Here is a 122,333-nt window from a genome sequence, read left to right as displayed (position 1 = left end):
TCAAAATTTTATTTTAGAGATATTGAGTATTTTGTTAAAAAAGGGGGAGGGGTTTTTCACATGTCGCGCTGTATCTCAAAAACAGTTCATGATTATTGCTTAAAACTTTACACACTTCTTTGTTATATTAACCTTAAGATCTGTATACTTTTTGGTGATGATTCAAAATTTTATTTTTGAGTTATTGAGTATTTTGTAAAAAAAGGGGGAGGGGTTTTTCAGATGTCGTGCCGTATCTCAAAAACGATTTATGATTATTGCTTAAAATTTTACACACTTCTTAGTTATATTAATCTAAAGATCTGTATACTTTTTGGTTTTGATTCAAAATTTTATTTTAAAGATATTGAGTTTTTTGTAAAAAAAAAAGGGGGTTTTCGCATGTCACGCCGTATGTCAGAAACTATTTATGCTTATTGCATAAAAATTCACACACAAGACGACGGGCGTATCATGCGCTAATGGCGCAGCTGTTTATTAAAAAATTTAAAACAACCAAAATGTTCCTACAATCAGCCCATTTTAGTTAAAAATATAAAGAAGTGACAGTTAAAATTTGTCATCAAGGCTTGCCTAAGGTTCACATTTTCTGGAAAGCCTTTCTTCAGATGCCTAAAACGTATATAGTAATGACATTAAGCAACGTTTAATTTTTGGTGAACTTGTTTATTAGTCCTTTGATGTGAAATTTCTCCATACTATAGTACATTTTTAATGTATGGATGTACATGAAAACATGTCAGTTCTTTACTATCAACAGGTTCATATATGCTAATGCTTGTGATGTTATGCTGACAGTGAGCTCAGCAATCGTTCGTCCAATAAATCTGTTCCTATTGTTAACATAACGTTAAATAAACATACTTACAGGATGAACAAAATTACTGGCCAGCATCTTAGTTGTTTTGATTAACAAATTTAGAGTAGGGTTTGATAAGCTTATATCTTTGAATATTGATGTTTTGAACATAGTCTTGCCACTTTTATATAGATGTCTTTTTTTGTTGGTGTTTCCTGTCTTTGCAACAAAGATGATCTATTGCTACCTCACAAATTACTATTATCGCACCGCGGGTAAATTATCACGTTGTGATTGGTTTAATGTCGTCATGTGGACCTCCTATGGATCCGTAGGGGGTTACTGACGTCACGTCTCTGTTAATGGTGAAGTCATCTATTGATGTTGTTGTGTTTCATTGTTTATTTTTCTACAAAACGCAGCAGAAAAAGTCCCGCATGCGATAAATTCGTTATATGGTTCACTACTGACCCCCTACGGACCATAGAGGGTGAATAAATTCCATAGGATATTCGGCCTTCGGCCTCATCCCCTATGGATTTTACTAACCCTCTATGGCTCCGTAGGGGGTCAGTAGCAAACCATATAACTTATAATATTTTTCTAGTCCCTATTCTGAACAATATATTATTAGTTAATTAAGCTCAGTAAAGTTATTGTAGAATAATGTTTTGTAGCAACACACAATGTTAAATTTGTAATTGTGTGTTTATGTACATGTATTTTAAGAAATGTATGCAAAATTCATAGGTAATTTTCATATTGTCCTTTCATGATCTTTCATGATGGTCTGTGTAGTTTTTGTAATTTTTTGAGAATGTTTTATTATACAATGTATCATGTAAAGACATTTTGTACTGTAACAATATTGGATTTGACAGAAATTTTCCTCATTCAATGAAGTCAGTTCTTTAATGAAGAGATCACCCATAAGTCCAAAGTTTTTTCAGTATTTTTACAGTATTTAGCTACACAATTGTTAAGAAGTCTTAATAGTTATACTATTATTTATATATACAACTAAATAAATCATAGTTTTATAAATCTCTGGCAAAATTTTTTGTTAGAAAATTATTTTTTATACATAATAAAATTTCATATTTATGGTAATTGAAAGTTTTCAGTTCATGAAAAATATATTTTCTTTTTATGAATATACAGTAGCTGATTATATAATAGTATCATTTCTTTATATTAGATGGTCCCATTGGTATATTAGCCTTTAATCAGAGGTCTGATTAATACTCAGAACTGTAGTGTGTTAAACATGCATGATATATTTTACATAAATCCTGAACTAAGTTCAAAATAGGGGGAAATGATAAGTATGTATTTTACACTCTATTCTTTAAATCATTTAAAAATTTGTCTGTTTAACAGCATACATTTCAAAATTAACTTATCATTTGAAATTTTAAAACTGTCTTCATCAAATAAATATTATACTGTATTCAAATTCAACAAGCAAACTTTTGGTTGCTAAAATTTCAGTTTTACCAGATGTTTAGTCAGAATGTGTTGTAGACATTTTTAAATGTATGTTTTATTATAATGTATAGTACAATTTAGATAACTACAGCATATTTTTTTTGTATTGGATTCAAGTGTAAAGTTCCATAAAATTTACAATGTATTTGGCGTAATTGTAATGATGCTTTAACTAATTTTGTACAATAAATTGTACACCTAAGACAGTTATTTAATTGTTTCTTTTTATTTAAGATTTGGTCTTCTTTTTGAAATTATATTGACATGAAAAACTGAAGAATTTCATATCATTTATAAAAAATCACTCATAAATAATTAATGTAATAAATATAACCTACAAAAATAACTAGACTAGATCTGTCAGCAATACTGGACTTGTACATTCTGCACTGAGGTTTTAGTATGCTATTGACTGGAATACATGGAATCCCAAGATGTTGATAATATGAATTTGGACATTTTTCTAGTGTTACTGGTATATTTGATGTTTTCTCAGATGCATGTACATACTACACACATGAATATCAGGATCAAACAAGAAATAAGTTTCATTAAGATATAATGAATCATCTTTGAGGAGTTGAAAAAGTAAAACTACTAAAAAGAAACTTTTCAAATGTTCAACAGTGAAAGATGAGGATAGAAAATAATGATCCAGTATTTCAAAAAGTAACTGTTTAAATACTATGTAAACAGAAAATATGAAGTTTTACAAAACTGGATCTCTATGTGTCTGTTCAAAGTTAGTAGCTTATTATTCAGTGGTTATTGTTGGTTGCATTCTTCCATATTTGTTTTTCATTTATTGTTTCAGTATAAATCAAGCTGTTAGTTACTCTTGAATATTGGTTCACATTTGGTCATTTTATAGCTACTAAACAGTATGGGTTTTTCTCATTGTTGAAGGCTGTAAGGTGACTTGTAGTTTGTGACATCCTTGTCCTTTTGTCTCTGGTGAACAGTTGTCTCATTTGCAATCATACCAAATCTCGATATTTTTATACTTACCATGACTTTTTGTGTATGAACAGGTTACGTTCTGATGAAAATTTAACAAGGTTGCAAAATGAACCATCATAAAATTTAGGTAAACTTACATGAAAATGGGGGGCAAGATATATAGGTATTTGGTTTGTTAATGTTACCAAGGGAAAAGTATCCTTGAAGTCTGGACTTTCGTTGCACAAATGACAAAAACAAAAATATGATTTATACTTATTTATTTGGACTGTAAATTCAAAATAAATTCTGACATACAGTTATCTAAACATTGTTATAGTTGTAAATTGTTTGAGTATATAAAACTACATATATTATGACATTCTGAGAAATAACATACACATCACATTAAACATAGAAGGGATACAATGGTCAACCTACTAGTTTTCTGAACTGTTAATACAACCTATTAATTCCCAGACAACCTTTAAAGCAAAGCAATAATACAACCTGGGGAACTATGTTTTAACAGTATAATATTTTCGGATTTTCTACTAAAATCTAATAATTTATGACTTAATTTATTTCAGAAGTTTTATGAATTGTCCATATATAATTGTTTTAAATCTGTCATCCATTACGAAATAATATGGCCATTACTAGTAAGTAATCCTATAAATATTCTACGGTATAATTTATGGCACATTATCTAATACTACTGATGACATAAGAATTCCACATATTTTAGTCACTAAACAGTATAGAAGATGATTGTCTTTAAGTGAAATCTAAAAATTTTTACTATCAGTTTTCATTAAAAAAATTGGAACCATCTTTTACAGGAAATAAAACTTTAAACTTACTTGGTGATATTTGAATGACTGATTCGTGTCAGGATATATTATTGACTGAGTTTTGAAGTTACAAAACCTCACTGTTGTTATTTAACTTTTTATCTCACTGAAAAAAATATTTTGTTATATGATGCAAGCAAAGCAATTAAAATGGCTTTTTTTTTGTAAACTATAAGAAAAAAAATTCATTAACTTTTAAATAACACATGATCAGTTAGTTCTGTAAATATTGCTACTTTTGATTAAAAACAGAATATTTACAGCCATTTTGAAACCATTATCTTGAAGTATGAAAAATACATTTATTGCAATCAATGCAAATATCAGAAATACTAATCAATATTAGAAATATAGAACTACTTGCAAATACTTAACTAAATTTTCAACAAATTTCTATCTATAATTATGTTAGTGGTGGTATCATAGAATTTCTAAAAATTAAGAAAACTGATCATATAAAGTTGTGAAATTTGAACAAATATATAAATACTTAACTATCTTTTAGAACAAAACAAAATTCATTACAAACTAAGGAATTCATTAAATATATCAGATCTTAAAACAAGACATAGTAATATGTCACTGGAAACAGAAGACTTGACAGATCTACAAGAACAGAGAAATACATATAACCTGAGAAAGAGTGACTAGATATATAAATAAAATCTACGTATTGTCACTTAAAGCTATCACAATCATATATTATACAGAATTCTATTCATAAATCTAATAAGGTATATTCATTATTAGCACATAAGGCATCAGATTTTACCAGTAATCAAACGGCAGTTATATTATGATGAGGTTCATTTCTGTTTACCAATGAAATTAAGACATTTATCTGAACCATTCCACCACTCAATTATACAACCTTAGCTCACACCCTGAGCTGCATACAAAAAAAAATCATTAAAGATCACAATTTTTTACAATAGAGCAGGTACAGTTCGGGACCAGATTGGTCCTAAATTTAAAGGTTCTTAAAAATTTGGTCGATTTGCAAAATTAAATGTTTAAACAATATATATAAATAAACAAAGCTCCTTTGTTCAAAGTATATTTCACTTCATGGGTCACAGTCATTAGGTGACAGTGAATTTGGTAAAATAGGGACATTACATAAATTATTAACAATTTGGTGTACACATGCATATTAATTAGATAATAACTCTAATCCAAAAGGACCCAGTATAAAGAGTCTCATAACAAACATCAGGAGCCTGTAGTTCAGTGATCAGGAGCCTGTAGTTCAGTGGTTGTTGTTGGTTCATATCTGTTATAATTGTTTTTTATAAATTAGGCCATTGATTTTCTCAATTGAACTGTTTCATATTTTTCATGTCCAGGCCTTTTATAGATGACTACATGATATGGGGTTTTCTTATTGTTGAAGGCCGTATAGTTGCCTATAATTACTTACATCCACTTCATTTCAAATTTTCAACTTTGGTGGATAGTTGTCTCATTGGCAATCATACCACATCTCCTTATTTCTATATTTATACAGGAATTTAAATTGAGCTCTGATGTTAAGGTTGTAAAACTGTCACTACAGTCACCTTAACTGATTCACCAGCTAATAAAAAGATTAATGAGACCACAGAGCAAACATAAGGAAAGCAATATCTTCAAAATAATTTATAAATATTGAATATCTGCAATTTAAAATCAAACAGAAAACACCAGAGTGAATGGAGATGGGCCGAAAATCGAACTTTAATTTTCAAAATTAGGGTAGTTGGAATAAATAGGTCATGAAATCTTCACTGATTTGAGGAAAAAGAGGCTATGTGAAAAACCCATAGGAAATTGGATTGGAATTAAAGATGAAGAAAATACTCTAAAGCTCAGAAAGGAATTCTTACTTTAACTAGATTTATGGTTATCTCATTTGAAAGGTATAAAAAATTAGCAAGTATGAAGCTTTGTGATACAATATTTGTTTCTTCTGTAATTCAGAGTTTTTTTTTTGCAGGATATGATTATGCATATCTGCTATTTATGACACAAGTCAGAAAAAAATTACATTAAAAAACCTCAATATGTGAAATCATGTGCAATATCACAGATATATATAAATACCATAAAATAAAGGAAAATATTACACATCATGCGACAGATCTCTACATACAAAAATATTTCAATAAAAAAATTGGAAAAACAAAACGTAAATAAATGCTCCCTTCATCACTGTATAATAGTCTAAGATGTTGAATGAAAGAGTGTTTTTAGAATTGCAAACAGCACTGAGCATTGTTCTTTTGAACTATATATACCAGAATGAATAATCTTCAAAGAATGTTCTGATCTACACTACACCAGATAGTTGATTTATTTATATAAAAAGTGATGCCTTTCTGTGCTTTCGTAAAAGAACAATTTCGAGCAATGTTTCTTTGCATTTTTAGATATACTGTCTTTGCTTTTTTTCTAATGATTCTTCCTTTTTAAATAAAAATGACAAATGATCAATATCCAGGACCATTACTAGGGATTACAATGTACTAAAAGCTATACAAAATAAAATCGTATGGAAGTATTTCAATTTGTAACATCATGGTTCCCCCCTTTTTTCTGATTGAAAATTTAGGTTTTCTTACATGTTTCCATAGTGATATCATTTAAATCCTAACAACTCAATATGCTACAAAAATGACATATTAAAAATCACACTGTTTATATACTTGGTCAATTAGCATGATATAGATAGTCAATGAATCTTCTAATGTAAAGAACATAATGACTTGAGATGATAATACCGGTTCCCAGTCTTGAAAACTTATAGAATATGCTTTCCTTTACACTTAGGTAACCAGTTTCTAATACAACTACCACAATTTTAGTAACAATGTAGAAACAAATTCTGACATCCAGTGTTTTTAACATTTATGAAATATTACAAAAGCTTTTCAGGCCTTTTTTTAAAGAGTATTAGAATTCTGTAAAAGCAAAAGCCCTTAATTCACTCCTTAAGTTTAGTAATTAAATATATATCTTAGAATACCTTTGTTAATGTGGTTTAAATTGAGGAGTCAAATTGACATGTGATTTTAAATTTTACAGTCTTTATGAAATCGTCATGGTTTCTCGTCTTTGTTATGGGCCAACTTTCATAAAAAGTTAAATTTAAATTCCAATACATTATATAGTGGGGAAATTTAAAAGACACATCCTCATTTTGCAATATGACAGATTTGGAGTCAAATATATAAATACTGATTTTATCGTTTCTACAATATAAATACATATCAAACCTTGTAATTTGATCTTATCCTCTAATTTACTAAACCTACTATATACATTTATGATACATCCTTATAATAAATATTTTATAATAACTATGTACACTTTCTGTAAATAACAACAATGATTTTATTGCTGGAAATTAACATATATATTGCACAAATGTCAAGGGCGGGGAAAACAAACAAACAAACATAAATATGCACCAACAAGGTTTTAAATGCATTAAATGACCAAACAACTTTGTGTCAAATCATGAAGCTTTGGTTAAAATAAAAAGAACTTGTAGTCTATTATATGGTTCTTTCACAAGAAACCAAAACATCCATTGTTCTTACAACACATTAAATGAAAATTGCAACATAATTTGGTCCTTTAAAACATAATTAACCACCTAAAACATAATCCATTGAAAATCAACCAGTTATTGCATATTTTAAATTGCTACCAACCTTACTTTTAAGGTTTATGAGTCATTTATATGAAAGAAAAAGTAAAGAATTGCCTGACAAACAAAACAAAATAAAAGGACTTAAACAAAGAAAGGTCTTCTTTCTGTCTTAGACTTCTTACTTGGCTTCTGCCCACTTTTATCAGATGACTCACGAGTACTAGCATATTTAGATGAAGAAGTTGTATCTGTAGTTTTACGTGGATATGATTCAGTCGATATTTTTCTAACCGGTGCTTGTTTACCCTTCGCCTGCTGTTTTGTAGGTGGTTCTGAAGCTACATTACTCTGTGAAGCGGCTCTCCTCCTCCCACAAGTGGCACAAGAAATATGCCCTGTCCGACTGCTATGTGCTGCACTTGTTCCCATCACACACTGACTATGAGAATGTTTACGTTCAGGTTTTAGATCAGGTTTAGTAGATGTAACAGGTTGTTTAGGACTAGACGATGAAGAGGAAGAGCTTATTGATCGCTGAGCACCACTACTGACCGCCCTCGCAGCTATTGCAGCTTTGCCCATCACTATTCCTAATGGCCCTTTCTTTTTACGTTCTTTCACTACAGGCTTTGATTGGTCTGTTTTATTTTGAGTAGGCTTTGTTTTGACGGTTGGTACAGCAGACTGTACTGACATATCCATATGACTTTCATCACCATCTTTACTTGAAATATCAGATGATAATGACTGTGTATCTAGATCTAATGAAAAGGTCACATTTTTTTTCATATCAGTTTTTTTCACATTCATGGTATCAAACATTCCTGACCTTACTGTCATATCTAAATCCAAAGTATTCTTTTCATCTATTTCCATTTTAGTGCTTGCAGTTTCATCCATTTTATCAGATATATTCGCATGAATAGAAAGAAGAGGAGAAATACTCCCTTCTTTACTATCTAGTGAGGAAGAAGATCTTGTCCATGACCCAGACAAAGAACTACCCTGACCTGAGAATCTCCGTGACAATTTAGGAGATAAACTACCCATATGGCCATCTGCCTCTCTGGACTTATTCCCAATGTCAGTCAGTGAAGTCCTAAATAAAGGTGGAGATCGTTTAGCGGATGTATTTCGACGAAGTACAGGAGGTGATGAATTCCCAGCCTCTTTCTGAGCTTGCATTAAAGCATGCCGTTGAAGCAGTGGTGATGAAGGACAAGTGATTGTCAATGTGTTCAAGGGAGGTAAATCTGAAGGTTTTGGCTTTGTGGGAGCATTGTTATTTGAGTCTTCATCATCAGTTTTTACAACTTCAACCTGTGGTAAAATAACCTGCTTTTCCACAGCTAATGCATCTGTATCGGTTTGTGCAGTGGATTGAGATTTAAAATTCTCTATGGAGAATGTAGCTTTAGTAGCTTTTATCAATGCCTGGATTGTAGGGGTTTCTGTGGTAGAATCATGAGAAGCCATTGACAATGGATGGCTTTCTGACAAAGCATGAGTTGGGTTGGATTGTGTTGTTGTTTGGGCAAGTGTGGCAGCAAAGTTGTGTTGTGGTGGGTACTCTCTGATAGGACTACTTTCTATAACTGTAATTGTGGGAAGATTTATTTTCTTCTTTTCTAGTGTTAAAGCTTGTATGGTGGCAGGCTGTATCTTGAGTACTTGAGGTGGGGAACGTTTAATAAGTTCAGGCGGTCTAACAAAATGATTTCCATGATCGCTGTTCAATACCATACTACTTTCTCCTGAAAATAAGCGAAAAAAATATATTTAATTTTCTTATAACAATCTCTTCTTTATGATAATGTCTACTATTGTTTTTTTAATTATAATGCATAAAAGCAGAAAGAAAGTACAATAAAAATTTCTAATTTAAATGCAAAACAAGAATAGATGAAAAATGCAAGTGATGATGTTTTGCATAGACTGTAAGATTAACCCATTTAAGATGCTTGTTATAGAAGCATATGACAACACATATAACACTCTACTCAATATTAGAATCAAAAGCTCGGTTCACAACAAAATTAACAGGTTAACTTGCAGAGTGTATATCACTGAGTTAAGAAAAAAGGTTAAGGTGAAAATCTTTGGGTTTGAAGAAATAAATAAAGAATAAGATCAAAGCATGCAAGATGACCATAGTTACAACAACATTAGGAAAACCTGTGACTGTACAAGCTTTTAAATTTATTACTTTAAATGTAAAGATATTTAAAATAATAGTTGTCAAGGTAAACAACAATTTCTGTTAATATTGGTTTCTGTAATTTTTTGTATTAAAATTGTTTCAATGTCAAATTTCAGTTATTCAAACAATTATCTCCAACAACATAAACCATATTTCTAGAAAATACTGTATGAACTATGATTGACAATATAGCATAGAGTAAATCTTTCCTCAGTCATTATGTTTACTAGTTTTTGCTATTGAGAAGACACATCACCCTACCAAAGTGACAAACAAAATTACTATAAACAAAATAAGTTCTTCATTTGTAATTTTCTTTAAACTATGACAGGTATCAATAAATCATAATAAAATAAAATTTAATTGTATGTTGAGGTTCATATATATATATACAACAATTATCTGAAATAAATATTAAAACAGCTGTTGGTAACATTCACTAAACAGAATATTATAGATTATTACACGTCATCTACCATACCAGCCCAGATATCATCTAGAGACATTCAGATCAACTAAGGTAGTAGACAAGATCCATATATGTAGTTGAAGGATTATACTGAGATTGCTATCAAACAAAATGTGTCGCAATCTCTTCAATTTTAACTCAATTATTTCTCACTACTGCATGGAATTATATCACATTTACTTATACCGTTTTTTTTTAAATGTGTCTTAATATTCTAAAGGTCATAACTTCTCAAGATGGGCAAGAGTCCATGAAATAGAACTTAATGTAAGTCAAGGATCTAACTATCAGAGAAAATTGTTTGAGCTGCACCTGACATGGCTTATCAAACAAGACATTGCACATTTTTCGTTGTGTTGCATTATATGCCAATGATATGGCCATATCAGGGAGATGGAATGGTTCCTCAAAATCTTTTAACAATTACTTTTAAAACATGTATTCATTTACCTTGGTATATATATCATCAACCACCAGTTATTTGGTCCTAGATTACGCGCTATATATTCAAGTGCAGTTAAACCCATTCCAGTGAAAAAGCATTGTTTAAGCACAAATTTTAAAGTGAAGTACCGGTATATGTGTTAGGTGATACATATATAAGTATTTGTCCTATGTAATATTAAATGTGTAAAAAGTTCTAAAATAAATTGCCTTTTTATAAAGGATAATGAAAGACTGCAGTATTTTACATCTAATTTGTAAGATAAGTATTCATGTCAGCATGTTAAATAAACTTTCGGGTTACTAATGAAAACAAACAATTTTTTTACTATGACAGACTAGTTTGATGTGTACTGTCACTGTTAATAAAATAGGTTTGTTCTACATTGGCAAATCAAAATTAATGGCTAGCATAAGCTCTGATTCCTTTCCATATTTATCTAAACTTTAGGTCCTTTTCGTTTGATCAGCTCTTCAACGTTTGTATAAGTTGTTTTTTTATTCAATATTTAGGTCTTGAGCATCACTGAAGAGACAATTGTTGTCGAAATACAACAATTTAAACGTCTGGTGAAGTAAATTGGGTACTGCTAATGTTGTTACATGTAATACAGTTCATAATTCAGAACATTTTCTGAAATTAAAACATGTTAATAGTAAGGTATTATAATAAGATTGGCAATGTCATATGCTATACTGATATTGAATGTTTTATGAATGTTTAACCAACAACTGACCAGGTAACAACAATAAACACACCATGCATTAGTTTACCTTTCCCATCACCAGGGCAGCTTACCTGTAAGTATAACTTACTGTCAGTTATATAACCAGAATTATTCAGTCACTCAATCTTTAACAATATTATGAAAAATTTATGTGCATATAAATCAGTCTGAAAAGTGCGGTCAATCTATTAGTCATTAATGTGGATTCAAAAGAGCATATCAGATCTAGACTTTGTTAAATATCTATGATCAAGACATGCTTCTAAGCTAAATTGATGTTGCTCCTTTCAAATACTGATCTTTGAATAATATGAAATATCTGGTTGTATTTTAAAGATTCAGTGACTGTGTATTTAAACATGTCCTTATTTTCATACCCAACCCTAACTATATAACCATTAGAAATACAAATCAGATGATATCTAAAACCCAATATACTGGAATGTCTAGTTTACAAACAATATAAGCTGGTACTTCTCTGTGGAAGCAATTATATTCATGGATTCACACTTTGAATATTGGTAAAAATTACTAGAACATCATTTTGGTGACCCATGACATCTAAACAAAACTGGTACCCAACACAGAAAACTATTTTTTTCAAAGTTAGTTTGCCATTTTATATGCAGATTTAAAAAAAAAAGCTAAATACAGTATTTTGTATGCAAACTATTGTTCAATAACACTTATAACTCCAAACCAGTGAGAATACAGGGTTTTCACATATCATCAGCTTTCATTCATTTCACTGTAATCCAATACAAAAGCTGTGCTACAAACAAGTACCAGTAGTTCCTTTTCATGCCAGTACATGTATTTGAAATGTTTCCCCAAAAAATCTATAGGTCCAAAGTGAAGTTGTATTTGCTTAAAACTAAATTTAAAAAAAACATTTGTTTTAAATGTTTTCTTAGCAAAATAAAACAGAAAATGATACAATTTTAAAATATACTGAACTGGGCTAACATGAAAGGAACTATAGTGAGGGTGTATATGGAGGGAAGGTTGAAACTTACACTATAAGTACCCATAATACTCTAGTTGAACTGTAAAGAAGACAAGATGCCATGTCAGTAATATAATGCTAGACTATCAAACAGCAAAATCAAGTTTTAACTACATGTAAAAGCATTATGCTAAAACCAAAACAGTTCAAAACAACAACAAAAAACCACAAACATTAGTAACATAATCTACATGTATACACAATACTGGTTATTATTAATTCAAAACCACAAATGTCAATTATCAATGTGCAAACAAAACAGGAGGAAAGCACATACAATGCACAAATAAATATTACTGCAACCAGATATGTGCAACAAACAAAAAACAAAATTCAACTAAAAATTGGAGTTGTAATTTTTCTACACATTATGAAAAAGTTTGATGTTCATCTTCTTGACAAATTAATAACATATGCAATAATGTCTATGTGAAAACTGTCTCAACATACATGCAATTCTATTAAAAAAATATTCACAAATATTTGTCTTGCCCTTGAAACCTTTCTCCCCTGGTAATTTTTCAAAATGAGATAAGAACTGCATAGAATTCAAATATTCTGCTCATAACTTCATTGTATTCAAGGAAAAAGAAAAGATTTTCACAATGCAATATAACAGGTCGTGAAATATTCATGCAAACTGTGAATGTAATATATGAATACAGCAACAGAGGAAAGAGAAAGTTTACTTTCTGGTAAGTAATGACCCAAAGGTTAATATAAAGGTTTACCCAAAGGTTAATATATAGGTTTATCCAGTTAATATACAAGTTATCCAGAGATTATATAGGTCTACCCAAAGTTATGGTCTACCCAAAGTTAGTATCTAGGTTTACCAAAAGGTACAGCTTACCAAAAGTTAACATATAGGTTTACCCAAAGTTAATATATAGGTGTACCTAAAGTTAATATCTAGGTTAACCAAAGTTACGATTTACCCAAAGTAAATATATAGGTTTAGGGGAATTATGTTTTGTATTATAATCTGCCATCTGCAGATAGAGTGCAGTGACCAAGTGGCTACTTTATCACGATGATATGATGGATGATTTTCATAATTCCACTGATTTTTTTTCCTACCAAGACTGAATACTGTAAATTCTGAGATTTCTGTGTGAATTTATTATTGGGAATGTTTGGAATGTTCAACAATTGACAAAAATGCAACTTCAACTGTTGCAATTAATGAATTTTAGGAAATGTTGCATACAAAGTATGCATCAAAAGTTAGAATAGGTTTTTTTTTATTTTTGCAAAATCTATCCCGTCAAAATTTTTTGCAATAATAAATATATTTTTGCAAACATTTCTGAATTTGCAGTTTGCAGTATCATTGATAATCAGAAAATGTAATGATAAAGTAGCCACTTTAATTAGTTGTGATAGTTTCTCTACCTGTTAATCACACATCAGCCACAATGGTGTAAACAATATCTGGATCAGATCCTGTCGAAAGTTAGTCATAATTAATTCATTTGCTGTCTAATTTTCATTCATACAAGTTTTAAAAAAAATCAGACCTTTTGTGTATTTTTCGTTCAAAAAAATGTAATGGAATAATTTTAGTCATTTATATGATTGAAACAAGAAGCAAATGAAAAAATATCAAACTGAGTAATTATATTAAAACAAATGCAACCATGGCAATTTGTCACACAAGTGCATTACATCTCTTAATCTGATTAACATAAAAAACAAAACTACACTGTACTTATAACAATATTTGTTTAAAAGTCATTGCATACATATCACATTAATCTTTCTATAGACTATTTATTATATTCACAACTAAATCATTTTAATTTTTTTCTAATTCATGACAATTATGGATGTAGTACAGACTTTATACTTTCTATGAAAGCTCCTCTTATATGAACCAGGGGTTTCAAAACATTTTGTGGCCAGCTGGACATATTTTTATTGATTCCCTTTTACTGTTAAGTGCGGAAGTACTCAAAGCAGGTCCCATCAGGAGGTCCAACAACAAATGATTTTTGGGACTAAAAAGACTAATAAGAACTATTCTGTCAAATGACAGATGTCTTCATGGAATTTAACCAATAGGAACAATTTTGAAATATAGCAAGAACATAACCTCCAACCCATTAATGACATGACAACAAATACAAAAACTGAGGCAGAAAATCTATTTTTCAAAATAGATGTATAAATTTTTTTTTTTAACTTATTTTAGTAATCAAAATCTTTTTTGTTAATAAGATAAAGAAAATACACTCCATGCTACATGTAGCTATTGTCATTTCTACCAATATAGTTTATTACATAAATTAACAAAATAAGAGTACCGATACTGTGAATTCATTTATTTTGCAGGATACCAATTTTCTCTGACAGAGGAACAACTGCATTTTTATGGATACTTGATTTCTTTGTTTTGGATGTTGCATACAAGCCAATATCAAATTTGTACTTCATTGAACCCTTAAATTTGTGATTCACCTACACTTACAAAATCCAAGAATTTGTTACTCCACAATATAATGAATAAATAGTATACAAGAAAAAAAAGAGGAATTAATCATAACACACCAGATGGATGCATACCTTTAAATGCATTGGAATGTAACGCATGCTGTGAGTCATCAGGTAACATTGTATCAGGCAGATCCTCATCAGAATCTATATCACCATTCTCTTCCCCTGTGTCAGTAGTAAAAAGCAATCAGAACTACATAGCATGACCAGATTTTTTTTTAAATAACATTTGTTCAAATTCAAAAACTTCTCAATATATTGATTTTTTTGTAAATATCCACATGACCAAATGGGAAGTGTTTGATATGAATATAAATTTGAAAAATCTGATCATATCCAGAAAGTTTAGATAATTATTAAGATAATCATGCATAAAAGCATCTTATATTTTAAGAAATTGTTAAACAGTATTTAATATTATTTCATTCAAATAACAGTAACTATTACACTGGTAGTATAAAATGGAAATGTTGCAATACATTATGTTGAAAAACCACATACAAAGAGAAACAAGGAGACAGCAATAGTTCATATATTCTATATAAATGAGGTGTAATACACACAAGTTTACAATATATAACACAAATTGTAAAACAAGAAAATGCTACATAAAGAATGAAATTATTAAAATTGGTTGATGAAACCAGTGAACCTAATCCACCCTAGTAATTATTATCATTTTGTTTTGTTTTAATAACCCTAATAATCAGATACTCTCTCTAAATAAATTGAATGTTTTATCAAGCTTAATTAACATCCAATATGTAGCATATTCCTTTTAGTAGTAACATGCAAAACAAGGATACTAGTTATGTGCATATTAATTAAGACTCCACACACCATAAATAATTAATGCATAAAAAAACACTCAAGATACAATGTGCACAGTATACAATAACAATTACATACAACAAATATTTAGATTATGCATGCATAGGTATGTGCTCTATAAAAGGATTTTCAAATAAAACTTGATAAGTGTTAGTTGTTTCTGATAATTAGCCTAAATAAATCAATATACGGAAATAGTTTATTACAATTTTAAGCAAGGTGAGATGAAAGTGTCCTCTGACTTTCATCTTCCTTAACCCTAATGTTATTTTTTTAACAGTACCTAGATCAAATACAATCTAATTAAAATCTGTTCTCTCACTATGATCCACTAGATTAGTGTGTTGTAGCATGTAAGACCTCTCTTTTCTTAATCTAAGGCCAAATAACATGCCAAAAGTTGGCAGTAGAAGATTAAAATTGTGTTTAAACTTTCTGCATGACTTAAAAAACATCATTAGTTTCTCGTCTTCTAAAACAAAGATTTAATGTGTTTATACTAATTAAAGAATAACAGGTTTTCAAAACAAAATCCTATTAAAATGTTCAGTTTTAAAGGAAGCAGATTCGTCAAAACTCAGTAGATTCATTAAATGTCAATCTAATTTTTGTAGGTCTGGAATGCACTATTTAGTCATCTGGCACCCTATTACTATTTTAATGCCGAACTACAGAATTATTAAAAATGCATAAATTGAAAGTGCATTATGTGTCTTATAAATTACTTTCTATATCAAAAGTCAAAAGTGTAACTTGTGCTACAAGACTGTTAGTTGTGGCAGAGAAAAAGACTAGCCTATTACAAGACAAGATTTATTACACAACACATGATATTACCATCTGATAAAGGCACAATTTCTTTTTTATTACAATGAGCGCTCCCAGGTAATACAAAATCTGCATCAGATGTCTGAAATCATATATACTTATCGGTAAAAGACTTCATTTCATACAACATATGTTTCCCATTACTGACTACTAAAATCAATTAAAACATATATTAGTACTTTTTAGTACAAACAGGTACTGTATAAACTTTCAGTAAAATGTAGTAGTAATTAACACAAATCAACCAGCAGGTTAATAGTTTATACTGTAATTTTTTCATCACTTTAAATAATAAAATAAATTAAACAAAAAATAATTCCAAGATCCTTCTTTTTCAATCATATGCATAGTCATTATAACATCAATATATATATAATTATTGTATTTTTCTGGTTAATAATAAAACACAACATTGTGTCCTGACATTTATTTTCCATACAGTCAGTTAACGGGATAATACACTAAAACTAGAAAAGACATTTTCTTGTTAGGGCAAAATAAAACAAAAACACTAGTACTTTTTATTTTTTTACTAAAATTACCTTCAATTTACAAGAGTTATCTACAATTGTAGCAAGTATATAACAAAGCTAACAACTTTTGATTATCAAAATTCTTTATAATTTTCACACAATAAAAGCGCAATTTCAGTATCAGTATCCAAAATATAAAATATAAATACTTAGTTTTTATTCTCAAGGAAAGTCCAACTTATCATTGCCTGTATCTATTTTTATTCTAGTAAATTTTTATTGATGAAACCAAATGATTGATAATGCTTTTTTAGTTTATATAGTAAAAAATAAAATAACAAGAATGTGTCCATAGTACACGGATGCCCCACTCGCACTATCATTTTCTATGTTCAGTGGACCATGAAATTGGGGTCAAAACTCTCATTTGGCATTAAAATTAGAAAGACCATATCATAGGGAACATGTGTATTAAGTTTCAAGTTGATTGGACTTCAACTTCAGCAAAAACTACCTTGACCAAAAACTTTAACCTGAAGCGGGACAGACGGACGGACAGACGAACGAACGGACACACAGACTGAATAAACTGCTTCACCGAGCCCTGCTGGATACGACCGCAGAGGTCAAACCCTGAACAGTTGGGGCAAAAATGGACACAATATTCAAGCTTGATACAGGTCTGAATTTGGTTTGTAATTAAATGTTTGACACGTTATAGGTTTCTGACACAGAATAAATGTAGTCAAAGAACTTGAAATTGGTTATATGATTTGAATTTATAATCAATTGAAGATTTCTTGCTGTTGTGCAATACACTGTGCTGTTGTGCAATACTTAGTAAATATGTTTTCAGACTATAAACAAAGAATTAGCAAAATGAATTGTGACCCCCTTTTTTTTTTTAGATTGATAATTTCTTAAATCTGGAGGAAAAAAAAATTTTTTTTTTGTTACCCCCCCCCCCCCCCCCCCCTAAAAAAAAATAATGTTTGAAGAAATTTTCTTTCCGTAAAATGTGGTACAATTTAAGAGACATCCATACACTTAAACACAAGTTATTGTCTGAAAACTAGAAAATTGCTTTTTTTTGGCTCCTAATTCCTGAATGGTTTGGGCAATTACCCCCAAAATGAATCTCAACCTTCTACTTGTGGTATTGAACCTTGTGGTACAATTTCAGAGCAATCAAAATACTTATACACAAGTTGTTGTCCTGAAACTAGAAAAATGCTTGTTTTGGGCCCATTTTTTGGCCCCTAGGTCCTAAACAGTTGGGACCATCACCCCCCCCCCCCCTCCAACCCAACCCACCCAAAAAAAAAATAAAAATCCCAACCTTCCTTTTGTGGTATTGAACCTTTTGATTAAATTTCATAGAGATCCATATACTTAAAGTTATTGTCCCGAAACCAAATGTCTTCGGACGACAATGACGACGTGATAGCATTATACGAACGCAATTTTTTTGCGGTCGTATAAAAACATAATGCCCTAAGGTGAGGCATAAAAATACAAGTATTAATTAAATACCAGATTCTGAGATTCATTTTTCTTATCAGTAAAAATACTATGATATAAACAAAATTTACAGAATTCACTAACATTTATTTTGTTAAACAAAATTGTGTCCAGTTTAATTTTTCTTTGTAAAATGCTTAAATATGAAATATCTCTTGTAAAAAAAAAAGGATGAAAGAATTAAGTAATAACAGCTTATTAATAATAACAACAAAACTCATTCAATAAGCTACTATCCAAAAACTTGCAAACAGTGAATACAATGTTTTTTATAAGACAATACCATTATCAATACCCTGCTATTTCACATATAATGTGACTTCTCAATATTCTTAAACACCCAGTATCAGCTGTTTTTTTTATTTATTTGTTTATTTTGAGAGCATTTAAAATGACAAGTCACATGACAGTAGGTAATTGATAGTTATAAGCAAAGAAATAACTAAAACTCATGAGTGAAAAAAATCAGGAAAGAAGGGGATTAACGAAAAGCAACAAAAGCAGTATAATTTGTTATTCCCTTTCATAATAAATATCATGAGGCCCTCCTTCCAACTCTGGAATATTTAGATTAAGAAAAAACAAATATTGAGTAATAAGTATGTCAACTGTATCAAAAAGAAACTAAATACCATCTTTACTAATCATTTCTGATTGATTGTTGCTTATTTAACATCAAAATAATTTTGCGTGCATCCTCAAAATAAAAACTTAGCTTAGCTAACAGATTGTTGGTAGCCCTTACTAAAGTTTTTAATTCCTTCAGCGTTTAAACTTACATAATTACACAAAATGACATCTATTAGATATAAAAGTAATAATATAAAATATACAGCTTTTGTTAGCCAAACACAAAAAAATGCCAAATTCAGTGAATTTAAATTTTTCCCTGGAAAAATAGGAAAACCTGCCCTGTTTGAAATAAAAACCTGGAACTAAAATTTTGAAAGATATGTTCTAATATCTTAGATCTTTAGATAAAAGAAAATGAAACAATTGAAGTGATCTTGAAACCATCAACTGTGCTCAGTTTCAATTTCAAGTGTTACATTTATCTTCTAAGTAGACATAGAAGCCATTTATATCAGAAAAGGACAGATAAAAATATTTTCAGGAGCTTAAAATGAATAAGGAAGATCTATAATGTAAAACATTAAAAGATGCACAATTATCTATGCTGGCCGTTTCTTGTTTCAATGATCCAACCAATGATTGAGTAAAGAAAGCAGTTGGTTTCATCTTCATTTGACCTTGAACTATATACTGACCTTTGATTGCACAGAATTATCATTGTCTCCCTGTACTAACTGATCTACTGTTTTCTCTGCAGATAAGCTGAAAAAAATAATGGATATTTTTTTAATTTTCCTATTTGACAGCAATCATAAATGTATAGGTTTTTAAAAACCTGTAACAAGAGTTACCTGAACATTTAAAAGTTCTACTAACCTCATACAGTTCTGAGATGGTGGGCTATTATAGATACAGTCTTTTAATGGATGAAAAACTAGATCTTATTGCTGAAGTCATTACATACAGGTTAATGTTTCATAAAATTAACATCTAATTCTGTCCTAAATGCAGGATTACTAATACTGTGGATTCATAGATCTTATTACTATTTGGAAATCTGTGTCACTTGACCCAAGAAATTCCATACAATTGAACTATTGATGTCATACAACAATCACTTTTCTTTTGTGGAGTCAGAAATTTATTATTTTTTAACGAGTGTGATGTCCAGTAATAGTGGACATATAGCGATAAGGTGTTTTAATATTTGTGGGCTTCTTATTTTTTTGTGGTACTTTCTAAGTATAAGTAAACCATGAATATTAATGCTCAACAAAATACAAGTTTCCTATAGACTTGAATGCAGAATTTGAGACAACCATGAAATTAAGTATCCACAAAAGTGGAATTTGTTCTCAATACAACAAAACTACTACACATGATAATAAATTAATCTACAGTACACTTTATAGATATAAATTGGGAACAAATACTGTTACTATTTCAATTTGATACTTTAATAATAAAATGTAAGTTGTGAATGTACTTTTATCTTATATGTATTGATTCAAATCTGCCTTTGAGAAAATGCAACTTTTCAAATTTTGTGAATAATTTCTATTTTTAATGATACAGAAATTTCATACTACTTATGCTGCGTTCACACGTAATTCGAATTCGATTCGCATTAACTGATTTGAATTAGTTAAATTCGCATTCGAATTGTTTTACGTCCAAACGTTAATTCCAATTCGAATTGCAATACGCGTCAAATTTGCTTTATTGTCCGACTGACATTAACTTTTAATTCGTATCAACAAAAACGGATTTCTAATGCGATTTGGTTAATGCGAATTAGCCAATTCGAATCAATTCGAGTTAAAAAGGAAGAGTGTGTGAACACTATTAGCGAATTCGATTTGCATTCGATTCGAATTCAATTCGAATTAAATGTACGTGTGAACTAGGCATTAACTTTTAAATTTAATATGTCTCTGATTTTCTTTTCCCAACAAAATGTGTGAATCTTTCAAGTAAAAGTCGTGAAGCCTGCGATTTCCAAACAGCATATAAAGCAGAAATGTTAGTATTTTGATATTGGAAGCCTCCAATAAAGGTACAATGATTACATATATTTACTTACATATTAGGACTGGATGCTGCTTTTACATCATCTATAAATACACAATAGTCATTTATTCTAAGTCATTTCTTTATATTAATGAAAGCTTTAATGTTTAAAAGAAAGCTGATAGAAATTCACTAATCTTGACACTTTGATAAAAAAAATTATCATCAAAATGTCATATTCAGTCGTGTATAGTATGCATTTGTGTATAAAACGCACCCCTTTTCATCTTATCTCCCAAAATGATGAAAAAAGTTTGGTTCACTGTAAAAAATCAATATTTTTTTCGTATGCATTGCATACTAGTAAAAATAATATTTCACTTGATTTAAAATATAAATATCAGGCTTTTCCTCCTTTTGGCTTTCAATGTTCCTCATAAATGTATAATCCTCAAAGGCATCCAATAATTACTGCATAGTGCAAACTTTTGCATTGCTTTAGTTCTGTAATTCAGGTTTACATCATGTATATTTGATGTTTATTTCTATATGTTTGTAGCATGCAAGTAATAACATAATATTTGTTTTCATCCATTTGTTTGTCTATTATTGCATTAAATCAACTGGAGTTTCTTTCCACAATTTAATTATTTTTCCCCCATTTCAAGGCAGTGGACTATTAGTACTTTGCCTCATTCACACCATGATGTAACCTTTATTTCAGTCTACTTGAGAGACTACCATAACTTTTGTAATGACTATTTTTGTACTTGTGTCAGGTTCTGGTTGTGATTTAAGACTACCCTACCTTTTGTAATGACTATTTTTGTAATAGAGTGATGTTTTGCTTTCCATTTTAAAGACTAGCATACCTTTTGTAATGACTATTTTTGAACTAGAGTCAGGTTTTGGTTGTGATTTAAGACTAACCTACCTTTTGTAATGACTATTTTTGTACTAGTGTCAGGTTTTGGTTGTGATTTAAGACTACCCTACCTTTTGTAATGACTATTTTTGTAATGGAGTGATGTTTTGATTTCCATTTTAAAGACTAGCATACTTTTTGTAATGACTATTTTTGAACTAGAGTCAGGTTTTGGTTGTGATTTTAGACTTACCTACCTTTTGTAATGACTATTTTTGTACTAGTGTCAGGTTTTGGTTGTGATTTAAGACTACCCTACCTTTTGTAATGACTATTTTTGTAATGGAGTGATGTTTTGCTTTCCATTTTAAAGACCAGCATACCTTTTGTAATGACTATTTTTGAACTAGAGTCAGGTTTTGGTTGTGATTTAAGACTAACCTACCTTTTGTAATGACTATTTTTGTACTAGTATCAGGTTTTGGTTGTGATTTAAGACTACCCTACCTTTTGTAATAGTGTCTGGTTTTGGTTGTGATTTAAGACTACCCTACCTTTTGTAATGACCATTTTTGTACTAGGGTCAGGTTTTGGTTGTGATTCAAGACTAACCTAACTTTTGTAATGACTATTTTTGTACAAGTGTCAGGTTTTGGTTGTGATTTAAGACTAATCTACCTTTTGTAATGACTATTTTTGTACTAGTGTCAGGTTTTGGTTGTGATTTAAGACTACCCTACCTTTTGTAATGACTATTTTTGTACAAGTGTCAGATTTTGGTTGTGATTTAAGACTACCCAAACTTTTGTAATGACTATTTTTGTACTAGTGTCAGGTTTTGGTTGCGATTTAAGACTAACTTACCTTTTGTAATGACTTTTTTTGTAATAGTGTCTGGTTTTGGTTGTGATTTAAGACTACCCTACCTTTTGTTATGACTATTTTTGTACTTGTGTCAGGTTCTGGTTGTGATTTAAGACTAACTTACCTTTTGTAATGACTATTTTTGTACTAGTGTCAGGTTCTGGTTGTGATTTAAGACAAACTTACCTTTTGTAATGACTATTTTTGTATTAGTGTCAGGTTCTGGTTGTGATTTAAGACTTACTTACCTTTTGTAATGACTATTTTTGTACTAGTGTCAGGTTTTGGTTGTGATTAAAGACTAACCTACCTTTTGTAATGACTATTTTAGTACTAGTGTCAGGTTTTGGTTGTGATTTAAGACTAACCTACCTTTTGTAATGACTATTTTTGTACTAGAGTCAGGTTTTGGTTGTGATTTAAGACTAACCTACCTTTTGTAATGACTATTTTAGTACTAGTGTCAGGTTTTGGTTGTGACTTTTCTGTTATTGGTTCTATTGGTGTTTCACCTGGTATCAACTCATACTCAGTTTCTGGTCCAAAAATTAACTGTAACAGAATAATTGTATCATTCAAATTCATCCTTTCGTCCTGTCAATTTTCTACTATATAATGGCCTTGATTATGAATAGTGTCAATATCTGATTTTCTTTGAATCCTGTTACTGTATCTACTATAATATCATATCATTTTTATGAGGATAGAAAATATTGTAGCATGAAAAATTAAAGAAAGTCTTATATTCATGAACTCAAGATTTCAAAAAAAAATCTGCAGATACTAACCCTAAGTTATAAGTGTTATACTTCATTTGAAACACGAGAACAAGCAGACTTGTGATTTTGTATTAAGAAAACAATAAAGAAAACATAGAAACTTGTCATCAGGACTCACTGCTATTTCAAAATGTTTTTAATATTGCCTTCTATATATTAACTCTACAAGTAATACAAGCGTTGTATAGCGTGCCGCTAAATTATAACGTCATTATCGTTGACTTACTTCCTTTACCTTTCTCAATACGTTGTCTCTTTGACACATTCCCCATTTCCATTCTCAATTTTATCAAACTAACAAGATGTCTGTTTTTAAGTTCATGCCATTATACAATATCTTTTCCCAAGCTACATCTATGGTCTATGTATCAACCATCAAGGAAAGTTTTAGTAGCTATAGTATATTAAGAAACCGTCTTTTCTTTCACTTGTTTGGATAAACATAATGTTACCATTGTAAGAGGTGACTTCTTTTTAACAGCTAACGTGTATCCAGAATACAAGCCCCTTTGAAATCTAATAGCACTGTAAAATAGCAGTGCTCTTCCTCAAATAACTATTGTCTTATATACTGTAAATTCAGAAATTATTGCGTGCATTCATTATTGCGATTTTGTCATTTTTGACTAAAATGCGATTTTAATTTTTGCGATATTGAGAAAAATTGTGTTTAATTCATATAAAAAATTTCAAAATGCGAGTTTAAATTATTGCGATTATAACCCTGTCGCATTTTTCGCAATAATAAAAACATCGCAATAATTTCTGAATTTACAGTAATAGTTTTCTTACTTGTGCATTTGTTATAAGTAATTCTACAGTTCTGGTTTGATGTGGGGTATCTACCAAAGAGGCTAAGGATGCTGTGCCTTCCCTGAAAATATAAACATACTTCTGTTAACACTTGCTACTTGTATGGTTCTATCTAAACATTTTATTGGCTACACAGCATCTTAAGTACACAATATATTAAGTACTACAAACAACAAGTTATACGGCACATTGATTGTGATAATTCAGGTTTATTGCAATATTGATGACCATTGTCCACTTACCAGAGTCTAATACATGTATTAATTATATTGCAGGCAATCTGAATGTCTATGGGCATGAAATGTAGAGAACTTTAACCATAAGGAATAAAATATGTATTTTGTTATGTAAATCTGTAAAAAATATGTTGTTGGTATACAAATGAATGTAGTTACTGAAATAACTGATCCAGCATATTATCCACTTTATAATAAGGGTATAATAACATTGGATCAGGTAAAAGCCAAATAATCTTCCGTATATAACAGTTTTGATCTAACTGTAAATTTAGAGTACTGTAAATTCAATAAACAGCTGCGCCATGAGCGCATGATACGCTCGTCGCATTTTTTATGAATAAAGTTCAATAACTTCTCAATGTCATATCAGAAATTTGTGAAAACTAAAGGGAGGTTATCTTAATTGATATAAACCAGTCACCAAAGTTTAATGAAAACTGCTCAAAGCACTTTAAAGGTATTGTCTGAAAACTAGAAAATCACACCCTTTTTTATGAATAAAATCCCGTAACTCGGAAGTGCAAAATCTAAAATTTATAAAAATTGAAAGGGAGCTTACATCAATAGATATAAACAATTCTCGAAAGTTTCATGAGAACTGCTGAAAGCATTTTTGAGTTATTGTCTGAAAACTGGAAAATCCCCCAATTTTTAATGAATAAAACTCCATAACTCAGAAACGTAAAATTAAAATTTTATAAAAAATGTAAGGGAGCTCACATCAATAGATATGAACAATTAACCAAAGTTTTATGCAAATTGGTTGAAGCGTTTTTGAGTTAATGTCCGACATGTTGACGACGGATGGACGGACAACAGTATACCATAATACGTCCCGTAAACGGACGTATAAAAATGTTTGTGTGCACTTATTGTTGTGGTTTTTTAACAATAGACAATAAAATGCTCCGCAGGGTGCCGCTTGATACGACCGCAGAGGTCGAACCCTGAACAGTTGGGGCAAGTATGGACACAACATTCAAGCTTGATACAGCTCTGAATTTGGATTGTGCTTAAATATTTGACACAGCATAGGTTACTGACACAGAATGAATGTGGTCTAAGAACTTAAAAATTTTAAATTGGACATTCACCTATTATGGTCCAATATCCAAAATCTAAATACATGGTTAGATTCAGCATATCAAAGAACCCCAAGAATTCAATTTATGATGAAATCAAACAAAGTTTAATTTTGGACCCTTTTGACCTCAATGTGGACAAAGTTGATAACGGGGCCCAAAAATCAAAAATCTAAATACATAGTTAGATTCAGCATATCAAAGTACCCCATATATTCAATTTTTATTGAAATCAAACAAAGTTTAATTTTGGACCCCGATTTGGACCAACTTGAAAACTGGGCCCATAATCAAAATCTTAATACATGTTTAGATTCAGCATATCAAAGAACCCTAAGAATTCAATTTTTGTTAAAATCAAACTAAGTTTAATTTTGGACCCTTTGGACCTCAATGTGGACCAATTTAAAAACGGGGCCCAAAATCCAAAAACTTAATTCACAGTTAGATTCTGCATATTAAAGAACCCCAAGAATTCAAGAATAAAACCCCATTGAAATTGGTCAAGAAATAAGCAATTTATACGAAGTATCTTCTTTTGCACAATACTGTGCAATTGAATATTTCTTGCTATTGCGCAATACTGTACAACTGACAATTTCTTGCTATTGCGCAGACTGTGCTATTGGATATTTCTTGCAATTGGGCAATACTGTGCAATTGAAGATTTCTTGCTATTGCGCAATACTGTGCAATTGAAGATTTTCCTTTTTTTTCTTTTTTTTATTGTGCAATACTGTGCAATTGAAAGTTTCTTGCTATTGCACAATACTTATTATATAATAATTTACACATCCTGTTTGGTGTGTATCTCCTACCATATCATTATTATTTGCTTTTAAATATAAATCAGAAATAACCAACTTAAAATGGAAAATTTAAAAAGAAAAAAAAAAGGAAAAAAAGAAAAATAAAATGCTCCGCTGGGGCGCAGCTTGATACGACCGCAGAGGTCGAACCCTGAACAGTTGGGGCAAGTATGGACACAACATTCAAGCTTGATACAGCACTGAATTTGGATTGTAATTAAATATTTGACACAGCATAGGTTTCTCACACAGAATGAAAGTAGTCTAAGAACTTAAATTTTTTTAATTTACCTATTCAAACCATATCATTATTATTTGCTTTTATATATAAATCAGAAATAACCAATTTAAAATGGAAAATTTTAAAGAAAAAAAAGGAAAAAAAAATCCCCCCCCCCAAATTTTTTGAAACCCCCTTATGATTCATCACCCCCAAACTCAATCCCAGCCTTCCCTTTGTGGTATGGTACCTTGCAGTACAATTTGAGAGAGATCCATACACTTGAACACAAATTATTGTCTGGAAACTAGAAAAATGCTTGGGTTTTTTGCACCTTTTTGGCCCCAAATTCCTGAAAGTTTAGGGCAATTACCCCCAAACTCAAACCAAGCTTTCCCTTTGTGATATGGAACCTTGCAGTACAATGTCATAAAGATCCATACACTTACACACAAGTTATTGTCATGAAACTAGAAAAATGCTTGTTTTTTTGCCCCTTTATGGCCCCTAATTCCTAACATTTTGAGACAATTACCCCCAAAAACAATCCCAGCCTTTCCTTTGTGGTATGGTACCTTGCAGTACAATTTCAGAGAGATCCATACACTTGAACACAAGTTATTGTCTGGAAACTAGAAAAATGCTTATTTTTGGCCCCTTATTCCTAAACGTTTTGGGCAAGTACCCCCAAACTCAATTCCAGCTTTCCCTTTGTGATATGGAACCTTGTAGTACAATTTCATAAATATCCATACACTTACACACAAGTTATTGTCATGAAACTAGAAAAATGCTTGTTTTTTGCCCCCTAATTCCTAAAATCAATCCCAGCATTCAAACCCTCAATCAGCATCATTTAACAGTAATATCTAAAAATGGAAATTACATAATAAAGGTATTAAAATAGAAAATGACATCATAGTCATGGCTAAAAATAAACAAAATCCTTAATCAGCAACATTTTACAGTAATATCTAAAAATAAAATTCCTTTGTAACCATAAAAGCCCATTTAAATACATCATGACAGATATTAAAATAGAAAATGACATCATTATAAGTCATGGCTAAACATAGCAAAAACCTTAATCAGCATCATTTAACAGTAATATCTAAAAATAAAAATTTCTTTGCAACCATAAAAGTAAAATAGAAAATGACATCATAATCATAGCTAAAAATAAACAAAAATTTTTTTTATTACCAAATTTTAAATGGAGTTTATTAAACTAAAACAATAAATTTGCAACCATTAAACCCCATTTAAACACATCATAAAAGTATTAAATAATTCAACTACATCATAAGGCTATAAAAATAGAAAATGACTTCAAAGTCAAGGCTAAAGGTAAACAAAAAACCTTCATCAGCAAAATTTTATATTGGCAAATTTCCAATGAAGTTTATTATACTAAAATTGTTGGCAAATTTCCAATGCATTTATTAACAATAAAGTTATTGGCAAATTTCCAATTTACATAATTTAAAAGCAGTGTAAGTGAGATATTTAAATGAGTTTGAATTACCAACCTTACACTGCTTTTAAATAATGTTTTGTACTTATTTGTCTATTAACCTGGAAACCCTTGTTTTTTCACCTTTTTTTCCCTTATTATTTAAAGGTTTGAGCCATAACCCTACCCCAAAGCCAATTCTTAAATTCCAATGTAACCTAAATTTACAATATACATAACTTCAATTTAAGTTTTTGATAAAATCAAACCACATCATTATTATTTGCTTTTATATCTAAATCAGAAATAATTAACCAACTTTAAGTGGAAAATTTTCACACATCACGCCCCCCCAAACTCAATCCCAGCCTTCAGTTTGTGGTATGGTACCTTGAAGTACAATTTCACAGAGATCCAATTACTTAAACACAATTAATTGTTGGAAACTAAAAAAAAATGCTTATTTTTAACCCCTTTTTTAGCCCCTTATTCCTAAACATTTGAGCAATTATCCCCCAAACTCAATTCCAACTTTCTCTTTGTGATCAGAATTAACCAACTTAAAATGGAAAATTTTAAAGAAAAAAAAAAGGAAAAAAAATCCCCCCCCCCCCCAAAATTTTTTGACCCACTTCCCTTTGTGGTATGGTACCTTTAAGTACAATTTCAGAGAAATCCATACACTTGAACACAAGTTAATGTCTGGAAACTAAAAAAATGCTTATTTTTGCCCCCTTTTTTGGCCACTTATTAATAAATGTTTTGGGCAAACATTTTACAATAATATTTTAAACTGAAATTAATTTGTAACCTTAAAATTAAATAGAAAATGACATCATAGTCATAGCTAAAAATAAACAAACTATTGGTAAATTTCCAATGGAGTTTATTATATTAAAACAATAAATTTGCAACCATAAAAGCACATTAAAATACATCATAAAAGTATTAAAAAAAATTTAACTACATCATAAGGCTATTAAAATAGAAAATGACATCATAGTCAGACTAAAGGTAAACAAAAAACCTTCATCAGCAAAATTTTATATTGGCAAATTTCCAATGAAGTTTATTATACTAAAATAATTGGCAAATTTCCAATTTACATAATTCAAACATAGTGCAGGTGAGATATTTAAATGAGTTTGAATTACCAACCTTACACTGCTTTTAAATAATGTTCTTTACTCAATTAATTGTCTATTAAAATGGAAACCCTAGTTTTTTAACCTTTTTTCCCCTTATTCCTTAAACGAAAAAAAATAATTACCCCTTTTTTGACCCCCCCCCCCCCCCTTATGATTCATCACCCCCCCTTCCCCCAAACCAAGCTCAATAACAGCCTTGCCTTTGTGGTATGGTACCTTGTAATACAATTTTAGAGAGATCCATACACTTGAACACAAGTTATTGTCTAGAAACTAAAAAATGCTTATTTTTCACCCCTTTTTAGGCCCCTTATTACTAAACGTTTTGGGCAATTACCACAAAACTCAATTCCAGCTTTCCCTTTGCCAAATGGAACCTTGTAGTAAAATTTCAGAAAGATCCATACACCTACACATAAGTTATTGTCATGAAACTAGAAAAATGCTTGATTTTGCCCCCTTTTGGCCCCTTATTCCTAAAATTTCGAGGAAATTAACCCCAAAATCAATCCCATCATCGACCCTTTGTGATATGGAATCTTGTAGTACAATGTCAAAGAGATCCATACAATAACACACAAGTTATGTCTGGAAGTTACAAAAATGCTTATTTTCGGCCCCTTTTTGGCCCCTAATTATTTAACTGTTGGTACCATAACCCCCAAAATCAATCCCCACCTTCCTATTGTGGTATTGAACCTTATGGTAAAATTTCATAGAGATCCATTCACTTAAACTAAAGTTAGAGTGCGAAAACCATTGTGTATTCGGACACGACGCCGGACGACGACGACGCCAACGTCATACCAATATACGACCACAAAATTTTTTTGCGGTCGTATAAAAACCGGACCCAAAATTAAAAATCTAAATACACGGTTAGATTTGGCATATCAAAGATCCCCAATAATTCAATTTTTGATGAAATCAAACAAAGTTTAATTTTGGACCCTTTTGACCTCAATATGAACCAATCTGATAGCAGGGTCCACAAATAAAAAATCTAAATACATGGTTAGATTCAGCATATCAAAGAACCCCATATATTCAATTTTTGTTGAAATCAAACAAAGTTTAATTTTGGACCCCAATTTGGACCAACTTGAAAACTGGGCCAAAAATCAAAAATCTAAATACATGGTTAGATTCAGCATATCAAAGAACCCCATATATTCAATTTTTGTCAAAATCAAACAAAGTTTTATTTTGGACCCTTTGGACCTTAATGTAGACCAATTTGAAAACTGGATCCAAAATTAAAAATCTAAATACACGGTTAGATTCGGCATAACAAATAAATAAATGTGGTCAAAGATTTTACAAATCTAATGCGCCATACTGTGCAATTAAAGATTACTTCTTGAAATTTTTCAATATTTGAAATTTGAAAAAAAAATAATATTTGAAGAATAATTCTTTTTAATTTCTGAAATCTGAAATTGAGAAAAAATTGACCCCCCACAATTTCTTTTTACCCCCCCCCCCCCTTTTTTCCCCCCAAACCATAATTACCCATTTAAATTTACCATAGTGCTAACTTAATCTATTTTATAATAGAATTTAAAATATAGTGTCAAATCTTTCATATGGATTTTTTTGTAAAAAAAAAAAAAGATGCAACATTTGCAGATATTTTTACTTGTCTTCCTTTATAAATATGCATTTCTTTAAACATAATTTAAAAGCAGTGTAAGGGAAGTAACCAAAACGTTGTATTTGGATTACCTCCCTTACACTGTTTTAAATTATCTTAATTGTTCATTAACCATTACTTTATACATAATTTAAAAGCAGTGTAAGGGAGATAATTTCAATGATGTATTTGATTTATCTCCCTTACACTGATTTAAATTATGTTTTGTACTAAAGTATTTGTCCATTAACCAGGACAACCTTGTTTTTCCCCCTTTTTTGCCCCTAATTCTTAAACGGTTTGAGCCATAACCCCCCAAAGCAAATCCTAACCATCCCTTTGTGGTATGGAAACTTGTAGTATAATTTCAGAGAGATCCATACACCGTTCCACATTTATTGTCTGGAAACTAGAAAATGCTTATTTTTGGCCCCTTTTTGGCCCCTAATTCCTTAACTGTTGGTACCATAACCCCCAAAATCAATCCCCACCTTCCTTTTGTTGTATTGAACCTTATGGTAAAATTTCAGAGAGATCCATTCACTTAAACTAAAGTTAGAGTGCGAAAACTAATGCGTCTTCGGACGACGACGACGACAACTACGCCAACGTCATACCAATATACGACCACAAAAATTTTTTTGCGGTCGTATAAAAAGGAAAAAAAAAATTCCCCCCCCCCAAATTTTTTGAACCCCCCTTATGATTCATCACCCCCAAACTCAATCCCAGCCTTCCCTTTGTGGTATGGTACCTTGCAGTACAATTTCAGAGAGATCCATACACTTGAACACAAGTTATTGTCTGGAAACTAGAAAAATGCTTGTTTTTAGGCCCCTTTTTGGCCCCAAATTCCTAAACGTTTCGGGCAATTACCCCCAAACTCAAACCCAGCTTTCCTCTTGTGATATGGAACCTTGTAGTACAATTTTATAAAGATCCATACACTTACACACAAGTTATTGTCCTGAAACTAGAAAAATGCTTGTTTTTTTCCCCTTTTTGGCCCCTAATTCCTAAAATTTTGAGGCAATTACCCCCAAAATCAATCCCAGCCTTCCCTTTGTGGTATGGTACCTTGCAGTACAATTTCAGAGAGATCCATACACTTGAACACAAGTAATTGTCTGGAAACTAGAAAATTCTATTTTTGGCCCCTTATTCCTAAACATTTTGGGCAATTACCCCCAAACTCAATTCCAGCTTTCCCTTTTTGATATGGAACCTTGTAGTTCAATTTCAGAAAGATCCATACACTTACACACAAGTTATTATCATGAAACTATAAAAATGCTTGTTTTTTCCCCCTTTTTGGCCCCTAATTCCTAAAATTTTGAGGCAATTACCCCCAAAATCAATCCCAGCCTTCCCTTTGTGGTATGGTACCTTGCAGTACAATTTCAGAGAGATCCATACACTTGAACACAAGTAATTGTCTGGAAACTAGAAAATTCTATTTTTGGCCCCTTATTCCTAAACATTTTGGGCAATTACCCCCAAACTCAATTCCAGCTTTCCCTTTTTGATATGGAACCTTGTAGTTCAATTTCAGAAAGATCCATACACTTACACACAAGTTATTATCATGAAACTAGAAAAATGCTTGTTTTTTCCCCCTTTTTGGCCCCTAATTCCTAAAATTTTGAGGCAATTACCCCCAAAATCAATCCCAGCCTTCCCTTTGTGGTATGGTACCTTGCAGTACAATTTCAGAGAGATCCATACACTTGAACACAAGTAATTGTCTGGAAACTAGAAAATTCTATTTTTGGTCCCTTTTTGGCCCCTTATTCCTAAACATTTTGGGCAATTACCCCCAAACTCAATTCCAGCTTTCCCTTTTTGATATGGAATCTTGTAGTTCAATTTCAGAAAGATTCATACACTTACACACAAGTTATTATCATGAAACTAGAAAAATGCTTGTTTTTGCCCCTTTTTTGGCCCCTAATTCCTAAAATTTTGAGGCAATTACCCCCAAAATCAATCCCAGCCTTCCCTTTGTGATATTAAAACCTTGTGGTACAATGTCAGAGAGATCCATACACTAACACACAAGTTATGTCTGGAAGTTACAAAAATGCTTATTTTTGGCCCCTAATTCCTTAACTGTTGGTACCATAACCCCCAAAATCAATCCAAACCTTTCTTTTGTGGTATTGAACCTTATGGTAAAATTTCATGGAGATCCATTCACTTAAACTAAAGTTAGAGTGCGAAAACCAATGTGTCTTCGGACGACGACGACGACGACGATGACGCCAACGTCATACCAATATACGACCAAAAATTTTTTAATTTTTGCGGTCGTATAAAAACTCAAGATTATTAATTGGCATTTTAGGAAATGCTATGAAAATTTTAAAATGCATGTTTTTATTTTTGTGAAACCTATCAGGTTGTAGTTTTCAAAATAATAAAACATCCTATTTAAAAAAAATTTAATTTATAGTATTATAGTAGTGTACTCTATACATTTTACATGTGAAAAATGTTGCCTAGCTATGTATGTATTGGATGTCTGTGTTAATGATAGTGTCTGATAAGATGTTTTCGGCTAGCATCCTTTAACTTAATGTTAGGTTTTTTAGATATTGTGTATATACAGATATTGTACAGGATGGTGACACTGTAATAAAATAAATTATCTTTATCTTTATCTATACAGTCTACAAGTTTTTTCAAACAATTACAGAGTAATTATATGTACCACATCCTTGTTAGAATAATAACTTCTTCTTCAATCAAAGTAGTGTATACATGTATTTACATAAATATAAATGTGATACTGTTATAATAATCAACGGTTATTTCCCATTTCCATAAAAAAAAAAAAAAACAGCACAAAGGAATTTTTGCATTGATTCCCAGAATCATTTTAACTCTTCATATAACTCTAACCCTTTCATGAAAGACTATTTGGCTTTCAACTATATGACAAGGTTTAAACAAAAGCATAGCTCTAATTTTGTATCATATTAAGGTATTAAGGTTACATATAAAGTTAGTAACCAATGATAATAAGAAATGGTTTGAATATTGACATCTACATACAAACTTAATAATTTGATGTAGTGTACAAATAAATTTTCAAGTATCAACAAGCATTCCTAACATTAAATACTTCAATAGATGATTAAATTCAGTCACTTTTATTGTTTTTCCAGTACTGTATGGGCCATAGTTGTTGCTCGTTGTACAGCTCACTTTTTATGTTCGCATTCAATTGCAAGACTATTTGGTGGGAGATTCATTTGAAATTATACCAAATCCCTTTATTATAAACAAACGGACAATCAAGTGGTGTAGAAAGTGTATAAAACCACAAAACGTGTGTATATGAGTCAAATCACTCTGTACTTACACAAATAATAACCTGTTTGATAAATATATACATCAGAACTAAATTTCAAAACATTCATTCTGCAGATTCCTTAATTCTCCTTGGTATCAACTTTTGTGATTTGAGAAAAAAACTTCCCTTTTTAAGGAAATTACATGGTTTCAGCATTTGCTACAGTTCAAGGTAGTATTTGATAAAGTATTAAATTAGTGATTTTCTCCACCCTCAAAGTCAAGAAAAATTGGTATCCAAGAATACTAATAAATCTACAGTATAAAAAAATTACAATATCAATATGATGTATGTTTGTGTAAGCCCACAATTATCTATCTTTCAACTACAAGTTATACTCATTGATATAATCAATGAACTTTCTGCTAGATGCTCAAAACATTCCTCAAGTAACTGTGGGGGGATTAGAACAGCATTACATAACATAAAAGCTTCGCACAAAAATGTCCAGATAATATAGTTATACTATTAAATATGAATCATTTATATATGTAAATGAACTATGTATAAGACAACAATTTAACCTACCTTACACAAGTGTCAGCTTGTAAATGATATAATATTTAACTAAACAAACTTATTGTAAATAATCATTTACTAAAAATGTCTAGCGTAATAAAAACTTGAAACTATAATCACTCATTTTCAGGACCAAGAATGTCTGCGAATTTCAATGTGCATCAAATTTTGTAAAAAAAAATTGAAAAATCTTACATATAACAATATATATATATATATATATATATATATATCAGGGCTTCCAAAACGGTCATATATTCCGGACTTGACCGAAACTTTCATAAAAAGACCGGCTGCTCTCAGCCTCAAACGGTCAAATAGAATTGGTGTGCCACATTTCGTTATTCAAGGCATTTTCATGAAACGGTCATTTCAATTTTTACCAACTATTGATCGATAAAAATGTCCGTTTGGGGCTTTGGGCATGTCCGTTTGGGCATTTTAGTTTATAATTGTGGCAATCTATTTCACAAAGATATTTCGGTCATAATTGGGTTTAATAAAACAGAAGCAGCATATTTCAGATACTTTGAAGTGTCTCAGTTAGTCTAATCCTCTGGGTACATAAATGTACGGCTTGGTCTTTAGCTTGTGTACATCAATAAAAAGTAGAAAAAACACGTTTTCTTTTATTTAAATAACAACAAGCTGTCAAACAATTATCCCTTCAATAAGTTATATTGAAGCCATAAATCATTCACTGATTACAGGTTTGTTACCTTTGATGAGGTGTCCTTAGCTTATCTTTATCAATAGAATTAATGATGCATAACAATGTACATAAAGGTAATCCGGTAAACGAGGTCAAACATGTAAGCGTGTATGGAACAACATCCTATTTAATTACGCTTTATAGATATTATTTTAAATGAGCATTCAGTTTTAAAAGTATCCTGATATTTAAAGTTATTCTTCAAATAAGGATATTTATAAATGAATAAGTATGATATATATTATTTTATTTAACACTGTACATCGTGTTAAATACTGGGGTACTCTCAAGGGGAAAATTTACTAAAATATATAGGAAAAAACCAATGGACAAATTTCAGTCAATAAATGATTTAACTAAGTTAAATGGTGCCGTGATCACTTCTAAATTATATCAAGAGAACAATGCCTGCTCCGAATTTATTCAGACAATTTCCGATGTTATAGAGAAAGAGGTGATGTCCGACGTAAAGTTAAGTCCCGCCGTGGGAATTATGATCGACTAAGGTGTAGTCTAGGTATTGACGCTTTAGATCAACTTATGAGGATAAGCTTAGTAGGTGTAGATGTTAAAGACTTTGACCCTGTTCCTGCTATCCGCAAATGGCAATCCGTTCGTAACCGCCATGTTTATCAGAACAATGTATTTAGCAAGCTCATGAATGTAAAATCTTTAATTAGACTAAATGAACTCTAATCTTGTGCTGTGATCTGTGCTTCTTTTCAATGTGCTCATTGTAATATTTATTGCGTGTGTTTGTGCTCTTCTGACATTTTATTGTTGTTATATGCTTACATAAAATATCATGTTGTTATTCATTAAATTATTTATCAACTGAGTATGTTTTTATTTATTCCTTATTTTCTAAATCAGGTTGGGAAATTGTACAAAGAAAAATGTTATCACTGTTCAGTAGATTTTACACGGTTTAAAACAATATCCTTCATCGGGCCTCCTCAATGTTATCTATAAATACCGCATCAGTTGTAAAAGTCACGTGGTCAGGTAATCAATACACAAAAAGAAAAGTATCACGTGTATTGATGATCAAGTTGTACTGCAATTAAAGCCAACATCAACAGTTTCAAATAAGATGGCCTTAATTTACAAAGTGTTAAGTACTCACAGAGAGAAGATAGATTATATAAACAGAAACAAAAACATGAGAACAGTCAGGTACTGAAGCTGATTGATGCAATGATGGTTACTGTATTACGATACACAGAAAAATGACACAATACCGAGGATAATATTTTATTTATTTTTAGAATGAAGAAAACAAAACAGTTATAAATAATTTTATTGCATATAACACTACTAATTATTTAGACACATATATCAATTTATGCATCCTCTCAGTTACATTTAAGTATCCAGCTGATCATTGACCGTCAAAAATATTTCTTTGAAAAATGTCCGGCTGTCGTCAGGAAATTTTGGAAGCCCTGATATATATATATATAAAAAGTCTAAATTGAAAACAACGTTCAAACCTATGATTGCGTTGGATAAAAACCGCAATTTTTATACGTGTGCATGCAAAACAAATTTCTTGGTAGAGGGGTCTAAATACAGCACAAACAACAATTTCCAAAAGACCAAAAAAAAGTGAAAAGTCTATTTTAACAAAACGCATTTGACTAACAGGTCGAACAACTGATGTTCTTAAACCCTGCTGACTGCCATTGGCGATTGCCAAATAAATTGATCACCAGATCTAACAAAATGGATCTTAATATTAATTAAATACCAAACAGAAAACATTAAACTTGTGGAAAAGATGGTATACCACAAACATGAGGTGCAAAAATTTGTACACCATATCCAGATTTCGACAATAAATGTCCCTTCAGTGATGTTAGGGATCGAAACGGTATTTGGAAGGCCAACATATATATATATATATCATTATGAAGGTGTAATACCACCTAATCATAGTACGTCACATCCGGTTGCATACGAAAATAGGTCCAAAAAAATATTCCCTTGAATTTGACAGTTGTAGGTAATTGATCCTACATTTCATTGCAGTAAAACATTTCTGGGTCATAAACATATATCTTGGGTATTTCAAAGCACCATTATTTTTTTGTTTGGGGTTCCTATAGAATATTTTGGAAACTTGAGGTTACATGGTTACTAAAGCTTGTACACAGGTTAAAAAAGGGGGAAATTTGATTGGTTAACTTCCAGTGATGGTTATTTTCTTATATGCAATGAAATCTTATGTGAAATTTTTTCTATAGTACTGGACAGGATAAAACTTTACTCATGCCAAGTATTTCTTTATTTGAAACAAAAATAAATTCTTCACAATTTTTTGAAAAGTGCAAATTTAACAAAGACTAATAGGGGAAAATCAATGGTGGTATTACACCTGAAAAAAGTCCTATGCTTTATTTACTTCTTATAGTTTAAACACCAAGTGATCCAAAGATTCTTCAATTTTTTTTCTGTTTCTATTTAAAATATCAATCATTTGTTCTGCAAGTGTCATGTTATTAAAAGTCATGCCATTATAGTCTATTTCTATGTGTATGGTTATTAACTACTAAGATCATACTTACAATGGTCTGAGCAAGGTTGGTCCAAACACTATACCTAAGTTACTTGAAGTCATCTGGTTTACACTATTAAAAGACGCAACTCTGAAAAATGCATTTTGATAATACAAACTTTTTTGCTAATGAAAACATGAATAAAATAAAAAGAAATGCTGTTAAGATTTCTCGTTTGAACTGTTTTACATTTGTCATATCAGGGCCTTTTATAGCTTGCTAAGCAGTATGGGTTTTGCTCATTGTTGAAAGCCGTACAGTGACTTATAGTTGCCAACCTTCTATGTTATTTGGGCTCTGGTGGAGAGTTGTCTAATTAGCAATCATGCCAAATCTTCTTATTTTTATATTTATATAAAGGAAGTCATTTTGTTTATCTTTGAATATCATTTAAAATCATGACAAAACAACTTACATACTAGAAAACACAACTAAGATCCATATCATTGTGAAGTTGTTGTATAGAATGCACTAGGATTTTGTACAGGTGTCTTCCATTTATTAAAGTGAAAACTTTTCTAGATGTACATTTCAAGTTTATTTGTAAATTTTTTCAATATAGTCGGGTCTGAGAACCCTTTTACATTATTTGTAATCATAACCTTATTATTACCTTTGTAAATGGTACATTAGCACTCCACAAGTTTTGAAATTGGAATAAGGAAGTTTTGATATTAAAACACCAAGTTTTTCTATTGTTTCATCTAATGTCAAAGCACCTGCAACACTCTCCTGAAATGAAATAATTTTTTATTAATTTTATAAATATTATTGAAGTTTAATTGAAAATTTCAAGAACAAAAAATTCATTTATTCATTTTTTTATTTGTAGAATATTCTGTTTATGGTAGATCTTTAAAAGTATCTGCTTACTTTATTAACAACTTTTAGAGTAGTAAAATAGTTCATTATAGAAATTCATACAATAAATGTAACTTACTTTTGCTAAATGGATAAATTCTGAATACATTTTAAATGTCAATAATGGTTCTGGAAGCTGGAATATAAAACATAATAATAATAATAGTTGAAACCCTTATCAACAAGGAAAACTGTAAAACTTTAAAAACTTGTATCTATTTCATGTAAATTTCACAAATCTGAGTTTCTTGTTATCTGTGAAGCTTGCTTCTGTTAGATGTTCTATATAAGATACAAAGAACTGAAGGATGCAAAAAAAAACCCAATAAGGTGCCTATTCACAGAAGAAAATTTTCTCGTGCATATTCATTTAGAGAATAAGGTTTAAGTACCAATCAACAGGTGTGATTTCTGTTCGGTATTCTTTAATGGGACAATCCTTGTTTTATTGCATTAAAAACTATCAGAAGAAAACATATATCAAAATGAAGTCAGCCATGTTGGTATTAGATTTCTGATGGACAAACTATGAAATGATTAGTTTACTATATTCCTTGATAAGAAATATATATAAATTGGTTGATTGATTATTACTTTAGGTTCTGTGGCAAATACAGTTTGTTCTTATGATGTGCTGTTACACCCTCATTCCAGGTCAGGGGATAGTCGAGTGCTCACAAACATGTTAAACCCCTCCACATTCTATATGTACATGTCCCAAGTCAGGAGCCTGTAATTCAGTGGTGTCTTTTATATTTGTTTAACGTTTATTGTTTTGTCAAAAATCAGGCCATTGGTCTTCTTTTTTGAATTGTTTCACATTTTGTCATGTCTTTTATAGCTGACTTTACTCATTAATGAAGACTGTACAGTGATCTACAGTTGCTTAAATCCACATCATTTTGGACAGTTTGATAGCTATTTCATTGGCAAACAACATATTTGATATATTTACTCAGGATAAAAACATATGAATATGATACTAACCTGCCTAAGATAAAGCTTTAATACATTAGATATAACATTGGGGTGTTCTTCTGACAGTTCTATCGAATCAGGATCCTTTTCAAATCTCTGACATAGACCCTCTACTTTACTTTTAACACCTGACACTCTGTATATACCCTGAAATTAAAACATTCTAGTGAATTGAAGGAGAACAGAAAATAAACATACATTTGACCTTGTTTTACTTGATTTGTCTAATTGGATGCAATGGCTAGGTGAAATTTAAATTTTTAATGGTTTTCTAAGTTTTGAAATGTAAGAAACCATGTTTGCTAGTGAGTACAAAAAGTAAATTCAATATGAAATCTGATCATATAGAAAATAGTAAATTGGAGCAAAATCCAAAACAGTTTATATCTCAGTGAAGAAAAAACAAAAGTTGGGGAATACTAAAACAAATGACTTTTTATGATCAAGTATCATCAACAAATCCTTTATGATTATTATCAGTGAAATTAAATTAAAGACGGCTTTGACTTTTCTAATTATGAAAAAAAACATAGGTTCTTGATGACATCTTTAACATGACTATTCTTAATAAAACTTGTTCTGTTGATCCTGAAAAAAAAACCATTTAACACTTGCATATTTACCCTCAGAGTGATTCCCCTTTGTTCTACTTCCTTTAAACACCTTTTAACAATAGGAGGAACTGCTGATTTCCATTGTTCCACCTGCTCTTGGAAGTCTACACCAAATGTTGTATTCCTTCGTTTACCACCTCCCTAAAACATTACAGTACAAATGACACAATCTAATCCACCTTTAAAATAATATACAGTAAAGAAAAAGTTATCAAGATATGGAGTCTATATAACATTGAATTCATCTGTGAAATAGCATTCAAATTTGCCTTTTATTATCATGTGTAGAACTGTTTCAATATAAAACTAATATGATCATTTATTTGCATTTTAAGATTTAACTTTAAATACTGTACCTTAGTCATACCCTGTATGGATACATCTACACCTTTCAATATACATGGTGGTATCTGTAGAAAACCTGTAAACAAACAAATTTAACCATTTTATACAAGAGATTGTACAAGAGCATTTAAATCATGTAGCTATACCATAGACAATATACAGAGAGAATAAATTTATAGAATATATATCTTGTTTCTGTTATTTCTGTATGAACAAGCTTATGCAGATCTAACAAATTATTTTCAGATATATATTTGTATAAATGTAATACAGTACATTCCGGTTATTTGCATAGCCTATTTGTCAGACAAAATTATGCAATAAAGCGGAGTATGCTTATATCCGAAATGCCAAATTACGGAGTCAAATAACATCGATAGAACAGATCAGTAAAGGAAATCCCTGAAGAAAGATGAACGTCTATAATCCAATTACAACATATTGAATGTTGATTTATTCTAATAAAAGTTATATGTCTAGTGTCATACATGTTATTTTATTTTGTATTATTTCAATAAAGATTATAAACACATTTTGTTTTAGTTTATTTGCGTACCGACGTTTCCTTTACCAGTTTACCTGGGATACGAAAATAAATCGTTCTAAAAATAGATTTGTTTCTATGACCCGTATGTACAATGTACATTGTTATGCTTTGATTACACAGTTTATAATCATTTTAACAATAGATGTGTACTAAACTGCCTTTGATATACAATATTTACAGCTTGCAGAGTGAAGTAACACTGTTTATTTAACTTATTTAGTTTCGTATATGCAAAGCAGTAATGGGGCCCTGTACGGGTTATTTGCTGGACACGAGTATTGAAAGTGAAAAAATATAATCATTAGAAGTAAATGCTCTTTTCAAAATATATTAAAATTAAATGATTGATATATAAAATTCTTTAACCATATATAAATGCCCTGTAATATTTAACATAAATGCAGATCACCCCCAGCCCAATTACGAGAGTTCACATTGGATAATGATCGATAATTAGCAGGCGTTATTGTTTTTGAATTTCACCCCAAATGTAATCTATGGACAATGTTTGAAATCCAATCAATTATTTACACCTTTTAGATAGAATGGTCAGTGTTTTTACAACAATTACCTGTTTGACATTTTTATGACCTCGAGGCTTAAAATAGAACATGGGAAACTTTACCTGTGTAGATATCGAGGTTTATTTTTAAATCAAATTAAATCATATAAACACGAAAGAAACTGTTTTAAAACTTTATTTGAATAACACAAAAGTAAATATGAAATAATAATGAAAATAATGATGCATTCAAGAAAAATATACTCACCAACTTGCCGTTTCCGGTCAAAAATTTTGACAGATTTAACAAAGCATATCTAGATGGCGATAATTTTCTATGCAATAAACCGAAAGGCCACTTGTAGAGCTATGCATATAACCGGACAATTTAACATTAGATGAATGGGAAATGGTTTTGTGCAGGAGAAAACTATGCAATTAACCGAATTATGCTATTAAGCGGTATGCAATTAAGTGGAGTCGACTGTACTTACAATTTACAATGGATTTTAATTTATTATATTTGCATGATAATTTGTTCAAAAATTACGTCCTTAAAAACAAAAGGTACAATATTTCAAAAAGAAAATAAAATGCTCCGCAGGGCGCAGCTTGATACGACCGCAGAGGTCGAACCCTGAACAGTTGGGGCAAGTATGGACACAACATTCAAGCTTGATACAGCTCTGAATTTGGATTGTGATTAAATATTTGACACAGCATAGGTTTCTGACACAGAATGAATGTGGTCTAAGAACTTAAAAATTTTAAATTGGACATTCACCTATTATGGTCCAATATCCAAAATCTAAATACATGGTTAGATTCAGCATATCAAAGAACCCCAAGAATTCAATTTTTGATGAAATCAAACAAAGTTTAATTTTGGACCCTTTTGATCTCAATGTGGACAAAGTTGATAACGGGGCCCAAAAATCAAAAATCTAAATACATGGTTAGATTCAGCATATCAAAGAACCCCATATATTCAATTTTTGTTGAAATCAAATAAAGTTTAATTTTGGACCCCGATTTGGACCAACTTGAAAACTGGGCCCATAATCAAAAATCTAAACACATGTTTAGATTCAGCATATCAAAGAACCCTAAAAATTCAATTTTTGTTAAAATCAAACTAAGTTTAATTTTGGACCCTTTGGACCTTTATGTAGACCAATTTGAAAACGGAACCAAAAATTAAGAATCTAAATACACGGTTAGATTCGGCATATCAAAGAACCCCAATAATTCAATTTTTGATGAAATCAAACAAAGTTAAATTTTGGACCCTTTGGACCTCAATGTGGACCAATTTAAAAACGGGGCCCAAAATCCAAAAACTTAATACACGGTTATATTCAGCATATGAAAGAACCCCATATATTCAATTTTTGTTGAAATCAAACAAAGTTAAATTTTGGACCCCGATTTGGACCAACTTGAAAACTGGGCCCATAATCAAAAATCTAAATACATGGTTAGATTCAGCATATCAAAGAACCCCATATATTCAATTTTTGTTGAAATCAAATAAAGTTTAATTTTGGACCCCGATTTGGACCAACTTGAAAACTGGGCCCATAATCAAAAATCTAAATACATGGTTAGATTCAGCATATCAAAGAACCCTAAAAATTCAATTTTTGTTGAAATCAAACTAAGTTTAATTTTGGACCCTTTGGACCTTTATGTAGACCAATTTGAAAACGGAACCAAAAATTAAGAATCTAAATACACGGTTAGATTCGGCATATCACAGAACCCCAATAATTCAATTTTTGATGAAATCAAACAAAGTTAAATTTTGGACCCTTTGGACCAATTTAAAAACAGGGCCCAAAATCCAAAAACTTAATACATGGTTAGATTCAGCATATTAAAGAACCCCAAGAATTCAAGAATAAAACCCCATTGAAATTGATCAAGAAATAAGCAATTTATACAAAGTATATTCTTTTGCACAATACTGTGCAATTGAATATTTCTTGCTATTGCGCAATACTGTACAATTGACAATTTCTTGCTATTGCGCAATATTGTGCTATTGGATATTTCTTGCTATTGCGCAATACTGTGCAATTGAAGATTTCTTGCTATTGCGCAATACTGTGCAATTGAAGATTTCTTGCTATTGTGAAATACTGTGCAATTGAAAATTTCTTGCTATTGCACAATACTTATTGTATAATAATTTAAACATCCTGTTTGGTGTGTATTTCCTACCATATCATTATTATTTGCTTTTAAATATAAATCAGAAATAACCAACTTAAAATGGAAAATTTTAAAAGAAAAAAAAAAGGAAAAAAAGAAAAAAAAAGAAACCCCCCCCTCCCCCCCCAAATTTTTTGAACCCCCTTATGATTCATCACCCCCAAACTCAATCCCAGCCTTCCCTTTGTGGTATGGTATCTTGCAGTACAATTTCAGAGAGATCCATACAATTGAACACAAGTTATTGTCTGGAAACTAGAAAAATGCTTATTTTTGGCCTCTTTTTGGTCCCCAATTCCTAAACGTTTCGGCCAATTACCCCCAAACTCAATTCCAGCTTTCCCTTTGTGATATGGAACCTTGTAGTACAATTTCAGAAATATCCAAACACTTACACACAAGTTATTGTCATGAAACTAGAAAAATGCTTGTTTTTTGCCCCTTTTTTGGCCCCTTGTCTTAAAATTTTGAGGCAATTACCCCCAAAATCAATTACAGCCTTCCCTATGTGATATGGAACCTTGTGGTACAATGTCAGAGAGATCCATACACTTACTCACAAGTTATTGTCTGGAAGTTACAAAAATGCTTATTTTTGGCCCCTTTTTGGCCCCTAATTCCTTAACTGTTGGTACCATAACCCCCAAAATCAATCCCAACCTTCCTTTCGTGGTATTGAACCTTATGGTAAAATTTCATGCAGATCCATTAACTTAAACTAAAGTTAGAGTGCGAAAACCAATGTGTCTTCGGACGACGCCGGACGACGCCGGAAGACGACGACGAAGACGACGACAACGACGACGCCAACGTCATACCAATATACGACCAAAAAATTTTCAATTTTTGCGGTCGTATAAAAACTAGATGCTCTCAAGAGCCTGTGTCCCTCACCTGTATTTACTGATGCTTTGGAAATCATGTAAAATAAGGTTAAAATCATAATTAATAGTATTAGATATTAGATATTATAATGATATCTAAGATAATAACAAAAAACTGCAAAGTTTTTGTAAAATTACTAACTCAGGGGCAGCAACCCAACAACGGGTTGTCGGATTTGTCTGAAAATTTCAGGGTAGATAAATCTAAATCTGATGAACATTTTTGCCACCTGTCAGATTTGCTCTAAATGCTTTAGTTTCAGAGATATAAACCAAAAACTGCATTTTACCCCTATGTTCTATTTTTAACCAAGTCGGCCATGATGGTTGGAAGGCGGGGTCATCGGACAAATTTTTTAAACTAGATACCCTAATAATGATTATGGCCAAGTATGGTTAAATTTGTCTCAGTAGTTTCAGAGAAGAAGATTTTTGTAAAAGATTACAAAAATTTACAAAAAATTGTTAAAAATTGACTATTAAGGGCAATAACTCCTAAAGGGGTTGACTGACTTATTTGTAGATCTTACTTTGCTGAACATTATTGCTGTTTACAGTTTATCTCTATCTATAATAATATTCAAGATAATAACCAAAAACTGCAAAATTTCCTTAAAATTACCAATTCAGGGGCAGCAACCCAACAACAGGTTGTCCGATTTGTCTGAAAATTTCAGGGCAGATAGATCTTGACCTGATAAGCATTTTTACCCTATGTCAGATTTACTCTAAATGCTTTGGTTTCAGAGATATAAGCCAAAATCTACATTTTACCCCTATGTTCTATTTTTAGCCATGGCAGCCATCTTGGTTGGTTGGCGGGGTCATGGGACACATTTTTTAAACTAGATACCCAAATGATCCAGCTGGCCTAGTTTCAGAGGAGAAGAATTTTGTAAAAAGCTAACGACGACGACGACAACGACGTCGGACGACAAGTGATGAGAAAAGCTCACTTGGCCTTTCGGGCCAGGTGAGCTAAAAAGTGGGGAACAAATAACAGATATGCACATAATTTGACAGACTAACCTCCTCCATGGTCTCCTTCAGTGAGTTCATCTAATGATTTTGCTGTTTTGAGTGTACGTCGGCCTGTTTGGTGTGGACTGTTACTTGGTGAAGATTTACTGCTACCACTATCTGTATCACTACCAACAGGCCATGCCTTCACTGCTACCCTGTATTTATCTACAATGTCAAATGTTTGTATATTACAGTAAAATCTCACATAATATTAAAATAAGTTTTCACTCTTGAAAGTTATTATATCCGTTTTTTCAATTTTTATTTCAGGGTTTGATTTTTTCTTAAAGAGTTCAATTGAAAATAAGAGGCTGTAAAAATGACAGCAGAACAGGTTTTTATTACATCTATTAGTGTCATTGTTAAAGCAATGAAAGGGCCATAACTCATAAGGAAAAATGTGAAATTCATCAATATCAAACTTTACTTAATTTTTTCATCTGTAACAGCATCTTGAAATTTGAAAAGTATTGGTTGAACTGTTCTGAACTTATTGCATAGAAATGACTTGATATGCTGTTTTACAATCAATCAAGTTTCATAAATTCTAAACATCAAAACTGAAATTGTCAATCTCAAACTTGACCTCATTTTGTAATCAGTAACAACATCATACAATAATAACTGATTACCGATGAAATATAGTAATGTACTGAGTGACTTATAATACCTTTTCTGTCCCCTGTAAATGAAGGGGATTCATCTTGTGAATGATGATCAGAAGAACCTGACCCTGTAGACTGTGTACTGGTTTTCCTCCCAGCATCTCTGGAAAGCATAGAAATATATGTACTTAATAATATGAAAAATGTTTTAACTTTGTGATAACTGTCTTCCTGTTCTTTTTTCTTTTGTTTAATCATACATGTGTAGTATCTAATGTTTTGTTTGTGTGTTTGTGTGTATGTCATTATGGTATGTGTATTGATTTGTCTTAAATGTACTGTTTTGTTTTATGCAGTCGATACATAAGCTCTTCAGCGCTTATGTTATTTGTAAATTGTGCAAATCTACTCTAAAAATAAACTTTTGACTTTGAAAAAAATAAATAAATAAATGGGGAATGTGTCCATGGGACACTAATGATGCCCCCGCTTGCATATAAGTTATAAAGGGACATAACTCAAGAACAGTAAAAGTGACACTACCCAAATTCAAACTTAATCTGAGTGTTGTGGTAATAAGCATTGTCTATAAGTTTCATAACATTTGGTTGAGGAAAACTTAAGTTAGAGAACAGAAATGAATAAACTGCTTCGCTGAGCGCAGCTGGATATGCCTGCAGAGGTCCAACCCTGAACAGTTGGGGCAAAAAGGGACGCAATATTCAAGCTTGATACAGGTCTGAATTTGGATTGTAATTAAATATTTGACATATTATAGGTTTCTGAATAAATGAAGTCAAAGAACTTGAAATTGGTTATAATTATATGAATTAAATTTATATTCAATTAAAGATTTCTTGCTGTTGTGCAATACACTATGCTGTTGCACAATACTTAGTAAATCTGTTGTCAGACTATAAACAAATAAAATTTATAAAATTCTAAAGGGAGCTTACATCAATAGATATAATCAATTCACCAAAGTTTCATAAGAATTGCTGAAAGCATTTTTGAGTTATTGTCTGAAAACTGGAAAATCCCCCCTTTTTTAATGAATAAAACCCCATAACTTGAAAATGTAAAATCTAAAATATAAAATTATAAATGGAACTTACATCAATAGATATCAACAATTCATCAAAGTTTCATAAGAATTGCTGAAAGCATTTTTGAGTTATTGTCAGAAAACTGGAAAATCCCCCTTTTTTTATGAATAAAACCCCGTAACTTAAAAACATAAAATCTAAAATTTATAAAAATCAAAAGGGAGCTCATGTCAATAGATATAAACAATTAACCAAATTTCTTGCAAGTTGGTGAAAGCATTCTTGAGTTATTGTCCGAAAACTGGAAAATCCCCCTTTTTTTAATGAATAAAACCCCATGACTCGGAAACGTAAAATCTAAAATTTATAAAAAACGAGAAGGGAGCTCACATCAATAGATATAAACAATTCACCAAAGTTTTATGCAAATTAGTTAAAGCGTTTTTTGAGACATGCTGACGATGGACAGACGGACAGATGGACAGACGGACATACGGACAACGGTATACCATAATACGTCCCGTAAACGAGCGTAAAAAAAATCAGCAATTTTTCCATTTGTAAAGAGGCATAACTCTAGAACGGTAAAAGTCACGCCACCAAAATTCTCACTTGATCTGTGTTTTGTGGTAATAATCATTGTGTATAAGTTTCATAACATTTAGTTGAGGCAAACTTAAGTTAGAGAACAGAAACCAATTTCAGGACCTACGTACAGACAGACGGACAAGGATAAAACTGAATGCCCCCTACGCTGCGGCAGGGGCATAAAAATATGAATTTAAAAGAACACACAGGGTTCTCACTAATGATTTTTGAAGTCGAGTACAGGGACTCGTCATTTTTTACCATGGGGAGTCCAACAGTGAGAAGATGAAATTTTATTACTATATATTTTATTATTTCAGTATCTATGACAAAATAGAACAAGGAAATGACATTAAATTTAGATTATTTTGAAACTTTTGTTATACAATGATGATATTATTGCTCATCTGATACATTATTTTACTATATTGATTCATCTTTGGACTCACCAGTTTTGAAAATGATGTGTCCAGACAGATTTTCATGAGTCTAAGACTCATGGACTGGCCTTAGTGAGGCCCTGATAACAGTGTACTTTCATGTTATTAAACTTAACTTATTATTTCTAATAGTGCTAGGGGCCTCGGTGGCCAAGTGGTCTAAGTAGTTCTACTACTGTAATCACTAGCCAGTCAACACTGAGGTTGTGAGTTCGAACCCCGCTCGTACGGGTGCACTCGACTCCAATCTTAATTGACTAGGATTGTCAGTATTCCTTTCGAAGGTCGGTGGTTTTCTCCGGGCACCCTGGCTTCCTCCACCTATAAAAACTGACCGCCACGAAATAGCCCAAATGTGGCGCTTAAAAGTGGCGTTAAAACACCAACAATCAATCAATCAATCTAATAGTGCTAGAAGGGTACTTAAAATGTCATGTCAATATATGTGTATCGAGTTGTTAAAAAAATTTAAAATGAATAAAAGCAAACTGATATTTATCTAAGCTTACCTAGCACCGTTTATATAAGGTTCAAATGCAAATGGTTCAGCTATCATACTATTTTTATCAGTAACAGGCAATCGTTTAACAAACTCGCCATATTGGAAACCCACTTCATACTGTTTACTAGTCTCTGATATTGTGTGGTACTGTAAATATAAACAATTTATGTGTGACTATTGACTATTGACATCATAAACGATCACTTTTCCATTGTGGCGTCAGATATTTTCTATTATGACGTCAAAATTTTACGGGAACCTTTGTGATGTCCAGTAATGGCGGACAATAGCGATAAGGTGTATTAATAATAATATAGAAGTCATGTAGTTATAATCAACTTAAAAAAAACTAAATATTGAGTATTCCCATTCATAGTTTATTCATAATGACTTAATCCACCAAAATTGGTACTTTACAAAAACAATTGAATCATAGTACAAGAAGTACTAACCTGTACAGGTATAGGAGCCGTCACAGTTTGTAGTAAATGGAAGTATTCTATTGTAACCTAAAAAGAACAATTTATATTATAAAACATCATAAAAGAGATCTATATTTTTCTAATTCTGTGTGCATTTAAACAGGTTCAAACCAGTTTGATAAATTTTGATGAACCACATGTTGATTAAATTTCTCGTTTAATTTCCAGCCATATCCATTCAGAACATTGTACTAAACATTTTCAATCATATCATTAGATAAACAGATTCTACCACTTTACCCCATTGACTACAATATTTATCATTTCTGGATACTCTGGGTAAAATGGTAGAATCTATATTTACTCTGCCAAGTACAGCTATCAAAGACAATAATATTTAAACCTAAAATTAACATTATTTAAGCTGTTTAAAAGTTTATATCTTATACTATGGGTATGTAGTCATGTGATAACTACTGAGAAATGAATATAGAAATAAGACTGCACTTACTGATTTTATTACTTGATCACACAGAAATATTTGCTCCCTTATTTTCGCTAATAATTCTGTCTGTAAAAAAAGGAAAGTATGATTAATAATTCAACAATACTTGATGAAATCGGGATATTTCCAAAATTAAACATGTGCTCTAGTCATCTTTACCTATAAGCTTTATCTAATTTTTTTAATGGATTTAACATTTTAGCAAATGTTTACTCTCTGTAGAATGCTATAAAGCAATATACAAAAACTTGGTATTTTAAGTGATACTCATTTTACCAAAGCCACTACTAAATGTCTGTATGAATTTGTGAGAACAATACATTTACAATTCAAAAAGCTATAAATAGTTTATCAAATATACAATATTTAAATATCACAATGACAAACACTTTTAACAATTAAATTTTAAAAGACTTCTTGCAAATATAATGTATATTCTGGAATCTTTCAGATGAGAATTTTATACACCTGTTTGGGATATTCATGTCCTTTTCATTGTGTCGTTAATCACATTATTTTTTCTTTAAATAAAATATAAAAAGGTATACCATAAGGGAAAATATCAGGCTACTTTAATGGCATTTTCTTAGTCCCTACACAATGCATTAGTATAAATATTAGCCCTCTTCAATAAAAACCGTCAATTATGATGTTAAAGTGACAACATAAACAAAAGATATCTGGTTCAAATCAAATTACCTGTTTTTACATTTTTATTCATCCATTTTAAAAAGAGCATTATTTAAAAATATAACAATATATCTTCGTTTTTTATTTCATTCTTGTTACATTTTGTTCCAACTGCAATGCTAAGTGCACAATATTGTTTTATCTGTTACAGTCAACTCAATATATGTTATTTCTGCCTTAGTAACATATAACTAAATTGACGTCATTTACCTTTGTATTCTCTAACTCTGTCTTCCTAGTGTTAGCCTCTACCACACATGCTTTGTATGTTGTCTCTGCTTCTGCTGCCTAAAAATCATAAACATATGCAATACAGCAAATTCAGAAATTTTTTGAAAGCTTTTATTATTGCAAAATTGTGACAATATATGTTTTCACAAAAATAAAAAAATTTAATTTTGATAGCATTATTTGTATGCAGCACTTCCTAAAAGAATGATCATTAATCTCACAATTTTGGGCAATTGTCCAACAAACGCAATCATAAAAAAAAGGGTCATAAATGCATGTAAAAGTGACTAAATTTATAGTAACTTGGAGAAAATATTAAAGAAACAAATGGAATATGCTAGCTAACTAGTAGCATTTACCAGTAATGTTATTCTAGGTGGCTATGTATTTGAATTAAACTCAAAACTTTTGATTTAGAAAAGATGATACAAATATTTTTTCTCCCCAATAAGGTATCATATAAGAAGGAATAAAATCATCTTACAAGTTCAGAGTTAAAACAGATAGAAAATAAATAATAACAATGATTGGGTACAACTCATATCTTTTCGTAAGAATTTTATTTTTTACATGACCATTTACAAACGGGAATGTTGGTTAAATACGGACAAGGGCCATTATTCTGTTGAAAATCAGAATAACCAAAAGTCATTTCAAAGCAGAAATATATTCTTATTTAAATAAATGCAAGAAAAGTACAGTCTGAAAAAAAGTTGTAAATGTTAAAATAATTATGAACAGACTAATTAAACCTCCATCATAGCGATAATTAATTAAATCTACCACCTTAGTCTAATCTGAGCATCTACTCCAAAGTTTAATCTCAATCACCACTATGGTAATGTTACTGTCTTAATTTATGTTAATAGGTTTAATATTTCATATAGATAGTAGCTTAGTACACCCATAATAATTAGTTGTTAATTAGGAATCAATGGAGGAAGAATATACCTTGTGAAATACTTTCTGAAAATAGCAAAGTTATCAAAGTTGACAAAGCATCTGGTATGATATTGTCTTTACAGGTAACACAGTTATTTACGAATGTATGATTTTTTTTTTTCTTTTAACATGGCAAATGACATGCTTAATATGCTACAATGAAAATGTTACAACTATCTATTTCATAATAATTTTAAATAAATAAATTTGGTGTATTTACTGTCTTCTGATTGGTTAAAAGTATTACCTTTATTTTCAATGTTGTCAATTTTTATGGCGACACGCCCACTCTGACATTGTGTATTCATATGCCAACATGTGTGTACATTGTTATTGTTAATATAAATAATATAAAAAGCTCTTTGAGCCTTATTTTTGATAGAAATTTATTTATAATGAATGACAATAATTTATTTTGAATTTATTGAACCATAAAATTAATTTTTGACTCTTAACATTTTACACAATCCGCTTCGCGGATTATTCAATGTGAAGAGTCAAAAATTAATTTAATGGTTCAATAAATTCAAAATAAATAATAGCCATTCATTAAATATGTTGAACAGTAACAGTTTTCAAAGAAAAATATAGAAGCTAGGAATATGCATCATGCATTCAAAAGCTGTGTGAATTCCACTACAATTTGTCATACAATTATACAAGTTATTATTACAACTAATTTCACCGTAACAAATATGATTGAACAGGCTGTGTACTACAACAAATTCCATTTATAACAAGGAAACAAGCATTTACTGTGGATTCATTCGCTTTCGTTATTACCAATTTTGTGGATTGAGGAAAACTTGCATTTTAATGGATTTCTGATTTCATGAAATTGTCAAATAAAATTGAGATAGAAACTGGGGATGTGTCAAAGAGACAACAACCCAACCAAAGAAAAGAAAACAGCCCAAGGCCACCAATGAGTCTTTAACACAGCAAGAAAATCCCACACCCTGAGGCAGGCTTCAGCTGGCCCCTAAATAATAAGGTATACTAGTTCAGTGAAAATGGACGTCATACAAAACTCTGAAACATTTAAATGAACCAAAATTTAAAAAAAAAACATACAAGACTAACAAAGCCCAGAGGTTCCTGACTTGGGACAGGTGCAAAAATGCTGTTTGTTTTCAAATCTTTTGAAAATGTGTACTTCATTAAACATTTAAGTTCGTGGATAACCTATACAGACAAAAATCACACAAATTAGTATCCCATATTTAATAATGAATCCACAGTATGCCTCATTTGGGTTGAGCTTAAGTTTTGAAAACATTTGTTCTGGTAAATTAATTTTTGATGAGGAATCAAGATGAAAATCTTCCAAAGTTTATCTTTCATGAATAGAACACAATTATATTATACAGCTTTGTCAGATCAGGTGAAATGTGTAATGTATTGGAAGTTGCAACATTCAGTCAAAATAATGACATTCATTCAGCAGGCATGAAATATCTGTCAACATTTGAAATTCAGCTTCTTATCATATGAACACAAAAATAATAGCCAAATCATTTTTAAGTAGTAAGTAGTGATTCTTACTCTGTGCATAGCATCATCTTCTAACTTTCTCCGTTTGTCCATCTTTGTCAAAGCACTGGCACTACTCTGACTCAACATATCACTCTCCAGCTTACTGGCTTGTTCCTTGGCTTTCTCATATTCATGTTGTCGTTGGAAATACATGGCCTGGGCTTTTCTGAGACTTTGTACAGCTTCATGCTTCAAAAAAGAAGGTAACAAATCTGATTTTATTACTGTGGATTCATTATTCATTGGATACTATTTTTTTAGGGTTCGTGGGTACAGGTTAATCATGAATTTAAACGTTGAAGTAAAAATTTATATAGGTTTATAAGCATACTTTGGAAAAACAACAAAATCAAATATCCAAGCAAATGCACTTGTTCCTCAGTTCAAGAAAATAAGTACACACAAAATGAAAGAATCCAAAGTATTTCCATATAAATGTCCACACTTAATTGACTTATATAAAATATGGAAAGGTCAAAATTTTCATTATACAAACTTCTTACTAAGGTTCATGTGATTACTACTTTGACAGATAATGGATCATAAAAATTTTACACAATCCATAGCTAACGACTGTTAATATATATATTGGCTTTCTCCTATTTTAAAATGAATTTTTCTAATAATAAGGGCAAATTGTGATGTTTTCAATTGAACTAAAAAACAAGCAAAGCACAAATTTCATTTGAGATGTGGAATAAATGACCATTACTGCTATATGAATCAAACAAACATAATGTTGATGAAAATAATAAATATAAATTCATACCATTTTCTTAACTTCTTTCATCCAAGAATCCTTCACAGTTTTTCTCATTTTGTCATGTTCCAACCTTCTGGCTGTCAATGGCTGTAATAATGAATACATATAAATAAGTTTTCAGTCTGATTTTAACAGAGGACTAAAGCTTTCTTAAGACTCGTATAAAACAGAAGCTATCAATCATTAATATTTAATCAGTAATGTGCAGACAACCCTTAATACTTAATTCATATTTCTTAATTTTGAGGATTGTAAATATGAAAAGTATAATACCTTTTTTTCAAAATTATCTCCCCTTTAAAGAATATGATTATCTTGATGACTTGGAAATGCAAAATTGCTTCAGAGTAGATAATATTCCTGGCTGATGTACTTAAATTTTCCATATCATTTACAATTACAAGGGTCTTCACTCCTGTAAAAACTTTGAAGCTTTCGTGCAAGAGGCCAATAAACAGAAACATGCACCATGACAGCCTCCATATGGAAGCTAAAAATATAAAAATACTTTCAATTATTTATACTTTTTTCTGAATTTAAGTGCAATGCTCACCAGATGATTCCAGAAAAGATTTTTTTTTAACTTACCTCAACAAATTTTGAAGTCTGTAACAAAATTTGTGTGGCCTGACATGTACTAGCATACTCTATATCCTACAAAAATAGCAATAAGGTCATTTAATTGTGAATTTATATATATTTGTTAACTAAGAAATATGTCTTGCTTGCTTTCTAGTGAAATTAAAAAAACAGTAATTTGATAAACTTTCTTTTTACTGAATGTATATAAGAACATATTTTCCTGATTTTATAAAATTGCATGTACAGCTTGGAATACTAGAATTCCTTAAATAATATTTGTTTGTGAATGTTTCCCCATGCCTTCAGACTCTTGTGGGGTCTTTTAACAGTAGATCAGAAATATACCATAGTAAGATAGGGGTATCATCTACATTGCAATTCATTAATGTATAGATTGTGGAGGATTTAACCCCCAAGACAACTTAGTTCTTATGAGCTTATGTTTGAGAATTAGAGAATGTCCCTATAGCCACATTCATAGGAAAACTCGGGGTTAACATCAATCAGATAAGAACATAACAAAAAGCAACCAGAAATTGATGGTTTGGGGTTTTGCGCATTTTTGAAGGAAGTATGTGACCTATAGTTGCTTACATCCATGTCATTTGGACTCCAGTGGATTCAATCTGAATCATACCACATCTCCTTATTTTATTATTAACAGTGAAAAGTCATTAGACTCAATAAATCAATAAATTAAAATTACCTGTGATAATACTGTACAATACACAGATTGTAAAGGTAAAAAACCCTGAAAGCATAAACAGTTGTAACATATATATAGCTGTTTTTAAAGTGTATTTCTGTTAAATAATCAATACAGATATGTGTGTAATAAAGATTAAAGCTAATTACTTATACATGAAGGATGTACTTAGGTGAGGTTTAGGAATTTTTGTCAAATGTTCGAACTCCTTGGTTTTTTTCCTATGATACAGGGTAAAATATTTTGCCCCATAACACCCATTTTTCTTTTTCATATAAGTCTTAAAATATCTCATAAAAGGTCATTTTCCAAAATTTAGGCAGATTCTAGATTTCTTTTCTTTCGATTTGAGACCCAAATAATACCAATGCAAATATAAGATAAAAGTCTGAATCAGCCTTTTCCCGCCATTTAAAAAAAAATTAAATATCTCGAAAAGGAGCTCCATAACCTATCAATATTTTACGCTTATTTTGTTCCTTAACTAATGCTCTTCTGACTTATAGTATCAATTTTGAATTCTAGATTTTTTTAATTTCACCTAAGTACATCCTTAAATATATCAATACTGAATAATGTCTCATATACAAGAGTTCTGGTTAAATTTACACCAGCAAATACTTTGATAACCCTGAAAAAATGACTACATTTACTAAGTTAAATATATTTCGATGGTTACTTTCCAATCACATGTCTTAAAAGAATAAGAAAAGTTTTATATGCAAGAAACAAATAGTTAAATAAAATAATGTCCAAAAAGAGCATGGGAATCTTTTATTTGTGCAAGATATTCTTCTTCTTTTGACCTTATTATGCTGCATTTGACAGTTTTTTTACTTGACAACTAGACATAATTTCTTAAACTTATGAACAAATTTTCAATTTTCAAAACAGAGCCCTACAACAACCTATATTTCTTCAATATTATGTTGTTGTCAGGAGAAAGAATGATTCTCTCACATGGGATAATTAAAAACATAATAAGTGCATTAAAATAGTTCACCTCTTCTGTTAAAACAGGTCGCATTGTCTGTGCTAGTCTCGCCAAGTTTTTAGAATACTCTGTTTCTGTACAAAGACAAACACTTAGATTAAATAAATAGCAAAACTATGGAATATTATTATTTTAGAGAAATAAAGCCAAACAATACTAGTTTTTGCAGGTGATTTTATTGTTTACTTCAAATTAAGAACTTGACTTTATTTGATGTTTTTTTTTAACATATCATCAAAGAAAAAAATTATTCCACATAATCAGCTAGAAAGTAGAAAGTGCAAATTGTTAAAAAAAAAATTATTTGTCAAAATAAGTTTACAGCATTATTTCAGACATTACTTGGTTAAAATCAATTTTCATTGGTCTAAAAAGGTCAAGCGAATAAAAATCTGCTATAGGCAGACACATGCAGGTACCTTTGAAATTTTTAATGATTCCTCAAGATCACAAAAAAAATTCTGCAGTATATTTATTTTAAAAAAAGTAAAAAAATAACTTTCAAGAGAAGAATTTCTTTAGTGATAATGAAGTATTACCTAAATGAGCCTTGCGTTCAATATAGGAGGTAATATCTTTCATGTACTTGGACCAAGCCTTTGCCCTCTGTAATGCTACGTCTACTCCTGCTTCTAATTGTGACAACACTCTGTCAATTTCATATGTTGATAACTGTTTTACTGGAAATGTACAATATTCACATAACTTAATCATAAAAGAAAAATGTTACAAGATAACTTATCTTAGACAACTTCAAAGGAATTCATAAAATATATTCAAAACTATGAGCGAAATTTTAAATTTTGTATTGCTCCTCAAGCAAATTTAAACCATAAATGCTCAAGAGATTCTTCTGAAAAATTGAGTTCCTGGCAGTTTCCTTTCATCAATCACCTAGAGTTCAATAAAAAAAAATTCTTCATGTAGTTTCTGAGGGGATTTTTGAAAAATTGACGAATTCCTTTTGATCAGAATAGTAAGAACATTATTGGTAGAGGATCTAAATTTCATCATTCTTGCCTTGTAAGGTTAAAATTGTACGTGTATATTCAGAGAAGAAAATGAAAATGTGATTTTTAATAGGGTTTTAATGGTAAATACACACCAACAATGCTGCCCATGTTTGCTATCCAATTAACATTTATTATGATGTTTTGTAGATGGTCTTCCAATCTGACATAATTATTTTTTAAAGTTTAATAACATATTGCTTTGTAGTTCCACAGAAGATTTTTGAATATTGACCAATCAGAGTAAAAGATGTCCTCTGGCACCCATGTGTTTTAGTAAATCAAATACAAATGAGAAATTTTGTAAAAGACCTTCTATACAGTATTCCTGCAAAGTCTGGTTAAAATTGGCTAAATGGTTTCAGAAAAGATGATGAAATGTAAAAAGCTTAGACAAAAGATGATGCCGAACACAAAGTAATTTAACTTTTCCATTTGCTTTCAAGATATAAAAATTCATAATGAAAATTATAACAATTTCATTTAATAGTATTTTATAGATGAATAAAATTGAGAATGGAATTTTTACCTTCATTTTGATTATTTGCTCCTTTTTCTTCATCCTTGGCGGACAGTAAATCTTCGCATGACTAGAAAAGTAAAAGCAACAATATATGACAAAATCTGTCAAATATAACATCTCTACAGTGATGTCAGCTCACTGCCGAAAGTGAAAGCAATATTTCATCAACTTGCCAAATAATTGATTTCAAAGGACTGTGAATAACAGTATTTCTTCATTCAAAAAGGTTTTCAAAATAAGCAAGAGATAATACCCTGACTGTTTAATGTTAGTAGAAAATACTTGAGGTATACTCATGATGAGAGAAAATTAAACAAATCAAGTACAAAGTGGTTCAAATTGGTTCTGGGCAGAAAATTTAAATTTCGTATGGTAAAATGGTAATTTGAGTAAGGTGGAATTTCAGGTGTACAAGAAGCTAACTTAGAACAGTTAGATATTGCTAGCACTGTACTCCACAAAAAATTTGTAAGGGGTTCCTTGGAACCTTGTGTCTCTCCTACGATTGCTCTGTCAGTATAAAAGTGTGTAATGTTGACTTAAAAAGTCAGTCCATTTATCAGTAAAATACAGAATTAAAAAAAATTCAAACTTTCTCTTTGGATGCTATTTCTTGGTCTTGATGATTAGGTTCTGTCCAAGTTTCATAACAATCCATGAATGTTAACAAACTCATCATGTCAAAAAAATTTAATCCCAGACTGTCTGTAAATGTTAACTGTAATAAACTGCTTCGCTGAGCGCAGCGGGATACACCCGCAGAGGTCCAACCCTGAACAGTTGGGGCAAAAATGGACACAATATTCAAGCTTGATACAGGTCTGAATTTGGATCGTAATTAAATATTTGACATATTATAGGTTTCTGAATAAATGTAGTCAAAGAACTTGAAATTGGTTATATGAATTGAATTTATATACAATAAAAGATTTCTTGCTGTTGTGCAATACACTGTGCTGTTGCAAAATACTTAGTAAATCTGTTGTCAGACTATAAACAAATAAAGTTCAATTAATTCTCAATGTCAAATTAGAAATTTATGAAAATGTAAAGGGAGCTTAAATCAATAGATATAAACAATTCACCAAAGTTTCATGAGAATTGCTGACAGCATTTTTGAGTTATTGTCTGAAAACTGGAAAATCCCCCCTTTTTTAATGAATAAAACCCCATAACTCAGAAATGATATACGAAAAATTTATAAAATTCTAAACAGAGCTTACATCAATAGATATAAACATTTCACCAAAGTTTCATAAGAACTGCTGAAAGCATTTATGATTTTTTGTCTGAAAACTGGAAAATCCCCCTTTTTTAATGAATTAAACCCTGTAACTCGAAAACGTAAAATCTAAAATATATAAAAATCGAAAGGGAGCTCATGTCAATAGATATAAACAATTCACCACAATTTCTTGCAAGTTGGTGAAAGCATTCTTGAGTTGTTGTCCGAAAACTGGAAAATCCCCCTTTTTTTTTAATGAATAAAACCCCACAACTCGGAAACGTAAAATCTAAAATTTTTAAAAAAGAAAGGGAGCTCACGTCAATAGATATAAACAATTCACCAAAGTTTTATGCAAATTGGTTAAAGCGTTTTTGAGTTAATGTCCGACATGTTGACAACGGACAGACAGACGGACAGAGGTATACCATAATACGTCCCGTAAACGGGCATATAAAAAAACTAAGTCCATCTATCAGAAAAATACTGAAAATGAAAACATATTTTCAAAAGTTTGCCTCAGACATTATCTCTTAATCAGAAAATAGTTTCATAAAATTCTATGAAGGTTTAACAAAGTATTTGATGTGTAACAAACTTTAACCCCAGACTGTATCTACTTGTTAAAGGAGACATGACACGATTTAAAAAAAATTTTTTTTTTTATTAAATTGATAAATATTAGTCTTAAAACATGTTTTGTACAATTTTGCTGGTCAAAACCTGATAAATCGGCATTTTTCTGGTCAAAGAATCCAGCGCTTGTCATTAAGAATGATTTTTAATTAGATAACGATCACGTGATTGTGCTTACGTCAGTGGTTACAAGCTGGGAAAATGTCTCTAACTGGACGATGTCGATACACTATGGACGGTATTGACAGCACTTTTGCCGATTACTGACAAACTATAAAGACATTGTGTGTGAAAAATAACCAAGAAAAAGATATTAATTTTTCATGCGAAGAGTCCAAAAACGACGATTTTTCAGACAATACCGATCGGATTGTTACCATACATATTTGGTTTGTCTGATGAATTAATACATGTATAATAGACCGCTTTCTGCATTTTTTTCATTTAAATAAAACTAATAATACTTTTTAATCATGATTGAAAATATAAATTTCTAATTATTGATGATCAAATTGTTCTTTTGTCTCTCTGTTACGGTAATGTTAAAATTGTGTGTAAGCCAGAAGCAGAAAAAAAAACAATAGTAAAAGTCAAATTAGGCGTTCGCAAAGTGTCCGTTTTTTTTATTATTACATAGAGACTTTTAATAGGTATAAATTATCACCAAAAGTTATGCTTATAATTTTTTTGGTTGGAAACCATACATCACACAAAGGATTTGTATAGTGAAAAATCCTTTATCACACTATTTCTGCATTAGGATATTCAATTAACAATTTTATTACTTTCCCCCTTTTATGTTAACAATTCAATTCAATATTTTATTTACGTCTCACCTTATGTTAAGATTACACAATACAAAACATTTATTGGAGGCTGTTGTTTTAGTGATTAAATGTTGACAACTACAGCATACTTGACCAGGTGAAAGGTAAGAAGGCACCTGTAGTGTGATTTAGTCACGTGTCTTATTATTTACCTTTTAAAACCATACATTTCATAGAAAAACTATCTTATGTTGAAATAATTAATATAGTTATACTACACTTCTAAAGTATGCTATTCCATTCAGACCCTTATAAATCTAACTTCAAATTTAAGGAATTACACAGAGTAAATTCAAATTCACTTATTTTCACCCCTCTCTTCCAAATATCATTTAGCCATCAATTTGTTTATTGCTACCAGCAAAACGTTTTTGAGTCCAGGAAAATATTCGCAACACATAATGTTCTTTTTCAAAATATTTCTTCTAAAAGGGTCATTTGAATAAATGTTAGATTTTCAATCGGACTGAGCAGGAAAATGTTTACATGTACATTTAACTTCAGTCTTCGAGAACATGAGTTGTGTATTAGTTGTACTTGGCTTTGATCTAGCTAACAGTATTTGTGCGTTGTCTCTATTGTTTTAACGTTAGTGATCTTTTGCGTTAGACTGGTTTTTAGAGTTCTTAGGTACTGCTGTAAGACCACTGTCACACGTTGGGAGGGGGAGGGGGTAGGCGCTCACAAACACATATACCTACGATACATTTTGAATGTGTCTGTCTTAAATCAGGAGCATATAGATCAGTGGTTGTCGTTGATTCATGTCTGTCAATTTTTTTCTGCGGAAATTATTTTGTTATAAATAAGTTAGTTTTCTCATTAAAATTGTTTAACATTTTCAATTTGAGAACTTTTATAGCCAAATATACGGTATTGGGTTTTCCATCATTGGAGGCTGTACGGTAAACGACACTTTCGTCATTTATTATAAAGTTTCCATTTTAAAAAGAAATGATTTTCATCATCTGAATCTTTACCACCTAAATAGTTGTCAATAATTATATTCGATGTTCAATATAATAAAATTGAGAATGGAAATAGGGAATGTGCCAGAAAAAAAATGTAAAAGACTTATGATTCACATTCTCGTATCATTTCCTTGTTTGCTTTTTATGCTTTTTGTCTAACAATTTCTTATGAAGCTATACCCTTGCAAGCATACAAGAATATTACTTTTCCATCTCAAGAAGTCAATTAAAAAATGCATCTGTTATAAACCTTTTTATATCTGCATATTCTTAAAAGCAATAAAAATAAGAATTTTATACAGGTTGTCTATGTTATCAACACCGGTTAGGGTATTTAATTGGTGGTGCATAGGGTATTGTATGGTCGTACTACAGGTATTCATTAAACATATGATCAGGTAGTTGTACCTGTATAATGTATTACTGTAACAATAATATAATCCAATCTCACCTGTGCCCTTGGCAAAACCAACATCCAGGATGTACACAAAGAGCTTATTTAGTAATATTGTGTAATAACTATATGTCTTATCAATCCCCCCATGTGGAGTGACACCTGAAGTTTGCAACTTCAAACTAGACCTGAAATTGCGAAACTCAATCATCTGTACCGTACACCTGTGACCTATGATGAACTCATGGCATGGCACCCGAGACCCCAACTCTTGATTCCTTATGAAAGTGGGCGGAAAGAAGTGTAGTTTGGGCTTGTTAAAAAGTCCCATCTTTACACCTTCTAAGTCTGCGTGTCATTCGAAAAACAGAAAATATCATGTCAATATTCTTTTTAATTATATTGTTGAATCCATCGGCATCACACATAATCATTGTTTATCACTGTCATGCGTTTTGTTGGATAATAATCGAAACTAAATTTGTGCTGTACCCAAATGTCAATATGAATGAACGTAACCACTGACGTAGTAGCCTCGTTCTGAGTGACTTCCGGGATGGAAATATGCATATTTGACAGGTCGATAAATCGTTGCATTAAAATCTCATTAAAATACATATTTTACCAAATAGTTGACACTTATAATGCTATCGATGTATTTTTGGGGAAAGCTAAGTATAAATAAACATTTTGAAACACAAATTGAAAATCGTGTCATGTCTCCTTTAAATATTTTCTAAATTTTGCTCTGGAATCTGGATACTGTATTTTGGTCATAAACAAGCTTCTGTCCAAATTTCATAAAATTCCATGAAGATTTGACAAAGTTATTGATGTCTTAAAGTAATTTATACCACAGACTGAAACTATATGTTGATGACACCAACCCTGGATTCTAGGATCGCTATGTCTTGCTTTCGCGACATAAATGTCACAGACTCGACAAAAAGAAGAGGCATCAGATTTAATGTCCCCTTTCTGATTGTACATGGCTGCATATTAAGACATAGGTCTTAATGCTGGACAAAGGAAGTAAAGGTGGTCATATTTGTATACCCCAGTCAAACTTGGGGTCAATTCTTCCCGGAGTTATCCACTCAATAATATACTGTAGATTCCTTTATTTTCGTGGATACCAATTTTCATGGACTGAGGAAAACTTGCTTTTATGTGGATATTTGATTTCATGGTATTGCCATAGTCTGAATACAACCTCTGAAAAGATTTTCTCTTAAACCCCAGAAATGTTTGAAAATTGGTATCCAACGAATAGTCATCAACCCATAGTACACAATTTTTTAATAAATTAATATTAAAAAGACTTTTATATTGTTTAATAAAATGCTCCGCAGGGCGCAGCTTGATACGACCGCAGAGGTCGAACCCTGAACAGTTGGGGCAAGTATGGACACAACATTCAAGCTTGATACAGCTCTGAATTTGGATTGTGATTAAATATTTGACACAGCATTGGTTTCTGACACAGAATGAATGTGGTCTAAGAACTTAAAAATTTTAAATTGGACATTCACCTATTATGGTCCAATATCCAAAATCTAAATACATGGTTAGATTCAGCATATCAAAGAACCCCAAGAATTCAATTTTTGATGAAATCAAACAAAGTTTTATTTTAGACCCTTTTGACCTCAATGTGGACAAAGTTGATAACGGGGCCCAAAAATCAAAAATCTAAATACATGGTTAGATTCAGCATATCAAAGAACCCCATATATTCAATTTTTGTTGAAATCAAACAAAGTTTAATTTGGACCAACTTGAAAACTGGGCCCATAATCAAAAATCTAAATACATGTTTAGATTCAGCATATCAAAGAACCCTAAAAATTCAATTTTTGTTAAAATCAAACTAAGTTTAATTTTGGACCCTTTGGACTTTAATGTAGACCAATTTGAAAACGGAACCAAAAATTAAGAATCTAAATACACGGTTAGATTCGGCATATCAAAGAACCCCAATAATTCAATTTTTGATGATATCAAACAAAGTTGAATTTTGGACCCTTTGGACCTCAATGTGGACCAATTTAAAAACGGGGCCCAAAATCCAAAAACTTAATGCATGGTTAGATTCAGCATATCAAAGAACCCCAAGAATTCAAGAATAAAACCCCATTGAAATTGATCAAGAAATAAGCAATTTATACGAAGTATCTTCTTTTGCACAATACTGTGCAATTGAATATTTCTTGCTATTGCGCAATACTGTACAATTGACAATTTCTTGCTACTGCGCAATATTGTGCTATTGGATATTTCTTGCTATTGCGCAATACTGTGCAATTGAAGATTTCTTGCTATTGCGCAATACTGTGCAATTGAAGATTTCTTGCTATTTTGCAATACTGTGCAATTGAAAATTTCTTGCTATTGCACAATACTTATTATATAATAATTTACACATCCTGTTTGGTGTGTATCTCCTACCATATCATTATTATTTGCTTTTAAATATAAATCAGAAATAACCAACTTAAAATGGAAAATTTTAAAAGAAAAAAAAAAGGAAAAAAAGAAAAAAAAAGAAAAAAAAAAAATCCCCCCCCCCCCAAATTTTTTGAACCCCCTTATGATTCATCACCCCCAAACTCAATCCCAGCCTTCCCTTTGTGGTATGGTACCTTGCAGTACAATTTCAGAGACGACGCCGGACGACAACGACGATGACGACGCCAACGTCATACCAATAAATGACCAAAAAATTTTTAATTTTTGCGGTCGTATAAAAAGTGTCTGCAATACTTATCTCTGAAAGTATTTTTGATATTTGAAATTTTGTTGTCTTTGTAGGTGTATCTTTCTATATTCTACATATAAATAAATATTTGTTAAGACAGCTTTATTTTTACCTTTGTTCCTTTTGTTTCTTTTTCCAAAAATGCACTACCCATATCACCCATGAGGTAGTCAGATACCCTGAAATAAATTTGAGAAGTATGAATTTCAATCATATTCTCATATACAAACTAATATTTACCATCATTCAACTTAAATATTTCTATTCTCCTTTGTATATGACCAAATACAAATATGTCGTTGGTTAGTACAGCAAAATGTAATGTTTATTATCTGTTTAATCCATATTTTTCAAAAATATATATGCATTTCCTTAAAAAATTACTGTTAAAAAATCATTATAGTAAAGGCTTTTTCAAATTTCAGTGTGAAAATCCCCATTCAATGCATGAAAATTTCAACAACAAATAATTGTTCATTTTATAAAATTCCATAAATAAAGAAGAATGTTTATGGAATTTTATAAGGACATGAATACCCCTGCTCAAGCTTGCTTTTAATATGTGAAAATACTTTTGGGATGGACAGAAGGACAGACTAAAGGAAGGTCAGAAAGACAGACAGACAGTCAAGGGTAACACTTAATGCCCCCTTTGCCTAGCAGTGGGTCATTAAGTTTTCCCACAATGGCACAGCCAAGAATTCAATGGGTATGTTTATAAATAAAATGCTTCGCTGAGCGCAGCCTGATACGACCGCAGAGGTTGAACCCTGAACAGTTGGGGCAAATTTGGACACAATATTCAACTTGATACTGTCTAAATTTGGATTGTAATCAAATTTTTTACATAATATAGGTTTCTGACACAAAATAAATGTGGTCAAAGATCTTATAAATCCATTGCCAATTACTGTGCAATTGAAGATTTCATCTTGAAACTTTTCAAAAATTCAAAATTTAAAAAATAAAAAAAAAAAAATATGAATCCCTTTAAAAAAATGGGAAAAAAATCCCCCCCCCCCCCCAACTTTTTGAAACCCCCCTTAGAGCAATAACCCCAAAACTCAATCCCAGCCTTTCCTTTGTAGTATGGAACCTTGTAGTACAATTTCAGAGAGATCCATACACTAACACACAAGTTATTGTCTGGAAACTAGAAAAATGCTTGTTTTTGGCCCTTTTTTGGCCCCTTATTCTTACATAATTGGGGCAATTAACCCCAAACTCAATCCAAATCTTACCTTTGTTATATGGAAATTGGTGGTACAATTTCAGAGAGATCCATACACTTACACACTAGTAATTGTCTGGAAACTAGAAAAATGCTTGTTTTTTGCCCCTTTTTTGCCCTTAATTCCTAAACTGTTGGCCCCATAACCCCTAAAATGAATCCAAACCTTCTTCTTGTGGTATTAAACATTGTGGTACAATTTCAGAGCAATAGAAATACTTATACACAAGTTATTATCCTGAAACTAGAAAAATGCTTGTTTTGGGCCCCTAATTCCTAAACGGTTGGGGCCATCATCCCCAAAATCAATCCCAACCCTCCTTATGTGGTATTGAACCTTCTTAAAAAATTTCATAGAGATCCATTCACTTAAAGTTATTGTCCAGAAACTAATGTGTCTTCGGACGCAGACGCAGACGCAGACGCAGACGCAGACGACTACGCAGACGACGACAACATCATACCATTATACGATCCCAAAAAATTATTTGCGGTCGTATAAAAATGCCACCTCAATTTCTGAGAGGATAAAAATGGACATAGATACATGATTTTTTTTATTACTGTGGATTCATTATTATTCTTTGGATACCAATTTTCGTGGTTTTCGTGGGTACAGGTGAACCACGAATTCAAATGTTCAACGAATAACTAAATTTCTATATGCTTGTGTGCAAAAATAGACAAAACCACGAATTCAAATATCCATGAAAATGCAAGTTTTCCTCAATCTATGAAAATTGGTACCCACGAAAATAAATGAATCCACAGTAGTTGTTATTGGCTGTGAACTAGCTGTCAGTAAATGCGAGTACTTGTACTCTCAAATCTGTACTTAGTGTTTTTTTGGCAGTGGGGATGTATAAATAACCTGCCACATCAGGTCTGTGTTTTTGTTACTTGTTTTTCTGCTTTGTATCGATCTGATGAGTTTAGCCCTTTTAAGCTGATTTTTATAGTTTATTCATATGTATGCTGCTACACCTCTGTCTGAGGTAAGGGGAGCGTTGGGCGCCTGCATTCATGTTTAACCCCGTCACATTCTGTATGTACCTGTCCCAAGTCAGGAGCCTGTAATTCAGTGGTTGTCGTTTCTTGCTGTATAACATATTTGTTTTTCATTCATTTTTTTGTGAAGGTAGTGTCAGATTCTTACTCATTTTGGCCTTAGGACAGCTTTTCATATATTTACTTTACTTTAAAGGAATAATGTTGCTGTTTTTAAATGAATTACAAGAACTAATCCTGATTTTCTAATTGTTATTGATGAGCACCAGTACTTACCCACTACTAAATGCCAGTGCTAGCTGGTCAATAGCTTCATACAAACTAGTATCTTTGACATCAGGATTAGAACCTCCTTGGTTATATGCTGAAAACAAAAATGTGTGGAGTTGAATTCATTGAAAAGATGTAAGTGTACTGCAAGTTCATACCAGCTATCAGCCATTAAAAGAGATATGGCAAAGTCCTCGCTTAGCAATGCGGAACCAAAAAAATAATTCCAATCAAATAACTTCTGAAAGTTTCATGGAAAAAGAATCTGTAATATGTAAGTAGTAGTTGATACAAAAAACCACCTCGTGAAGATATGCCCTTGAATATGGCAAATTCAATGTTTTACTATGTGAGACATCAAAAACATTGAGCATTGAGTGGTGAGAGGTCATTGCTGGAAATCATGCAAATTATTCTATCTGGTTTTTAGTGATTTTTTGTTTACTTTTCATCAATAGAACATTGATAACAAATGCCATTTAATGAACTATTAAAGTGTATCCCTTATTTGTTGCCAATGTAAATATTTGTGTTGCATAAGGTACAATCTCAAATTGTTAGAGTTGACACACCTTTAACATTGTTATAGAAGAATTTCCATAATTTGTTTACTTTTGGGAAATGTCTAGAGGTGATGCTTAAATTCTGGTTAACCCCTGAAGACTACTATGTGACCTCTAGATGTTCATTTCGTTGTTACAAATTATTACCATGGTTACTGAATACTTTAACAGTGTGTCAACCAAAAATCTCGCTTTGCCTAATTCAGAATTCAGACACCTATTGTAAAGACAAATTATATGATCATTGTGAATGTAAATAATATTCAGGGTAGGCAAATGATCATTTTTTCACAGTACGTACATTTGACTTTAGTTATTAGACTTCCTGATGCTGCAAACAGTTCTGTAGATTGTAAAGCCGGATATTGATGAAGTAAATTCTTTAATATGGACAGAACTTCTCCCAGTCTTTCATGAATAGTTACTCTTAAATCATCTGTAGAATCTGCAATTTAGAATAATTCAAACTATATGCACAAGATGACAGAAAATATCCACAATATTTGATTCCTATTTCACTATGATGTGCATTGTTGAAAAAGCACATAGATGTAAATGTACATCCATTCTACAACAAACTCAGATAAAACGGGCTAAGTACATGTATAACTTTTAATCATATCAATCTTTGCTGATTCAGATTTTCATAAATCTAGTTAACATATTTTTAGTTGTAAGGTGCATATAGTGTGATAAAATATTTCTTTAAACTTTTTTTAATTTCTTTTTTTCTATAGTATCCTTGTTAAAATGTCATCGTAAACTATTATACCACCTGCTAAAGTTAATTAAATTTCTCACATAAAACAACCATTAATGGCCTTGTTTATTTCTGAATCAAGTTAAGAATTGGGTCCATTACCTTTGAAATTTACAAAATAAATCACCTAAGCATGAAATTACTATTACAAAGATAATCAGGATACACAAGGATTTTATTTCAAGAAATGATGCATACTAAAGAGTTTAATTCATTTTAATACATAATTTGCCATCAGCAAAGACAATGGACATTTAAAAAATAAGAAAAGAAAATTGAATTTGATCCATATAAAAATTTGATAGCACACAAATTCATTTTCTACATATATACAAAAGCTGTTCCTTGGAGTAAAGAAATCAACATCAAGGTTTATCTATGTAGGTATCTTAGTCTGTATAATTTATTATGGTACACTACATAATAATCATCAAATTTGGTTTTTAATGTGTTCAGAAAATATGTAGGTCACAATGTATGTGTATAATTAGTCCTGAACATGCATGAAATATTTGCCACTGGACATTAAGCTACCAACAATCAATCAATCAATGTGTATAATTTACACATTTCTTTCCTTTGATCCCCATTTTTGGTAAAAGCAAAGATTTTAAAGTTTAAAGGAACTACTTTTCTTCTATACTGCTGTTTTTTCATATAGCATTTTGTGGAGTATTTAAGTATCAGTAAGAGCATAGTCAAATGGACAAAAACAGATCTTTGCTTTCAATGAAGTTAAAAAACACATGATACAAGTACATTATACTACCAGGAAATATTTCTATTGTATAAATACCATGATCTTCAAATACTGCTTTCAGGCGATTGAGTCCATCAGAGAAACATTTGACATCCTGAGTGAGTGTAATGATATCACTCTGATCAACAATGAGTTTTTCTGGTTCACTGGTAGGTATACTGGTTAGTGAGGAACTTTTTGTCATTTTGTTTGTTGTGTCTACTGTATCACCTTCATCTGTAGAATTCTAAAATGTAATATGTATGTGTTACATGTGTTAATAGTTTGAAAGTTAAATTCAAAAATTTTAGCATTTAACATACCTTGTATTAGTAATAGATAATCATGGTTTTGCATGATACAAATCTTATTATTTTGGGGGAATTTTATAGTTAATATTTTTTTAGAAGAGTTTGTCTGAAAGGCAGTGATTTTTTCCTAATTTACTTAATGCACATAAAACTATTTTGAACCCCTTCTTTTACAGCAAGTTTTTTGTCAGAAAACCAAATTTCATTTCATCTCTCTCCAAGTCATGTCAGTCAGGCGTGTAGCTAAGCTTATGTCAAAACACTGGGTGTACACATGAATTTTTGAGAGAAAAAAAAATTACCTGAATAAAAGAAAAGTGGTTAAAAGCACATGAGCCTTGTAATTCTTTTTTCAAGTATAACTGTAGTTAAAGTTAATTTTATAAGGAAATTTACTTTTTAATCAAATGGATGTCCATTTTCTGTCAAAGTCTAATCTACTGTGAATTCTACTAAAGTTTCCTATTGTTTAAAGCAATTCATTATATATGATATCACGATATTAGCTACTGCAGAAAGATCTTTTAGAGATTTACGTACGCTGAAAAACTTACTTACACTTCTATATATGTACAGGAGAGACTATTTGCATTAGGATTGATGCATATTCGCCGAAAAATCCCAATCAACCTAAAGGGAGTTATAGAAACACTTGCTTTGTATATTGCCCTTTCATACTATTTTAAACTGCTAGGTTTTCTTACATATAATTCGATGTGCCCCTTGCGGTCTATCATTTGTTTTTTTAGTTTTATATGTATTGTCTATCATTTATTGTTTCAAAATTATTGGTCTTTTGTTCGGCAAAGTATGACAAATATATGTTGAAAAACCTCGCCCGTAATTATAAATTATGTAATTCATTGACCGCTCCCAACATGTGTAACTTCAAGGCATATTTTAGCAGCGATTGATGGCTTTCAAAAATTACTGCACTTTTCTTGTATCCCTGGTGCTTTCGACTGGAGAACCGTCGTACACAAGCATCGCACAAGTTGGCACTCCGAGGCGGGTGGGGAGCAAGAAGGTGAACTGTGGTTTATTTTTATCAATAGTAAAGCTTAAGTCAACGCTAGGGGCCATCATGACCTTGTTGTAGGGTATGAAAGATTCGTTCATTGTTGAAGACACTACATCAACTGTCAAGATGAAGGACAGGAATAAAAGCCCTGTTCATTGATAATTTTCTATGTTTCTATGTATTGCGTGCGATTTTGTCCCATGTACATTTACTCCATATCCTTTCATTTTTTTATTCACGCAAAAATAGGAAAATTTCTCTGCTGTACTAATACTGACTTTGCTCTTCAAATATATTTGATTTCTTTAGTATTGACTGTCGATATTCATGCTCTCTGGATCACTTCATGTGCAGTGATTTATACAATTCTGGTAACTTTTATTCACAATATTGACTTTTGTACAAACCATTTGATTTTTTGATAAATGAACTTATCTTGACATAGGTTTTCTCCATATATATGGAAGCTGAGATACGATAGGTAGTTTGCATATGAAAATTTATCATTTTATGTGTCCATAAACGAAAGTTGCGATTAAAAAGAGGAAAAAATTAGTCAAAATAATTAACAGAACGGCATCACTGAAATGAAGACTTGCTTTTTTACTATCTCTAAAGTTATGGCTTTTTTGTGGATTACTTGTTTTACCCTACATATCCTTTTAAACATATTTTACAATAACTGGTTTGGACATTTTTCCCAAAAAAAACAATGACCATCAGATTCCAAATCAACAAAATGAATAAATTCAACATAAAGAATAAACAAATTAGTCTCTAAAGTATGTTGCTATTGACAATATTGTTATAAATGGGTATTAATAATTATCACAAAGAAACAACACATTTTATATTTCAAAATTTTATTGGGATCAATATCTGAAAACCTGAAAAATAACGGTCTTAGATGATTTTTATACACTAAGACAACTTTGGCAAACTCAATTTGGGGAGATCAAATTGCATATTTTCATAACTTGTACCACTTTTATCAGATAACATAACATTTAACATAATGTCTATCAAATTATCAAGTTGACATAGCGGTAAAATTCAACTGTCAGTGAACAGGCACTTCGATCACGATTTTCACAGGTCTACATTAATTTCACACTTTCAGGGGGTAAGGGGTTTATAAAACATGTTTGTTGTTACCTATTCATTCATTCTGAATTTTATTTGACACATCGTTGGGGTAGTTTTCCCTTTAAATTCCATCGTGGCGAGTGCTTGTTTACGTACTAGAAGTTGTCATTCCAATGATTGGTCACTTCCGGGTAACGGTACTTCTTTATAAAGTTATAATAATACATAAAAGTATTATTAAGATATAATCAAATTACTTGCTGGCCTTCCTTTTATTGTTTAGGATACTGAATAATATGCCATTGTTACGTTAAGTACGTTTTTGCGAATCGCCGTTAAGGAACTATTTTGTGATTTCAATGACGTCAGAGAGAAACGTAGGTGATAAGGCTACGAGTATGGAATTTTAAGGTTTATATTTAATATGTCACTTATCTTTTGGAAATAAAGGCAAACTTTCGCGATTTTATGGATTTATAACGCCATTCTGTGACATGAGCCAGAGTTTTCGTTAGCATTTCAAAGTCAGTGTTCCCACCTGCCCTAAATAGAAGGGCGGCCCGCCCTTGATGCCCTTACCCCCGCCCTTCTGCCCTCCAAAGTAAAAGAATGCACCCCTCTGCCTTTTCAAAAAAATAAAATTTCCAAATTTCATGCCTACCGGCGTTTCCGGTAAATTGTTACCTGATTGTGTAACACTAATTAACTGACAATGGGATTAAGTTAAATATCTAATGCTTTGGCAGTTTTATCACCTTTGTTAATGATTGTTTACTGCTAATTAGTGGATTTAAGATAATTGAACAAATACTAGATATTTAATACAGAATGAAATGTCCACATGTTATCCATTTGTAATGTTTATGTACAGCATGTACACCTGAAAAAATTTATTTCAGTAGGCATAACATAAAAAATAAAATCTTAAACAATTTTAAAGGCATGTATACATAGTTTTGACTTAATTGGTAAAAAATGTTTTGTTTCATAACCATGAGTATGAAATTTAAAGAAGAACCAAAGAAATTTGTACTTTGAACATAACAAGATTCACTTCCTGTTTTACTTCTTGTATTTTATAATCCTCCTGACATAGGAGCACTCAACAAATTTATTTTTAACAATGATGGAGAAAAAAGTAACTGTTTATACCTTCTGCAATATATTATTGCATCAATATAATATGATCATCTCCTGTCTCACCTGTTATATTTATAAAACTCCTTACTGAGGAGCACTTTGGTGTGCACTTAAAAATACTTTTTTGTAACAATTCAAATGATAATAAATAACTCTCAATAACATATATACTATAAGTTTGAACAAGTAATTTAAATGTAGATAATTTAATTACATTAAACATTCAATTTTGCATGTATAACTCCATCTTTCAAAACTACTTGTTTATTTTTATAGACTGGTATAAGTTATAAAACATTGAAATTTCTGATGATTATTTTCCTTATCAAATGTACAAGTTTGTTTAGATTAACATCAAAATGATATGCTTTGCTTCATGGTATGATAATTTGATAAAAGAAAATTCTTATGGGAACCAACATCAAGAACACATTAATTTCTGAATATGGTTTAAATACAACTAATGTTCGACAGCTGAGCCTAGCAATATTCAAGGTAATTTATACACTGTCCAACATTGCCCTTAAAATCAGGGTTATAACGCTAAAGTGCCCTTTCAGACAACTAGCACCCTTCTGCCCTGAGATTCAAGCTGGAACACTGAAAGTTATAGTAGATTTTCTGTTCTGTGAGTCACCCATGTATTTCACAGTCAAGTATAAATACAGCGTCGCACTAGCACTTCAGCATATCGTATCTGGCTGTCAAGCTGAGCAGAACGTAAAACAAAACAAACCCTCAAGTTAACAAAGCTATCTAGGTACAGGATGCATTTCGATATAAAGCTATTTTACCTTAAGCTATGTGATAGCATTTCAAGTTCTATATTAAGCTATTATTAATCTTTTTACATCTTTCGGAATATTGAACCAAAATCTTACTCAAAGACTTCCAGGGACCAAATACCGCTTTACAAATATTCCTGCTTACGCAGGTCTTCAACAGGAAGTGGCTTCATATTAGACAAGATGCGGAACCAGTTCAATGTTTACAAATTCCAATAGTAGTTTTTGGCAAATTATAACAATTATTAAAGATGTATAGACATGATAGATACGATATCCCACCACATTGACAACTTTCTATAATTCCGTAATTTAATGAAATAAGTATATTTCATTTTCCCATTATTCATTTTGTTATTGAACTAGTATGATTGATAGGATAAAGTCTTGCAGATATATATATATTAAGTTACATTTGGGGTTCGGAAGGCCAGCATCTTACTATTCTAATTTATACTAACTATGTTATTGCTGTTACATGTATATGAGTTATTTATTGAGATAAATACATACTGGACAAGAATAAAAGTCATTCTTTAACGCTGGATTCATTTATATATGATCATGCTGGAGTCAACCAACTACACTTAAAACAAGACTATCTAGCTAGAGGAACACTATCAATGATCTATACTGAATTAAAAGTACACACAACCCCTACTCGCCCGCCTGTAACAATATAATGACAGAAATGGTCTCTTTCTTGCTAACCTGTGAGCTTCAAAGTAGTGGACATCTTCACTAGTCATTGCTAGTCAAGGGTTATGATTCAGCCACCCTCACTCTTCAAAACAAAAAATAAATGTGGAATGTGTCCATGGGACACAGATGATGCCCCCGCTTGCATATTACTTTATAAAGAGACATAACTCAAGAAATGTAAAAGTGACGCTACCCAAATTTGTACTTGATCTGTGTTTTGTGGTAATAAGCATTGTGTATAAGTTTCATAACATTTAGTTGAGGCAAACTTAACAGGGCTCACACTACTTCAGAATCATAGGGAGAAGTGACTTCTCTTTTTGAAACTAATAGGGAGAAGTGGTGAGATTTGAAAGAGAAGTGCTCCTTCGCGCGCTGCGCTACAATGTTTTGATTTTACTATAGTATAAAGGGTCATATGTAAATATTGTTCTTTTTATATTGTTCAATTCATATCTGAGTATACAATTAAATTAACAGTTCAAATTCAAAGTTGTTTAAGTTTAGGTTCTTGTGAGAAACTACCAACTAAATATCTAGCACTAAAAGGAATTTTTTTTTATGTCAAAAAGGAATTTTTTTTTTATGTCAAAAAGGCAAAGAAATTATAATATATGAATTACAATTCAATTAAAAACTATCTTGTTTATCATGTTATGAAATTCAGTGTTTCTCATCAAAAGATATACAAAGTTAAGCTGGGCCATAGTATATTGATATTAGAAGTTAAGCAACTTTAATCAATATTTTGAAACAATCCATATAAATTATATGGAATTATATACATTAATCAATAAGATCTAACCAAAAGTCTGTTAATGCGTGTGGAATGCGTAATTTTTCCTTTTGGGATCAATATTCTTCTGTCAGCTTTTCCATTCATGGGTCCGTAGTTATTATTGTAAAAATATGGATTTCGGTCATAGCTGTTCCGGTACCGATCCGTAGTAAGTAAACGATTAATGGCGGATGAAGAAAATTTACAAAAATAAACGATGTTTGACAAGCTATTTGGAAAGGAATATGACATTTTTAATGCAATAAATGGATTTAACATTTACTGGAGGCAACTTTGATCACTTTCAAATGAAGTAACAAACTTATTTTGCCGTCGAAAGTTAGATTGATATACGCTCTCTGAGTAACAAGTACCGGAAGTGCATGCAGTGTTAAAAAGTTGTCTTTTTATTAAATAACCTGCTACACACTGTAAAGTCAATGCTTAAACCTCTTTTCTTAAGAAAATGATTCGTTTATGTCTGAATTTCTTTAATAATCAATAATACTAGAAAAATGCTTGTTTTTTTGCCCTTTTATGGCCCCTAATTACTAAAATTTTGAGGGAATTACCCCCAAAATCAATCCCAGCTTCCCCTTTGTGGTATGGTACCTTGCAGTACGATTTCAGAGAGATCCATACACTTGAACACAAGTTATTGTCTGGAAACTAGAAAAATGCTTATTTTTGGCCCCTTATTCTTAACTTTTTGGGCAATTACCCCCAAACTCAATTCCAGCTTTTCCTTTGTGATATGGAACCTTGTAGTACAATTTCATAAAGATCCATACACTTACACACAAGTTATTGTCATGAAACTAGAAAACTGCTTGTTTTTTGCCCCTTTTTGGCCCCTAATTCCTAAAATTTTTAGGCAATTACCCCCAAAATCAATCCCAGCATTCCCTTTGTGATATGGAACCTTGTGATACAATGTCAGAGAGATCCATACACTTACACACAAGTTATTGTCATGAAACTAGAAAAATGCTTGTTTTTTGCCCCTTTTTGGCCCTAAATTCCTAAAATTTTTAGGCAATTACCCCCAAAATCAATCCCAGCATTCCCTTTGTGATATGGAACCTTGTGGTACAATGTCAGAGAGATCCATACACTTACACACAAGTTATGTCTGGAAGTTACAAAATTGATTATTTTTGGCCCCCAATTCCTTAACTGTTGGTCCCATAACCCTGAAGAGGGTCGGGCAAAGCGAAGTGATGGACGGGAAAGCGACTTCTTTGCCCTAGTCGCCTGGTAGCGTGAGCCCTGCTTAAGTGAGAGAACGGAAACGAAAAAAATTCAGCAATTTTTCCATTTGTAAAGGGGCATAACTCTAGAAAGGTATAAGTGACGCCACCAAAATTCAAACTTGATCTGTGTTTAGTGGTAATAAGCATTGTGTATAAGTTTCATAACATTTGGTTGAGGCAAACTTAAGTTAGAGAAGGGAAACCAATTTTGGGACGTACATACGTACATGTACATATAGACGAACAAGGTAAAATTTAATGCCCCCTCTGCTATGGCGGGGGCATAAAAAAATAAAAGACTAAGAGGCCCGATTGTAACACTAGGCTAGTGAAGATGGTTATGAGGGTTGCACGATTGAATCCCTAATGACACATTCCCCATTTCCATTCTCAATTTTAACTCAAAAAAGACAAACAAAAATTATGAATATCATGCAAGTAATTTTTTTAAATATTGCTAATTTTTTTGTAAAGTTCAACACGACAAAATATCAAAAGCTGTTTTGATTTGTATTCCATTGGATTTGCAGTATAATATTGTGGTATATATTTATTTCTAAGGTGATGAAGGTTTTCATTGTAAAGTTTAAACATTTAAAATAATCATGATAATGGTCTACCACTTAACACATACTTAAGTATTTTTTTCAATCAAAAATATTTTTAAAAACAAAAAAAAATAAATTAAATGGATTATCTCATCAATCACTGGTTCATTGGCCTTATTGTTAAATGGATCATAATGCCATATTAGCCCAGTAAAGATTACCTACTACTTAAATAAATATGCAATCATTATAATTTGTATAATTCATTGTTTATCAAAACATTTAAAGCTATCACATGATGATGCAAGTAATCCTAATTAGTCTAGAATAAACAAAAGTAATATTGAAAATGTACATTTATTTAGCCATTTGACATGGTCAAGTTTATAATTTATTGTGAACATTGGGGCAATGGAAAGGTTGACAAGGACACTTTTCCAAGTGTGAGAGCAGAAGTGTGCAGCTTTAAGGGACAAGGCACTGGAAATTGCAGATTTTAAGTGCAGACTGACAGACACTATACTATCATGACTATGTTAACAATAAACTGTAGCTTCAGTCAAATAGGGTACAACGATACTAAAAAGGAAACATACAGTTTCATCTAATGCTAATGAACAGTTACTACAAACAAAAAGAAAATTTAGTTACATGTAAATGTACATTAATAATTATAGTGCACTATATCTCTTTCACTGGGGGCAACCAAGGGAGACATGTGCAACATGTGAATGCATACTTTTTTATAAGAAGTTTCAGTTCCAATGCATATATCATCAGCTGAGATATATAGCTTTTTGGCTGGCAAACTAGCCTCACAGTATGACATAATTAAGTTATTCAAATACTTTTTAAAAGGTTTTGAATAGTTCATCTTCCTGACAGTTGTAGATGGAAACAATTTTGATGTAAATGCTGTAGTACAGTGAATCTTGATTTATCTTGATAAATCATGTATTTTGGAAATTTAATTTACATTATTGGTTTATCGTCTTTACCTGATCTCGATTATCTGTACCATTTGATTTCTTCTTAGATTTTGATCCGATGTGTATGCCTAGTATTCGTCCCTTTGTCGACATCACACGCCCACTTTAAAAGTGCATAATATGCATACGTATGAAATGAGTTAAGTCCTTTAATTTACACCATAATTTGCAGTAAAATGTGTATAATCAAACTATTTGAAACTTTTTGACATAATTTATGAAGTTTGCAAACTTTTCCAAAATGACAGACCGGATATTTACATTATCACGTGACATTATGTACATTCTTTATAGTCTATTTCATTATCTGTCAATCACGCCCTAGGTGTCTTCAACGACGTCCGATTTCAGTATCGCGGACGTCGCTGACGTAATATAGACGGATCCAAAAACACATTTCTTTGAATTTATATTTTTTTTTGTCATTGCTGTGAATCTAAAATTGTCATTATTAAAATCAAAGAAGTTATCCATATAAATAAGAATTATTAGCAAAGTCATCGATCAAGGATTGTAATAGTAAAGATCCTAAGTACTATAAAAATCCTTTCCATGATAACAAGCCATTGTGACACCAAGTTCCTTTACACTCTGTATATTATGTCCTTGTAATCTAATACAGTCTATTAAGAGTATGATTTTTATTTCCGGTGGACAAAGCTTGGAATTTATCTGGATTCGCTTGCATTAAGCAAAGATTTGTATAGTGAGACTCGCTATACAAATCTTTGCCTTAAAGCTATTTGTAAATTAATCCATGATTTTTAAATTTCACAGTCATAATCGGAGTGTTATCATCTGCATAATCTACAAACCAACCAAATTTGATCAATCAGTAATAAATAATATTGGTGTCTTGTGACTAATGTGAATAGTGTACCATTATCACTTAACTTTGATCTGGAGATTCTTTTTTAAAAGACACTTTTTTTTTCGATTATGTTCTTTCCGTCATCTGATGTTGATTAAGATGACACATATATGGTTTAAACCAACTACATATATCCAAACAAATAAGTACCTATTTGAACAAAAAGGTGTTTGATCATTTAAGTTGAAAACATTTATCTGTAGATTGGCTCTGCATTCTTGCCTCCAACATCATGATCGCCAGTATATAGCACGAAGTCTCTCTCTATTTTCTGGTATTTGAAACCGTAGTATATCAGAACTTTGCCTCCACTGTTTCCTCCAATGACCATTGTAGCCATTTCTGAGATCTAATGGACCAGGGACAGCAGAGCCTTTTATACCATCTTTTCATGAGAACTTTCAACTCACTCAAAGATGTCAATTTTAAAACAAAATTGACATTTCTACAAAGGTAATACAGTGCCATATTTTGACACTTCCTGTGCTTGCATCGTCAACCTGGGAACGCACATCACCGTCATTACACACTTGAAAAGTGTGAAATTCATGAGTTTTGGCTAATCCCTGTCCGTCCGTTCATACACATAGCTATACTGACATCAGCAATTTTTTTTCAGCCATGAAGTTTCAAATCTAAAGAATGTTTTATATTGTATTTTGGAAATTCACTTTTTTCAAGAACTGAAAAAACTTAAGAACTTTTGTGTTTTGTGAAAATACATAATGACCATTTTTCCCTGGTATTCTGACAACTAGTAAATTCAAATGACAATTTCAAAATTCCCTAATTAAATGACCGATTCTTCGCCTTTTAAAAACAACCACGAAGAAATATTGTTTGGATTTTAAAGTCACTCAATAAAAGGAGACTAAGTCACAAATAGCGTATGTACTTTGTGCAGTTAGGTAGGTTCTTAGGGAATACATTAAACCTTTATGAAGATTTTATATGCAGACAAATTTGCGTAGTTTTAGGTTTAGGACGTGCATCGGTAGCTCAGTTGGTGTAGACAACGTAGCCATAACAAAAATATGAGAGGTTTTTAGTATAAGTCCCGAGTTCGTGTGATCACATGACAAAATTATGTCTTTGAGCTGATAGACAAAAAACTTTCAGCCAATCAGAAGACGTGTTCCATCCAAAATTATGAATTTAGAATTATTTATATAAATATTGTTGACAGTTGTTTTTGTGCCTTCGGATTGTATGCGATTTATTGAATAATTTTAAGTATCAACATTCGGTTTTATTTTTATTAAAAAACACTGCTTAATAATAAAAAAAAACACAATACATTACATGTTTGATTGACTTGAGGCGCATTCGATTGTCTATCTCAATTTTCGAACTAAGTGTGACAGACGGACGGACGAATATAGGAATATTTATGCCCTCGACTTGTAGAATAATGTGGCAACCTTTTGAATTATCGAACTGTCGGACTCAGTATTGAAATTTTCACTAATCATCTCAGAAATATCTGCAGTTTTTATTTTGATTCGGTACATAACAAGTACAAACATAAGCACCAAGGATTTTTTTTAAACATTTAAAATTAAAAAATATATTAATAATGACAAAATCAAATGGAATAACTTTAGTCCACATAATGTTGCGATTTTGTTTCTGTTATATTGTATGTCATTAGTTTTTGCCGACAAACGGATTTTAAACGAAATTTACCCGTTTACTTGGGGGAATTTCTGCTAGAGGACGAATAAAAAAAGACTCGTCCTCTTGGGCCGAAAGTGTACGATTGTAGTTGGTTATCGTACTTGCATTTTAACTTCCGCTTAGAAACTATGTAAACTTTCACTTTGTTGAAAAGTTATAATATCTTAAAACAGGACGAAGTCCTGTATGAACGAAGCAGGTATTGAGTTTAATGTTCAAAATGCATAAAATCGTAGCACCTGTCATGATGGGATGTTCATAAACTCAAAATCCATGCAGGTTTTTGGATATCATTTTTCTTCTGTTTCTCACTTCTCTGGTCTGAAGGCTGACACTAGCATGTCAAATGTTTTGTAGAACATCACTAATTAGTGCTGTTGTCTCCGTCATAAATAACAAAACGAGTATTATTCCCCCTTCAGGAATTTAATATTTAAGTATTTTTCATCCAGCTCTTTACAGTTATGTTACATATAATTTATAAAGATACAAAGTTTAAGAATTGTCGTTCATATATTTCTCTTTGGCTTGTTAACAAAGGCTATGCTGTTGTTTAAGTTCAATCATTGTAGCTTGTTATTTTGGGATAAACACAACCTCATTAGTTTATAGCAATACAAACCTCACCAACATGCTTTTTGTTTTGTTTTGCTGCATTGACATTCTGTATAGTTTGCGCAAGATTTGAGTCTTCCTATATAAAAATAACGAGATATGGGATGATTGCCAATGAGACATGGTACAATACTGGTTATTACATGCTAAATGAAGCCTATTTACATTATCCAATAACAGAGTATAAGATTGCATGATTTTATATCAACATTTATGCTGTTTCACCACTGTCTCTTGTTAGGGGAGGGTTGTTGAACACATGCTAACATGTTGAAGGCTCTTCTGTAGGCCTGTGTATTACACAATTTTTAAAGTGCTACAATATCAAAACAGCAAAAATACAGAATAAAAGTGATGTACCATTTTGTACATATACCAAAGGGAAATGTTGTTCAAAGCAATACATTTTATTGTTTCATTGTATTTTATTGAAAATTGGGATTTTGTGGCAAACAAAGCCTAGATTTCTACAGAAAATCCACAGACTTTATTTCATAGATTTTCGAATGAAAAAAACCTTGTGCTGAGTCACTTAAGTTGCAGGGGCGGATTCAGGCAGGGGCTTGCGCCCCCCTAAAATTTGCAAAGCATAGGTTGTCCTCATGCAACTTAATAAAGAATATTTCGATAATTTTACCTCAAAAAAATGTTCACCTAACATAAAATCCTGGATCTGCCCCTGGGTTGTGCCCACCATAGAAGGTGTACTTGAATAAGTCCATATTTAAACTTGTTTTAACCAATATCTTTATTGATATACTTCTTTTAGGGAAATCATTGCATTCAATAATCCTCGATCTATTTAAAACGAATTGTCAAATTTAGGAGTACAAGGGGAAAGGCTGTCGATTTTTTTTATAAAATTTCCATATGTTTAGCCTTGAAACAACAAAAGAGTACATAATCCTTAAGCCAGGTTAGGGGATGGTTGACTGAGAATTTGAAAACATGTTCTGTATGTGCCTGTCCCAAGTCAGTGTTTTTTTTTTAGTTGCTGTCTAACATATTTGATTTTCATTTTGTATTTTAAGTAGGCTGTTGGTTTTCTCATTTTGATTGTTTTGTCATATCAGGACCTTTTAAAGCTGACTATACAGTATGGGTTTTGCTCATTGTTTAAGGCTGTAAGGTGTCCCATAGTCAATAACATCTACATGTACATCATTTGGTATCTGGTGGATAATTGTCTCATTTGTAATCATTACTACATCTTCTTATTAAATTTTTTTTTTTTATATTAAAGTACTTTGAGGTTGCTTTAAAAAACTGTGAGTATTTTCAGTTATGGTACACTATCATGATTTATAAGAATTTTTTGTTTTGACGTGTGTTTTGTTTTCTTTTAATCTATTACATAAGTGCTCAGTGGTTTCCTTTTCTGTTTTATTGCATGTTCTTCATGCATGAAAATCTCTCTGAATTTAACAAATTTCTGGATTTTGACAAATATTTTCACTATATATTCTTTTACTAAATATTCCATTTTTTCTCATTTCTATGTTTTGGCACCTTCTATATGGTCACCCATGGTTCTGTCATGTACTCTTGGTAATCAACTGATAACGATTAAAGGAGGGAGAGTTCAGATCTCAAAAAGTTAGTTTAATCCTGCCAAATATGCCATCCCAAAGTCTTTAACCTTATCATTGGTTGTGTTATGTCATATCTTATTGTCTTGCCATTTGGAGAACATGGTGCCCATGAAAGATTTTTCATAGATTCTGTTTATGATTTATTCACACTTTTTAAGGACTTTAAGCTCGACATATTGTACGGACGCTATTTTTGAACACTGCATGTTGACCTCGAAATGTCTTTTTGTTATTTTGTGATGTGCAGTGGCTGTCTCATTTATGTATAGCCCTTATCTTTTTGAATCCATATGCATTGTATATACTAGAATTGTCAGAAGCACATCTGATGTATTTTTAAAAGGTTGGGGTAAAGTAAGAAAGAAAAGTTTAGGATGCATTTAACTGTATGGTCAACAACAATGAATATATAACATTACAATGATAGAAGCTCAAGGCAACTGATGCTCCATATGAGTTCATGATATTCCACAGGTTTTGCATAACGTAGATGCACGAGGGTTTTCTAATACCTAAAAAAGACAGTTTTTATGTGTACTTACAATTTCTTGCTGGCTTATTTTGTTTCTTTACAAATAGACTGACATCCAAAGAATAGATATACAGCTTAAGTAAAATCTATGCTCATGTATTTTTCTTTTTCTAGAATTGAATAATATGACATAGCAAAACAATGGCAAGAGGATTAAGCCCAGAATTTGTAGAAAACAGAATCCACACATTGACTCATGTTCCAGTGGAATGGAATGTCGACTTGCGAGATAAATACTATGAACTGGACTTGAAGATGAGTCAGATGAAAATGCTAGTCTTTGGTTTCCAATGGGGAGATGAAAGGTATTCAATAGATTTTTATGCTATATTCATTATTAATTATTTTCTTAAGTTCAGTATGGTTAAAATATAAATGACAGTCAGTGATTTTACAATGTATTGGAATGTCATTGCAGTATTTCTGCCTTCAAGGTTATACTTTGATAATGTCAAAACAAGGAATTATTTGAATCTGGAAAAATTTTGAATTCTGGAAAATTGATAAGAAATGTATGATGAAAACTAACCCAATTTAGGAGGAGTAAGTTAGTTCATACTGAAATATCAGTGAAAGTAAAATTAACCTTAGCCATGCGCACATGGCTAACCCTCTTTAGTTGGTTAGTTTTCATCATACATTTCTGATCAATTTTCCAGAAATCAAAGTTATTCCAGATTCAAATGATTCCTTGATTCAAACACTTTTAACCGGAGTTTTGATTTGGAGTTATAGAAGGTAGAGTACAAAATTCTGAGTTTGGAAATGCTGATAGAATTAAAAGAGTATTATAAGAATACACAAAAATATTTGAGGATTCTAATACCTCTTTGTATATATATATAAGTCTTTGTATGTGCCCTATAGTTTTCTACAAAACTAATTTATTATCTAAAGGATACCCTTGCTTGATATTTTTTACAATTACATGTAACAACTGTTTCATTTGACTTGAAAGATGGCCACTTTTCATTGACATCTTTTTAAAAAGATATTGAAAGATTTTTTAATCGAAACAACATAACATTTTGGCATCATACAATGAATCCCATTGTTAAATAATGAATTAAACGGGATGGCGGGAATTACTTAAACTAGACCTATGATACAATTATTACTTTTGTTTTTAATGACTATCAAAAAAAATGATTTTTTAAAGGACAGTGCTAAGATAATTACAAGCAATTTTATCATACCAATGTTTAATGACAAAGTAACATGCTGTTTTAAAGTATATGCAATGTTATTTTCCATCAATTGCAGTGGACCATTGCCAAGACTAGCAAACATCACAGACACACCATCAAGAATTCTCAAGTTGGATCTGTCTTTAAATGAACTTATTGCATTAGAACATGAAGGACTGCTACCATTTAAACAAGTAAGGGAATTGAATGCATCCCTCAACAGAATTAACAAGTAAGTCTGATATACTTTCTTTCAGGTTTGCCTATTTGTTTGCCTGGTATAAAAGGAATAAGAAATACTCTTATGATTCTTTAGAAAAATCTTGGTTAAAAAATTATTATGCCCCCGACACAGCGGAAGGGGCATTAAGTGTTACCCTTGTCCTTCTGTCAGTCCATATGTCCCAAAATTGGTTTCCGTTCTCTAACTTAAGTTTGCTTCAACCAAATGTTGTGAAACTTATACACAATGCTTATTACCACAAAACACAGATTAAGTTCGAATTTGGGTTGCATCACTTTTTAGTCCCCTACCGACAAAGTCGAAGGGGACTTTAGGTTTGCATTCCGTCTGTCTGTCCGTCTGTCCATCCGTCAGTCTGGCAAATCAGCTTTCCACACTTTTTTTCTTCGTTCTTGAAGATATTGATTTGATATTTGGTATATAGTTTTATCATGACAAGTTATAGATCAAGTTCGAATTTTGTTCGGGTCTGATGATTTAGTCCAGAGTTATGGACCATAACTCTGGACCATATCTAATGTTAGAGTACTATGTTAAACCATATTTCTGTACAAAGGGAGATAACTCATTTTTTAAAAGACATTCTTTGTTAAATTATTAGAAGAAATTTTTGGCAGGTTTGTTTGTTATTTAGTATAAACTAATTTTCTGAATGCTATATACATGATTTATATAAAAAAAAATTATGAAGAGAAATCCTTTAATTAGATAATAATCTATTTTTATTAATGTATATATTTCAATACATTACATTGTGTAGATAAAAGTTGTTGACATTTTATAGATAAGTTACAAATCTATATTAGTTTGTGACAAATGAAAGAAAAAATATTTGGAACTATTAATTATATTTGATTATAATTTGAAAATAGATATACACTGTATTACATCATATCTAATTTTAGAGAACTAATATTTTTTTCACTCATATAATCAGTTTTCCACACTGTTTTTAGTCATGCTTGAAGATATTGACATGATATTTACTTTTTGTTTACACCATGACAAGTTATAGAACAAGTTAGCATTTTATTCCAGTAAAATGAATTTTTACCCGGTAGGGGACTATGTATTGCCATGCAATACTCTCAGAATGCTTGTTAATACTGTTCTTGAGTCCTTTTATAACATTATATGCAAGTGGGGGCATCATCTGTGTCCCATGGACACATTCTCCATTTATTTTTGTGATTTATTCTGTAATTGGTTATAGGTGATACAATTTGTTAGATAAACAGTATTTGTTTCTATCATTCAAAAACAATGAACATATATTACCAGGTATCTTACGAAAACAGACAACCACTTGTATGATAGGTTTCTACTTTACTGTTTTAATTTCACATGTGCTGATTCATTGACTTGGATACCCACATAACATATTAATCGTATTTAAATGCAGTACAATTATCTCTCCTTACTGTATAAAATGTGCTATTAATGGTTATGTTATTTTTTTTTTCAGATTTATTGGCATAGAAGTGTTGAAGAATTTATATTCCTTGGACTTATCTCATAACTCAATAAACAAAATAGAGAATTTAGTTGGACTATCCTCATTAGTCATTTTGAATTTAAGTATGAATGAATTAGAAGATATTTCATATATGCCAAGCATGGTCAGTTTGAAAGTACTGAATCTTAACAATAATCATGTAAGTGTCACACTTCTTTGTTAATACACTCACGTTATATCATTAGTTTTATAGAAGTTACTGCTTTGGGTGCTTAAGGATGAATAAACTGTTGATGATAAATATAAGATTTATCATTGAAAGTACCAAGAGACACACAGAGATAGTTTCAAACTCATTATCATTTCTGAATGTTTTTTTTTATATTTGACAACAACATCTTTACAATTAACGATACCAATTTTACTGCATCTGATTCACATTTTGAAAATTAATGTCGTAAAAGTGATGCTAGAGGCCAATTCTTTGAAAACCTGATCGAAACCTTATGCAAATGTTGAAAATTTGATTATACCCTATTGTTTTGCAATAAATAAGGTTATAATTGTTTAACTTAGGTTGAATCTGGAACAACATTCATATGACATACTCTCTTATATTTCAGTTGAAATCTTTAGATGGTGTCCAGGCTTTGCCTAAATTAACAGAATTATCTGTACAGAGAAATAATATCGTAAGATTTATAAACTGTCATTTTTTTAATGCTTATACACTTTAGATAAGTGATCATGTGACATATCATGTGATATGTTTTAATGTTATTTAACCAATGTCAGTGAAGGTTATTTTCTTTTATATAAACTTTGAAAGCATATTGTATATATAAGGATAACATGGAATGGCAATGATTCTTTGAATTTGATTATTTAGGGATGCATAATTTTATCAATACTGTATATAAGAATTGAGAATATTTCATGGTGTAACATTAGCCACATGCTAAAATAGGAATTGGCTCTATATGATTCCTCGGTTTATTTGTCAGTGTGTAATGATAAAGATAAACAAATCAAATGGAAAATAAATCTTTTATATTGTTATTTGTATCTCTAAACCTTTTTTCAAAGCTCAACAAAACAGAATGGTTGTGCTATCGAAAACAAACGTTGAAATAATTAAAATGTAACTTTGTGAATGATTTTATATTTTGCTTTCTTACAGAATTAAATTGAAGATATTTATATTTTTCAGACAAATATACTTCCTTTAACCAGCTGCTTTCACTTACAAATACTAAATGCAGCATCAAACAAAGTGAACTCTCTCCATACAACAGTTGGTGTGCTTACTGAACTCAAAAGATTAGAGGTCATAGCTTTTCATGTAGGTATATGCCTGTTTTAACTCACCTGGCCCAACTGTCATCCATCTATATGTTGTGATTAACTTTGAAACAATTGGGCCTAATGTTACCAAAATTTTACTTGAATCTGCCTAAGGGAATCTAGTTTAGAAATTGTATCCAGGGATTTGATGCATAGATAAATAGAACATTGGGGCAAAAAAAGTGATGAATTGTATGAAGGGCTGATACTTAAGAATTTCACTGAAAAAGGGTAAGTTAGATCATGTAGATAGGAGTATAGAGATTTAGACTTGCAACAGGTCACCTACAGACCCCTCAAAAAGTTTTTCCAGTATTTATGAAATTGTTTCTCGTCTACATACATCATATATCCTTTCTTTTCCAGTCATCAAAATCGAGCAATGTTGTTTATATCATATAACACGATTTTTATTTTCTGTGTTTAAAACAGGGAAATCCAATTGAAAGAGAGAAAAACTACCAAACAGATATTTTACGCAGTTCTAATGTAATGACTTTGGATAATATATCAGTCAGACCTTTACCTAAAGAAAATTTACCAAGTGTATGTATAATTAAAAGATATGTTTAAAACATTTGTGTTTAAAATTTGAGGGAAAGTATTGTATAAGCTGATCTATGGAAGGCATAACTTTAATTTCAAATAATTATTATTGTAACATTGACCAGAACTACATATATAATCACATGAATTTTATACATTGAATACACTATTATTTTGACCTATGATACTTAAAACCAGAATTGGCTTTTTTTCTTTAAAAAACTAGGTAATACTGTCTTGAATTTGAATTTTGATGCAAAGGTAATATATAACATTACAAATATGCTATTGTATACATGTACTGTAAACCAACTTATTTTGCAGAAACTTTATTTTGGGATAAGTCTTTTCTTGCTGCCTTTGCGGTGATTATTTTTAGTAATATTTTACCTTTCTTAATGTACTTATATAAGGGAAGACCCAAGTTTTACATGTTCGTGACAATATAGATATGCATTATTTAAAACTAGCTTAAATGTAGATAGTTGGTTTTCATGAATTTATGTTTACAGTATGATGCTGGTAGTGGCAGACATATACAGAATATAGAAACATTAAAAGATGCAGCAAAACAGGCTTTCCAAGAGAGAATGAAAGAGTCAAAAGGGAGGATGGAAGAAAATGTTAATTTTCTACAGAGACGAATAATGTAGGTTACAGATTTCAATAATGAATTATTGGTAGTTTAAAGATAAAAGTATTAGAAATGTGAAATGCTCTCTATATGACTGTGGAGTTTTGCTTATGCAGTTTAGAATAAAAAATAAGAGTAATTTAATATTTGAAATCAGTTTGTATGGTGTAAATGTTTTAAATACCAATCTAAACTGTTCCGCAACCTGTCTAAAGAAAGTTTTAAGAAAATCATTAAAATTGCTACTAGTTTGAAGATTGATTGTACTAAGTGAGGTTTGACTGATTATAATATCATTTGTAGTTTGTACTCCAGGCACTGCAATTGTGTCTAAAAGTTATAAAGTATTTTGACAATTCATGCTTGTTGATACTTTATTCCAAATAAATGTGAGTTGGATGATTTGCTGTGGGCCTGCTGTGATGCAATTCAATGATAATGTCTTGCCTATGGCAAAAGATTCATACGAGATTTGATTACTTATCCGGCTGTGAGAAATATTGCAACTTACACATCTGGCAGAAATAGAAGTGAACACATACTTTCACCAAGATTAACAAAAAATTGTTCCAAAATTGTTCATGTTGAGACCTTTTTCGCTTGATGTTGGCCTCATTACCTGCTCCAGTAGTCAGTTTAACTTTTCATGATTAGGTCTATTCCTGAGTAAATATACATAACAGACGTAGGAGGAAAATTCCATTTGACATATTCTTGATCTCATTATTTGTCTTATTATTAGAATTAAAATATTTTTTTCCATTTTTTGCCTGAAGTATTATTGATAGAGTTGCTTTTATTACCTGTTGTATAGTACTGATTAAGATATAAAAACAAAGAAATTTTTCCCCTATTGCATGTTTTTGTTCATGTCGTAGCCTAAGAAATCATGTTTTTGTTCATGTCGTAGGTAAGAAATCATGTTTTTGTTCATGTCGTAGGTAAGAAATCATGTTTTTGTTCATGTCGTAGGTAAGATATCATGTTTTTGTTCATGTCGTAGGTAAGAAATCATGTTTTTGATGCTGCCTCTTCTTGATTTTATTTAAAATTTGGTGTTGGTGTCAGACATCTAATAATCTCGTAAATTAGACTTAATGGGGTAACGAAGAGCTTCATGCCCTTGTCCATTTCTGAGAGGAGTATGGTGATCCTTGATGTCTATTTTGATTAACTTGTTTGTTGGGTTATTGTCTCATAGACAAATACCCCACAACTCTTTAGTCATATTTTTTTCTAATTTAGAACTACTCCAAAGCAGTAAAATACCAGCTTTAAAGGAGTTCAAAGATTTATTTAATTAACTGTAGTCCTCTTCAAGATTTTTGAATTCTAATAGAAACCATTTTTCTATTTCAGAGATTTACAGAATGAGTATGTTGATTATGAAAATAAACTGAAAACAGATTTAGATGCATGTGTAAGGTAAGATGACAATTATTTTGTATTAGGCTTTGTATTTTATCAAATAAATTGGCCTACCAGCTGGTTAGATGAAGGAAAAGTTTAGTTATTTTTCTCCTGGTCTGTGTTCAAATACAAGATTATATATATTACCATACTGGAATTGAGTTATTTGTTAACTTGGATATCTCCCTTTTAACATTTTTGATTGATTACTGGTAAATTTCAGGTATTTGGATTCGCTCACAGCATCAGAAGTAGGTGGAGTGGACCATGATCAACTTAGAGGAGCAATAGGCACACCCAATTCTAAACCTTGGCATGTAAGTATATTTGTATTTCATCTAGACCTAAGTGTATTGCCATCAGTTGTTGTCTGTGGTTGTCATCATTATCATTGAAAAAAATCTTCTATAAAACCACTTGGACCAAACTTGACCACAATCATTCTTAGTTTATCTATTATAAAAATGCGTAAGGGTTCCGCGGAACCCAGTGTCTCGCCTACTTTTGCTGTTAATCGCAGGCTCAACAAAAATGAGGAAAAAATTAATAAAAATATTCCTCTCTATACTATCTTTTGATTGTAAGTAGCTTCTGTCCAAGTTTGGTAAAATTCCAGGATAGTTTATGAATCTAATAAATGTTTTAAAAACCTAAACTGCAGACTGTATGTAATGTTAACTGGAAGAAAAACTAAGTCCATTTATAAGTAAAATAAGGAAAAAATGGAACAAAATTTTAACAAAATTTCCTTCTAGATACTAGCTTTTAATCATAAACAAGCTTCTGTCCAAGTTTGGTACAAATCCAAGATAGTTTAAGAAAGTTGTTAAAATTTTAAAAACTTTAACCACAGAGTGAATGTAATGTTAACTGGCAGAAAAACTAAGTCCATTTATAAGTAAAATACTGAAAAAAATCTTTTTTTTTTTTTTACAAAATTTACTTCTGGATACTATCTTATGATCATAAACAAGCTTCTTTCCAAGTTTGGTAGAAATCCAGGATAGTTTAAGAAAGTTATTAAAATTTCAAAAACTTTAACCACAGAGTGAATAGTTGTGGACGCCACCGATGACGACGACGTCGACGGAATGTAGGATCGCTATGTCTCGCTTTTTCGACAAAAGTCAAAGGCTCGACAAAAATTATTGGAATATAGAGGTAAAATGCAAGTAATCAGCTTTTATCTTGAAAATGGTTTTAGATAGACAAATTTGACGAGGCGGAATTGCTAAAAATGTTAAGATCTACTACATACCATAATGGCATTAATTTAGATTTTTTTTAGATGACTTTTTAAAGGAATTATTGCCCTCTGCAATGGACAGATGAACAACTGAACATCAAAATTAACGACCTAATTACTCCAGGAAAAATAACATATATTATGCCTTAATATTTAAAATGAATATTGATATGTCAAATAAAACTTCCATTTGATATAGGTCAATAAATCTTATTCATCTATTTAAGATGTATAAACATTATTCTTCAAAATTTCTTGTTTCAGAGGAGAAAGGAAGGAAAACCAGATTATGGAGGAATCAAAGACACAGACGAGGTAATAAAGTCTATTATAAATACATGTATGTCATTTTTAGTTGTGTTTAGGCCACCCTTAAGAAATTCTTTGTTTGATGTTGCCTACCCATGCCTTGTATGGTTGGGTATGTAGGTAGGGATTTTTTTTGTTTTTTTTGCCAACAACATAAGTTACATGTTTGAGACAAGAAAACGACGTTAGAGCAGGAAAAAATCTTTAAAAAAAACAAAACGATTTGTGTCATAAAATTTTCAAGTAGGCTACTTTTTAGGTGGGTAGGAAAACAACATCAAATGATTTGAATTTTATGTTTGGCCTTATAGAAAGAATATAGTGATAGCAGGAAGTATAAAGTTTTCAGCTTATTAACCATGTTTATTATTTGGTCATTCATTCTGATCGTCTGTTAGATAGTTTGAATTACCATGTCCTCATAAACTACTGATGAGCTTTAAAGGGGAAAAATGGTGAGGTTTTTATTTCAAATAATCCAGTACATCAGCAATTTTGCTTTACTTCTTAACAAAGTGAGTTGTTCAAGGTAAACTTACATCACTTTTTTTAACATTCAATCCCATCTTTTTATAACCTATACTTATGGATTCAAATATAATTCCCCCCTTTTGTCTGCCTGTCCACCCAACAAAAACTTTCTGCACATTTTTATCAGAAACTACTACCGGTAAACAGAATGATTTCATATTTAGTCAGCAGCTTCAAAGTAATGAATTGTAAAGTTGGAACACTTTTTCAGATCTGTCAGATACTTACTTCCTGTTTGCCAATACTTTGAATTTTTCAAAATTTAAAATTTGAGAATATCTTTAGACTCATGGAACCTTAAATTGTGGCGCTACCTTGAAATATAAGGAATGTTTAATCTTGAATAATCACAAAAACTGTTGAGATCTCCATCTCTTAACTCTATACACCTCTAAAAGTATTATTATATGCAATAGAAGTTTTTTATGGCTACTTTTATTAATTATTATCCACAGCTATTTTGATTTGGGCCATATTAAGATATGCATTTTAAAATACAGAGCCAGTTGAACCTAAGGCTCATTAAGCAACAGGCACTCAGTATTTCTAGTACACTCTGACTATAATTCCTAAATGAAATAATTAAGGATACTTGATTTAAGGCTGGTTGGCTTACCCTTACCTCTCTACAATTACCATTCCTGAGGATTATGTCTATTCTGTTTTTTTTGTAAACCACAGCACTTGTCTTGGAGCCTTTTAACTACACTTACAAAATAATACAGAAAGGGATTTATATAGGCATACAGTTGTTATCTTTTTTTTTAATTATCATTTCAGTTACTTAAAGCTACACAGAAGGAACTTTTAAGACAGACTCCTGGCATGTAAAAATGTAATACATTCCTGCAATACTTGTATGCAGTATCTGTTGAACTGTGTTCATTATTTTCTAAAGGAGATTGATGTTTTTCAGATTCTGTTTTCATGAATGTTAAGACAAGAGAACACTTTTATTTATACTTGTCATAAGCATTGTTACTATGCAATAAAGTTTATTGCTACTTTGTTTTGACTATTAATGTTTCACTCCACCTATTGAAGTTTTTGACACAGTTTCAATATGTTTCATCAAATCAAGCTGTGTAACTAGTTACTAGCTGTACTGTTTGAATTTGATATAACAAATTGCAGTTGGGTCAGAAGTTTCCAATATGATGAGTGTAAAACTAACAGTCAAGTCACAGTAATTAACCAAATTATTAATGCAGTACAAATATCCCAAATATCTCCTTAATCACAAATAATCAAGTATTCAAAACTCTCAAAAGTTATGAGAGTCTTCAAATGTGAATTTGAATTCTTTTTTTTATATTTTATGATTTATTGATGTATGTTTGTCTGTCCTTCTGTCTATGCTTCCATCAGTCTGTCCCATAAAATTGTCTCAGGAACTGCAAATCAGAGCTTCATGAAATTTTGAAGCAAGCCTTATGAGCATGCTACATGCTATGCAGTTTGATGCCATTTCAAATTCATCTTTTATCAACTTCCTGTTTGCCAAACACTTATATATTGTTACTCATAATTGCCATGTATCAAATGTTCGTCACATTTTTCTCAAGAACTACAGGACTTTCTGAAATATGGAATCAAGCTTCTTGTGAGCATCCTCTAACACGGGAATAAACACAGCACAAAGGAGAAAATTAAAAATAAATCACATGGAGAAAGTATGAATACCTGTCTTTGAATGTAATGGTTCATTTAAACTTGTGAATTAAAAAAAAAATGGAAAGTGTTCATTAAATCTATGTCAAATTATTTTGATCAAATAATTTTTAAAGGACAATGGTCTCAGTTTTACCATACATTCCATTTATTTTGTTATTAACAGTATATATAATATATTTCTTTATTACTCTAGTTGTTAAATGTCTTCCATTTACTGCCCAGATCAATAGGTGATATGTATTCTAGTAGATGACTCTATCTTAAATAGAACCAATCTTAATTGAGTCAAATTTGCATTAAAACTGTTATATTATTGGTTATTATTTTTTTTCCTAATTTATTTATTCATACTGCCCTTATATATTTTGGCAAAGCTTTGTTATATATTTAAGGCTATGTTAGATCTGTGTTAGTGATGATTTTTTTATTGGTTTAATTGGATACTTTTAATGTATTACTGTATGGCAGGATCTATCAAAACCTGTTTCTGTTTTTAAATTTTTGTTTTATTTATCAGCTGCAAAATTTATTTAGATATTTTGACTTATAAAATTTGTTTTCAACTCTTCATTGGTCAAAATTATTATGATGTCAAATATCCTTTCTGTTTTCTGATTATGTCTTTCTTTATAAAACAATAATAGAGATTTTAAAATTCAATATTTTCATGCCAAAGAATAGCAATGAGAAGTCTATAGGACAAATAGTTTATTTTCATAACCTTATATGGTTATAACTGAGATGAGTGTTGAATATACTGTAATATTGAAACCATATCACTAATAATAAAATTAACCTCACCTTTTATTGAACTTCAGTTTTGATATATACACAGTATGATGTATTCATTTTATCTTGAATGATTCTGTATATTTATATTACCAGACCTAACCAAAAGGACCCATATGAATAATTGACATCACTTCAGCCCTTTGTGTAGTGTTAAATGAGAATAACACTTTATAAATTTGGGGCATCCAAAGCACATTTTGGGGATTTACCTTCATCAACCTAAACATTTGAAAGAAAAAGATGTCCAAATAAGTGAGGAGCCTTATGTCTTATAGGACATATAAAAGAAAAGCCAAATCCATCATGTGATGTGTGGAAAAATCTTTTAAACTTTTATTTTAGGGACTGTTTGCACCGAAGTTAAACAGAATTATTTGTAGGATGTACTTTCTTGTAAGTGTCCACTCTCCATTCCTTATTCCTCCAACATCTCAAGAGAGACTCACAATAGGAGATAGCTGTTCAAAGTATGGACCTCCCTTCTAAGAAATGACAAATTTTCACCAACACTGTTTACTCCAATATAACCTGTTGAATTTGTTTTCATATCATAGAAGTAGTTTGTAACCCCTGTAAGTACAAAAAATTTGTCAAGGGCCCTTGAATAGTTATTTATGAATACAATGAAACTGTCACACTGTGATTAAGAGGATGGTGATAAAATAAGAACAGACATCATACTGTGCTGGTTATAGTCTATGTAGATTGATGCGATGTTAAAGCTTTGATTTTGATGGGGATTTGGGCAGGGCAAGCAAAATTTGAATCCCATCTATTCACCTACATCAAGAAAGAGATTTTAGAAGATCACAAATCCGTCCTTCACACATAAAAAGACTCGGAAGGATGAAAATATCCCTTCTGGATACTGGATACACTAAAATCCCTACAAAAAACGATTGATTTTTTGTTTTGCCTGTGACGAAAGTCGCAGTATGCGATACATAGGTATTACTATACGGCGGCAGCTTAAACTATTTTATAAAGCTTTATATTTCAGAAGGTAGGAGACCTGGATGCTTCATGCCTTGTATGCAGATACCTTATGTTTCAAAGTTTCCATCTGTCATATGCCCATTGTCCTTGACCTCATTTTCATCGTTCAGTGACTGCTAGAAAAAAAATTACAGTTTTTTTGTCATGTGAATTTCTCACTTATTATGAATAATAGGATAACTATATTTGGTATATGGGTTCCTTGCAACGTCTACATGTCCATCAGACAGGGTTAACCTGACCTTTACCTCAATTCATGGATCAGTTATCAAGGTTAAAGTTACATGATTAGGTCCGTTTCTCAGATACTACAAGCTGCAGGTCAACAATAAGTGTTGTATGGAATGATTGTAAGGGGTACATGTCAGACTAGCAGGTTTCATCTGACCTTGACCTCATTTTCATGGTTCATTGGTCATTGTTAATTTTTTTGTGTTTTGGTCTGTTTTTCAAGTGCTGTAAGCAAAAGGTCAAATATATTTGGTGTATGGAATGATTGTAAGGTGTACATGTCTGTCTAGCTGGTGTCATCTGACCTTAATCTCATTTTAATGGTTCATTGGTCAATGTTAAGTTTTTGTGTTTTGGTCTGTTTTTCAAGTTATATAAGCAGTAGGTCAACTATATTTGGTTTATGGAATGATTGTAATGTGTACATGTCCATCTAGCCGGTGTCATCTGACCTTGACCTCATTTTCATGGTTTATTGGTCAATGTTAAGTTTTTGTGTTTTGGTCTGTTTTTCAAATACAAATAGCAATAGGTCAACTTAATTGGTGTATGGAATGATTGTAAGGAGTACATGTCTGTCTAGCCAGTTACCTGTTACCTAGCCCTAAGTCTTTATCTTCCTCATCTAACAGGAGTTTCGCTTCTACAGCGTACTTCTTTATTTGCACCCTAACCCTTACACACGGGACACTCATAAAATTGGTTATAGTATATGTTCATAAACGTAATTATTAGAAACAGTAACATATTTACAGCATGCGGACTAATCCATCACCATCTAAACGAAATTAACTATTTATTACTCAATCCACTCGTCTAGATTTCACTATTTATGTATCTATATATTAAACAGGCTAAACACTCCTGCCCTCGTATTAGCGTTTACTGTTCAAACACTATCCTTGTTTATTTGTTATCATAAAATCTAAAAAACTTTCCACTGTTCATTAGGTAAGCAATTATTCTATATATAACACGCAAACGAAGTACTTAAAATCTAAAATCAGTTGATATCTTATAAGCATCGGATACGAGTTTCAGTTCAAACACTATCCACCTCATAATATTGTAGAATAAGAATCACTATATAAATCCTGACAAAATCCAGTAAAATGCAGATCAAATGTATATATCGAAATGTTATCTGATATGGAATATATTTTGTTTTCCTATATACCGCTATACTGAGAATAAATTTACGGGAGCGTCTTTTTACCACAGAACACCACAGAATACCACAGAACACCACAGAATACCACAGAACACCCAAAATTTACCACAGAACTTCGAAATATTAATACTTCAGACATTATTATCATGTTATTGTTCATTCTTTTAATAATTTGACATTTATTATTCAAATAAATTTAATTTTTCTATTTAGGGTCGACTCACTATCGCTATGCCCCCAACGAAATAGCCAATAATTGGGATCATACCGAAAACCCCTAGCTATTAAAACCATAATATACAAAGAGTATTTATATTTGTGACATTTATATTTTAAATACATTTTAATCTTTTTTGAAATTTTTAATTCATTTATGAAAATACGTAATTATTTGTTAAATTTATTTTGTTTATCAGTTTTTTTTTTCACTATTTTATTATTTTTATGTTAAGAGTTGTTACAATAAATAATAAAAATGGTTAATGTGACATTTAATTAAAGTTGTTGTCAACAAATAATTAAACTTTATAAAAGTGATTAAAGGAGTTTTTAAGCTGATATCTAGAGTTGTTTCAAACAATTATTTAAACTTGACTAATGTTTGTACATCAAAGTTTTCTCCTTTAGAGTTACATATAAAACAATCCTGTGTTAAGGGCTACAAATACTTTCAAAAAGATATCTGAACTTGTTGTAGGACAGTTATATTTGAGTTGACTAATAACATATTATAAGTGTGTCTTTTTAATTATCAAAAAGTTCAAGTTCGATGACTGTTTTTGGATTCTTATGTTGTGTGTGTATCTTCTCTAATCATTTGACAATATTTCGGATTTTTACCAAATTTTGTATGCATTTAGAAATCGTTGAACTGAAACTTTATATCGAAAAAACTTGTATATGTAGCATTTACATATAGATTCTATATTTTTGAGACCCAAATTAATGTTGACCTTAGCAAGTTCACCGACACAATTTTTAAAAGTACCAAAATTTAATTAGATTAGCCAATTTTGACACTTGTCGTATTCACCAATCAAGCCAATTAACATGTCATTTAAGTTTTCACACCTGAGACATCAAATATATTTAATTGAATTACCTTATAAAATCAGGTGGCAACTAGAATCCAAACAATGAAGAATATTGTAAATATTCCATTATTAATGATATATATTATATTAAATAGAATGTTGATAGCAGTCTTCCTGTTCTCTAATCATTGTCAAGTAATTTCAAGAATACAATTTTTATAATAATAAAAATTCAAGATTAAAATGTGAGCCGATGTTCAACATCATTTTAGTTGAAAAATTATATTTATTGTCTTATAGGTTTATTCATTTCACAGAAAAAATAGTTACATATGAGAAATATTAACTCTTTCTGCCAATCAAGCCAATATTATTCATAGCGTGATTCGCGCCGGTAAAATCAGTCAGGTCAACTTTTTTTGTAGAAAAACATTTTTTTTACTATAAAGGTTATATTTTCATATAAAATATTAATTAATCTCGCAGATTTCTTAATTTAATGAAAAAATGTTTAAAAAGAAAAAGCGAAATTAGCACTTTCTGTCGATCAGATCAATATTATTCGTAGCGTAATATTCCCTGGTAAAATCCGTCAGATCAACTTTTTTTGTAGAAAAACATGTTTCATTTATATAAAGTTTTTATTGGTAAACAACATATTTAATAAACTCGCAGATTTCTTAATTTCACGAAAAAATATTGTAAAACAAAAGAGATATTGACACTTTTTATCGATCAGTTCAATATATTCAAAGCAAATATTGATCAGCGACTGTGAAAACCGTGCGGTAAATGTTTTTTGCTCAAAACTATTTTTTTAAATGTTTATTTTAGATTTTCATTATTACAATGCATTAGTTTAGTGTCTCAAAGGTCTCCAAATATAAAAAAAATATGCCAAAAAACAAAAAAATTATATCTCATCCAGTCAATCGTCATGTCATTGGTGTAACCCGAATAAAAGAAATAATATAATTCTGAATTATTAGATTTGCGTTTTATAAAGTAAGTTTAATGTTCTGTGGTATATTTCAGTAGATTTATTGTATTTTGTGTAGTTCTGTGGTATATTTTGAGTGTTCTGTGGTATTCTGTGGTGTTCTGTGGTATTCTGTGGTGTTCTGTGGTAAAAAGACGCTCCGTAAATTTACTCTAACCGTGATTAAAAGTAAACGTTTGTGGTATAGTTTGTAACACAGGCCTCTGGTTGATGTCTCTATACGGACCTGTTCCTTAAAGGTAAGAAAATGGTATGTTGTACAGTCTATAATAAGATGAAAAAGATTCTCTTCATCATCAAATAGTTCTTGTATTAGCAAAGACGGCTTATTACTATCTACGAGAAAAGATTTCAGCTCTTGGATAAAGCGATTTCTTATGCTTGACAGCTTTTCACATTTAAGTATAAAGTGAGTCACATCTGGTTCAATGTTACATAATGGACAACTTGCTGAAATACAGTTTTTAAAGGCAGTGCTTTAATGCCTTTCTAGTTGCCGGGTTAATCCTTCCTTCCGCGATATCCAACTTATCTACGTGGGGGGTCATTAGACTCCAAGTAGATCCGGAAATGTTGAATTCTCTCCTCTTCTTATTGCGATATAAAATGTTTTTTGTTTCATTTCATTTACATTGGGAAATAGAGAAACGATCATTGTGTTTTGTTAGTTTTAAATACTTTTGATATATTAGTATTTTGCATTATAAGCAGTCAACCGATTGACAAACTAGAATTATTTGAATTCCGTGTGGAAAGAGCTCGGGTTAATTTCGAGTGTTATCTGCAATCTAGATGTTTATAAATCATTTCAGTCGTTGATATAATAATTAAAGGTCGACTGAACATGAATTATATTATACAATTTAAAGCGCATTTCTGTTTATGCACGTGAACCCGTCTAACGTTATTTTCGCAGTTATATAAAGTAGCAAATTATCGTTCCTGAATAGGTGGTGCCGTGGTAGCGGATCCTGTTCCTCTACTTCCGGTTTCTGCACTGTGCAACTATTTCAGTTATATTTTTAATTAACGATGATAAGTACTTGTTGTTGTGTACCTGGATGTGATTTAAGAGGAGGACATGCATTTCCAAATGACTTAAAAAGAAGGAAAAGTTGGATCAACGCCATGGCCCATACGCAGATTGGACGAGAACACGATGATATCGTGGAGTCCATCTCAATCAGCTGTTGTTTGCAAGGCACGTTTTACTGAAAAAGACTACGTGCAGGAAACTATTCATGGTAAAACTCTATTTTCTATGTGAAATATATAGTTATATATGTAATCGCCATGCGAATAAACCAAAGTCTGTTTACAACCGCAATTATCGTTTTAGAATAAAAGGGGGTGGGTAATTCAAGACGTCATAATTTTTTGGATTACGATTCAATGTGATCTGTTTGAGATTTTTTGGTGATTGCTACAATTATAATGATTTCTTACAAGAGGTATATCATACTGAGAATTATTTTAGCAGTAATTATGCTAATGTAGTAATGACAGGAATGCATAAGCTATGCCTCATAGACTTTCTTGAAAAATATCAATGACAATGTTAACAGGAACAAAACAATGACATGCTCTCATCTATATTATAGTTATTTAGGTACAAACAATGTACGTTTGTTGCATAAGTCTCTCATTGTTTGTCCTTTGGATTTACATAACATACATTGAATCAGGCAAACATAGTTTTATCCAGATTGTAATGAATAAATCTAGTTAATATTTCGCCAGGTAGTACAAAGTATACATTGCTAATGGAAGTTCATTTAATTATAAAAAAACTAATGTTTTATAACCTTTTTCAGGGCGCAAACCCACCATACAGAGACTTAAGTCTACTGCAATTCCCAGCCTATTTTCCTGGACCAAGCAAGAGACTGAATCGTCCGCAAAAAGAAAAATCAGGGCAGTTTCCTGTGAAAACAAAAGAAATAAACTTGATGAATATTGTAGTAGAAATCTAGAGGAAAGTTTTGATTGTAAAGTTGGTTTTTCTGAAGAAGTCATTCATACTGCAGAAAGGATTTATGACTGTCCACCACCAACTGCCGAGCTAATGTTGAGCTTCACAGATGGAATTACGCAAACACCATCAATGCCTATGTTTTCAGCAGAGAATTTTGAAATGAAGACACGTGACACAGCCATGCATTTTTATACCGGTTTAGAGTTGTATACTAAATTTTTATTTGTTTTGACCACACTTGGTCCAGCAGCACATTGTTTGAGATACATATATTTTCAAATTGATAGGGTGTCAGTTGAAAATCAGTTTTTTTATGACTTTGATGAAATTGAGGCATCATACAACCAACTTTGAACTGTCTAGATTCTAGATTGAATCTAGTGTTAAGAATATTGTGTATACATGGATTGTTTTTATGTCTAAACAGTGGTGTGAGGCTAACACTTGGCCATCTAGTGGTTTAGTCAGGTATTTTTCACCATCCAACTTCAAATTAAAGTTTCCTACGACTTGGATTATTATTGACAGCACAGAATATCCCGTGGATTATTATTGACAGCACAGAATATCCCGTGATAAAACCTAAAGCTCCTAGAGCTCAGGCAACCTTTTCATCAAATAAAAACAGAAACACTGATTATTCTTGAATGTTCGACACCTGGTGGTTTAGTCAACTATGTCTCTATGTCACATAGAGCGAATTATTGGACTTGGCAAAACATACAAAATTCTAATAAATCCTATGAATGGAACTGAATCAAACTTTCATCTGAAATAACATTTAGTTGTTTTATGTTGTGTAATTTTAGAACTTGTATTGTGCCAAAGGATGCATAAATAAAAGTGACTCAATGAATTTTGTTCTGATATATATATATTTACAATTACATGCACATGTAAATTGTAATGCATATAAAAATAAGGAGATGTGGTATGATATTCAGTGAGTTTATCAAACTAAAGTGCATAAGAAATGGGTTTAAGCAGTTACAGGTGTTACTGTCACCGTACAATCTCCAACAATGAGAAAAACTCGTACCCTGTAAAAAATTTCAGAGATCTTACAACTAAGTTTTGTTGTCTCACCTTGACTTTGGTGAATTTTTTATATCTGTTGATGTAAATATAAAAAAGAAGATGTGGTATGATTGCCAATGAGACAACTCTCTACACATGCACAAGAGACCAAATGACACAGAAATTAACAGCTATAGGTCACAGTACGGCCTTCAACAATGAGCAAAGCCCATACCGCACAGTCAGCTATAAAAGGCCCAGAAATGACAATGTAAAACAATTCAAACAAGAAAACTAACGGCCTATTTTATGTACATGTAAAAAAATGAACAAATGTAACAAATATGAAACACATAAACAAACGACAACCACTGAATTACACTTTTATAGGCTCCTGACTTGGGACAGGCACATACATGTACATACAGAATGTGGCGGGCTTAAACATGTTAGCGGGATCCCAACCCTCCCCCTAACCTGGGACAGTGGTGTAACAGTACAATATAAGAAAGAACTATAAAAATCAGTTGAAAGAGGCTAAACTCATCAGATGGATAAATACAAATACAAGTGGACGTGGTCGGGTAGTTGTACATCCAAACAACAAAAAGACACTAAGTACAAATCTGAGAGTACTCGTAGTTACTGACAGCTAGTACAAAGCCACTAACAACTGATAAAAAAATCTTGCATCTAAGACTAAATTATCAATCCGTAAGCTCCCTTTAGAATTTTATAAATTTTAGATTTTACATTTCTGAGTTATGGGGTTTTATTCATTAAAAAAGGGGGGATTTTCCAGTTTTTGGACAACAACTTAAAAATGCTTTAAGCAGTTCACATGAAACTTTGGTGAATTATTTATAGCTATTGATGTAATCTCCCTATTGATTTTCATAAATTTCAAATATGACATTGAGAAGAAATTGGACTTTATTTGTTTATAGTCTGGCAACAGATTTATTAAGTATTGCACAACAGCACAGTGTATTGCACAACAGCAAGAAATCTTTAATCGAATATAAATTCAATTCATATAACCGATTTCAAGTTCATTGACTACATTTATTCAGAAACTATAATATGTCAAATATTTAATTACAATCCAAATTCAGACCTGTATCAAGCTTGAATATTGTGTCCATTTTTGCCCCAGCTGTTCAGGGTAGTACCTCTGCGGGTGTATCCAGCTGCGCTCAGCGAATCAGTTTATTTCTTAATTAAGAACTTTTTATACGACCGCAAAAAAATTTTTGTGGTCGTATATTGGTATAACGTTGACGTTGGCGTCGTCGTCGTCCGGCGTCGGCGTCCGAAGACACATTAGTTTTCACACTCTAACTTTAGTTTAAGTGAATGGATCTCAATGAAATTTTAAAATAAGGTTCAATACCACAAAAGGAAAGTGGGGATTGATTTTTGGGGTTATGGTACCAACAGTTAAGGAATTAGGGGCCAAAAATAAGCATTTTTGTAACTTCCAGACATAACTTGTGTGTAAGTTTATGGATCTCTCTGACATTGTACCACAAGGTTCCATATCACAAAGGGAATGCTGGGATTGATTTTTGGGGGTAATTGCCTCCAAATTTTAGGAAAAAGGGGCAAAAAACAAGCATTTTTCTAGTTTCATGACAATAACTTGTGTGCAAGTCTATGGATCTCTCTGACATTGTATCACAAGGTTCCATATCACAAAGGGAATGCTGGGATTGAATTTGGGGGTAATTGCCTCCAAATTTTAGGAATTAGGGGCCAAAAAGGGGCAAAAAACAAGCATTTTTCTAGTTTCATGGCAATAACTTGTGTGTAAGTGTATGGATCTTTATGAAATTGTACTACAAGGTTCCATATCATAAAGGGAAAGCTGGAATTGAGTTTGGGGGTAAGTGCCCAAAAAGTTTAGGAATAAGGGGCCAAAAATAAGCATTTTTAAAGGCAGTGCTTTAATGCCTTTCTAGTTGCCGGGTTAATCCTTCCTTCCGCGATATCCAACTTATCTACGTGGGGGGTCATTAGACTCCAAGTAGATCCGGAAAAGTTGAATTCTCTCCTCTTCTTATTGCGATATAAAATGTTTTTTGTTTCATTTCATTTACATTGGGAAATAGAGAAACGATCATTGTGTTTTGTTAGTTTTAAAAACTTTTGATATATTAGTATTTTGCATTATAAGCAGTCAACCGATTGACAAACTAGAATTATTTGAATTCCGTGTGGAAAGAGCTCGGGTTAATTTCGAGTGTTATCTGCAATCTAGATGTTTATAAATCATTTCAGTCGTTGATATAATAATTAAAGGTCGACTGAACATGAATTATATAATACAATTTAAAGCGCATTTCTGTTTATGCACGTGAACCCGTCTAACGTTATTTTCGCAGTTATATAAAGTAGCAAATTATCGTTCCTGAATAGGTGGCGCCGTGGTTCCTGTTCCTCTTCTTCCGGTTTCTGCACTGTGCAACTATTCAGTTATATTTTTAATAAACGATGCCAAGTACTTGTTGTTGTGTACCTGGATGTCATTTAAGAGGAGGACATGCATTTCCAAATGACTTAAAAAGAAGGAAAAGTTGGATCAACGCCATGGCCCATACGCAGATTGGACGAGAACACGATGATATCGTGGAGTCCATCTCAATCAGCTGTTGTTTGCAAGGCACGTTTTACTGAAAAAGACTACGTGCAGGAAACTATTCATGGTAAAACTCTATTTTCTTTGTGAAATATATAGTTATATATGTAATCGCCATGCGAATAAACCAAAGTCTGTTTACAACCGCAATTATCGTTTTAGAATAAAATTAAAAGGGGGTGGGTAATTCAAGACGTCATAATTTTTTGGATTACGATTCAATGTGATCTGTTTGAGATTTTTTGGTGATTGCTACAATTATAATGATTTCTTACAAGAGGTATATCATACTGAGAATTATTTTAGCAGTAATTATGCTAATGTAGTAATGACAGGAATGCATAAGCTATGCCTCATAGACTTTCTTGAAAAATATCAATGACAATGTTAACAGGAACAAAACAATGACATGCTCTCATCTATATTATAGTTATTTAGGTACAAACAATTCAGTTTGTTGCATAAGTCTCTCATTGTTTGTCCTTTGGATTTACATAACATACATTGAATCAGGCAAACATAGTTTTATCCAGATTGTAATGAATAAATCTAGTTAATATTTCGCCAGGTAGTACAAAGTATACATTGCTAATGGAAGTTCATTTAATTATTAAAAAACTAATGTTTTATAACCTTTTTCAGGGCGCAAACCCACCATACAGAGACTTAAGTCTACTGCAATTCCCAGCCTATTTTCCTGGACCAAGCAAGAGACTGAATCGTCCGCAAAAAGAAAAATCAGGGCAGTTTCCTGTGAAAACAAAAGAACTAAACTTGATGAATATTGTAGTAGAAATCTAGAGGAAAGTTTTGATTGTAAAGTTGGTTTTCCTGAAGAAGTCATTCATACTGCAGAAAGGATTTATGACTGTCCACCACCAACTGCCGAGCTAATGTTGAGCTTCACAGATGGAATTACGCAAACACCATCAATGCCTATGTTTTTAACAGAAATTTTGAAATGAAGACACGTGACACAGCCATGCATTTTTATACCGGTTTAGAGTTGTATACTAAATTTTTATTTGTTTTGACCACACTTGGTCCAGCAGCACATTGTTTGAGATGCATATATTTTCAAATTGATAGGGTGTCAGTTGAAAATCAGTTTTTTTATGACTTTGATGAAATTGAGGCATCATACAACCAACTTTGAACTGTCTAAATTCTAGATTGAATCTAGTGTTAAGAATATTGTGTATACATGGATTGTTTTTATGTCTAAACAGTGGTGTGAGGCTAACACTTGGCCATCTAGTGGTTTAGTCAGGTATTTTTCACCATCCAACTTCAAATTAAAGTTTCCTACGACTTGGATTATTATTGACAGCACAGAATATCCCGTGATAAAACCTAAAGCTCCTAGAGCTCAGGCAACCTTTTCATCAAATAAAATCAGAAACACTGAAAATTCTTGAATGTTCGACACCTGGTGGTTTAGTCAACTATGTCTCTATTTCACATAGAGAGAATTATTGGACTTGGCAAAACATACAAAATCTAATAAATCCTATGAATGGAACTGAAACAAAACTTTCATCTGAAATAACATTTAGTTGTTTTATGTTGTGTAATTTTAGAACTTGTATTGTGCCAAAGGATGCATAAATAAAAGTGACGCAATGAATTTTGTTCTGATATATATATATTTACAATTACATGCACATGTAAATTGTAATGCATATAAAAATGAGGAGATGTGGTATGATATTCAGTGAGTTTATCAAACTAAAGTGCATAAGAAATGGGTTTAAGCAGTTACAGGTGTTACTGTCACCGTACAATCACCATCAATGAGAAAAACTCGTACCCTGTAAAAAATTTCAGAGATCTTACAACTAAGTTTTGTTGTCTCACCTTGACTTTGGTGAATTTTTTATATCTGTTGATGTAAATATAAAAAAGAAGATGTGGTATGATTGCCAATGAGACAACTCTCCACACATGCACAAGAGACCAAATGACACAGAAATTAACAGCTATAGGTCACAGTACGGCCTTCAACAATGAGCAAAGCCCATACCGCACAGTCAGCTATAAAAGGCCCAGAAATGACAATGTAAAACAATTCAAACAAGAAAACTTACGGCCTATTTTATGTAAAAAAATGAACAAATATAACAAATATGCAACACATAAACAAACGACAACCACTGAATTACACTTTTATAGGCTCCTGACTTGGGACAGGCACATACATGTACATACAGAATGTGGCGGGCTTAAACATGTTAGCGGGATCCCAACCCTCCCCCTAACCTGGGACAGTGGTGTAACAGTACAATATAAGAAAGAACTATAAAAATCAGTTGAAAGAGGCTAAACTCATCAGATGGATAAATACAAATACAAGTGGACGTGGTCGGGTAGTTGTACATTGTACATCCAAACAACAAAAAGACACTAAGTACAAATCTGAGAGTATTCGCAGTTACTGACAGCTAGTTCAAAGCCACTAACAACTGATAAAAAAATCTTGCATCTAAGACTAAATTATCAATCCGTAAGCTCCCTTTAGAATTTTATAAATTTTAGATTTTACATTTTTGAGTTATGGGGTTTTATTCATTAAAAAAGGGGGGATTTTCCAGTTTTTGGACAACAACTCAAAAAATGCTTTAAGCAGTTCACATGAAACTTTGGTGAATTATTTATAGCTACTGATGTAATCTCCCTATTGATTTTCATAAATTTCAAATATGACATTGAGAAGAAATTGAACTTTATTTGTTTATAGTCTGGCAACAGATTTATTAAGTATTGCACAACAGCAAGAAATCTTTAATTGAATATAAATTCAATTCATATAACCGATTTCAAGTTCATTGACTACATTTATTCCGAAACTATAATATGTCAAATATTTAATTACAATCCAAATTCAGACCTGTATCAAGCTTGAATATTGTGTCCATTTTTGCCCCAGCTGTTCAGGGTAGTACCTCTGCGGGTGTATCCAGCTGCGCTCAGCGAATCAGTTTATTTCTTAATTAAGAACTCCTTTTTATACGACCGCAAAAAAATTTTTGTGGTCGTATATTGGTATGACGTTGGTGTCGTCGTCTTCCGGCGTCGTCGTCCGAAGACACATTAGTTTTCGCACTCTAACTTTAGTTTAAGTGAATGGATCTCAATGAAATTTTAAAATAAGGTTCAATACCACAAAAGGAAAGTGTGGATTGATTTTGGGGGTTATGGTACCAACAGTTAAGGAATTAGGGGCCAAAAATAAGCATTTTTGTAACTTCCAGACATAACTTGTGTGTAAGTGTATGGATCTCTCTGACATTGTACCACAAGGTTCCATATCACAAAGGGAATGCTGGGATTGATTTTTGGGGTTAATTGCCTCCAAATTGTAGGAATTAGGGGCCAAAAAGGGGCAAAAAACAAGCATTTTTCTAGTTTCATGACAATAACTTGTGTGCAAGTCTATGGATAACTCTGACATTGTATCACAAGGTTCCATATCACAAAGGGAATGCTGGGATTGAATTTGGGGGTAATTGTTTCCAAATTTTAGGAATTAGGGGCCAAAAAGGGGCAAAAAACAAGCATTTTTCTAGTTTCATGGCAATAACTTGTGTGTAAGTGTATGGATCTTTATGAAATTGTAATACAAGGTTCCATATCACAAAGGGAAAGCTGGAATTGAGTTTGGGGGTAATTGCCCAAAAAGTTTAGGAATAAGGGGCCAAAAATAAGCATTTTTCTAGTTTCCAGACAATAACTTGTGTTCAAGTGTATGGATCTCTCTGAAATTGTACTGCAAGGTACATTGTACCATACCACAAAGGGAATGCTGGGATTGATTTTGGGGGTAATTGCCTCCAAATTTTAGGAATTAGGGGCCAAAAAGGGGCAAAAAACAAGCATTTTTCTAGTTTCATGACAATACCTTGTGTGTAATTCTATGGATCTCTCTGACATTGTATCACATGGTTCCATATCACAAAGGGAATGCTGGGATTGATTTTGGGGTGATTGCCTCCAAATTTTAGGAATTAGGGGCCAAAAAGGGGAAAAAACAAGCATTTTTCTAGTTTCATGGCAATAACTTGTGTGTAAGTGTATGGATCTTTATGAAATTGTACTACAAGGTTCCATATCACAAAGGGAAAGCTGGGTTTGAGTTTGGGGGTAATTGCCCTAAACGTTTAGGAATTTGGGACCAAAAAGGGGCCAAAAAACAAGCATTTTTCTAGTTTCCAGACAATAACATGTGTTCAAGTGTATGGATCTCTCTGAAATTGTACTGCAAGGTACCATACCACAAAGGGAAGGCTGGGATTGAGTTTTGGGGTGATGAATCATAAGGGGGTTCAAAAAATTTGGGGGGGGGGATTCTTTTTCCTTTTTTTTCTTTAAAATTTTCCATTTTAAATTGGTTATTTCTGATTTATATATAAAAGCAAATAATAATGATATGGTTTGAATAGGTAAATTAAATTTTTTTAAGTATCTTAGACCACTTTCATTCTGTGTCAGAAACCTATGCTGTGTCAAATATTTAATTACAATCCAAATTCAGTGCTGAATCAAGCTTGAATGTTGTGTTCATACTTGCCCCAACTGTTCAGGGTTCGACCTCTGCGGTCGTATCAAGCTGCGCCCCAGCGGAGCATTTCATTTCATTCATAAATTACTTTATGCTTGGAAATATAATTTTGCTTGGAGTTGAAAGAGTTGACATGTTGCAATGTACATTTACTCTACATAGTTCTATGGTACCAAATCAAAAGTTTATATAAAGAAAGAAGTCAAAGGTTACCCATCATAGTTTAGTTACATACATTTTTTTTTGTACCTAAGGTCGTTGAATATAGATCATTATATAAATAAGGAGATGTGTTATGATTGCCAATGAAAAAACTAAGGATTTTCTTATCCAAGGAATAGATTACCTTAGCCGTATTTGGCACAACTTTTTGGAATTTTGGGTCCTCAATGCTCTTCAACTTTGTACTTGTTTGGCTTTGTTACTATTTTGATCTGAACGTCACTGATGAGTCTTATGTAGACGAAACACACGTCTGGCGTATTAAATTATAATCCTGGTACCTTTGATAACTAATTTGACAAAAAATTAGATAAAAAAGGTACAAACTGGACATAATGCACTAGTTCATAAACAAGTGAGAACAATCACCTTCATATAGTGCTCAGAATATGACATTCATAAAACTTATTCAATATCATTAGAGAACTCTAAATCTTAAATACTGAAAGCCACCTCTGATAAGTACACTGTACTATGCAAGATAATGATATAACTGGACTTAAAATACACACAACCTGTAATTAACTGCCTTTACAGCGCTTTCGTGCTTTGATTCTAGTTTCCAGACAATAACTTGTGTTCAAGTGTATGGATCTCTCTGAAATTGTACTGCAAGGTACCATACCACAAAGGGAATGCTGGGATTGATTTTGGGGGTAATTGCCTCCAACTTTTAGGAATTAGGGGCCAAAAAGGGGCAAAAAACAAGCATTTTTCTAGTTTCATGACAATAACTTGTGTGTAAGTCTATGGATCTCTCTGACATTGTATCACATGGTTCCATATCACAAAGGGAATGCTGGGATTGATTTTGGGGGTAATTGTCTCCAAATTTTAGGAATTAGGGGCCAAAAAGGGTAAAAAAACAAGCATTTTTCTAGTTTCATGGCAATAACTTGTGTGTAAGTGTATGGATCTTTATGAAATTGTACTACAAGGTTTCATATCACAAAGGAAAAGCTGGGTTTGAGTTTGGGGGTAATTGCCCTAAACGTTTAGGAATTTGGGACCAAAAAGGGGCCAAAAAACAAGCATTTTTCTAGTTTCCAGACAATAACATGTGTTCAAGTGTATGGATCTCTCTGAAATTGTACTGCAAGGTACCATACCACAAAGGGAAGGCTGGGATTGAGTTTTAAGGTGATGAATCATAAGGGGGTTAAAAAAATTTGGGGGGGGATTCTTTTTCCTTTTTTTTCTTTAAAATTTTCCATTTTAAATTGGTTATTTCTGATTTATATATAAAAGCAAATAATAATGATATGGTTTGAATAGGTAAATTAAATTTTTTTAAGTATCTTAGACCACTTTCATTCTGTGTCAGAAACCTATGCTGTGTCAAATATTTAATTACAATCCAAATTCAGTGCTGAATCAAGCTTGAATGTTGTGTTCATACTTGCCCCAACTGTTCAGGGTTCGACCTCTGCGGTCGTATCAAGCTGCTCCCCAGCGGAGCATTTTATTTCATTCATAAATTACTTTATGCTTGGAAATATAATTTTGCTTGGAGTTGAAAGAGTTGACATGTTGCAATGTACGTTTACTCTACATAGTTCTATGGTACCAAATCAAAAGTTTATATAAAGAAAGAAGTCAAAGGTTTCCCATCATAGTTTAGTTACATACATTTTTTTTGTACCTGAGGTTGTTGAATATAGATCATTATATAAATAAGGAGATGTGTTATGATTGCCAATGAAAAAACTAAGGATTTTCTTATCCAAGGAATAGATTACCTTAGCCGTATTTGGTTCAACTTTTTGGAATTTTGGGTCCTCAATGCTCTTCAACTTTGTACTTGTTTGGCTTTGTTACTATTTTGATCTGAACGTCACTGATGAGTCTTATGTAGACGAAACACACGTCTGGCGTATTAAATTATAATCCTGGTACCTTTGATAACTAATTTGACTATAAACATAGATAAAAAAGGTACAAACTGGACATAATGCACTAGTTCATAAACAAGTGAGAACAATCGCCTTCATATAGTGCTCAGAATATGACATTCATAAAACTTATTCAATATCATTAGAGAACTCTAAATCTTAAATACTGAAAGCCACCTCTGATAAGTACACTGTACTATGCAAGATAATGATATAACTGGACTTAAAATACACACAACCTGTAATTAACTGCCTTTACAGCGCTTTCGTGCTTTGATTTTGAACATGTAGACCTCTGATACTGAAGAATCATTATTCCAGTGGCAATTTTAACTTTAATAGCAGTCATATTTACGGAGTACGGGTCAGTCCCACTGCTTTTCCAAATATTATGCACAGTTCCTATGTTGGGATCATTAAAATTAATATAGTTTCAAGGATGACTTTCCTTTAGCTTCCATCTTTAAATGTTGTAAAAAATAATTGTTGATACAGTTATTCACATGTCTATTCCAGCTTATTTTTGATGGTGGATTCTCAATAATATCATAAGGCGACGGCAATCCATAAATTTCAGTTAAATTGTGTAGTTTTGTAAACTAACTTCCAGATTTTTCATCTTTCATAGCCAATTGTCTAAAAGCAATTTCTCTTTCAACGGACTTATCATTTCTAATTATATTTCCAAATGTTTTCAAAATTTTCTCCCTCTATAGGGATACGCCCTAACAATAATAAAGTTGCAGCTATTTTTGTGCGTTTAGGCAAGTGCTGAATTTGCTTTAATAATTGTCTAAAGAATAATTCCATCTTTTGGATATCTGCATTTGAGAGAGATATGACATCTAAACCATACAGAAGTCTAGGTATAACATATATTTGTATCAAGTGCACAGAAACTTTTGGATTGACTCCATTCAAACCGTGCAATCCAGCACCCATGAGAGAATAAACGGTTTTCCTTGCAGTAGTAATACGCTTGTTTACAACTTCTTACCCCAGTATTTTTAGTTTTATTTCTATCTATTCCAAGAAGAATTGCCGATTCGGAAAGTGTTACTGATTTACCATTCAATGACCAAGACTTTGGCAATTTGTCATTATATACTAAAATTGTTGATTTTTGCTCACTAAGTAGGTATCTCAGTTTGTTTGCATGATCTGCCTGTACATTTAGCATTGTTTGTAGTTCATAAGGATCTGTTGAAATTAATGCAACATCGTCAGTTACGGTTTGGATACCACAATAAATGGGTCCTATACATGCTCCTAATTGATTTCTTTCAAAAGTTTGCAAAAGTGAATTTATAAAAATATTATAGGCTGTCGGTGACCAAATACCGCCTTGTCGTACGCCTTGTCGTTCCTCTATTGGATTTGAAAGCAACCCTTTCCATTTAATTTTTGATTTAAGATTTTCATACCATTTTTAAAAAAATAACCAGTTGTCCCCGGTTTAACCAAACTTATGCATTTCTCTCATCAGGCCAAGATGCCAAACAATGTCAAAGGATTTCCTTGCATCCATTAGTGCCACATATAGTGGTGATTTTGTCTTAATTGCTTGGACTATAAGTTCAGTTAAAATTAAAGCAGCAATAATATGCATTTCTCCAGAAGTAAATCCTTTCTGTTTATTTTGATTTTTAGTTACAGAGTTTTTATTTTGAGATAAATAAGCTTTCTCAACAACTTTTCCTACTGTACTTGTGATAGTAGTTTTCCGATATGAGTTCGGGTCAATTTTTGGTTTTCCATTTTTCAAAACAGGACAGGCAATGCCACCTTTCAATACAGTTGGAATATGTAAATGTTTAAAAATAGCATTTACAAAAAAAGTCATTATAGTTATCATAATGGGTCCACCATATTTCAAATGTTCAGCTGCTATATTTTCTTCATCAGCAGATTTATTATTTTTCATAGATGCTAAAATACCCTTCATTTCATCTTCTGTTACAGGTGAAATATTTTCTATATTATTTTCAGTAAATGTTTTTGTTAAATGTTTTATATCATTTTCAACCAGATTAAAGTGTTCTTTATCAAAATTTTCAGAGTCCATAGGAGTCGCCAAATCTTGAAAGTATTCCATCCATGCATCACGAATCAAGTTATCGTTATTTAAAGAAATATCATTGAAGTAAGCGTAGAAGTTGTGGTATTTGCTGGATCTCTTTGTTTCCTTACTAAAGAATAAAACCAGCATCATTTCCCTCGTGAAGTTCCTTAATTTTCTGATACTTATTAATTCTTAAGCTTGCCTCAAATTGTCTTTGCATTGATCTAAGTTTCTTTTTATAATAATGAATATTTTGAAATAAAATGTTACTTTTATCGGTGGGTCGGCCAGCGGCTTTCCACTTTGCAAAATGATCTCTATTTATCTTAGCTATATTTTCCAATTCTGGAGTCCAGGGCTTTTTCTTTAACCTTTGCTACATTTCGAACGTTTAGAGCGGCTACATTTAGAAGCTGATGTTGCCATAATTGTACATAATTCATTAATCTTATACGGTATATTGTCAAATGTCAAATTGAGGTTTACTTCATCAGTCCACGGAGACAGTTTATTTTCAATCTCTTCCTGATAAGCAGTTTTATCAACCTTGTTCCAGTTTGTTCTTTTGTTCTCAATTAATAGATTAGTTTCCTCATTCGCTTGTATATTACATGGAATAGTTATCAGTATTGGATCATGAGTAGAGGTATTTGTAGACTCACGTATAAAAGTCAAGTAATTGTTAATAACACCATTTCTTTCTAAAAAATAATCAATCTGGGAAGTGTCCCTTCCATTGAAATGATAAAAGGTTAAAGTCTTTCCACAAGACAGTGGTATTAAAAGATTGTTTTCCTTTATAGAATCTCTAAAAACTTTATCTTGTTTAGAATATCTATAAATAGAGGCATTCATGTCCCCACCTATCACAATTCTAAATACGTTGCTATATTTTATGTAAATTTCTGATAGCTCATCAAGGATTTCCTGATAATTGTCTATGCTATTTGCATTCCCACGACAAGGAAGATATGTAGATAAAAATATAAATGGCTGTGTAGTATTAAACTTGATACCAACAATTCTATTGCACCTATCTGGTAAAAGTTCAACAAATTTTTCAAATTTCTTGTGAATATATATTGCCACTCCAGCATGGCCCCTACGGCGCTCATATGCTTCAGAAAGTGATTTATCATCAAAACATTTTGTATAACATATAAAGTCTTGTAAAAATTCATCAAGTTTATGTTTTTCATAACTATGAAGCCAATGTTCTTGTAAAAACAAAATATCGGAACGCTTTGAAAGAGTTTCAAGATATAACTTATTGCTATTGAATCCCTCAATATTAAATGTTAATAAATTTAAAGACGAAAGTACTGGAGACGGAGTCGAATCTGTCAGAATAGGGTTGTCTATAGGTGAGTCTGCTGACTTTGGATCTGCCGAATAGGTTTCTTTTTCTCCAGATGAAACCTGGTGTTTTGTTTGGTTGGATATAATTGAGGTTTCGGTGACTCTGGTGTTGATGGTTGAAGACCGGCTGTCTTTGTTGGTAAGATGGAGGGCTTAGAAATTGTGTAGTTTTCGTCATGATCGTAGAGCCATGTTTCGGTCGAAAAATTTTCAGCCGTACTTTCGGCGGAGAGTGAGCGCCTAAAAAATCAAAATTCTCATCATAGGACTTGACAAAAATTGTTTCATCGCTTCTTGTGTTCAAAAGAAAGTCATCCATTTGGTGACATGTGTTATGTAAACTTGCTGATTGAGCATGCGCTTTATTATTATTCGATAGATATGGCTTTCGACTTTTTTTCCTCGAGAAGTTTTTACATTAGGCACATGTGAGCTCTTAATTAAAGATAATTCAGTGTTATTTTTATGCACATCAAGTTCTAATTGCCTAACCTTTTGCTCTAAAACCAGATTTTCATTTCTCCTATTTCAGACTGTGGTGTACTCTGTACATTTTGTGTACAAATATGCGAATTGGTAGAACCTTGTGTTGGGTAATTTTCTAACTCTTCAACTCTCTGGTTTATAATTAGTAAAGAATGTTGTAGGTCTTTATTCTTATCTTCAAAAATTATAGAATATGCACGGTTAGTAGATAAGTGCTTTTTAAGTTGATCAATTTCAGCTTCATATTTCAGAATTTCACTGTCTTTAGTTTTCAATAATTTATCTCTTTTTTCAGTTTGAGATTGTAGATGAGCAATCTCTGCCTTATGTAACTCGGTATTATCAGGTGAAATAGTCATATTTGAACCAAATGATAAGGTATTTACATGATCAAGCAAACCTTCAGTCGAACCAGTTGACTGACAGTTCTCTCTTAAATCAAATGTTCTTGGAGATAAAGTCAAGGGTGTTTGACCTACACTTGCTGTGTTGCTATTAAGATTTGCCTGGCTAACAGTAGAATTTATAACACTATTATCATGGTTAATATTTGTTTCCGTGTCTGAGTTTATAATGACCCGCTGATTGGTACACAATCTACATATGTATGTTTCGTCTTTAAGCTCTATCTCTGATACTTTTTCAGGTGTTAGACCCTCACATTTGAAGTGTATCCACTGATTACAAATGTTACAGGCTACAGATGTGGGCTTTTCATCACATTGTCTATTAAATACCAGACACAGTGGGAACTGGGGACTGGGGACTCCAGTATCATCTGACCTTGACCTCATTTCCATGGTTCATTGGTTAAGTTTTTGCATTTTGGTCTGTTTTTCAAATACCATAAGCAATGGGTCAACTATATTTGGTGTATGGAATAATTGTAAGGTGTACATACATGTCCGTGCGACAGTTTTTATCTAACCATGACCTCATTGTCATGGATCTTTAAAAATGTTAAGTTTATGTGATACTTGTAGTGAAACCTTTATCTTTAAGATTTTCAACATAAAATCAATGGTCAGTAAAACAGGCGAGACATTTCAGCGTGTGCACTCTTGTTATTTCATTATCAGATATATCGATGATATTATGTCACTGAAAAACCCACATTTTAGTGAGTGCTCGCATTTCGTGCACCCCAGTTAACCTGACATTTATGATATGACCGAAACAAGGTGGTCAGTGTTTGGATCTTTTCTTGATATTGACATTGATGGACGACTTCAAGGGTTTTCAAGCTAGGATCTTATTCTATTACAAATGTGTCGATTTCGGCTTTCCGATTGTCAACTTGCATTTATCAGTAATATACCCTTTGTCCCGGCATATGAGCTTTCCTCATCTCATTTAATACGGTTACGCCCATGCATGTACACATTATACGGACTTAACAACGGATGTACCCCTGACGCAAAAAAAGACGTATGTTCCAGCAGTTACCAGGAAAAACGACTAAAATGGACACTGCATAAGTTTTTACTATATACAAACGCTCAAGGGACATGATTTCGCGATCTTTTAGTTTATATATCTGGAGAGTCGTCTTATCTGATCCTGATTTGTATATTTTAAACATTGTTAACGACTGTTACCTCCTAATTTCTACAAGCCAAGCTGTTTCTGTATCTGTAAATGTACGTCGAAGATACCAATTCCGACTTTTACTCGAACGGAAAAATAAAGAAAACAAAAAAATATTTGAATTAACTAAAAGAGAGGCGAAAGATATCAAAGGGACATTCCTTGTTCACATGCAATTAAACTTTAAGAAAATATATATATATTGATAGAAAAGAGTAAAAAATGTATTTAGAAATTTTCGTTTAGATTGATTTGATGAGTTTGCCATATATAATAGATTGGACAGAAATAGTTCAATTTTTTTTGCATCACACACTACTTTTCCATTTGAAATGATTAGAAACAACATAAGAAAACTACTTGAAATTGAAATGTATAACCAGAGACATATAATACAAGTGATTCGCAACTCTAGTAGAATCTAAGTAACGACCAATGAAATGTCTTTGCCACCGGAAAACCAATTATTACCGATTGGCAAGATGGGAAGATTCTACGCCTGACGATTTTGCTAATTGCTAATGCCGATACTTTCCACAGCTAAAGCATGTGGGCAAAGTCAAAATACATGGTTCCTTGCATATAAAGCAATATTTATAAATCATGCTGATCATTTGATTGAATAAATTAATTTCAAATGATGTGGCTTGATGTGTAGAATAATCCTGCAAAATATCTTTGGAAAATCTGAAGTATTGAAAAAATGACGTTAAAAAAAGATGCCAAAATTGTCAGGAGTGCAACACTTTTTTGTGACATTTTGAAAAAATACTTTTTTATTAAGACACATCAAGTTGTTGTATGGAGGAATGTGCCTTAAATTCTTATTTATATTACAACTATTATATCTTAGTGATGATTTCAGCTCAGAATGAAGCTTTTCCATTGAACCGTTTTGATACAGAAGTGTTTTGAAAAAAAGTTGTGCCATGTCAGGAGTGCAACACAAAAATTAGTATTACTGAGGAGTAGAATGATTTTTGCTTAAATGGCTCACACCTAAACATAAACAAAAGTCAATCCTGTAAAACAAATATGTCCTTTCCAGAATAAATAGTTCATTTACCTGATTATTGACATAAATAATGTGTGAGAGTCAAGTATATAAGCCTCCCTGTAAGTGTCAGGAGTGCAACTTTGAAGTTTAAAGACTCACACTGAAAAAATACAAAAGCCATTATATGGTTCTGTTTTATTTTTCAAAAGATACTATACTACATACAAGATTGCACACAAAGAGTAGCCTGATAGACGAGGAATTATTTTTTTAGAACCATTTATTTGATGTCAGGAGTGCAACAGTTTTAAAATGACATTTTCTTGGACTTACATTTTAAGATAATCTCAGCTCCTAGTGACTTATTTGCATCTAAACATGTTTTCTAACTATTTAGGTTACATGTATGAGTTAAAATAAATTCTTAAAGGTAAATTTCAAAGCAGGACTTTGATCCATGAATTATTGTTTGTCACAAGCAAAAATATTTGAATGTTAAATTTTCATATCATTTTCAAATTATGGAAGCTAATTGTCTTAAACTTTGTCTTTTGATTAGGAAATAACCATATTTCAATTTAAAAGTTTTATAATGGTTTCATGTAATACTAATTAAACTATTATAATTGTTATAACAAACAATTAATTTTGTTGCACTCCTGACATGAATTATCCATAACAAGCCGTTTTGAACATTTTGAGTTCAACTTTAAGACCCAACCTTTGAATGAATGAAAGATGGGAAAGATGGTTGTGAAACTAAACTTTAGAATAAAATCAGACAGGCTAAGTGCATACAAACACACCATCATAGTCAACAACAACTTCAACTTTGAGGAGTAGAAAATTGAGAAAAACACTGAAATAAGATCCAAATCTGAAGGACAAACTAGACAAATATAAACAAAGAAAGAACAAAGAAAACAAAACAATGTAAAAGAAAAATTCAAAAGACTTAGACCAGAATTAAAACACATATGAGAAAATGAAAAAAAAAACAGAGAAAGTGGCAACAGAAGAGAAGAAGAAAATTGACACAAGCTAAAAAAAGTTGCAAACCAGCAGAAAATTGTCCAGTCAAGTAGAGTAGCAAAAGTACAGATGCATTTCCCTCGTGAAGTTCCATAATTTTCTGATACTTATTAATTCTTTAGCTTGCCTCAAGTTGTCTTTGCATAGATCTAAGTTTCTTTTTATAATACTGAATATTTTGAAATAAAATGTTACTTTTAACGGTGGGTCGGCCAGCGGCTTTCCACTTTGCAAAATGATCTCTATTTATCTTAGCTATATTTTCCAATTCTGGAGTCCAGGGCTTTTTCTTTAACCTTTTGCTACATTTCGAACGTTTAGAGCGGCTACATTTAGAAGCTGATGTTGCCATAATTGTACATAATTCATTAATCTTATACGGTATATTATCAAATGTCAAATTGAGGCCGGTTTACTTCATCAGTCCACGGAGACAGTTTATTTTCAATCTCTTCCTGATAAGCAGTTTTATCAAACTTATTCCAGTTTATTTTTTTGTTCTCAATTAATAAATTAGTTTCCTCATTCGCTTGTATATTACATGGAATAGTTGTCACTATTGGATCATGAGTAGAGGTATTTGTAGACTCACGTATAAAAGTCAAGTAATTGTTAATAACACATTTGCTTTCTAAAAAATAATCAATCTGGTAGGTGTCCCTTCCATTGTAAAGATAAAAAGTAAAAGTCTTTCCACAAGACAGTGGTATTAAAAGATTGTTTTCCTTTATAGAATCTCTAAAAACTTTATCTTGTTTAGAATATCTATAAATAGAGGCATTCATGTCCCCACCTATCACAATTCTAAATACGTTGCTATATTTTATGTAAATTTCTGATAGCTCATCAAGGATTTCCTGATAATTGTCTATGCTATTTGCATTCCCACGACAAGGAAGATATGTAGATAAAAATATAAATGGCTGTGTAGTATTAAACTTGATACCAACAATTCTATTGCACCTATCTGGTAAAAGTTCAACAAATTTTTCAAATTTCTTGTGAATATATATTGCCACTCCAGCATGGCCCCTACGGCGCTCATATGCTTCAGAAAGTGATTTATCATCAAAACATTTTGTATAACATATAAAGTCTTGTAAAAATTCATCAAGTTTATGTTTTTCATAACTATGAAGCCAATGTTCTTGTAAAAACAAAATATCGGAACGCTTTGAAAGAGTTTCAAGATATAACTTATTGCTATTGAATCCCTCAATATTAAATGTTAATAAATTTAAAGACGAAAGTACTGGAGACGGAGTCGAATCTGTCAGAATAGGGTTGTCTATAGGTGAGTCTGCTGACTTTGGATCTGCCGAATAGGTTTCTTTTTCTCCAGATGAAACCTGGTGTTTTGTTTGGTTGGATATAATTGAGGTTTCGGTGACTCTGGTGTTGATGGTTGAAGACCGGCTGTCTTTGTTGGTAAGATGGAGGGCTTAGAAATTGTGTAGTTTTCGTCATGATCGTAGAGCCATGTTTCGGTCGAAAAATTTTCAGCCGTACTTTCGGCGGAGAGTGAGCGCCTAAAAAATCAAAATTCTCATCATAGGACTTGACAGAAATTGTTTCATCACTTCTTGTGTTCAAAAGAAAGTCATCCATTTGGTGACATGTGTTATGTAAACCTGCTGATTGAGCATGCGCTTTATTATTATTCGATAGATATGGCTTTCGACTTTTTTTCCTCGAGAAGTTTTTACATTAGGCACATGTGAGCTCTTAATTAAAGATAATTCAGTGTTATTTTTATGCACATCAAGTTCTAATTGACTAACCTTTTGCTCTAAAACCAGATTTTCATTTCTCCTATTTCAGACTGTGGTGTACTCTGTACATTTTGTGTACAAGTATACGAATTGGTAGAACCTTGTGTTGGGTAATTTTCTAACTCTTCAACTCTCTGGTTTATAATTAGTAAAGAATGTTGTAGGTCTTTATTCTTATCTTCAAAAATTATAGAATATGCACGGTTAGTAGATAAGTGCTTTTTAAGTTGATCAATTTCAGCTTCATATTTCAGAATTTCACTGTCTTTAGTTTTCAATAATTTATCTCTTTTTTCAGTTTGAGATTGTAGATGAGCAATCTCTGCCTTATGTAACTCGGTATTATCAGGTGAAATAGTTATATTTGGACCAAATGATAAGGTATTTACATGATCAAGCAAACCTTCAGTCGAACCAGTTGACTGACAGTTCCCTTAAATCAAATGTTCTTGGAGATAAAGTCAAGGGTGTTTGACCTACACTTGCTGTGTTGCTATTAAGAATTGCCTGGCTAACAGTAGAATTTATAACACTATTATCATGGTTTATATTTGTTTCCATGTCTGAGTTTATAATGACCCGCTGATTGGTACACAATCTACATATGTATGTTTCGTCTTTAAGCTCTATCTCTGATACTTTTTCAGGTGTTAGACCCTCACATTTGAAGTGTATCCACTGATTACAAATGTTACAGGCTACAGATGTGGGCTTTTCATCACATTGTCTATTACATACCAGACACAGTGGGAACTGGGGACTGGGGACTCCAGTATCATCTGACCTTGACCTCATTTCCATGGTTCATTGGTTAAGTTTTTACATTTTGGTCTGTTTTTCAAATACCATAAGCAATGGGTCAACTATATTTGGTGTATGGAATAATTGTAAGGTGTACATACATGTCCGTGCGACAGTTTTTATCTAACCATGACCTCATTGTCATGGATCTTTAAAAATGTTAAGTTTATGTGATACTTGTAGTGAAACCTTTATCTTTAAGATTTTCAACATAAAATCAATGGTCAGTAAAACAGGCGAGACATTTCAGCGTGTGCACTCTTGTTATTTCATTATCAGATATATCGATGATATTATGTCACTGAAAAACCCACATTTTAGTGAGTGCTCGCATTTCGTGCACCCCAGTTAACCTGACATTTATGATATGACCGAAACAAGGTGGTCAGTGTTTGGATCTTTTCTTGATATTGACATTGATGGACGACTTCAAGGGTTTTCAAGCTAGGATCT

The 122,333-nt window shown here is 31.6% G+C and overlaps 3 protein-coding genes across 10 annotated transcripts; 2 read left to right on the top strand and 1 right to left on the bottom strand.

Moving 5' to 3' along the window:
- Window positions 1–3,490: 3,490 nt before the first annotated feature.
- Window positions 3,491–78,656, bottom strand: LOC127705971 (rho GTPase-activating protein 45-like). Of its 6 annotated transcripts, XM_052210371.1 has the most exons (34): window positions 78,400–78,656; window positions 69,835–70,024; window positions 68,580–68,723; window positions 67,722–67,809; window positions 65,319–65,385; window positions 58,402–58,462; window positions 57,402–57,542; window positions 56,872–56,936; window positions 55,869–55,913; window positions 55,169–55,234; window positions 54,587–54,667; window positions 53,827–54,006; window positions 52,291–52,305; window positions 51,319–51,396; window positions 50,425–50,484; window positions 49,944–50,000; window positions 49,499–49,638; window positions 46,981–47,078; window positions 46,317–46,475; window positions 41,152–41,216; window positions 40,805–40,936; window positions 40,191–40,328; window positions 39,283–39,339; window positions 38,956–39,074; window positions 38,352–38,432; window positions 24,594–24,675; window positions 23,457–23,574; window positions 21,367–21,397; window positions 19,979–20,045; window positions 16,726–16,798; window positions 15,127–15,222; window positions 13,957–14,007; window positions 12,572–12,601; window positions 9,391–9,468 (listed from the first exon to the last, which is right to left on the bottom strand). In XM_052210371.1, the coding sequence occupies exons 1-32, from the start codon at window positions 78,481–78,483 to the stop codon at window positions 13,964–13,966; spliced, it is 2,922 nt and encodes a 973-aa protein (XP_052066331.1). In that variant the 5' UTR covers window positions 78,484–78,656; the 3' UTR covers window positions 9,391–9,468; window positions 12,572–12,601; window positions 13,957–13,963. The 6 variants fall into 6 exon arrangements, with proteins under 6 accessions (XP_052066316.1, XP_052066324.1, XP_052066354.1 ...); XM_052210378.1 differs by lacking the exon at window positions 12,572–12,601 and having other exon boundaries at window positions 9,358–9,468; XM_052210386.1 differs by lacking the exon at window positions 13,957–14,007 and having other exon boundaries at window positions 9,365–9,468.
- A 2,372-nt stretch (window positions 78,657–81,028) lies between these two features.
- LOC127706314 (protein phosphatase 1 regulatory subunit 7-like) lies at window positions 81,029–95,065 on the top strand. Its single transcript, XM_052210832.1, has 12 exons — window positions 81,029–81,137; window positions 83,792–83,982; window positions 84,941–85,096; window positions 86,574–86,763; window positions 87,188–87,256; window positions 87,775–87,906; window positions 88,341–88,454; window positions 88,967–89,103; window positions 90,448–90,513; window positions 90,722–90,815; window positions 92,009–92,059; window positions 93,365–95,065. The coding sequence occupies exons 2-12, from the start codon at window positions 83,819–83,821 to the stop codon at window positions 93,413–93,415; spliced, it is 1,224 nt and encodes a 407-aa protein (XP_052066792.1). The 5' UTR covers window positions 81,029–81,137; window positions 83,792–83,818; the 3' UTR covers window positions 93,416–95,065.
- Window positions 95,066–100,522: 5,457 nt separating this feature from the next.
- LOC127706472 (uncharacterized) lies at window positions 100,523–106,739 on the top strand. 3 transcript variants are annotated; one of them, XM_052211138.1, is made up of 2 exons: window positions 100,523–100,726; window positions 105,755–106,739. In XM_052211138.1, the coding sequence occupies exons 1-2, from the start codon at window positions 100,642–100,644 to the stop codon at window positions 106,075–106,077; spliced, it is 408 nt and encodes a 135-aa protein (XP_052067098.1). In that variant the 5' UTR covers window positions 100,523–100,641; the 3' UTR covers window positions 106,078–106,739. The 3 variants fall into 3 exon arrangements, with proteins under 3 accessions (XP_052067098.1, XP_052067079.1, XP_052067088.1); XM_052211119.1 differs by lacking the exon at window positions 105,755–106,739 and adding an exon at window positions 101,297–102,321; XM_052211128.1 differs by lacking the exon at window positions 100,523–100,726 and adding an exon at window positions 104,951–105,179.
- The last annotated feature ends 15,594 nt before the right edge of the window (window positions 106,740–122,333 follow it).

Source organism: Mytilus californianus, unplaced genomic scaffold (assembly GCF_021869535.1).
Source record: "Mytilus californianus isolate M0D057914Y unplaced genomic scaffold, xbMytCali1.0.p SCAF_1, whole genome shotgun sequence".
Lineage (NCBI taxonomy): Eukaryota > Metazoa > Mollusca > Bivalvia > Mytilida > Mytilidae > Mytilus > Mytilus californianus.
This window is presented reverse-complemented; position numbering and strand designations above follow the sequence as displayed.

What these genes read in the sequence shown, in the direction of transcription:
- LOC127705971 (XM_052210356.1), bottom strand. Translation starts at nt 78,483, where the DNA reads ATGTCGACAAAGGGACGAATACTAGGCATACACATCGGATCAAAATCT. An exon ending in GTACAGATAATCGAGATCAG is followed by an intron (nt 70,025 to 78,399) that starts GTAAAGACGATA and finishes ATTACATTTTAG; the next exon opens with AATTCTACAGATGAAGGTGA. An exon ending in TAAAATAGTCATTACAAAAG is followed by an intron (nt 21,398 to 23,456) that starts GTAGGTTAGTCT and finishes GTGTATTTATAG; the next exon opens with ATGATGTAAAAGCAGCATCC.
- LOC127706314 (XM_052210832.1), top strand. Translation starts at nt 83,819, where the DNA reads ATGGCAAGAGGATTAAGCCCAGAATTTGTAGAAAACAGAATCCACACA. An exon ending in TGAATCTTAACAATAATCAT is followed by an intron (nt 86,764 to 87,187) that starts GTAAGTGTCACA and finishes CTTATATTTCAG; the next exon opens with TTGAAATCTTTAGATGGTGT. An exon ending in CCAATTCTAAACCTTGGCAT is followed by an intron (nt 90,816 to 92,008) that starts GTAAGTATATTT and finishes TTCTTGTTTCAG; the next exon opens with AGGAGAAAGGAAGGAAAACC.
- LOC127706472 (XM_052211119.1), top strand. Translation starts at nt 100,642, where the DNA reads ATGATATCGTGGAGTCCATCTCAATCAGCTGTTGTTTGCAAGGCACGT. An exon ending in CGTGCAGGAAACTATTCATG is followed by an intron (nt 100,727 to 101,296) that starts GTAAAACTCTAT and finishes AACCTTTTTCAG; the next exon opens with GGCGCAAACCCACCATACAG.